Source organism: Marmota monax, unplaced genomic scaffold (genome assembly GCF_021218885.2).
Source record: "Marmota monax isolate L192 unplaced genomic scaffold, Marmota_monax_Labrador192_F-V1.1 WCK01_AAM20220418_F8-fsc00007, whole genome shotgun sequence".
In the NCBI taxonomy this organism is placed as follows: Eukaryota; Metazoa; Chordata; class Mammalia; order Rodentia; family Sciuridae; genus Marmota; species Marmota monax.
The window spans coordinates 20,937,678-21,081,856 of record NW_026692781.1 but is presented as its reverse complement, the minus strand read 5'-3'; positions in this window follow the sequence as shown (position 1 = coordinate 21,081,856).

The window sequence follows — 144,179 nt, the reverse complement described above, 5'->3', positions numbered from 1 at the left end:
TGCTTGCAGAGTGTCTATATTTAATGACAGAAGCAGGACATCACATAATGGAGCAATAATAGCATTAATGGGAAAATACACAGTTCAACCAAAGATCTTCTTACAGCAAGCAAGTGAGAGATGCCAGATTCAAATTCTAATTCTCCCTTTTTAAAGGCTATGCCCAGAGCCTTCTATTTTAGATCAGGAGCCACCTCATGTATGGAACCTTTCAGATATCCAAAGTATATCTGAAGTAGGATACCCAAAATGGAGTTTCATTCAAGTTTCTTATATTCTGCAAATGATCTGAACACAGCTTTGTTGCATAAGCAGCCTCTGGGAGTCTCTGGGCACATCAAAACCAGGCACAGATCTTCAGTCTCATTATGTATAAAAATGCCATCAGGCTGGTTTCCACCACCTAAAGTTCTTCAGACCCATGGTAATAAAACTCCACTATTTCATACATTGACCAGATCTCAGTCCCATGAAATTCTTATTTCAATAAAATCAGTCAGACCAACTCGAAGCTTGTTGGAATGTCACACTGACTCTAGAGAAACAGATGGTGTTGCAAACATGCTAACCAACCCTCTGTGGAACTATTTCTCCTTCTGGGTTTCTTGTTAAAAAGATAGTAGATTTCTTACTGGGTAAACTAGTTTATTTGCATTTTCCTTTTTTGCAGCGGAAAGCATTCAGACTTATAAAAAGAAACACATCCTTCATCCTTTATCGGCAGCTATTTAGGAAAAAAAAAAAAAAAAGCTAAACATGGCATAGTGAAGTACTAACCAAGAGAAAGTTGATATCTAGAAAACACCTGGCTCACATGTCCAAAGATTTTCTTTAGCATTATTTTATCTGGGATAGAAACTTCTTTTTCAGAGGCAGTTAGATACATTTCTGAAACAATTCTACCATATGTAAAATGCATAGTATTACAAATTATTTAGTTCCATGATATCCTTTGATTTTAGCATTTCACCAATTAAATAAATGAAAATAATTAAATATTTCCCATATTTTTCTATGACTACATCTTTCATATTTGCAACTTTTTATGTGTTATGTGTATGGTGCTGGGGATTGAACCCAGGAGCATTGTACTTCTGAGGTTCATTCACAGCCTGAACTTGCAATCTTCCTGACTCAGCTTCCAAGTAGTCGGGATTACAGGTATATGCTACCGTGCCCAGCATCATATTTCTGACTTCTAAAGTAAAATATTAAAAACTTTATTATAAGTAAGAACAATCAGAAAGAACCTTGAAAAATAATCCACCTACTAAAACTCTGGAACCAATATTTCATAAGAAGACAATTTGATGATGTTTGCCTGCTAGAACTGGGCTACCAGTGAAGGGGACCTGTACACTGGGAAGCAGAAAGTTTGCAATGACACCAGTCAGAGGAATTTTAATTCTCCTTTATGATGTTGGTTTTGGCAGGATTAAAAAGGACTCCGTCAAAATCCTTTTAATGGATCTAGAACATTAGATAATATATAGAGATGAGGGAAAAGATGCAAATTTCACAGCTTCATGAATTTTGCACTTGCATTACTTGTTTGAAAATTTTGGCCTCAAATAAATGTCACAAATTAAGTTTTATTTGGGACTGTTGGCCACCAAGTTTATCGGGTGTTATAAGCCGACCAAATGTTAGTTTTAAAAAGCCCAGTGTAACATGACATGAATAGAGATATTTGAAGAAAATAATCCAGAGATGATTGTGTTGATGTATAAAGACAGTAAGAAAGGCAATATATTATTCAAGTTTTAAAATTATAATGACAGCCCAACTTCAAAAGGAGTCTATATTATTCTGTATATTCACTATTCTAATTTAAATATTAAAAATAGAATTCTATTATCTATATTAGTAATATTCATATATAACATCAAAAAACTCAGTATCTTTTTATTTTATTCTAAAAAAGTGATGACACACAATAAGAGATTCTTTATTTTTTTATTTTTCCCTCATATTTTTATTGGTGCATTGTAGTTGTACATACTGATGGGATTTCCTGTTCCATATTCATACATGCACACAGTTTGGTGAATATCACCCTAGCACAACCCACCTCCCTCCCCATCTCCCACCTTTTGTACCCTTTCCTCTACTGAGCTCTCTTTTATTTTTATAAGATCTGCCCCCATATTTCTTTTCATAAGGGATTCTTTTAAAGTAGGAAATAAAACCCATAAAGACTCCCAAGTCATACAGAAAATAAAATGGGTAAAAAATTACCTGGAAAGCATCCAGGTATCATAAAATATAGGACGAAATTAAACCTCAAAAATCTGGCTTTTAGCCTGGTTTTTCTAGTGATCATTTGACCTGGGGCAAATTAAATTACTTCCCTAGAATTCAAGTTCTTTATATTTCTAAAGAATGGATTGGATGGTATATTTATTATCTCTTATGACTTTCTTTTATTAAGTCTTGGCTTTTATTATTTATTTTGGTTTTATATATATATATATATATATATATATATATATATATATATATATATATATATAGCCAGGGTTTATAATAAACTATGATTATGAATCTTATCAATTTTTAAGTAACAATTTTTTAGTTATCATTTCAGATGCATACCAAACCCTGTAGAATTCGTCCTGACCATCTGAGCCTAACATCTTTATCTATCCTCTAGCTGCCTCTGCTGTTCCTGCTAAGGCTATCCCAATACCGATGTTTGTTCCTGCAATTATCTGATTCTAGCCTAATATCCTTCTCTCATAAAGTTAATTTCAAATTTCATTTCCAGTTGTCATCTGTGGAGGAAGTGTATTCTGGTAATGCTACTCCTAACAAGGCTAATGAACAGTGGTGAGAGAGAATAATTCTCCATAAAGGGTACCATAGAGCTCTTGGAAAGGGGATCAAATACTGAGTGCCAAACTTCAATGATCAGTGTTCTCTCAAGAGTTTATTCTGCTAAAAGTTAAAATGCTGTAATTTTAATATAAATTTTTAAGTTTTGTGAGGATTAAATATGAAAATGGATTTGCATATTATACTTATGTTGTGTAATAAATGCATGACCTAGAATTCTACAGCTAACATGCAATTCCACCATAATGCAGCAGTTTTCCAGTGCAACAAAGAAAGCACAAAAAGGAAAGTACAAAAATCTATGGAAGTACAAAAGACAAACTGAAGACCAATTTTTAATTAACATCAGAATAATTGTCCCAGAGGAAATTACACTAGCATGTGATTATAATGAATTTTAGCACTTCCACAATTAGGCAAGGGTCAGGTAAATTATTTACAGGTGGTGAGGATAGCATGCGTTGAAGTTGGGGAATTTGACATTACTAGTGGTCCTCAAAAAAGGGCAATCCAGAGAGTGCAGAAGCTATAAAAGAGAGAATGGACAAGAGAAATTGTTTGGGAGATGAAAACATAGGCTTTTTGATGCCATGTTAATGAATCCACACCTCGTCTTTAAAGCCCATGGTAATGTTCCATGTGGAAGGTCATGGAGCATTTTTAGATAAGAAAAAACATGATAGAGCATGTGCACACACAAGCCTTTCACAAAAGTGTTAACCAAAAAATTAATAGATGTACAATTAACCTACTCAGCAGAATTTGGCTCATTTAGTTATATTGTTATTCTCATTATTTTCTCTAGTAATGGTTGATAAAGTTGCTGTGAACATTCAATTAGTGAATACTGCACTTCTAGGGAAAAAAACAGGGTAAGTTTTCTGTGAGCCTCTGGTCACAATATTTTTGATAACCAATCAATTAATAATCATGTTTTCTTTTTCTGTGTTTCTGTTTGAGGAGGCACATGATTGACTCATTAGCATTGAAATCAGGCACTATGTATAATTTGTTCCTGAACAAAGCTTATCCAACACTTTCAATTTTCTGTGCTTTGAAAACTTGGGACAGCACTATGCTTGGAGGCTGTTTTAAGTAGTGAAGTATCTCTCTCTCACCCCCCCCCACACACACACAGTACAGAAATGTAAAAAGTGTTGCACCAAATACATGGAAAAGACCCTTGTTTACAGTGTGAGAGCTGTAGAAAGAAAGCAGAGCCTTGCCTCCTGTGACCTTAGCCAGGGATATGTATATTGCTGTTCTGCACATCTCCCTAAATGGACGCCAAATTCCCCCAAATATTGAATTTAGGATTACAAATAAATGTTAGAATCTCAGTGAATTTCAACAATATGGAATCTGTGAATAATGTGGAGTGATTTATATTTATAATTATTAGTTTTAAGTAGTCTCTAGTAGAATTTCTTGTAATTCAACAGGCAGACTATTGAAGAACCATTACAAAACACAAAGTAAATTTGTGTTAAACTGACCATTTTCCAAAGCCTACAGTTAAAAAATAAGAGTTTGCATAGCATTCATTTATATAAAAGAAGTTTCTGACATAAATAATATGTTGAAAAAATAAAGCATGAATTTTCATTCTGAAACATTGAATTCAATCAGTTTTCATGAGATACTTTACATATTCAGCATTCATCTTCAAAAAACAGATTTTTCTCCTAGATAAAACTCTTCCAAAATTATCGCTATGAATGATGTTTCTGATAGACAGGAAAATTATTGCTGAGTATGCTTTTTTATAATTCTAAAACTTACAATAAAGACCAAAAACACTGAATAAATTAAAGTTTTAAATAAAAGATTATATGTTAATCAATGATTAAATTGAATAGTAAACCTAATTCTTAGAAGAAAAATGAAATGCGAGTAATAATTCTCATTACTTTTTCTCCATTTTTTTTTATTCTTGCTAATTTTAGTCTGTGAAGCAATGGCTTAACTGAAATATATTTCTCCCCCTCTTCTGCATAATAGCATGCATTTTGCTATTGCCACAGTAAGAACACTAATGATACAAATTATGTAGACATTAGTACCAATAAAGTTGTGTACTTAAGTAGGATATCTTTCCCTAAAATACTGCAAAATAGCAATCATTCTGCTTAGCTATCAAAATATTTACATTATCTAAGTAAATATTTTGTATGAGTTCATTTTTGCAAAATTAATTGTAAATTTTGGAATGCACTCAATATCCATAAATGACAAGGATGTAACAATTTTTTTATTGACAATTTACTATGTTCATTGACTTGTCACTTGTAACATTCTTTTATCCAATAATGATGTAAGTCCTCTTACAAAAATAATTATAAGTACTGGAAAATAAAGAATTGAAAAAATATGAAGAACGCATGTTTATATTTTAAGACTATTGCTTCAATTAGGATTTGTGTTTAGCTTTTAATTTTATATCAGAAAAGAGAAATGCAAAAGCTCTTATCACTGTAGAGGAGTAGATATCCTGCTATTTTAGTGGGTATAAATATGTTCTTGGAAGTAAATCCATTAAGGAATTTTTAAATGGGTTTTCATATAGAAGTCAACAAATATTCTCTGCAAATCATTTCTCTCTTTATATTAGAGATTTAAAAATAAATTCAATACTTTTGTCTTCAAAATATTTAATATGTAATTCAATATACTTAAGCTGAGAAAAACAGAATAGAAAACACAAATATGAAGATTTTCTTCAATATTTCACTGTGAAACTATAATTTCATCCATCTTTCTTCCTATTCCATGTAAACTATTTTTCAGAGAAAAATAGCATAAAAAAATATAAATCACTAGTGCAAAATGCTAGAGTTCCTAGAAGGGCTCTGGAGGTGGCTTAAACAAGTAGGGGGCCTAACTCTGAAGTTTCATCAGCTTTTCTTCAGTCTCTACATATCTTCGTTCCTACCCAAATTAGAATTGGAATGCATCACTCAGACACATTCCTGTGGAATCTGACTCTCCATCTCCTCAAGCTCCACTGACAGACAATGAAGCCAACATAGTGGGCCTGATCCTCTTGCTGTGTTATTAGGGATCCTAGTCTCTCTTTCACTTCTTCCCTTCCTTGTATTTTCAGCTTCTCTTTCCCCTTTGGTTCTTTCCCACTCTGTACAGGTATATTAAGGCCATTATTTTCTCCTTTTGAAAGGATTATTTGTCTTGACAACTACAAAACTCCTTCCATGTTACCTGAGTGCAGTTTAGCAGTAATTTTTGTTACTAAATGCCAGGGACACTTTGATTTGTATCTTATTTACCTTTTTTAGAGCTCTTTAATAGTTTTACACACTATCTCTTTGTTTTACCTGGCTTCTGTCCTCTTATCACTTTGTCCACTCCATTGAAATATCTCTTGTAGAATCAACATATACAAGAGGAAAAAATATATATGATGTAAGTGTGTGTGTGTGTGTGTGTGTGTGTGTGATGGTGTAAATGAGATGTCCCACAAAACCTCATATGAGAGTCTTAACATAGTCACAGGATTAATCCCCTGATCAGGATTAACTGGACAGTAACTGTAGGCAGGCATAGTGTGGCTGGAGGAGGTGGGTCCTAGGGGCATGCCTTTGGGGTTAAATATTGTTTTCTTGAGTGGAGCTCTCTCTGCTTTCTGGTGTCATGTTCGCAGCTACTTTCCTCTGCCATAATCTTCTGCTATGACGTCCTACATCACTTTGGGCCCCAAGGAATGGAGTCAGCTGTCTATGAACTGAGACCTCTGAAAACATGAACTCTAGGATAAATTTTTCCTCCTCAAATTGTTCTTGTCGGGTCTTATGGTCACAGCTGTGAAAAACCTGGCTAAAACTTTGTGTGCGTGTGTGTGTGTGTGTGTGTGTGTGTGTGTTCTAAAAAGATTTATGAGAGTAAAAGATTCTTCATAACATATGTTCTTTATAGAAAAAAAAAGTGAAAACCATACATTCACTTGGTTGAAGAGGCTATACAGTTGTTGTTTTTTAAAAAAAGAAGATAAAAAGATAAATTATTGCATAAGTAATAGTGTAAATATTCATGCCAAATTTGACAGAAGTAAAACAGGTAGCTTAGAGGCAGTAGATTCCAGGAAGATGGCAGCATTGGAGATCTCAGCATTCATATTTTCCCCAAAACCCAAGCAGGGTTATACACACACCAAAAACAATCCCTGGTCTGTGAATTCCCTTCATAAGGAAAAACAGAGAAGGGTGAACAATTAGTCTTCCTAACTTTTAGGACACAATCCAAAGGATTGTTTTAGGATTCTAGTGGCCCATATTTCTGAAGAGACTGCTATGATTTAAATATGGTTCATCCTCTCAAAAAACTCATGTTAAAATCCAATGTCCATGGTGAAGTATTAAGAAGGTGGAAATAATCTAACTATGATGTTGAGAGGTGGGGTCTCTGGGAGATGATTACAGTTAGATGAGGTAATAAAAGTGAAGCTCCTGTTATTGGGCACTGGGGCTTTGTAAGAAGAGGGAGAGTCCAACACTAACAAGCGTTTCTTGCAATCTGATGTCTTGGCTACTTCGGGATTTTGTCATCAAGAAACCCATCAGCAGATGCAGGCCTTCAATCTTGGACTAGAACCATGAGCCCAAATAGACCTCTTTTCTTTATAACTTTACTCAGTCTAAGGTACTATGTTATTAGCAACAGAAATCGGGCTAAGACACAAGCATAGCTGAAATATCTGGAGATGACTAAAAACAAAGAGAAAGAACAGAGATTATCATTATTAGCCACACACACAGGTACTACTGTGGTCTGCAGTAGTCTGCTCTGCAAAATACCCCAGCAACTTCTATTACTGATAACTTCAGCAGTCCTGCACCAGCTGCAAGCCTGCAGCTTTTACCCTGTGAAACCCTGTTATTTTTTTACCATAGAAGACCACAGTTTTGTGGGATCTTTTTTTTTTTTTTTTTTTTTTTTGCCTTTTCTGACTCCATGTATCTAAGATTTAATCTTCTCTCTCCCTCTTCCCTGGAATTGCCTCAACCAGTGCTGCTAGCTAGTCCCATGACATAACATGGCTCACCATATGCAAACCCACATACGGTTCAGGCTTTCAATGCATATGTGTCTGTGGTTAATCCCTCAGTTGTTCATGTACATGCAACACTAACTTAAAAACTCAACTTGAGCCTACACTTGTCCCTAGGTTCTCCCACTGGTTTTGGCCCCTGCCACTGCACTTGTGCCCACAGCTGACCCCTGAGACCACACACATGCCCTCAGTTGACCTTGAATCTGAGTATGCTCACACCACCAGCAAAAACCTCCTCTGCTGCCACCTCAGCATCTCACTACTGGACATGGAGGTGCCTCTGAGAATTCCAACGGCCCTTGAACCCAGCACAAGTCGTCCTAGTTCTGACTTTCAAGGCCCTCACAGTGGCTGATATTATAGATCCCAGATGGCTGAGATGGCAAGAAATTCCCGAGGCACAAATCTTTAGCTACACATCCCTGCACTTCGCACTCCATGCTGCAGCATGCTCCAATGGGGCCTTGCTTCCTCTGCCAAGAGATGAAGATTGTATTTGTCCATACCAGTCCATAAAGTATGAAAGATGTGTCTGTTTCTTCTAATGTAAAGAAATATATTCAAAGCTATAAGAATCACAAAGAATAAGGGCAAACTTGTACCACTAATGGAACACAAGTTTCTAGTAACCAACCCCAGTGAAATAAAGATCCATAGATTACAAGATAAAGAATTTGATATAATTGCTCTCAATAAACTCAGTGAGCTATAAGAAAATACAAAAATGGTTTAAATTAAAAAACTAAGATGAAAAGTTCAAAAAAGAAAAAAGTATTAAAAAGAATGAAATAAAAACTTTGGAGCTTTCTCAACAAAGCCCTACTGGCCAGGAGAAAATGGGATGATATATTCAAAGCTTTGAAAGAAAATAAACCACAAATCATAAATACCTTACCCAGAAAATTGTCTTTCAGAAATGAGGAGATGAAGACTTTACCAGAGAAACAAAAACTGAGGGAGTTTATCACCACTACACTTAACTTACAATAAGTGCTAAAGAGAGTTCTCCAAGTTGACATGAAATGATGATAATTAGTAACTTAGAAACTAATTAAAGAAAAGTCACACTGGTCAAGGAAAATATATAGTTAAGTTACAGCTTCTTTAATAGTGCACTGGAAGTGTGTAAATCATAACTTTGACTTAAAGGTTAAAAGAAAGACTAGTTAAAAATAACTAGAGCTACAATAATTTACTCTTGGATATATAATATGAAAATGCAAATTGTGGCAACTAAAACATAAAATGTTGGGGGTAGTAAAAGTACAGAGCTTTTACATACAATCACATTTAGGTTGCTATTAGCATAAAATACACTGTCATAACTATGTTTTTTTTATGAGCCCCATAATAACCACAAAGCAGAAACATATAGTAGACACACAAAAGATAAAAAGAAAGTTATCAAGCACATAACTACAGAAAGACACCAAATCACAAGGAAAGACAGCAAGAAAAAAAAATTACTGGGGAAAAAATAGCTATAAAACAACTAGAAAAAAATTAACAAAATGACAATAATAAGTTCTTACCTATATTTACTTAAATGTAAATAGAGTAATTTCACCAATTATTAGGCAACAAATAAACAAGTTAAAAAAATTCTCCAATTCTATACTGCCCCAAAGAGATACATTCAAAGTTTTAATGACACACTGGCTGAAAGCAAAGGGATATGAAAATATTTCATGTCAATGTTAACCAAGAGAGCAAGGACAGCTATACATATGTTAGACAGTGTAACAGAATGCAAAGAATTCATTATATAATCATAAATGAGTCAACTCATAAAGAGGATATAACAATTATTAATGTATATAACATCAGAGTATCTGAATATTTAAAGCAAATATTCACAGAAATGAAGGGGGAAATATACAACCATATACTAATGTTAATGGACTTCAGTACTGTACCATCAGCAATGGATAAATCATTTAATCAGGAAGAAAAACATGGACCTGAACTACATTTGATACCAAATGGATCTAACAGATACATATACGGTAGTCCACCAACAGGAAGAAAATACACATTCTTTTTAAGTGCACAGGAAACAGTCACCCAGGGAAGGTCACATGTGAGGCCACAAGACCAGTCTTAAAAATGTATGAAGATTGCTATCATATCATTTTATAACATAGTAAAATAGAAATAGAAATCAATATAGAAAGGAAACTTAAAAATTCAAAAAATATGTGGAAATTAGATACCACACTCCTAAATAAGCAATAGGTCAAAGAAGAATAAAAATCAAAATAAAAAATAATCTTCTAAAACGTAAAAATTGAAATACAACGTGCCAAAACTTACAGGATGTGGCAAACGCAATTTTAAGGGGAAATTTATAGCAAAAACTTACATTAAGAAAAATGAAAAGAGCTCAGATAAGTATAACTTTACATCTCTAAGAAACCTTTTCTTCCTTGAGAAAAGGAAGGACAAAGTAAACCCCAAAAAAGTAAACCCCAAAGTAACAAAAGAAAGGAAATAGCAAAGACCAGAGAAGAGGTAAATGAAACAGAGACTAGAAAAACAATAGAAAGCATCAATAAAACTAACAGATAAACAAATTTGATAAGGTTTAAGTAGGTTAACTAAGAAAAAAAACAGAAAATTATTAATGATTTTAAAATTATTTATTTAATAATTAAATTTAATAATTAAATAATTTATTTAATAATTAAAATTGTTAATAATTTCAAATGATATCTCAGAAATACAAAGGATTATGAGATTGCTGCTTGAATGTCCCAAACTGGATAACCTAGTAGAAATGTATACATGTCTACAAACATAAAACTTATTAACACTAAAGCATCAAGAAATTTTAAAAGTCACAAATAAATGGAAAAATATTCTGTGTTCCTGAAGTGTTAGAATGGCTATATTACCCAAAGCAATCTACAGACTCAATGCATTTTCTTTCAAAGTTCTAATGTTCCCACAAATAGGTGGGAAAAAAGAATCCTAATATTCACATGGAGCCAAAAAAGACCCCATGTAGCTAAAAGAGTGTCGAGCACGAACAGATCTAGAGATTTCATTCTTTGTTTAAAGAAATCTATATCTGTAGATCATGAAAAAAGGATTGTCAGATTAAACAACAACAACAACAACAAAATCAACAATGTAAGAATATAATTTTATATTATGTGACTTTACATTTTTAACAAAACTATCATATATTCAAAAGCTCTAAGACCAACATTTCAGTCTCTAAAGGTTATAAAGTTGGTTTGTTGTCATTTTAATTATTAGAAGTCTGTAAAAATAACTTTCTAGTAAACAGTATTAAAGACACTAATGCAACATCATGTCTGAAGTTTCTCAAATGGAGAATAGGGTTTTCTGAATTTTATCTGACTTTTGTTTAAAACTCACAGCAAATTTTCTTCAAAGAAATCCTTAAATTACTGTCACTCAGAATTAAACAATAGGGTGAATACATAACACAAAGTGAGTTATGCTTGGCACATAATTTAGTGTCGTTTGGGGATATGATTGACATGACCTTCTTTTCTACACATTTACATAAATTCATCTGTGAAGAAGCTACTGTGATTTATGACATATAGCATGAAGGTTTTATGGTAATGTTGAATAAAAATTAGGATTTGAAATTGCTTTCTGACTTGATTCTTTCAAAGACTTAATTGTCATAAACATTTTGTAAGTCTATGATCAGGAGTGAGGATTCTGGCTTCCTACTTCAAGGGCAGGATTTTCTAAAATTTTCTACTTGAAAATGCAAGTGAATGAAAGTGATGGAAAACTTTAACCTCTGGGGTAATTTCAAAATTATTATAACTAATTACATAGATTATTTTTTATTTTTTTATTTTTAATGATATTTGTTTAGTTATAAATGGGCACAATATCTTTATTTTGTTTATTTATTTTTATGTGGTGCTGAGGATCGAACCCAGGGTCTAACATGTGCCAGGCAAGCCCAGCCCGACATAGATTCTTTATTCTTAATACCACATATAGAATGAAAAAAAATATTTATTCATTTCAAACCAACCTAGTAAAATGCTAAATTTTAGTCCATGTGATCCCCAAATAGCTAGAATATGATGTGTTCCTATTTTTTTCTTAACCTATTCTTTTAATGACACATGAAATTGAGGTCCAAATTATTATTCCTAAATCTTCAAATATTAATCATAATACTAAATATAACTTTAAACTCTAATGCCATTTCAAACTTGTGTATTTCAAACTTGTGAGACATTCTTTTAGACAACGTAATTATAATTTAAGTTTTATTCAGACCTTGAAGTATAGTGTTTAAGTGTGGGGATTTGTAGACCTAGATACCTGGATTTAATGTCTTGCTTTATCACTTAGCCTTAGCTTTGCAATACTGCAGTGGTTTTAAAACTTTTCACTTGTAAAAAAATAAAATAGTTCTTACTTTGTGTATTTGGTTGAGAAATAAGTGATAATTAGGTAAGATATTTGATTCAGTTACTGATACAGAGCTGGTGCTAAAAGGGAGTTCAGCAAATAAACTACCTATAAATTATTAAATTACCTATAGAATGAATATACCATATAAATCTGTACAGTTATATGTCAGCAAGAAAGAAAAACATTTTTGAAAGGAAGCTCATATTATTTTTGATATCAATAAAGTTGTTGATGCTATCTATATTCTAACGTAATTAATTGATGTTTAGCAACTAAAAAAATATTTAAATCAGATACTGAGACTAAACGTTTTCTTGTGTCATGTATTTATTCATGCTCTTTAGACACCTACTGATTATATCAATTTTCAATTCAAAATTTTAAACTCAACAATCACTTTTTCCATGACTACTTTGTATGAGAACTTGTGTTCATCTGGGTGAATATAATGATGGCAAAGTACACTTCTGCCATCAGACAACAAACAGTACAGCAGTAATTTATAATAAAAACAAAATCTTAACATTGACTCATTTATGTAGTGAGAAATAGAGGCAACAACTAAAAGAAGTAGATGATTTATTGAGGGAGTGTTATGCACTTATGTGATTTATATTAAAAAGTTTGTTTTCCATAACCATGACTTAAATATTAATAGCAACTCTCATATTTCAACTTTCATGGATATTTCAACATTCCTACTGTATTGGATATAAATTGAACACCTGAATCAAATTAAGTGCTGTAAATGGTTTTACTATATCCCTCAAGTACAGCTCATACTCAGGGGGAACCTATGCCTACAGAATGATAAGAGAGAGGTGACTGGTATACTGGGTCTCACAATGGTTTGGGAATCCATCTCACAGGCTCAGTGAGTAAGAACATAAATCATTTAGGCTCCAACTTTAATTTGCAGCAACACTTAACTATCAGAAAGATATTTCTCTGGTTTATATGTAAGACAGAATGAAAATTCAAAAATGCTTTAAATTTTCACTTACCTGCTTCCAAAACTTGTTGTAAAGAAGTTCAATAATAGAAGATGTTTTATGATTTTTGTTAAAATAGTAAAAAAAAATCTGCAGAACTCCTTTGATGGTCTTACTGTGAAGAGATGAGAATTGGAAAGAGGATTGTTTGATTTCATTAGAAGCAGGCATTGTAAATCAAAAACATTTACACTATTTCTTTCCCCTCCTAAAGTCAAAAGACAGTGATGTCAAGAGAATCACTCTAAAAGGTTGGAAGTATTAGTGAGAGGGAAAAGACACCTGTTTGTTTTGTTTGGTTTGGTTTTCTTGGTCTGAATGTAAGCTCCATCAAAGACTTACTGGCTTGCTTGTTTGGGAAGGACAAAGAGTTTTGAAGAGGGTGAATTACCTCAAAGTCAAGTCTGTCTCCTGTATCAACAATCCCCAGATCTGGGGCCATGATAATTGATGCTACTGAAGGAGGAAGCCCAGACAAAGATTTTCAGCATTTTGAAACAGAAACCTACAATGGGCTTGGATTCAACACTGAGAGTCACCAGATAAATGAATACCACCAGAGCTTACAAAGGCAGTTAGAGATCACAGTTTGTTTACTTATTTATTTATTTTGACCAGAAATATTGTGATTTACTGATAGCATGTAAATAGTTTTTTTTTTTGTCTAAAATATTATTTTAATGTCCATTTTTTTCTTTTTAAAAATGTTTATACATTCTTTTTAGTTACACATGACAACAGAGTCAGTTTTGAAACACTTATACAAGCATGGACTATATCTTGTTCTAATTAAGATCCCAGTCTTATGGATGTACACATTAAGATTCACTGTAGTGTTTACACATATGTACACAGGAAAGTTATCTTAGATTCATTTCATTATCTTTCCTATTATATTGAAGCAAGAACAAAGGTCAGACAGTTAGTGTGGATAGATGAATGGGGTCTGGTAGGGAAGTTGAATAGGATTGGGAAGGTAGAAGCTGGTTCAAAGGGGGATGGCATATTAGTACTTTCAGGACACATCCCCCTCAGTCATGATGAAAGTCACCTGTCTCCAAGGATATTGTCCCTCCCAGAAGGGAATTAGTGAGCATTCCCTGGGCAGCTTCCACTGAATTGATCCCTCCTGCTTTTTCACCAACTGGGTGGAATAAAGGGTGGGGGACACAGAAAGTAAGAAACTGGATATTATAAAAAGGACAAGATTCACCCCTCCCACAGATACCTAGCTCTGGGTCCACTTCTCTGAGGAGAAGTATATGTTACTATTCTTTAAACAAAACTTGCTTTCTATGCTTGCCTTGGTGTTTCCAAGGTGTCCAATCTTCACATCTGGAGAAATGGATCTAGTTGTCACTGGTAACAGGCGGTAGGTAACACTATGCCCTCTCCCTTCCTTTGGTTCCCTTTTGTCTAATCCAATGAATTTATAATCCCCTAATTATATATATAATGTTCAGAGAGAACATTCAAACTTTGTTTTTTTTTTTTTTTTTTTGGTTTTTTCCCGGGATTGACTTATTTCATTTAGCATGATAGTCTTCTGCTGCATCCTTCCACTAACAAAGGATATAAAGTCACTCTTCTTTATGGCTGAGTAATATTCCATTGTGGATATACACAATTTCTTTAACTGTTCATCTGTTGAAGGCCACTGAGGTTGGTTCCATAGTTTGGTTATTGTGAATTCAGCCACAATAAACATTGATGTGGCTGTGTCACTGTAGTATGCTGATTTTAACAGCTTTGATTATATACTAAGGAGTGGTATAAGTAGGTCAAATGGTGGCTCTCTTCCTAGTTTTTGGAGTAATCCCCATATTGCTTTCCAGAGTGGATGCACCAATGCATAGTTCCACCAGAGTGTACCGTTTTCCCCACATCGTTGCCAACATTTATTGTTACTTCTATGCTTGATAATTATCATTCTGATTAGTGTAAAGTGAAATCTCAGTGTAGTTTTTATTTGCATTTCTCTAATTCCTAGAGATGTGGAGCATTTCAAAAATATGTGTTTGTTGACCATTTGTATTTCTTCTTTTGATAAGTATATGTTTATTTCCTTTGCCCATTTACATATTTATTTGTTTGAGAAAAAGTAAAAAAAAAAAATATTGCTTTGCTAGCAAAAGAGAAACACAGGGGACTCCTGTTTCAGAGTCTGTGATTCTGCCCGTCAGTAGGAACAGGGGACTTTTAAAGAGGTCCTTCAAAGGCTACATTCCACATATTATCTTTTGGAGTTGTAATTCACTTGTTAATTTGGTGTCTTTTCTGAGTTCTTCTGGTACCACTACCAAAGTCTGGATTACTTCATTCTTGTTATGGATGTATACTCAAGGACAAATAAATCTACCTAAAATGGGGGAGAAAGATAATCCTTTTTCCCATGAAATTAGGGAGGGGGAGATATTATGGAGGAGCAGGGAGAAAGAAGAAGAGAAAAAAATATGTTCATTTGAAAAATAAATTATAGTGTCAAGCAGCAAAGGCTATATTCAAAACACAAAGTGGACCACTGTTACAATGCCCCACTGTCAATTTCTGCATTCTACTTCTATGGAAAAATGGATAACAACATCTCCAAGATGCTTCCTGCTGAAAGAGAGTGAAGATGGTGGAAATAATGCAAAGTCCTTATTTTCTATGGGGTGAAGGGTGTGGACAGTGAAGGGTAATCAGCCTCAAAGCAGTTCAGAGGTCCACAGTAGCAGATGGCAGGTAACTGGATAAGGCATACATAGGGCAAGAATCATGCTAAGACAACAATAAACAAGATAGTAAAGCATTACTTTTTTGTAAACAATTTGCACAAAAGCAATTAGTATTTCAGCCAGTCTTTGAAAACCATGAAGACAGTAAGTTATAATCATATCAATGAAAAACAGATCAAGGTTTTCAATGTAGGAGGTTAGGAGATTTTTAGGTTTATGAGATCAGGCTCAAATTAACTCAGGACAAACTTAAAACTCTGGAGTCCTTTGTGATCATTAATATTAGGCACTCCCACACAAGAACTCTTCCTTTATATCCTTCATCTTTACTTACTTTTAGTATGAGGGACACAAGTGTACATATTAAGTTACAGTTAAAAAACAACAACAGTGTTTTTCCTTTTAAATGTCCATGTAGGACTGAACTCCTGCCAGTTGTTTAGGAACAAATTGGTTAAAATTGACCTTGTTCCTATCTACACTTAAGGTCAACTGAGATTCCTCAGAGATCACTCATGGGGATGTGTATAAAGTTTGTTGGCTCCTTTAGCTTTCCTCTACCAGTTGTGCATCTTCCAGGATGAGTCAAGGTCTTAGAAGCATCAAGAGCATTGTCCTCTCTAATGACCCACCTCTTTGCAGAATGTGGACTGGTTGGTTTCCTTTTCTCTAGGATCCTCTTGATCTCCCTGATTGGCAGATTGGATTATTTACCTGGGTTTCAAGGCCCAGAGAGGGGTCCCTTCATTCTCTGGGTCCTAGGCTGACCTTAGATGACAGAGACCAAAATATTTGGTTGTTTTTTTCCTTGGACAGTTTACTTTCTTGATTTTGGTCTCCAAGTTTTTGGTTGTCAACATCCAGCAGGCCAGTTTCACCAGTCTTAAAGTGTTATTATAACTTCAATATCTATAATATTACGGTTACCCCTCTTATTTAGTTGGGGTACTGGAAGTCAGCATTATATCCTACCTGTCCTATAGGTGATGGCTCATTATCTCAAATTAACTCAGGTTGTTTTGTTAGAAGCAGTGCCTCTGCAAAACACTAACAGGCAACAGTTACAGAGTTTACAAGGAAAATACAAAATGAAATCAACAGAGCAAAAATATGTTTAGTTTGTATAATAGCTATTAACCAAGAAAAATGAATTTTTAATAATCTTGAATCTTTACTGAATTATGGATAATATCTCCTGTTTATTTTGAGATCACAGTAATCTTTACAATGAAAATCTATCTTTGGAATACAACTTTAAATTACTGTAGAGCCATCCTAACATGGAGAAAGATGAGAGGCAAAGCCTTAACTCGGGTCAGGCTGCCCTCTTGACAAATCTTAAAAATAATTTTATTTCTAAATCTGATCTTTGCCCCCTTTTAAAACATCATTTTACAAAGTTTTCATGCATTATTTTTTTTGAGTCTCTGAATATCAGTTAACATAATACAAAATTACATCTGAAACATAATCAAACAGAAAGGCTAAGAGAGCTTTTAATTTCCCTTTTGTGAAAAAGATAGTAGAATATTTTCATGTTCCATATTGTTAACCTTTGAACAAATCAAGAGCTCCTTAATACTTCAAAAAATGCATTTTAATTATTTCCATTCCATTGTAAAGAGTAACACTAATTATATATATAACTTTTAAAACACTAAGTGGCATAAATAAATACCAATTTTGTTATTTCTATATAAATCTGAAGGGGACTATTGCTACAGACAATTTTAATTTTGAGAACACTAACTTGGCAAAGTGCTCTCCAAAGCTTTATATTTAACTAAGTTTAACCTTTAAAGTACAATTTAGAATCAATAGTGTATGGTAAAAATAATCACAAGTCTGTGTGGGTTAGCAAAAAACTCAAAGGACAGCCTTAAATCTCTTATACATTTAGGAAATAGTGTTGATGGTCAGAAATTCAATTAATCAAAGCAAACAAATATAAGACAGGTCTTCAAATGACAAGGTGGCCCTTCTATGTGAAATACAATGTATAAAAGAGAGCGCTTATTGGATCTCTTGCCTGTAAACTTACATAGCTTTCATTTTATAAACTTTTACATAACACTTAGACAAGGCTTAGACAGATATAGTTCTCAGATATATACATATACCTAGTCACACATATTAGGGTGTCAACTATATTGTTATAACCTAAATAATAGTTGTTTGTTTAACCAGTTATAAAGTAATGATTTAAGACTTTAAAACAGGTACAAACCCTGATTCCTTTGAGATTTAGTTTCTCCAAGTAATAAAACCTAACAAATGCAAGAAAATTATCTTCATAGAGAAGAGCAGAACAATGTTTCAGATTTTGCTTCATATCAGTACATTAAAGTTCAAATAACTTTAACTAACTGTGCTATTTATAGCCAATTTAACCACTAGCAAACTTTTTGAGATTTATCTTCCACCAAGCTTCTGCAACATATTTAAAAACTTATTTATATCCTTAGTTTTGTCCTCTTTATCTTGAACTTTAATACAAGAATATGACTTCACCAGACAAAATATTTTTCACCAAGAAACTTTTCTTTTACCTTCTAATTTTTCATACTAAAATATTTCCATAATCTAACTTTCTTTTATATTTCTTAAGCTTGACACCCTTTCTTAAATTCATATCCTGAAGTAATCATTATGAATGTAATCTCTTCATTTAGTTTACAGAAGAAATTTCATCCCAGGAGAGAGTTGGACAGTCCAGCATATACAAAATCTGTACTTTAATCTTTTTTTCTCCCAGGTGGCATTCAAACGTTTGGAGCACAGTATATTTTTGAACATGACCTGCCTGCTTTATCATTGTCATGATGCCATCAACTTTCAGTAAGTTTTTCACTGTCAATTGTACTCAGAGACTTTTTTCTTATACTAGGCATATTGATATGCAATGGAGTAGGCCCTTTCCATCCTTCTTTTTAGGCTTCCTTGAAGATCCTTTAGCAGAGGCAACCTACAAAACAAGGCCTGGCCTTAGTTTCTGTCTTTTTCTTTCTGGGTTCAGTTGTTTATTCTGCCAGTCTTCCCCATGCATTTAGTTTGATGGGATACTGGTATAGCAAGAATTGCTTTACCCAATTGGGTCTTCTGTGGGAACTTAAAAGGGGAAACTATTCCTGCCCCCAGGTCATAAACTAACAGTGTTGGCACCCACTGCCACATCCTTTGTGGCCAGAAGCCTTCAAACTCTTCATCTCCATGGGAAAAAGGGGCTGGGAGGTATTGCAGGGGCCAGGTTCTCTTTCACCATATTTCTACAGCCCACGCAGCTTTTCTGGGACATCCTCCCCTTAGTTTAGGGTTAGTGCCCTTGGCCCCCAGTAAAGATGATCTACTGCTGCCAGGGACCAGGGTGAGAAAAAGTGCTGGGAGTGCCAACTTAAAATTCTTGACTTTTCCTACCTCTTGTAATGCAACTACATAAATGCCTGTGCATACAGAATCTCTTTTATATACTTTGCCCCTGACAGGCCAACTTTAACTTCAAGGTTATGTAATAATCCTGAAAAAAAAACATTCAAAGTTCAGATTGTGTCACAGTAAACTGTCTTTGTTTTAGACAAGCTTACACCGATAGGTAGCCCATTCAGCCAAGATCTCTGTGCTCAAGAGACTACTAGAAAGATTCATGCAGCATGGCCCATGTCTTAAAGGACGAGTAACAGGTCCAAAGAACCCAGACAGTTAAGAAAGGCTCACCGAAACCAGGGCTGACAGATAGGAAATTTTAAAACAGACACATCGGCATGTACAAATTTCTTCCATTTACATTACCTTTGACAGACCAACTCCAACTGCAAGATTGTATAATAATTCAGAAAGCTATTCAAAAGCCAAAGCATTACAGTAAAACATTATCTTACACAGGCTTATAGGCAGGCTTATATCTTTAGTTGGCTCTTTCTTTAATTTACTTTACCTCTGACAGACCAACTCTAAGACTATACAAAAAGAAACAGAGAGAGATAACCAGAGAGGAGCCACAAACCATCGCCAACCAATAGGAAGCTTTAAATTGGGCAGCCAAAATCTTTCCCAAGAGAGTACCTATAGGGTCAATGCATTATTGGCCATGTCTTAAAAGGGGCAGTAATAGTTACAAACAAAACAAATGAAGGGAATTCCATAGCCCAAGGACAACAAAATATGAGAACCTAGAACAGACCCAAATGGAATAAATATCCCTAGGTTCTCCAGTAATGATTAAACCTAGTTCCCATTTAATCATGACTCCTACACCCAGTGGTGCCACAGATGTACCCACAAAGAGGGGCCAGATGTTCCTATGAAGAGGAACCAAATGTGTTGAATCAAAGGTCTAAGTAATCCATACCAAGGAATTTATCAGATGGCCAAGGGTGTCACGATTTTACTGAGTTCATTTTCCATTTTCTAAAATTGGACCATGATGGAGAAAACTGTTCCATTCAGCAAGAGAAATTGGAGGTTCCTTCAAACAAAATGAGGTTTGGCCCCTGTTAAGGTGATCCATCAGTTTTCCCCTTGACACACAGGAATAGCTACTGCACTTCAACCCAAGTTTCGCCCACCTCCTAACTCTCCAGCAGTTGGCTCTCAACAAGCTCTCCAACAAGTAATAAGAAATGGAAGAAATTTGTACAACCTCAGCATGAAAGTGGGGCTGCCTAGAGAGCCAGACCTGCTGAAGAAAGCTGGAAGGGGTTTGCTCTCGGATCCCAGCTGGGGAACCAAATTTGTTACCAAAATCTTAGTGCTTTTCCATGATGCCATCCAATAACGAGAACACAGTTTTGAGAAAAAGGAAATAGAAGATTTTTTGCTTTGCTAACAAAGGAGAATCACAGGGGACTCCTGTCTCAGAGGTTGTGATTCTCTCCTTTGCCAATTTATGGATTGGGTTATTTATTGATTTATTGGTGTTAAGCTTTTTGAGTTCTTTGTATATCCTGAAAATTAATGCATTATCTGAGGTGTGGGTGGCAAAGATTTTCTCCCATTTTGTGGGCTTTCCATGGTCTTGATTGTTTTATTTGCTGTGAAGCTGCTTTTTAATTTGATACAATATCCCTTTTATTAATTTTTTTATTTTACTTTTTATACTTTAGGAGTGTTGTTGAAGAAATTGTTTCCTAAGCTGACATGTTGGAGTGTTGGGACTACATTTTATTCTAGTAGGCACAGGTTCTGGACTAATTCCTAGGTCTTGGATCCACTTTGAGTTGTTTTTTTGTGTAGGGTGAGAGATAAGGGTTAAATTTCATTCTACATCATATGGTGCAGCAGTCTGGCTGGGCACAAAATCACAAGCCACTCAAGCAGGAACAACCTTTATTTCTGAAACTCCCGCCAATGTCACGCACGCTCTCGGGAAATATGCCAAACCACACACGCGGTGTTCTCCCGGGCCAGAATACACCAACAGGAAAATCCCTCCTCCGGAATTCCCTCCTACCACACTTCCCCAACCAATGGGAACTCTCCCGCTAGAGCTCCAAAGTAGCAGGCCTAGGCAGACAGCAGGGGTCTAATATCCAATTGAATGCAGATCTTAACATAATCATATCATCTCAATGGCTTGCTGGTGTCACCTTTCAACCAAAAATGCCATGCATCATTCTTACTTGGCTATGGCTCTCAGCAATATGGATTTCCAGTTTCCACATCACCATTTGCTGAAGAGGCTATCTTTTCTCCCATACATGTTTTTGATGGGGATTGCAGTTCTTTATCATTTTTTGTTGTGAGCTGTCTCCCTGAGCCTACTGACAACATGCTGGATTACCACTAATGGTAAGCAAAGGAAGAAGCACTGAGACTTTGCAGTGTACCATGATGAAAGTTAAAGTTTAGTCTCCCTTCTGTTCCTCTTTCTTTAATACCAATAAATATGTACAGGGGACAAGGGAGGAAGACAACAGACCCCAGATCTCCTTGTTTTTACCTCATAAACTAAAGTCAATTGTTTAGTTTTCCCTGAATAGTAGAAGACTCTTTAGTTGAATGAAATTGCACTGCAAAAACAAATAGAACTAATAGTTAACTGAATAGACACAGTTTTTTTTTTTCCCCTTACAGAATGTTACTGTAAAGTTTTGGACTCAGGCCAGAATTATTAAAAGAATTGAAGGACAATTCCTCCCCACACTACCCCAAGAAAAATGGTTCAACAGATCATATTTGGCCATAATTATTGTAAAACTAAAACATTCATGTTTCTTTTTAAATGGTTCTCTTTGTCTTTTAATACTTTCTCGCCAGTGTCAGCAAAAATGTGATGGACTCTTGATGGACTTCTGTACAGGGAGAGGAGAAAGAAAATGAAAACTCTTCATAAGTTTTAGTTTTAGTGAGAAAAGGAGTTCTTTATGTTTCTATGTAGTTCAGTATATAATAGGGTACGAGAGCAAAAGTCCTAGGAAAAGGATATTTCTGGAATATTTTGTTTGCCCTCTTCCCAGGGACTTCAGCTTGAAGTCATGTAATATAGGTAGGAAACCAGTAGGAATCCTAAGAATGCAAATTGTAAGATATTATTTTAGGTACTAATGTCCTGGATCTAAATTATACCTGTGTAAATTACTTTGCCTTTCTATAATTAGAAGAAGAGCACTTAGGGAAATTGTTTTAATACTGTGAAATTACCTTAAAGTTGCATTTTTTAAATCTTGTTCATATTAGGCATAAATTCCTTCTGTGTGATAGTCTAGTTGTTTGTCTCTTCAAACTAACTAGTTTGTTTCTTCAGCTTGTGTGTGAATTGAATTGATCTTCTCCGAACCAAATAAAAGACCAGCTTCAAAGCAAGTTGAATTGCTGATTACTGTGTCACAGCATTGAGCCATTACTTGGAATTGGAAACAGAATGCAATAGTGTCTGCTTTCAATAATTTAACTGTGGAGTCCAAAGCAATGAAAATAGCCTATGCAGATTAAATTTTTCTCCCGGGTGTTAAGGGGTTATTTGTCATAACCACATCAGCTAACAAGAGAAAGACAGGAGTATCATACAAATCATAATGATCAATTTTTAATTTCACAGCTTTTAATTATCTGGAGTCCCTAACATAAAGTGAGAATACATATGTTCCTTTCATTACTGTGGTTCAATCACAAGTGACAATGTGGCTAAGTTGAAGAAATGAGTCACCTGTATTGCAATAGAACCAATTTCCATTTGCTAATGTGTTGTCAGGAAAGTCCACTGGCTAGCCTGACTGCTGTCATACTTAGAGCCAGGTGTCAGGCTAAATTAGTGGGGCCATTTTTCTCCCCTTGAATGAACTGTTTATAGCTTATAAAGAAAGAGAACAGCATTTAGATGCATCATGTTTTAATGGAAAGGAGAAAGGTAGGGAGCCAGCAGATCTGAATGTACCAATGTTTTCTTTTGCCCTTTTAACACTGAAACATGAAAATGATGTGAAGTATAAAAACACATATATTATAATAAAACAAACAACACATACAATAAAATAACACATACATAAACACACACACACACACAGAGAGAGACAGAGAGAGAGAGAGAGAGAGAGAGAGAGAGAGAGAGAGAGAGAGAGTAAAAAATGAAAACATTTATTCCCATATTCCCATCATTTCTTGATGGGCCAAATCTCCTTCCTAGAAATAATCATTGTTATCAGTTTCTGGTCTTACTTTTTTTTTTTCCTTTCTTTCTTTCTATTTTTTTTTTGGTCAATGTTTCACTTTGACATGTTTTGATTGATATTTTATGACAGTTTTCTAAAATTTTAATCACTGCATAACCTATTGTTCTACTAATACCACATCAAAATTTAACAATAGTCCTCTGGATATTTAAGGAACAGGGAACATATTGATCTAAATGTAGAAAATTTTGCCATTCCTTAGATATGTGATTTTGGGTGAGTTACTTTAGCCCTTTGAAAACTCAATTACCTTATTTTCAAGTATAAATAAAATAATGCTCACCAGTATTGCAGCCAGAACTAAATGAGATTATGTGAACACACTGCCTCAGTCTAATTTTAGTATGAAAACTATGAAGAACAAGAACACAGACACAAAATCTTTAGTACTATGGTCATAGTTTTGATTTTCCAAAAATAATAAAACCACACATTTTAAAAAGAATTAAAACTGACATAATACTATCAATTTTAGGGAAAAGGAGAAAAATGAACATAAATCATTAAATGAACTGATAATTTTTGACCAGTCATTTGAAAATGAAATCTTCATGTGAGTATTAACACATCCAAGCTAGGAGTGGTGGATAAATGATATTCATGCATTTCTGATAAAAACCTTTAATCATATTAATGTTCTTTCAAAATGTATGAAGAAAAAAGTTTGAAGGAGAGAGGACACAAAAATTTCCAAAATTAAGCTTAAGCAGAAATATATATCCTGCACAGGGTCTGCTCTCAGATAGGATGCACATATTTATCAGAATATTTTTATAAGGTATATTTTGCTCATTTTGAAAACAGAAATGCTTTTGTAACTAGACAGTTATAAAATGCATTATGTATAATACATTTAAATATACGTAGTTGGATAATATGTGGCATAATGATAAATAACTGCATTGAAGCCTGGCTGAGTAACAAATTCACATCAAAATATCAGTTGTAGTTGTAACTCCAATATCTTTCCAAAATGTAATTTCTTTTTTCTCTAGAACAACCAAAATCTCAGTTAAAGAAATATGGTGGGTAAGTATAAATCTTGTTTTTATGTCTGGGCTATGTGTATCTATATTCAGTAATTATCATACGTACGCCACAAAAACATTTGTATTTGAAGTATAATTGTATTAGATGAAGTGCAATTACATTTTAAGGGTGAGCCCTTGTTTGAAATATTAAGGTATAAGAACTATTTGCATGGATGGCAAATTGTTATTATGCAGAAAATTCTTTATTGCTTTCAATAATACAATGACCAAAATGCCTGCTTAAGGAGCTAGACTCCAAATTCCAGGTCTTTTATGGACGATGAAAGAACACAGCATATGTAGTATACCTCACAGATTCATGGCATTTATTTTGCATCCTTGTTTCTCTCCTGCTGACTATTTTGCCCCTCCTCCTTGGACTCTCTTTCAGGCCTTCCTTTCCTTCCTCACATCATTTTCACAAGAGATTTTTTGCTGCCTCCCCTCCCAGTGAGCTAAGCCTATTGTGATTTCGACCATGAATTGGTTTGGAAATGTAAGCACATTTGAGGCTGAAGCCTAAGAAGGAAGCAGGTGCATCTTTAGAAATGGCTTCTCAATCCTGTATTTCAAAGTCCAAATATGTGTGTTGGGGCCACTTAAGAAGCTTAGATTTCCTTAGTTTATGGCCTAGGGTGAAGATAATTTTAGCATCCAAATGTGGCTACATTTAGAGTAAAAGGAAACATAAAATACACAGGATATTGGGGGAAGTGGGCACAATCCAGGACTATCTAAGGAAACTGGAACATGGGTTTGACCTAATTTTAACCTTAAAATCGCTTTTCAAAAATTATTAAATTAAAATATATAAAACAGTAACCTTAAAACTCATAGGGAATATCATTATTGTTGGCAAGGCAAATCTGTGGCAGCATCAATCTGCCTTCCTGAAAAATAGAGCATCATAATTATTCGATTTCATGTTAAAGAAAAGAATACATTTCAGTATTAAAATCAGCAATGCAAAAGACAGTTTAGTAAATTTGGTGCTTAGGAAAATAATAAAGAATGTTGAAGCATTGAGGAAAATCATCATATATTTCTAAATTTTGATTTAAATAAAAGTTGGTAAAGGGTACTTTCTTATGGTACATTTTATGAAAGTAAATCTTTAGCCAAGCTACTAAGGAATTTATGTGTTACCTCTTGAAATTGTATTGTAAATTCCATATTTTGACATTTTAGCACATTTAATGTGATGTACTCACACTGAGACTTATTCAACTGAAGAAAAAATAGGAAATATTTAATAAATGGAGTGCAAACCTTGCATTTGCAATTGAAATATGGAGTCAATGTGATTATTTCTAGAATTAATCTTTAAAAATTAGATGCATTTTATGATTGCCAATTGAGTTTATATTGATTGATTTTTCAGATTTGTTCCTTTTTAAAATTTTGCTTTTTAAATATTTAATGACTAGTGCAGTATAAAATTTATATAATTTTAGGACCCAATAGTGCATATGTAAAGTAATGCTAGTTCATCCTTGAGAAATTCATCTCTGAGACTAGGACTCTGTGTATCCCTAGCTGTGTGTGCATGCATCTGGGAACTATGCAGACAGACTTAGTGAGAGCCCTAACTTTACCAAGAATTCTTTCTGAGACCCTTTGGACCACCTCTTATCCATCAGTAATGTCTTATCCATCATACTTTGTGTGCTGGAATACCTCTCACTCTTCAACCTCTACCAAACCCTTCCATGATACCCAGAATCATTGACTTCTTTAACTTACACATCTTTAGTCCCTTAATTTACATGTAATTCAGGATCTGGAAATGTGGTTGATCTCTTTTAGTGAAGTCAGTTGTTATTCCTACTTTGAGAAAAACTCCCTAGCTCTTTCATTATTCTTCCTACTCATTAATTACTGACCTCTCAATCAGTCTCATGGCTGTGTAATGATGGCATATTTAGTATTTTTAAAGCATCTTTTTTTTAAGCCTAGAGATGCATGGTTTTATACACATATTAGCCATCTGTGAGCATTCTTTTGTGAAGTGTTTGTTGATATCATCTATCTTTTTTAGTAAAGTGTTTCTCTTTTAATCATTGATTGTAAGACTCTAGATCCTTTGCACTTACACATACATTTCGTAAACAGCTTCTCAAATTTCACTAAGAAAAGCTGCTGGGGCTTTAGAATGGCATTCAATCTATAGACTATAGATAATTTTACCCTTATATGGTGCTGAGGATCAAAGCCAATGCCTCACACATGCCAGGCACACGCTCTACCTCTAGCCACAACTCCAGCCCCTATTGTCAGGATTTGATATGAATTTTACAGTCTTTATAAAATGATTTTGGAAGAGATCTCTTTCATCAGTTTTATGGAAAAAGTTTGCATGAAATTAGCATCATTTACTTACACACTTCAGAGAATTCAACAATAAAATAATCCATCCTAGAGTATTCTTCATGTAAATGTTTTTAATAATGAATAATAGATATAAGGTCATACATACTGCTCTGTAAACATCTGTTAAGTCAAGGCGATTTGTGGTGTTTTTCACATTGTCCTTACTTTCTTTGACTTTTTGGTGTAGCTGTGCCATCAATTGCCGAGTTATTTAGCACCTCTATCAATAATTGAAAAATTGTCTTTTTCTTCTTATAATATTGTTCTACATATATTTTGAACTGTTTTAAGCATATTTGTAATATTTTTGTTCTTTTGTGTATCAATTTCATTATTATTAAGTATTCTTCTGTATGTTTTATAATGGTTTGTGTCCAAAAGTTATTATATCTGTCATTAATGTGGTCATTCTGTTCACTGAAAGACTGGCATGATATTCTGTAGAATAGCAAAATGCTCACGTCCTCTATGTACTATATTGTGACAAAGCAGGGGATTTTGTTTCTCTTGGGCACTATTCAGGTATCCTTTTGACTTTTTAATGCAAAAGTATGCTGCTTTTGATTTTTTAAATTGATGTGATTATGATAAATATACTTACACTTCATAATAAACGCTCTATACTCAGTGTCAGGACTGTGTTCATCTTTTAGTAGATGTTAAAACTGACTTGGAAGGTGAGCTTGAGACTAACACAAAATCAAATTCTAGAAAGACATCCTTATTCACCCATCATTTGTTGCTACAGGTGCCAACAGAAATAAAAACATTATGTAACTAATACCTGTAACCCCTGCACAAATTTATCCCATTCCATGTGGGATTCCATATTGCTTTATATTAATTGTCTTGGTCTCTAGGAGACGGGGGTGTTTTAGGGACTTTTGGTTTGTCCTTTTCTGCTTTCGTGGTTTTGACTTTATAAATCAGAGAACCAAAATGAAAGAAGCTTCTGCCAGTTGCTATGATATATGGATTCAAAGACAAGGGGAAAGATAACTGAGTAAATTTGAGGACTCTCTGTATTTAGTGTGAGATGATATTGGGTCAGGACATCATTTATCAACTGGCTGCCTTTTCCCTTATTCAACCAGGTTTCCAAGACAGCATTCAAGTTTTCCTGTTACTCAATCACTTAGATACTGTATGCAACATCCCTCAAAATGTCAAAAAGTAACCCTATTCTAGGTAAATGGTAAATTCTCAGACATGCTTTTGGTGAAAGGATACAGAGTTTATCTAATGCAGTAATACTGGTACTTTTATCTCCTTTCTCAAGGGGACACAGATTTCCTTTAAATGAATGGATATCGAATCTGTGCTCTGAATTGTAGCTAGAACCTGGGTAAAAAACTGATTTTCCATCTCTGTGTCTGATATCAGTCTTTCACTTGCCAGAACACTTTCTTTTTTTCCCTTACTATGGAGGTTACATAACTCCCTATCAGCTGAGCTTGGAACATCATGCTCTTTCAATCATCCTCACAGATCCTTGAGGGTCACGGCACCCTGATTGCTACTCTACTCTTGCTGGCCATTATAGTAATTACAGTTACCTTGCCACTGATGGTTAAGTGCTGCCACCTGGCCTCTGATATGCCAGTTCTATAGAAGGATGCCTAGCTCTATCTGCACACACCAGCCTGCATAGGAATCCTGGACTCAGCTTCACGGATCCCTGTGCACCCCCTCCCACCTCCCCAATGCCATCCCTTCCCCAACAATATATTCCTTCCTGACTTAAAACAGAGTGTTCTGTGAATTTTCCTAAAGCTGTGGGAGATGGGCACTAAGGTAAGGTCATGAGTTCTTTGTTTTTACATAATAAATCCATCTTAACATTTTTTTCCCCTTTCTGAAACTTTTGACTTCTTCCTTATTATCCTACCATGGCAGTTCTCAAACCTTTGCCTCATTTACTGTTGGCTATTATTCTGTACAGACTTCAAAGGGATTATCCCAGCATGGTATTATGATTTGTTCCAGGTGTCCCTTCCAGGTCACTGAACCTTGAATCAAGGGTGAGTGTTCTCAGGTTATTAAATTCTTCCTTTTTAGTCTTATATTCTTTCTTCTAAAATATATTTCCTTTAGCTTTTGCCATCACACATGAGATTTATTCTTTAGGCTTCTTCAGGGTGTTTTGCTATTTCCATCTGGATAAGGACCCACGTCTTTCTGCTCAGGTTCTGCTGATGTTGATTTATTTCATGGCATATGAGCAATAAATCATGTGGCAGGTACTGATGAAGACACTGTATGGTGTATCTGCTTGCCTGCAGTGGCTTTAAATAGGGGGTAGAGATTTGCATTCACAGTACAAAGAGTGATGGCTTCAGAGAAATGTGCAGTTGTGAGCTTAAGTACCCGTCTCAGATATAAAGGTTTTAATCTTTTCCTTTAAGGCATAGACTTTAAAATTGGAAACTTGCCAGGTGCCCTACTGCATGCTTATAATCTCAGCAGCTGGGGAAGCTGAGGCAGGAGGATCTCAAGTTCAAAGCTAGGAGGATCAAAGTTCAGCAACTTAGCAAGACCCTGTTCCAAAATAAAAATTAAAAAAAAAAAAGGACTGGGAATGTGGCTAAGCACTCCTGGGTTCAATCCCAATACCAAAGGAAAGGAACATTGGAAACCTGTTGAAGAAATGTAATGTCCCTTGCCTTGCCCTCTCTTATTCTTAGATCCTCTGTCTAATTTTCCTAATTTTTTAAGGGTCTCCTTACACACCTTCATTACTGTATAAACTTTAGCTTTTATTGTTTTCCTCAAGTTGATAGTGGTTCATCTGTACCTGTCATTTAATTTTTTCAAAATTTTAATGCAGTTAAAAATTTTAAATATTTCATTGTACCCACCCTGTTTATACATGAAAGGTGACTAACGACATACTTCATATTCTATGGCACTTCACCCCGCCATAAATTATAGCACCAGTACTTTTAATGCAACTGCATGACAGGGTTACTGTCATTCTTCTTTATACCCGAAAATGACCTTCACTTCCTACTGACCTGAGAATGATCTAACACCCAAATCCCATCCTGGGATCCAATTTTTAGTGCTGCTCCAACAAGTGTAACCCATTAATTTAGAGTAAATCTCTCTGAAAATACTGCCTGAAACAAAATGAGGATAAAAGATGCAGAGAGAAGAACAACAGAAAAAGAAAAGACTTGTTCTTTTTCAAATTTCACCATGGATGTGAGTCTCCTTTTCAGTAGACTTGAGAGGTTGGTTTATTAATTTATCTTCTTTTTAAAATAGGTATATGCATTTTAGTCATTATAATTCTCAGTCCAGTTAGTTGGAATTTTCATGTAAATTCTAGAATAAGGTAGACTATTTGCAGATTCATTCGTATTCCTTTGGCAAGTAAGTGTATAAATTAGGCAAGGAATGCCTGCCTGGCAAGCTTCCATTTTATCTTCTTTTCAAAGCAGACACTGATAAAAGATCATGGTGTCTAACTATGTGCTCACATTATTTCTTACCATCCTGCTTTGGAAAGTCTTAGTTGAAACATGGGATGAAATATGATTGCTAGGTATAGAAACATTTTAAAATAAACTCCCATCTTCCCTTTTCAATGATTTCTAAGTCTATATCCTACATTTTATTAGCCAAAATTTATGTACTACATACCTCCCTATTCAAACATTTCTAAAATATAGAATGATTAAGTCATTCATCAATTGAATAAGTAATGACTATTCAGAAAAATATTGTTTGTGAAGTATTACAAAAGCATGGACTAAAGGTAAATAAACAGTTATTCATGTTTGGTTACAATTTCAATAAATTATGAGAATACTTTTGACAAATCTCACTGAAGCACTAAATGACAGTTCAGTTATTATTTAAGAGGAAATAAATGTTTTCAGGAGTGGAGTTTTGTTTAAGTTGGAAATAAGTTTTGATGTAAATCCTATATTAGTTTTACAGCAGAGGTTACGAGAGATTTTTGAAGTCTGTAATGTATTCAGCAAACTTTTCAATATAGATAGACATACCGGTTTGTTAAGTAGGAGGTTGTATTAGAAGAAATTGTGGAACCCTATGGAATCTAGACCAGCAATAATGGGGCCTTACAAGTCCCAAATTCAAAATTCATAAATCATTGTATCGTGAACTTTGGCACATCTTCTTAAATTTTAGAAACTTTAACAATGTTTGGAATGTTTTTAGATTTTTCTCAATCACAATTCAACATGAGTAAGAAACAGGTAAAATTATTTAAAAAAATGTTTTTACTTATAGTTAAGCAACGATTTTTCTTTTCTCTTTTTTCCTTAATAGATGTTATGGTTAAAATATAAGGTGTCCTCCCAAAGCTCCTGTTAATGTAGGAAAACTCAGAGGTAAAAATCACCAGATTTCAGGAGCTGTAACCTAATCAGTCCCTCCTAGTTTGAATGGACAGAATGGCTGATAACTATAGGAAGGTGAGGTGTGACTGGAGGAGGTGGGTCAGAGGGGCCATGCCCTTGAAGGGTGCATCTTCCCTGAGGCCCTTTCCCCATACCTTCTGCTTCCTGACCCCATCATGAGTTGAGCAGCTTTCCTCCACTGGACCTCTGCCATGATGTGCTGTATCATCTTGGAATGAAAGAAATGGAGTTCAACATCTCTGGACTGAGACCTCTGAAACCAGGAGCCTCAAAACTTTTCCTCCTCATTTTGCCTGTCCTGTATTTTGGTTATATCAACGCAAAACAATAGATGTTTCAGTCTGTTTTGTGCTTCTAGCACAAAATACTTGAGCATGAGTAATTTGTAATGAACAGCTTCCAGTTGGGAGTCTAGGGAATCCACAAAGTGCCAGCAGATGGTTCAAGGGAGAGTGCCCTCTGGCTGTGCCATCACATGACAGAAGGTGGGATAGCAAGACAGTGACAGAGGGGTGAATTCATCCTTTTACAATGGCATTATATCCACCCATAAGAGTGGAGCACTCATAGACCTTTAAAGGTCTCACCTCTTAACATTGTTAAATTTCAACCTGTGTTTTAAAGGGGACAAACATTAAAGCCATAGCCTTTGTTACTGGTAAAATTTTGAAACAATGTGGATTAGAATTACTCTGGAAAATTTATAAGTTATATAACTTTATATCTATTGTCTGCCCACACTATTCTAGGTGCGATTTCTAAGATTGTTCAGGTTGAAGAGAAATCCACAATTTCATCTTTAATGATCTTTAAAAAAAATAAAGCAGTATATTTCACAAGACTGCAATAGACACCAATTTGGCTCCTTTTTAAAAATGAGGAAAATAACAAATTAAAATCTACATTTTAAAGCAAAGTTGGTGATTTAACCTGTTATTCTAATCATTCAAATTTAGAATAATCTTTAAATATGAATATGAGTATATGTTGAATTTAAATTGACTTATTTCTATGCAATATGTTGTTATCCACATGTACTTCTAATGCTTATCTGTTAGAATGTGGCATGTATACACAATGGAGTTTTGTTCCATCATAAATAAGAACAAAATTATGTCATTTTAAGGAAACTAGATGAAACTAGAGAGACTAATGTTAAGCAGAATAAGCCAGACTTATAAAGTAAAGGCTCAACTTTTTCTTATCATGTGTGGAAGTTAAAAAAAAAAAAAGAAGAAGAAGAAAGGATCTTTTGAAAATGGAGGGAAGACCAGTAGGATAGAAGAAAGAACAGTGAGAGGGAGGAGGGGAAGGGAAAGGGAGAAACTGGGGAATACAGTTGATAAAAGTATCTTATGTGCATCTACAAATATGCCACAGTAAAACCTCCCATTATGTATAATTATTATGCACCAAAACCAGTAATATAATAAATTATTTAAAACTAAATAACAAATAATTTGATTTGTATTCTCCTAATCTATATTTTTATGTAAAATATAAAATAAAAATCAATAGACAAGTGAAGGATTATAATGAATTGTATTTTAAATGCACTATTTTTTTTTTTTTTTTGGTTCAGAGACATAGTTCATAATCTACTAGGAATAATCTTGTGTAAATTAAAAAAAATTCAATTTGATACAATGGCTAGGTTTTGAAATTTCTTAGCTGGTTTCCTTTCTCTTTTATCATAAATTTATTTTTTTTTACCTTGTTCACAAATTATTCAAGCCGATTTTGAAAATTTATTATTGGGTCAATGAATGAATTCAGAGAAAGGAACTTTTTAAAATGTCCACCCTGGAATTCCTTACATCAGTGAGATTCAGGGCTTATTTTCTTGGAGTTAACCCTCCTGTTGTTAAGTATGAGTGCAGTGACCCCTTCTCCAGCCACCACTGTGAGAACTAATTGGTTTGTGTGCTCCCACTGCCTATGAGAAGTAACTCAGGAACAAATTGAGGAGGAGCAGACCCTGAACAATCTGAAGGTAAGCTTAATTCCTGGGACATGGGAAGGGTACTGCTACTCAAAGGTTTTTTCTTTAAAAATAAAACAAAAGGTTTGTTCAAATGCAAGACAACTTAGTATATATTTCAGACACTCAAAAATCCAGTAAATTACTTAGTAGAGAACAATCTAAATAACTTTGTAAGAACAAAAATGCTAAATTAGAAATAATTAATGCCCTGATTATAAGGCTAGCCAATTACAGAATTTGGTGGCCTGTTTACTCACATAAACACTATTCTTAGTTTGTTTTCTTGTTTTCTTTCTAGGATTCCCAGTAAGAACAAGCCTTAGCAAAACTTAATGCTTTTCCTAGTGCCTCCAAGTTTGCCTGCTCTATATTTTAACATGTTGGCAGTATATTCTGTTATACTGTTACCAAGACAGTACATACTAGTGCAACAACTGTCTTCCAATTTCCTTTTTTAGATAAAGTGTTTTATCTGAAAGAAATTAGCTTTAAATATCAAAAGAATTTAGACATAAATACTTTTTATTGGTAAATGTTTTTCAACCATAAAATACCATTTCTTAAATTCATATATTGCTTGAAATTTGTTACCAAAGACTTCCTCATTTGTAATATGTCCTGAGCAAAAAATATTCAGTGATGACCAAGACTGAAAACTGAGTTTGGATGACCTACACAATTGACCTAAACTGTGGCCCATATACCAGATCTGGGAATAGAAGCTATGTATATTGGATTTTGTTGGTCTGATGGAAGTACATCATTTAATTCCATTCTGAGTCTCTGTATCTTCCTTCTAGGAATCACATGTATCTTCTTTCAAAGCCAAAACCCCCCAATTTTCCCAACCAGCTGCTGTTTCAGTCAGTGCTGATTCACACCATCACTTGTGGCAATTAAGGCAAAGCATCCAGACTGCCTCTCAGCTGTGACTCTTACTAAATTTCCTGCTGCCATAACCTTCTGGAGGTTCCCACAGATTACTCCCATTCTCCTCACCAGTTCTTCATACTTACTGTGAGATCTGTCCCCTTCGCCTTTCTATCCCTTTCAGTGAATTTTCCACTTGAAGATAACAGAATTTATTTCTACCTTCTGTGTTGAAGAACTGAGCTCCAAATGAGAGAAGTTATAGGAAGAATGATAATGAAGTAGATTGGTAGGGAAAGTGGATGATATAATTCCCAAGAGTGTACTGTGGGTCCAAGGTCAATGACTCACCATGCCTAGAGAATTGGCCGTGGAACTTTATATGCAAATCAAAGAGTAGGTGAGCAAACTCAGTAGCACTGTTATTCAGGGATTACCTCCTAACTGCATAAACTCTATTCCTATAATTTAAAATAAATTTTGTTACCTTTTGGCTAGTGATTATGAAAGTGTTGGGGAAAGGGTCAAGAAAATAGAGCATAACATTTTTAGATAGAATTTTATTCTCACTATAAAATGCTACCTAAGCTTTCTTAAGATTGATATCTATGAGAGAAATGTTATGACTGAGAAACCCATGCTTTGAGTTAAGAATCTGAACAATAGTCTATATTAATTTTAAGCATAAAATTATCACATAATACATATCAACATTACCCCAAAAGTAGAGGCAAGAAAACTATTTTTTCTGCTATTTTTTAAAAATTTAACCCTTAAAAAGCATAAAATGTGGAGCAAAAAGTAATTAGTCACTCATGTGGTAGAACCCCTCATTTTATTGATGAGGAAATTGGGACACATCCCTGTGTTTTGGACTGCATAGTAAGGACATTTTAAAGATCTCACCTTTCTATGCAATTGCTGAATTATGTCTATGAGAAGAGAATTGCTCTTTTTGCATGTTGTTGATGGTGTTTCTTTTTTTTTTTAGTCAAAATTATTTCTATGTGCTAAGAAGTATAGTGTATTTATATAAAATAATCTGTTTATAATATCCTGAAGGCTCTTAAAGTTTAGGTCCTTGAGTTTGTTTCACTTACTAATATCCATAATTGATTGTCATAATGCAGATAGATAACTTAAAAGAAATTTTAATAGAAGGAATCACAACAGTTTTCAGCAAAATATTGCTTCCTGATAGAAATTACTACCTTTAATATTCTCCTTTATTTTTGACAAAGTGAATTCAAATGTCATGTTGACTTAAAAAATAGTATAATTTAAATATCACAGATTTACATCAAAATAAAAAGTCATTTCACTTCTTTCTCACTGGCCAGGGTAGGTTCAATATTATTCTTCATTGATTGAGAATTTATATAATTTTTTAAAAAATATTTATTTTTTAGGCATAGATGGCCACAACATAATACCTTTTTATTTTTATGTGGTGCTGAGGATCGAACCCGGGCCCCACCTGTGCTAGGCGAGTGCTCTACCGCTGAGGCACAGTACCAGCCCCAATATATAATTTATTTTTAATGCAAAGAGATTTTACTGTGTAGCAAAGTGTTATTTACTCCTAACATAATGCTAATTTCCTAAATAACTAAGAGCAATATAATACCACCTTGCCTTTCCTGATACAGAAATCACAGTTTTTAAAAAATCTGATTATGATCAGTTTTTGTTGATTTGGAAATAATGAGTATTCAGTTTTAATCTCATTGTAGTTGAAAAATTGGATGCCAGATGCCAGTTATTTATTGACAAGATTGGTGCGTCAGGGTGGATAGGCTCACTGGTCTTTCCATTACATCACTTCTCTGTGTTGTGTCTCACAGTTGGAGGTCTCCATAGAAGGCAGGTTGCCTGGAAAAATATTATGAGAACATTTTATGGCACAGATGAAATTCAGTCAAATTCTCTGCCACTTGTAAAGAAGTTGTCAACACAAAAAATTACCCTCTTTAGTGTGAAAAAAATTGGCTGGCAGTGGTTTAAATATGTGTTCTTTAAATTAAATCACTCTTCAATGTATATTTTAAAATAAAGAGAATCCAAAAGATATAGTTACATGATTTAATTGAACTGTTTTAAGATCATCTCATTATCAAAATATTCCAAGATTATTGGGTTCATAATGGTGATCCCTTAAGTTTTAAAGTATGAGAATATTCCCAGATTACACTATAAGACTATACTATGAGAAGATTCCCAGTGTATACTATTTCTAATGGTTTACTAATAGTAATAGAATGCTTTTGGGATGAGTGTATTTGAATCAATCAAAATAAAATAATTTGAATTTAATATAGGAGTCTCACATTTTATGGTTTACCGCAGTTTGGTGGAAAGTTGCAGCAAAGTGAAACTTTCTTAGTGGATTAAAAACAAACAAGTATATTAATTATTCAGACAGCTTGTCAATCTTTCAAATACATAGATGAGGATGAATATATGAAATGGGAGTCCAGGTAAAGTTTAAAATTTGTTCCCCAGTCAAATTCAGATCTATCCAGCATTATATGGACTGACTCAGTGGACCTCAGACAGATCAGAAGGGAGCTGTGGTCTTGCACAACACATGGTTACTGGGATTAGCTCCTTTACCCACCTTCCATGGGCTCTCATTTCAGGCCTTAAAAGGGATAAGGGTTCATGTAAACATTGGAAATATTTGACATGTTACTGTGGCAGATACTTGGTGCATAAAACTAACTGATCCTTATGATGCTGGCTTTCACATTTAACTTATTAAAGCTAAGCTGATAAGCAAGCTAAAAGAATTAAATACCGTCAGTGAATTATAGACAATTAGCAAGAGAGAAATTTAACTTTTCTTAAAAGATTAAATATTGGTTACACAGTTAATAGAATCCATCTCAACTTAGACAACAACATATTTATGTGACTATCAAATAAACATTCATTTAAACATATCATAAATATAAAATAACAAAACAAAGACATTATAGCAAACAGATATTAACATAATTATACTAGACTCTTAATAGTATTAGTAAAATTGGCTCATTTTCTTTTTGCTCTGGACTTGTTTTATATATACTTTTAAAGCTACAAAATTCTTATTTTGACTGGTCAATACTCTTAGAAGACGGAAAATAAACTAGAACATAATCATGATCAACATAGGCTAAATAAGATTTGGATATTTGCCCAATCATTTTGTGTTCACATCATTTTAATTTGTTGCATTTCTTGAAAGATTCAAAACTTGAGCTATTGATCAGTAGGCTAGTCTCATTTTTTCTTGATAAGGATTGTTGTTAATTTATGGATTTTTAAATTCACATTTCTTATGTGGAGTTAGTTGAGTGACTGAGAATAAGAATGTCAGAGAGCTAAAACTCTATGGAGGGTTTCTAACAGAGGAGAGATGTGATCCGATTTCTTTCTGGCTGCTCTGTGCAGAAGCAAGAGAGCTAAAAACTAGTTGTCTTAGAAAAAACTGAGAATGAGCTGGGGAACACTAATCTGAAACCACAAGTCCCACACAGACCGGATTGCAAGAAGAATTTGCAAGTTTTTTAAAAAAAGAGAAAAGAAGAACATAAGGGTAAAAAGGATTAAAGGTAGTGAACTAGAGCAAAAGTTTGATATAATTATGATTGGAATCCTGTTTTGGCATTCCTTGAGAATATTTTATGAAGACTTAATCTGCTTTTCAAATATTTTTGCTTTGTGACTGGTATTTCTTAATGTGATACCTTGCCAATTCAAGTCACATGTATTTTTAAACCTTTAGTGTTTGGAGGAAATTGGCATGAATTGAAGAATTTCATTCCTAAGTAAATATTTTAGAGGATAATTTTAAGTTGTTAGTAAAAATAAGTTCTGTTTTTGCTTTCATGATATAAATAAAATTCCTAACATTTAGCTACTATGACATTTTCTATGACTCCATTGTTTTTATAGATTATGTAGTGTAATGCATACTTGGAAATTTCCATTATTAAAATAAATATGTGGTAATAAAATATTTCAATAATGAATGTATTTCAAGTTTTCTTCTATATTTTACTGTGACTGTCAACCAGTAAGAAAAAAGAATATAAACCCCAATCAGCATTAAGCCTGTTGAGCAAAGAGTATTTGCAAAAGATGTGTCACTATAAAATCTAGGAAGAAAAATAATAGAATAATTTAAGTTCATAGCATGCAAACTGCCAAATTATTTTAGGAATATATTGCATTAAAAAATAAACTTCTTATAGATGACAGCATGAAAAGACATTTCTAATTTCTGTTGCTCCCTTTTCATTTCCCAAAGTCAAATTCTATTTCCCAGAATTAGGTTTTCTCAGCAATTTACCACAACTCTTCTAAGTGCCCTTTTATACATTTGCACAGATATATATACTCATAGAACAAAATTTACACAAACTGGGCAAAACTGCAGTGGTTTGTGACAGGCTTTCTTATGTTAATAGTTCTTTCAGGTTCTCCACGTTAGCTTGTGAGAACAGATGTAGCTACACAGAGGAACATGTGGGTGGCTCCATTCCCTCTCATTCTTCTCTTTGGGTTGTGCTTTTTCTATGCCAATATCTAAAAATATAGAATAAAATTAAATTACTTTGACTCTTTAAATGTTAAGACTAGATTACTACTCCTATTTATAGTTTGTCTTTCTAGTTAATTATTAGACACATTTGGAATTTTTAAATTATGAGACAAAATAAGAATGTTACCTTATTTTATTAAAAAGTAGCCAATTAGAACACCATTTTAAGTGAAATAAATCAGGCTAAGAAACTCAAAGGCCATATGTTTTCTCTCATATTGTGGAAGCTAGAGAGAAAACGGGGGGCGGGGAGATCTCATGAATATAGAAGGGAGACAAGTAGAGTACAGGAAAGGGAACAGGGGGAGTGAGAGGGAAGGAAAAGGGGAGGGTCCTGGGGAATAATATTGTCCAAATTATGCTATGCCCCTGTACAGAGGTATCACAATGAATGCCACTATTATGCATAATTATTTTGCACTAATTAAAAAAAGAAAAAAGAAAAAGAGGTAGCCAACATGACCATTTGTATTGTTTAATAGTTGTGATTTGAACATATTCCCCTATAAACATGGGTTCTATTTTTATATAAACCACTTGATCAATTCATTCATTCCTACACAAAAAAGCAAACACTACCTTATAAGATTGATTGCTATAACTGTTATTAGAAAGAAAATACCTGTTTATTGTTCTGCTTCAAGATATTTCCTTATGTCTTCTCATTAATTCTTCATATTTGTCCATTAAAATAAAATTCAATTAATAATTGTATTTAAATTATAATTTATTACTTAGATTAAACTAAGAAGAATTAAGTTCTATACAATATTGTATCACTTTACTCAGGATTATGAAGCCTCACACTTAATTAGTCTCTCTTTTTTTCTTTAAATGACTCAAGCTATTGAGGAAATTATATATTATTATAACAATATTATATATTTAGTATAATATGTAGTAGGAATGATATAATAAATAATGTACAGAGGTGGAATGCTAGAAAGAGAGTATATTAAGAATGGATCCCTATTTTATGAATTCTAGAAAGAGAATATTTAAGAGTGGGTCCCTATTTTATGAATTCTTGTCACTTTTAATAATTTTCTTTTTATATTGTGTTTGGTTTTCCATGATTACTATATAGGCAATAATAATTTGGAAAAACTAGTTATTTTTTTCTTCACCATTACTTATTCTCATATTAATTTTAAATGCTATCATTTTATTGCCTTAAACTTGCATTATAACTTTTTGTAAGGCCTGTTCTAACATGCATCCTCATTTTTTTTTGCAAATATTATAAAGGTTCACTTTTTATTTTGTATTACCAACAGTGATGCTTATCTTAAGTTTCTGTAGATATCGTTTCTCAAATTAACAAAATTAATGTCTTACCACAGCTTATATGTATACTGACATAAATACGCATATAGAGTATGTCCTTGGCACTTTCCAGCTCTCTGGTGAAGGCCCACAATCTTTGGTTGTTCCTTGGCTTGCAGCTGCAATATTTCCATCTCAGCCTCCATTGTCACATGCTGATTCCTCATGCTGTGTATGTGCCTTCACAAAGCCATATCTTTTCTGAGTACCTCTCCTTTTCTCATAAGGACCCCAGACATACTGGATCAGGGGCCTCTTCTACTTCAGTGTAAATTTACCTGAACCAGTTATATCTGCAGACTATTTCCAAATAAGGACACATTAAGGTTCAGGGACTTAGGAATTTCACATATTTTTTTGGAGGGACATTGTTCAGTACATAACATCTGCTATTAATTTTCCCATTCTGTTTCATTTTTACATGATTTACAATCGAATTACATTGTCTGCCAAAATCCTTTTACCTTCTCCTTTAATTTTTTCTTAATTCATCACATTGGCTAGCTCTGTAAAAACTGTATTTTAATGGTGACAGTGTACAACTGTTTCTATTTTTTAATCTTTTAAATTCTTTCTTCATTGTTAAAGTACTATTAGATATGTGCGAAATCATAGAAAACAGCAATATTTGTTAAACACCTGTAACATGCAATACTATTCTCTCTGTTCAGATCCAAATGTTCCCACCTATTAATGGCATACCTTGGTCATGCACCTTTATCATCATAACAGTGGGGAGGGGGGTTACTGCTGCTAAGGAAGAGTTTACCCAGAGGAAAATCAGTGATCAAATGCAGAAATTCAGATTTAAATTTAGGTACTAACAATTATGCTATTATTGAGGAGCACTTAAGCTCCTTCAGTATTGTTTTACCATTGTATGCATCTACATTTAGTATAATTTCAAAATAAAGTTTGTAAGAGGAGTTTTACTCCAAGGAAAAATTAAAACTTGAATTTCCACCTCTTTTCAAATATATGTTATTCTTAAAGAAAAAAAAGAAAAAAAAACCTTAAGAACTAATTTTTTCTTCTTTGCAGTTTTTTAAATACTTTTACATTTCATGTTTAAAGCTTAATTTTTCACTTGGGTGGTGATAGCAGGAAAGGTAGGGATTCCTACTTAGTTTCTCTACAAATGTTGCCAAATTATGTTACTCTAGGAAATACTCTTTATTTGGCAAATTGGGAGGCTTAATTATTCTACAAAAATATAGCAAAAACCAAAACATGTTCCTGAATGCAAATTGCAAACTATAAATGCAGTTTACCCGGGTATAAGACTATTTAATAATGGTTTATTGTTTTCATAGTTTAATCAATCTCTCCTTCATATTATCAGATTAGAGCGGATATTTCTTAGTATATTTTAAATTCAGAGTATATTAATCAACTTTTTAGTTATTGTGACCAAAAGAACTAATAACAACTTTCAGGAAGAAAAGTTTATTTTTGGCTCATGATTTTAGAGGATCAGTCAGTGGTCGGCAGATTCCACTGCTTTGGGTCCAAGCTGAGGCAGCACATCATGGCAAGAAGGCATAGAGGAAAGCATCTAAGACCATGGCAATCAGAAGCAGAGAGAAAGCTCTGCTCATGAGAGACAAAGTATAAATCTCAAAATGACACTCCATGTGACTGACCTCCTTCAGTCACACTCTAACTGCCTGCAGTTACTGCCCCAATTGATCCATGTCAGTGGATTCATCCATTGATGAGGTTAAGGTTCTCATAACCAGTCATTTCACCTCTGAAAATTCTTGCATTATCTCACATGTGAGTTTTAGAAGACACCTCGTATCTTTTTTTTTTAATATTTTTTATTTTTCGGCGGACACAACATCTTTGTTTGTATGTGATGCTGAGGATCGAACCCAGGTCGCACGCATGCCAGGCGAGTGCACTACCGCTTGAGCCACATCCCCAGCCCAGACACCTCATATCTTAACACAGAGACAGAATGATCTTTTATTGGACTTTCTTTTTGCAAATATTATTGCAACCCACAGCTAAGCTAATAACTTTGTTATTGTCATTTTTCTTTAAATTTTTTCAATTAACATAACAAAATTATCACAAGCCAGGTGTCTTAAAACAATATACATTTGCTGGCCCACAAATATGGACAACAGAAATCAAAACTTAAAAATCAACAGGGCCACAGCCTCTATGAAGACTGTACTGGAGAATCCTTCCTTGTCCTCACCAGCTCTAGTGGCCCTGGACCTTCTTGGCTTGCCAAGGCATAACAGTCCCTGGTGCATGTCTCTATGTCCTTTTCTCCTCAGTTGCTCTGAACCATTTTCTGTCTTTTATAAGGATATTTTTATTGGATTTAGGCCTAAACCTGATCCACTACGATTTCTTCAAGTTTCTTATCTTCATTATATTTGAAAAGAACTTAATTCCAAAAATGATCACACCTGAGATTCGGGATTGACATAAATTTTAGGAGGATACTATTCGGACCACTATAATAGGTAGAATGAACCTAGGAAAAAATCAAAAAGGAAATTAATAAGTTGATTTTTTTCAAAGTAGTATGATCATAGATAATATTTAGAGAATTTAATATTTATTTCTTTTTATCTCGTAATTAATATATCTGGGAAAAAAAACTTAAAAGTAGCAATGTTGTTACCAAAATTATGTTATATAGTCAGTCCCTCTCCAATCATAAAACACAGGACTCAACCCACTGCTTCATACATGGTTTTCAAAAAGTTAGATTGCTTTCCCTTTAGAGTAAATAGCCCATTGCACATTTAATCTAACAGACATTCCTCATTCACATCTATAATTTGTCTTACATCTGAGGAGCTAATGATCTTTTAAATGTGCAGTTCCTCTGAGAATTACTCTGTGACCTCAAATCACTTAGCTTTTTTAGTACCCTGGTTTTCTCATTTTGAAATGGGCACAATAAAAATTATTGCACAAAGGCATTTAATGACCAAATGAGATAAAATACATGATGCTTTATGATAAGCACTATAAATGTGTGGTGCACACGTCAGTGCCCTCTTGAGCAAAGGAAATACAGTTTAAGAAGTTAATTTATTTCAATTGTTTAATATTAAAAGAGTAACCTTTTAGGACTGGGGTTGTGGCTCAGCGGTAGAGTACTTGCCTAGCACGTTTGAAGCCCTGGGTTCCATCCTCCGCATCTACCTAAAAATAAATAAAATAAAGGTATTGTGTCTAACTACAACTAAAAAATAAAATAGTTAAAAAGAGTAACAATTTAGTTACCCTATTTTTCCTGTTAGCATATTGTCAGATTTTTCATATTTGTAAATATTTCAGCAAATCGGTGGTGCCATTTTTATTTCAAATTGGAAAATTAGAATTATTAATTTGCATGAACCAATAAAAAGAAAATTTACAACTGATTAATTTACTCTTCAAAATTAATTTTTATTCTTGCTCCTCTTTCCCTTGCTTTTATGATACCATTACTTTTATATTATTACCATTTTCCACATAAAACAGTTGATGAAATTTCTCTTGGGCAGTACATGATAATGGTGTAAGCATGCTGTTCATCAAAATGGATCTCTCAAGAGGCACTGGGAAAATGGATTGCATGACAAAGTTTGTGACACCCTAGAGTACACATATTGTAAAAGGAGACACATTTGGAGCTTTACATAGGAGGTATTTGAATCACATCACTTGGGAACCTGATACTCATCATTAATTAACTGGGTTAAACCTGCAGGGCTATTAAGTAACAAATTCAGGCATAGCAATGAGAGAGACAGAAAAAGAGAGTGAGGGGGAAGAGAGAAGAGAGGGAGAGGCCTAAGGGGAATCAGGAGTTACATATATACTTGAAAAAAAAATGGTAGGTCAGTTCAGTAGTCATGATCTAAAGAAAAACAGTGTTTATGTGTGTACCTATACCTGTTTTGCATAATATATGTTCTCTCTCCCTCTTTCTCTCCACAAGCAAACAAACACATACACACATATGCACACACATTTATTCCTTTTGGCCCAGAATCACTATTCTCTGTTGTCAGTACTCATTACTAACAAATGCTCTTTCCATAGGACTAATTTCTTTTTATAGAAAAAAAATTATCAAGAATACTGAAGCATCAGTGTGAAGAGACAGAGGTGTGAGCAGGGCAAAATATAGAGTACATTTCCCTCCCCCCCAATCAGGACAGTTTCCAGTGCAAACTACTATTTTTATGCAAATAATTTCTAGAAGCATGTATAAGGGTTCTCCAGAGAAGAACAACCAATAGATCTGAAATCAATAAAGAGATTTTTTTTAAGGAGTTGGCTCACATGACTACAGAGGCTGCAAAGTACTGAGATCTGCAGTTATCAAACTGGCGATCCAGGCAGCCAGTGTGCAGTTCCAGTCTTCAGTCTGAAAGCCTGCAAACTGGGAGAGCTAACTGTACAGCTCTAGTCCAAAGTCAAGATGAAACCTAAGAAGATCCAATATTTCAGTTTGAGTCCAAAGACTGGAAGATTGATCTCAGTTTAAGGCAGTTGGGCAGGAAGGAACCCCCTTTTATTTTCAGAAGGGCCAGTCTTTTTTGTCCTTTAATCTTAAAGAGACCCTTACATAAAGAAGCTCAACCGGCTTTACTTAGTTCAGTCAATCAAATGTTATACCTAATCAAGAATACCCTTCCAGACACACTCACAATAATGATTAACCAAATATATGGGTACTCTGTGTCTGAGCTGACAGATAACCATCACAGAAGGTTTTCATAAATAAAGAAAAGTTGAGGGCTGGCATTGTGGCTCAGTGGTAGAGCACTTTCCTAGCATGAGTGAGGCACTGGGTTCGATTCTCAGAACCACATATAAACAAATCAATAAATAAAGGTCCATCAATAACTAATACAAATTAAAAAAAAGAAAAGTTGAGAAAACAAATTAATATAGTAGCTTATTAGGGGGTTTGGAAAGAGTAAGGCAAAGATTTACTTCATTTGTCAAGTTACCAGTTGAGAACAGTGGTTTTGTTATCGGAATATAGAAACTGATTTTCCAATTGGTGAGAAAAATCTAAAGTTTAAAAAAAAATCTAAAGTTTCAATGAGCAAACTGGAGATTACATACAAACTCAAGCCTTTTGTATAACCATGGTAATAATGATAACAAACAATATGATTATATCAACTAGGGGCCATTGTTCTAAATATATCCATCTGTTTAATTCCCATTACAACTCTATGGAGTGAATAGTATTACTATCTACATACAAGAGTTCAAAGTGGTTAAAAAAATCTTTCTTAAGATTATGCTACTCATTGGCCATATATTAAATATATGACCTTGACATAAGTAATCTAGAATCTGTGCCCTTAACCTCTCCCCATAGTGTCCTCTCCTTACTTATGCTTCAGTTTTACTTTCAAAGTTTGGATAGTATATTAAAAAATGAAATGTACTGGGAGGCAGTAGAATGTTAAGATAAAGGTAATTAGAGTGTGGCTACATACAACATATATATAGCACTTATAAGTGTATGCTGATATAGTTGCACTGAAATCAGTGATTCTCAGTCTCTGGGGAGAGGATTGTCAAAAACATCTGAGGATCTGTCATGCTCAGTCAAGAGGTTGTGAAGAAAGTGTCCATTGAAGAGAAATGGATCATCAGTGTAATCTCCATGGAGGTAGAAGGGAGGACTTGGGAACTATGCTGGAGTTTCCTCTAACTCTAGTCGTTTCACTTTCCCTTTAGTATTCTCATTAGCTCAAATTTTGTCTTGTGCTGTGCTTCTATGGAGGACACACTGAGGTGCTCACTGCCCAGAACCCCCTTCAGGAATGAAGGACATGCACAGCTCCTGAGAATGTTACCAGCCAAGTACAAAGAGAACATCTGGGATTGCCTTGGATTAAGAGGGCCTCTTGTCAAAAATCATGTTCTTTCCCAGCACAGCTAGCATCCGATTATGACTCAACTACTGCTAGAAAGGCTTGGCTTCCTCATCTCACTTAGCACAACTCAGGTAGTTCATTCTAACCTCAGCACTCTCCAGAGGGTGAAGCTCAAGGTTTTCCTGTTCTCAGTCTTGTATTCTTCACTTCCTTTCTGAAGGTGTTGACCTTTAGAGCACATTTTAATATATCTCTGGTACACTAATCTCATCTCAAAGTTGGCTATCAGGAGAACTCCAGTCTGAGTCACCTTCCTAGAAATTTCTGCGTCAGAGCTTAGATTCATCCCTGTACATCTCTTTCACTCTAATTCTCTCATCTTTCAGATATTTCCTATTTTTCTTTTTGTTGAATACCTCCTTGCCTTTGTTATTCAAATCAATTTACCTTTTCTTGGCTATATATTATTCTTTTCTATGTGCTTTCTTCCTGATCAGCATAAAGAAGTAGAGACTTCTCTTTGTTCCCATTAAACACACACACACACACACACACACACACACACACACACACACCCTTTGAATGTAAGCAGAGGAAAGATGATGAATAGTTATACTGTATAACTTACACTTTTAGACTTTTGTTCTCATATACTATCTTGCCCTTTAGACAATTACCATGCACCAGAACTAAATTCTTACAAGAATCAATTAAGTAAGTAATGTGTTATTATGAATGGGCTTAACATAATTTCATCATGCTTGGGGCTCTACAGTTAATATTTGGTAGAGAAAAAGTCTATCTGCATCTTTTGGACTCCAGGCCAGGGAACCTTATCATTATGTTGCACAGGTAAGCTTGAATGGCTTCAGATTTGTTTTGATCTAAACTTGCTCATGCCATTTCCAAAGTCTACTTATTATTGAAACAGCAGTGCATTCTGTAAAGATCTTGTTTACAAAAGGACAAGCAAGTGTCTCTTTAAAGGTGGGAGGTACAGAAGAGAAACAAAAGATGTTCTTATAGTCTTGAGATGTTGAGTGCATATGTCTTTTGTATGTATGTAATCAATATGTAGTGGACCCAATACCATAAAATAGCAAAACCTCAGGAAAGTGTTCTCAGTTGGAGAAAGAATACATTTACATTGGTAGCTCAGGGGGATGATATGTGAAAATGAAAGATTAGGTCAATTACATAGCAGGGGCTATTGAATACTATGGAATTTTTTTTGGACATTATACCTCATATAGATATTATTTTTCACATCAAAACCAGAAGGTTTTGTAAATGCCCTTTTCCCTAAACTGAAGCTATAAAAAGATATTGTAGAGTGAGGATTTCACAAACAACATGCATTGGCTTTTTTGGCAAGGAGCAAACCAAATAATATCTCTAGTAACTCCCACATGTAGAAATGTAGACACATAGGGGAAAATCTCTCTCTCTCTCTCTCTCTCTCTCTCTCTCTCTCTCTCTCACACACACACACACACACACACACACACACATACACACACACACAGATTTCTTCATTTAAACCTTTGTATTTGAGTTAGGGATTGTCATATGTAAGGCTAATTAGTGAATTACTGAGACAATAACTGAGAATTCCATGATTCAGAATATCCAGTTAATACAAAGAGAAACTAATGACACATGGATAAGTATTTTTACAGAAAAGAATAACAGAATATAGGGACAAAAGAAAACAAAAATTAATGCAAATAAAGAAGCACGATGAAAACCAGTTTTCATTATACCACATTTATAGGGGTCTAAGAATTTAGATTTTACGATAACAGATGGTTTCTTAGAAGACTTTAAATTTTTTCCCATCTTTTGGTATTCTTTTACCAAAAAAAAAAAAATAAAGTATGAGTTAGAAAGCCACTTTAGATTTTGATAAGAAGTATTTGTATTGGGTTATCAAAGTTAATAACCATACCAGAAGGATATAGCTTATTTTATGACCACCATCTTGGTTCCCAGAGTTTTCAGTGTGGCAGACAGCCTTCGTTAGAAAGCAATACAGTCAGGACTCTTTCTGTTCAGGTGAATTAGCCCTGCATTCTAAATAAGGCAGTATAAAATACTCCTAAAATTTATAGGTTTTCTTACCTCAGTTACTAGAAACTTTAAATATCAGTGCTAATTTTTTTTCTTGATCCTAAGATTATCCTTTAAACTTCCTATTCGTTTGGGTCTTTTCCAAGAAGAGAAAACTCATTTAATATCCCATTGTGTCATAAGGTTTTTCATTTTTTACCGTTTTTTTTTTTCTTATTTACCATAATGATATCCTGCAGTATTTAAAAAAACTGGGATTTATGTACTGTTTCACAGGTGTTTTCTTGAGGGGTCTATAGATTTGAAGAAAGACAGGTTGTACTACATGAGGCAAATGTTTGAAAAGATAATTATATTTCCATTTGAAAACCTTTCAAATATCCTCTTTGTGTCAATTTTAATTAAATCTTAAATGAAAATGAAAGTCTGTTTTTGATAAGAAACAGATTATTTTTTAAAAGAAAATATGTTATTGGATCTACTGTTTTTCTTTTGCAGCAGTCTTCCTGATACAGGTTTGATATGTCTTAATAGTTTTGTAAGGATAGTATGAAATACAGTAATTATAAGAGTGAAATAAAGTGATAATTCATAGGACCTTTAAAATCATGTGACAATACTGGCATTGTTTCTTGAAATTGCAAACAGATTAAGATAAAGGGGGAACCAACTAAATGAAACATATGTATAGGTATATTTATATGCGTGAAGAAAGACAGAGACAAAGAGAGAAAAAATATGATAAAAAATAGAATCTTCCACTCATTTTACCAGGTGTACATCTGCTTGTGACTGATCAAGTGTTTTTCCTGGTTGGCAAAACTGCAAATAATTAACAGTAATTATGATGAATCACAAGAACTTGACTTGTGCATTTTTATAAGGCAGACATATGGCACTGGAGAATAACTGTGGGTAGAATCCAAAGTCACATTTTCTGGCACCAGTGAGCACATGTCATTGCCAAAGGTACACTTTTCTAACAGCATCCCTTATAAGTAGAATTCACAGTAAGATATGAGCATGTCAAATGCTTTAAAGGGACATAGTTACTGAAACACTAAAAGACTATGAAAAACAGTGCATTGGCAATTCAGTGCACAGCAAAAGATATTTAAATTGGCCAGAGAACATTTTCTGTTGAATGGTCCTTCAAAAAAATTACTCTCATTTAGAACAGAGATACTAAACAGTGAGGAGAATATGATCACATTTGTGGTGGTTTTTTTTTTTTTTTTTTGACAAAAGGGTGTTTTAATTATTAAAACATTTAAAAATTCAAATATCTTTTGTGGTAGACTGAAAGAGTAGTCTCAAAATCTGCAGTTCCTTTCATTTAGAGATTGAGTCTGCTTGCTTAAGACACCAGGAAATATGAGGCAGAAATGTTTGAGAGGAATTCACTCAATCTTGCTGCTTTCAAAACTCAACTGTCTGGTGAAGAATCTGTTATCAGCTTAATATTTGGTGAAGAAAAATAACTCATATTTACCACAACGAATAGCTACCTCAAATTAGAAATATGTTTTACATAACATAAACAACTAGTTAGGAAGCAGGTGCCTAATAATTGTGCCTTAATAGCTAGTATAAAACCATGGTCTCCATAAACTGAGACAGAAATGGTCAGAATATATCTATAATTTGTAAATAAGTATTAGAATATTTTCACTAAAATTATCAAAAGTGTGGCTAGTTAAAATTGTCTATGTAAATGGAATATTTAAGTTTAAACATGAACTGCTCTTCAAATACTTTATAGAGTTGAATTTATTTTTCTGAACAATATAGGTTTTTACTTTAGTCTACGGTAACCATTAGTAATTTCCCCAATCTTACACTACTTTACTGTTTGATCAGTACAATATTAAATAATTTTTAAATCTTCATTTTTGGGGGAAGAAGCTGAGTAATTATTTTAGTGAATAATAAAAGACTGGTGATGATTTTAAAAATCATTTTTTTTGTGTGAAACATGATGGTATGCTTCTTTGCCAAGAGTGTTAAGTTTTATATCCAAGTATATATATATACAAGGAAATATAACAATAATATTTCATTGACTCATAATTATGTGATCTTTCAGGCAGCAACATTAAAAACACAGCAATGATATTAAGAAATTATTTTTACATTCTATTCTGCCTTAGTAGTTATTCTATAAAAAATTTCTATCTTAGAGTCCTTACAATTTTGGTGTTACTTAATAAATATTTTCAAAAATTAATTATTTTAACTTAGGTTTGCCATTTCATGAATACAAGCTATTCATTAAGGATACATAAATTGTCACTCTATTGAATTTCTTTAATCCAAGTATAAATTTAAAAATACTGCTGACAGATAGCTGTGCTGTTTCCATGGCTTTGTAGCTTTTAAAAGTGATCTTCTTTTCTTCCTCCTTTTGATGGAAGAAGTGCTGAGAGAATGACATTTCATTGTAATGTCTTATCCCCAACCCCAGCAGCAAAAATTCAAAGACATTAAGGATCAGTTATGTTATTCTCACAGGCTCTGAAATGAACATGCATAAGTGGTGTTACTGGGAGATAAAAATTTGTTTTAAGAAAGTGAATGCATAGGTATGGGTCACATAATTTATTATTGTGAATAATAGCAGAAGGTTATCCTATAGACATGTTCACATTTTGAGCAAGAAAAATCCTCAAGGACACATTTATTATTTTTCTCTCAAACAACTAAGAGATAGGAAAATAGGGTTTGAATTAAAAATAACAGTTATAGCCTACATGTCAATAGCCTCGGTGAGGAGATAGAAAAGATGATAAGTGAAAATCATCAAGAAATTTCACAAAATTACAGATTCCTATGCTTCCTCCCCTCATGGTTATGACATCCAATGATAGAGACTGATTAGACCAGGAATGAGGTTTTCTCTGCTTTACATTATGTACTTTGTACTAATCTTACCCTAATCATGGGGGGTTGAAATTAAGTGCTAATTAGTAAGCAAGTAACCCTGTAGGAAGATAGGGTTCTATAATACTGTATAAATTTGTAAAGAATGATGTGGAAATACTCTTTTGAGAACTGTCTTTGCACTGTACTAATTAATGTCCAAAAGATGTTCACTCATTAAAGTCTGGGATTGATCTCCAAATCATGTAAATTCTTACATATGCTACACACTACCACCTTAAGTAGCCATCTAATTTCAAATGTTCCAAACTAAGAAGGAGTAGTGTTCTATTCCTCATTCTGTCATGCTACTTAATTTTCACTGCACGTTCTCTCAGACAAGGTGGCTTCTTCTAAATATAACATTAAAAAATAAAGAAAGGCTAACTTTTCATTGCAACATCTCTTGAATTGAAGAGTTCTCCTCTGATCTATAAAGAAGGCAAGGTCCTTCAAACCATCTGTATTGTCAAAGATAAAAGAGAATGCCTCTAAATGAAAAGGTAGAGGATAAAATGAATGTTATCAGTAGATTTCTGACTGATTCTTTCAGTAGCCTAGAATCACTTCTCTTTTCATGATAGATTCTAATGATTGGAGCTCTTCAAAAATGAAAGAAGCTCTCCTTTAACACAGTTTTGAGGTGAAAGGCAAAAATGCTGTGTAAGGAACTACTGCTCTGGGGGAATCAGAATCATTTTGGTGGATGGAGACCATATCTACTTCACCTATCATTCAGCACCCTGGGAATTATGAAGAACCTTTAAGACAGATGGCAGAATTGGAATCCTATAAGGACCAGAAGAGATAAACTTCAGCCTATAACAAACAAAAGAAAAAGGCTGGCAAAGGAAAGAGTAATTCTCATCATAAATGTCAGGTGGGAAGAAAGTCAACGTGGAGTTAGAGGGCAGCAGTCATCTGAGTAATGTAATAGTGTTGCTTTCAGAATAATTACATCAGAGGGTCAGTCCCACTGTCCATCTATACTAAGTGATTGGCATCAGAAAAAAAATTTGTCCTTCACTAAAACTCAAGCACTGCTTTCTGACGAATTGGACTGATGTGTCCAGAGGCAGTGCTTAATCTGGATATTGGAACAGAAAGAGAAGCAGGCCAGCAAATAAGGGTAGAATAGGGGAGTAATAAAACATTGGATTTGATATTTTATCCAGGATAAAGCTGTACTTATAGCTTTGTACATAAGAAGTCAGAATTTAAAAGATATCAGGTGTTGGTTTAGGGATTATTCCAGATAGGGATGGAAGTGCCTCCCCCTCCCCCCATTTTATAAGCTCCCAATATTACATGAAGCTACATGCCTCAACCTTTCTCTGAAAATCCCAGAGCTGGGCTCCTATAAGTTTGCTTTTCCTCAACAGGGCAATGAGGATTCTTATTTGGCGTGAAAAAATAAAATCTGCCATCTAAAACTTCTGCCAGAAACATAAATGCACAACCCAGTGCTACCAGATATTTGTATTAAAGCCAGGAAGTGAAATGCAGGCTTCAAAACTAATTTAAAAAACTAAGTCATGAGGAAAGAGAGTTGATAGGGATCAACAATGTAATTTAATATAATTGCAGAGATAAGAAAGGACAATTTATTTTGGAAAATATGCAACTTAAAAAAGTGAATATTTATTGGGGCGTGTTGACACACGCCAGTAATCCCAACAGCTCAGGAGCCTGAGGTAGGAGGATTGCAAGTTCAAACACAGCCTTAGCAAAAGCGAGATACTAAGCAACTCAGTGAGACCCTGACTCTAAATAAACTACAAAATAGGGCTGGGGATGTGGCTCAGTGGTTGAGTGCCCCTGAGTTCAATCCTTAGTAGCTCCCCCCCCAAAAAAAGTGAATACTCAAAATTCTTTACATATATGAAAATACCTATTATTATTATTATTATTATTTGTATCTATGTTGAAAACAAAATGGAAATAGCTGAAGACAGTAAGCTAGAAAAGTCAGAAAGGAAAATCTGAGAAATCAGAAAAAAATGAAATAAAGAAGAGTATATAAAGAGTCGTGTGTGTGTGTGTGTGTGTGTATAAAATAGCCATTTTTAGGATTCTAGGTTCCAAGTTCCAACCAAAAATTACAGAGAGGAGTGAGTGAAGTAACTAATCAAACAATCAAATAAATGAGTCTCAAGTTTAAAATGAACAACTAAGACCTAAAAATGGGATAAAACCCAGGTAAATGTTAGTGACATTTAAGAACTGCACAGATAAGATAGAATTGTTAATATTTTCAAAGAGCAAAGTGTGTCACATGCAAAGAAAAGAAAGAGACAGAGAGAGACATCAAGCTCAGCTTGAGCTGAGAATATAAAGGCAATCAATCAAACCCTCCAATGTCATGAGGGAAGAGTGATGTTGACTCCAGAACTGAGCTGCTAGTCAAATGAGCACTTGACTCAGAGAGTGAATTTTGGATATGCAGGAGCTCATAGTCTGTTAGGAATAAGTTCTTTCTGAAAATAGGGCTTGTTGCAACAAAACTAATATAATATGAACCAAATCTAAGAGACTAGAAGTCAGAAAAACAATCAGTGGTCTATAATAATATCAATTAAATGTGCATAATTCTAAATAAAATTTATACATAATGTAATAGTAGAACATTTTACTTGAATTTTAGAACAATTCAGCAGAAGACAGGAAAAATAAAAGCCAAGAAAGCAACAAAAGGTGTCAAAGTTGTTGGGATTAAGGACCATGGGTAAATTAATGTCCCATAGAAACACAGACAATTTCAAACTGTCTTATAGTTTGCACATACATGAAATGACTGCAAGATATACAAATATTTATAGAACAAATGTAAAAAAGGAGAGAAATACAGATACCCTTGACAGATACTATTAAAAAGAATGTAAATGAGGTCATGTTGCTGCTGGAAAAAGTAGAAATTAGAAATTAAGGTAAGATATTTAATGGACAAAGAGTATCATTAATAACCAATAAAATAATGAATCACGCAAGATATAATGGACAGAATTAATTAACTACTTGACAGCATCATTTTGAAACAAAGAGAGAAAGAATTCTTTGAGACATTTAAAGAGAAACTGAAAAATCTACCAATGATTTGTGGGGATATTTCAACATCCTTTTCTTTAGAATAAACAGATAAAATCATTGGGGAAATTACCCAAGGACAAGGGCAATATGAACAATCATCTACCTATTCATATAGAAATGTGCGTGTATGTTTTACATGCATGTGAATATCATATATGTATATGTATCAGTATGATACCAAAATATTCAGATGCTCATTTCTGTTATATAAAATGGCACAGGATTGACATATCACAATGTACAGCCTCATATACATCAAAGTATCTCGAGACTACTTCTAATACTTCATAAAGTATAAATGACATGTAGATAGTTACTCTGAATTGTTTAGGGGAAAATGACAAGAATGAAGTCTATACATGTTCAATAAAAAAGTAAATTTTTTCAAACTTTTGTGATTTGTGATTGGTTGAATAAAAAATGCAGAAAACATGGACACAGAGGGACAACTGTAAATATATATATATACGTAGTAATGTAAATCCTTACCCAGAAATGAACGATTTAAGTTGTTGCTCAGTCACTAATATTTTCAATATCAATTCTATTTGAGAGAATAAAGAAAAATCTCGAATTTTTCAAAGTAGAAGACTTAAAAACATTAAATATCCTCAGCATGAAAATAAATTTAGTAATAAGCAAGAAAACAACAGCTAAAATTTAGTATTGTTTCACTACGCTGTATGATATAGAGGTCTGCTCATCAGCAGCTCTCAGATGCAGAGACTGGTTCTTAGATTAGTTGGGAAACAGATCAGGTGGCTTCTATGTTACTTATACCTAGGATCCAAGTTTTAATATTAGGAAGCACTCCTTCCTTCCTTCTTTCCTTCCTTCCTTCCTTCCTTCCTTCCTTCCTTCCTTCCTTCCTTCCTTCCCTCCCTCCCTTCCTCTTCACCACAAAGTCTGTGGTTTAAGGGAAAACAACAACAACATCTAGGAGACAAATTTCTGAACTAGATGTTAGGTTTTTTTTTCTTTTTTAAATAACAGTGAGACTAAATTTTACTACATTAAACGATAGAAAATAATTGAAGCTGATTAAATAGTCACTTCTAATCATAAACACTGTTTACCTTGCTGAGGAGTGATTTTCTTAGTGGCATCTCTCTATCTCACATAGAAATTTTAAGCTGCAAGCAAGAATAATTTCTGAGCCAAAGGAGGCTTCTCTGATGGCTTTTGAAAATACTATTATCCTCTTTTTTTTTGTTGTAGTAATGACACACATACATATACACACAGAAATTTTTAGCAAAATATTTTGGTAAAGATCATTTTTCTTACTCATAAAGATATAAGAATTCTAAATATTAATTGTAAAATTACAGTAGGTTAAATGACCTCTTATTACTAATTTATATATTGTAGGTTACAGACCTTTTATTAATAATTTATATTTTCTTCAGAAGCCAAAAATGCAAGGAAAGTAAAAAGAATAATAAAGAAAGGAAAAACAAAGACAGGGAAAAAAAAAACAGAAAGGCAATTTTGATTTAAAAAGAAACAAAAAGATATACTGATATAAACTGAGAAACACAACAACAAAGTGATCAGACTTACCTTGAATTCTGAATCTTTGGGAAATCTATTTTCAAACGTCAATAAATAAAAATATTAACTGACCTCTACCTGTTAGAGTCTGTAAACAAGTCAAGATGGCGCCTGGCATTTTGCAGAGGGAGTGGTTTGTGAAGTAACGCCAGCGAGCCATTAAGTGTGGAGATTCCTTATTGGTTGACTGCTGTATCTAGTTTATGTTAATTAAGATAAGCTGTGTGGAATGTATATATACCCCTCCTGTCCTACAATAAACGGCTCCCACTCCTGCTGTATCAATGTACACAAGTTGCTCGTCACCCCCCGGTTATTTTGCTGCAGCCAGACTGAGGCACTGCCGAATGCAAGACAATATACTAGAAAATTGGGAGTGTGAGAAGAAAAACATACAACATACAAAAAAAAACATACAACATAAGGAAGATTATACACAGAATAATGTTAAGACACACATGGAAAATAAAAAATACAAAATCAAAAATAAATGCCTCTTTAATAAAGATACCAATTACAGCAAAATTAACATTAGGAAGTAACCTGTGCCTAACCTATTTAAATATTTTATTCTAAACCTCAGTGCAGTGCAAAAAAAAAAATGTTGCAATAGCTTTTGCTTGTCTACTGAAATATTAAGGGGGAGATTCAAAGTACAAATTTGGGTTGCCTTTTGCTGTGTTTTTACCTTTCATGGATTTGTATTCTGTCTCTTGAATATTCTTTATAAAATGGTAGCAGGTTATGGTGCTTCTCAAATGTTTCCACCTCTGTCCACATCACTTTTAAAAATACAAATTCTGGAAACTAATATGCAATGAAATGACATCAGCAAGATGGGAGCATAAGAGATCCGAGGTTTTAATATCCCTGGCTACAGACAAGATCACCTTAGTGAAAACTTCCAAAATTGTAAATAAGTTTGAGTCCCTGCATTGTCCACAGATAAAATAAAAAGGGGAAAAAAATTGGTCTCATTTTGGCTGTGTGACCCCTGCACACACACTTCCCCCAGGCTGGCTCAGTGCAGAACAGAGAGCAGTCCCTAACCGCTACACATCCTGCAGTGGGAAGGAGAACTAGAGGTGGCCATCCAGCTCGCCTAGCACTCTGAGGCACTTCTCGGAAAGCCCACACCGATCTCATCTTATGGGAAATGTAAAGGAAAAGTGCACAACTGGATCACCTGGGGTCAGGTAGGCATAGAGCTGAGGCAGAGCTGCAGTGACCAGCATGCAGTCTTGGTGGTAGCTCTGCATAACTGTTAGTGATAGCACATGATTAGAGCCATCAGCTAACAGCAAGTCCCTCACAAAGCTGAGCTTGTCACTTCCCTACCTACCTGTATTCCTTAGGTGGTAGGCCTCCAGTACCAGCTTACCCTACCCTGCCCTGGAGATGACCACTAAAGAGGATTTCAACAAAGAGCAGGGGCAAGTTCTACCATACTTCTTCAATAGCAGTTGGCTGGTCGCAAAACCAACTTCCACACTCAGGAATGGAGACAATCAAACTACTAAAAGAATAAATTTCAGTGTTCTTACAACAAAAGTATTGTTAATTACTTGAGATAATTGATATGTTAGATTTTTTAATTTAGTCCACATCATATTCATAAATGGATCCTAACTTTTACTCCAATAATATATACCTATATAAGTATGCTTTATTAATTTATAACTAAAACACAAAAATGAAAAAACACAAGACAAAAATAACACTTCAAACACATTTATGTGAACTTTAGGTTTGAAACATTTTAAATATTTTCATAAAGTCAAAATACAGACCCAGTTTAGTAAAAGTTATCAAACATAAATTTCACCATTAATTATTTATAATGTAAATAAACTCTGAGTGAAGACAGTCATTTTTTTTATTTTCCTTCTCCCTTATCAAACTGAGTTTTTGTTTATCAATATAACTTTGATGAACTATTTTATTTATTTTTTAAACTTAAAAAATTATATATAATATAATAATTAAAGTATACATAATAATGACAAATATTTAATTCAGTGTAGTTTACTATGAGAAGAAAAAACTTGTAGGGATCAAAGAGTTCTCTAATATTTCTTTGTTTAAATAATATATTAAGTAAATATGATAAAATATTTACTTAGCAAAGTTAAGTTGTGTGTAACCACATGCTAATTCCGTTTCTATCTGTATATTTCAAATATTCATAAAAGGTAAAGAAAATATATTTCTTGGCTGGCAACAAAATCCTGCTTTTAATTAGCAAAGAATGCAAGACATTTTTTAGCAAATTATATATATATTTGTGATATATATATATGCATATATATATATATATATATATATACATATACAGATATGTATATACATATAAATTATTTTTTTAATTTTTTTATTGTTGGTTGTTCAAAACATTACATAGTTCTTGATATATCATATTTCACACTTAAATTATATAAAACAGGCCTGCATAAATGGAATAAATAATAAATATCCAGATAAGTTAACATTTTAAACATTTCTCTTAATCCTTACCAGTGGACTTGGGAGAATAAGACAAATTTCTTTCAAAATGTGTCTGGAAAATAAGTTTTATTTATTTATTTTTTAAAAAGGACATTATGAAAAAGCATAGAAATGAAATGGAAACAATGAAATATTCACACAAGAACCACGAGACACAGAAACAGAGAGACCAGAAAGCAATACCCAAAGGTTATGTCTATAAGGATTTCACTTAAAAATAAAACTGCTATGACAAATCATTGGCTAAACTATTTTTGATAAAAGGCTCACCAAATGGAGAAAAATAAACTTGAATCTTTTCAGGAAATTATGTACACAAATACAATTTAAAATTAGGTTGCCACACCTCTGAATGGCCAGACATCTAATAATACAAAGTTTTTACAAAACTCTAGGAAAACACCCTCTTGTTCTTCTGGCAAGTGGGTGAATTACTAGACATTGCAGATTCTAATACAGTAGCACTGGTGCAAGGAAGTGTCTGTGACTCAGCAGAAGCATTCTTGGGTGTACACCCCATTCTCACTGACTTTTTCAGCCTACATGTTGCAATGACCAGAATACTTTACAAGAACAACTTAGACAAAAAAATGTTTATTTGGGGCTCATCCTTTAAGGCATCTTTGTCAATAGCAACTCCACTGCTCTGAGCTCAAGGTGAAGCAGCACAAAATGGGGGAGTGTGGGAAAGCTGTCCATCTCATGGTGGAGTCAGGAAGCAGGGGGGAGAGAAGGGACCACAGGTAAAAGGCACCCTTCCAGGGCATACCTCTCGTGACCCATCTCCTACAACCACCCCCCTCACCTGCCTACAATTACCACCCAGTTCAATTAGATAGGGTGGGCTGATTAGGTTACAGCTCTCACAGTCCAATCACTTTTCCTCTGAATATTATTACATGAATTGGACCTTTTAGGGAACACCTCATATCAAAACCACAAACACATTCCAAGGGCTCAGGAGGCTGAGGCAGGAGGAATGAAAGTTCAAAGTCAGCTTTAGCAACTTAGTGAGTCCCTGCCTCAAAATAAAAACAGACTTGGGATGTTGCTCAGTGGATAAGTATCCCTAGGTTCAATCCCTTGTACCAAAACAATAACAACAACTACAAAAAGCCAAAACACAGAGGTCAATATGAGAAAATGAATGAATGGATGTTTAATTTAATCTTTCTATCTCCATAGGTATGAAAATGTCACAAAAAGAATGCACACAATAGGATTAGTATATAACATTTAGAAGCAATCAACTACTTTATGGAGAGCAAAGCTGATGGATCTCAATATAGACTTAAAGGGACTTTTAAAAATACAAATACAAATTCTGGAAACTAATATGTAATGAATGACATCAGTAAGATGGGATCATAAGAGATCCAAGGTTTCAATATCTTTATTTGCATTAAGGGTTTATTTCATAAAAATGTTTTAAGGAAACACATACATATATAAGACCATATGGTATTAGCTAATGCCTTTGACACAAGTATAGATATATATGTATGTGTATGTATTATAGATACACATAGTATTTAATTATACAAATAACTTCAACTTCAGAACAACCTAGAAGCAGATATTATTATATCATGTTACAGAAGCATAACTGATGTGGAAAGAAAGTGACATGAATGATCACATGTTGTACACAATGGAGTTTTACTGAGTTGAAAAAAATGAAATTATAGCATTTGTTGGCCAATGAATGGAACTGTAGAACATCATGCTAAGGGAAATAAGCCAGACTCAGAAAGTCAAAGGTTGAGTGTTTTATCTCATATGCTGAAGCTGGAGGAAGTGGTGGAATCTCATGGAAAAGAAAGGGAGATCAGTGGAGGAGAGGAAGGGGACTGAGGGGGAAGGAGGAAGACAGGAAAAGGGAGGAACTGCAGAATGAAATGCTACATGCAATATGAGTATATCACAGTGAATTCACCTTAATGTATATCTTTAAACCACCAATTTAAAACAAACAAACAAACAAACAATGAATAAATAGAATAAGAGAGTGGAGCAGAGCAAGAATAGAAGGATGTACTGGGCACTGAAATGGAGCAAATTACATTCCATGTATATCATTATGACAAAATGTACCCCACTCTTATATATGACCATAATGCACTGATAAAAACATTTTTTTTTAAAAAAAATGCATGTTAGTGAGCAGTCATTAACACAGCTAGTAGGTTGAACCCAGGATTCAAACCTTGGCTTTCTGGCTACAGAGTTTACAAGCTTTACCACTATGTGTGTTTCTTCGCATATATCAAATATGTTAGTGTGCCTCAGAGAGCTTGAAAATAGACACGAGGATGGACAATATTATAAAACCAATTAGTAGAACAGGCCCATCGGCCTGCCGGCGTGGTAGACACGTCACCCCAATTGGAGGAGGGGCAGAGCGGAGACACGGCCCGCCACCCACGCCTGCAAGGTAGGCAGACCTGCGACTGACTGGCAGAACAGGCCCAGCAGCCTGCTGGCGTGGTAGACCTGCGACTGACCAGCAGAACAGGTCCAGCGGCCCGCTGGCGTGGTAGACACATCACCCCAATTGGAGGAAGGGCCCAGCTGCCGCCCGCAAGGTAGGCAGAACGCGTGACCCGGAGAAGGGGCCCAGCGGCCTGCCGGCCTAGTTGAAAGATCACCCCAATCGGAGGACGGGCACAACACCGCCAGCACCTGCAAGGTAGGCAGATCTGCAACCTGGAGAAGAGGCCCAGCGGCCCGCCAGATTAGTAGACAGATCACCCCTATTGGAGGAGGGGCCCAGCCGTTGCCTGCAAGGTAGGCAGACCACGCGACCTGGAGAGGGAGCCCAGTGGCCCGCCGGCGTGATAGACAGATCACCCCAATTGGAGGAGGAACACGGCCGCCGCCCACCCCTGCAAGGGAGACTTTGCAACTATACAAGAGCAATATAGATATATACGGGGAAAATTCAATAACCCAACAGTTTCACCAAGCAGAAAGAAACGCGAGCAGTATGAAAAGACAAGGAAAGAAAGGACCACAAGCAATACAGGTCAACTCAACTTTAGAAGAGGTAATAGCTGCAGCAGATAGAATGTCAGATAAAGAATTCAGGATTTACATGCTTCAGATGATCTGGAGTCTCAAGGAAGACATTAGACAGCAAAATCAGACAATGAAAGATCACTTCAACAATGAATTACATAAACAAATCCAAGAAGCAAAGGATCAACTATACAGGGAGATAGAGGTTATAAAAAACAAACAAACAGAAATCCTAGAAATGCAGGAAGCAGTAAACCAACTTAAAAATTCAAATGAGAATACTACCAGCAGAGTAGAACACTTAGAAGATAGAACATCAGACAATGAAGACAAAGTATTTCAACTTGAAAAAAACATAGACAGCTCAGCGAGACTCTTAAGAAACCATGAGCAGAATATCCAAGAATTATGGGATAACATAAAGAGACCAAACTTAAGAGTCATTGGGATACAGGAAGGTATAGAGGTCCAAACCAAAGGAATTAGCAATCTGTTCAATGAAATAATACAAGAAAACTTCCCAGACTTGAAGAATGAGACAGAATCCCAAATCCTAGAAGCCTACAGGACGCCGAACGTGCAAAATCATAAGAGATCCACACCTAGACACATTATAATGAAGATGCCCAACATACAGAATAAGGAGAGAATTTTAAAAGCTTCAAGAGAAAGGAAGCAGATTACATTTAGGGGTAAACCAATCAGGATAACAGCTGATCTTTCAACACAGATTCTGAAAGCTAGGAGATCCTGGAACAACATATTTCAAACACTGAAAGAAAATGGGTTCCAACCAAGAATTGTGTATCCAGTGAAATTAAGCTTCAGGATGGAAGATGAAATTGAAACCTTCCACAATAAACAAAAGCTAAAAGAATTTGCAGCTAGAAAACCATCTCTTCAAAACATCCTCAGCAATACATTACAGGAAGAGGAAATGGAAAATAACAATGAAAACCAACAGTGGGAGGTAGTACAGTAAAGAGGGGAAAAATAATCAAAGAGGAAAACAAACCATGTTTAGTAACATAAATAAACAAATATGGCTGGAAGAACAACCCATATCTCAATAATAACCCTAAATGTTAATGGCTTAAACTCACCAATTAAGAGACACAGGCTAGTAGAATGGATCACAAAACATGACCCAACAATATGCTGCCTACAGGAGACGCATTTGATAGGAAAAGACATACATAGACTGAAGGTGAAAGGTTGGGAAAAATCATATCACTCATATGGACTTCAGAAACAAGCAGGAGTGTCCATACTCATATCAAATAAAATAGATTTCAAGCCAAAGTTAATCAAAAGAGATAAAGAGGGACACTACATACTGCTCAAGGGAACCATACACCAACAAGACATAACAATCATAAATATATATGCTCCAAACAATGGTGCAGCTATGTTCATCAAACAAACTCTTCTCAAGTTCCAGAGTCTAATAGACCACCATACAATAATTATGGGAGACTTCAACACACCTCTCTCACCACTGGACAGATCTTCCAAACAAAAGTTGAATAAAGAAACTATAGAACACAATAATACAATTAATAACCTAGACTTAATTGACATATATAGAATGTACCACCCAACATCAAGCAGTTACACTTTTTTCTCAGCAGCACATGGATCCTTCTCAAAAATAGATCACATATTATGTCACAGGGCAACTCTTAGACAATATAAAGGAGTAGAGATAATACCATGCATCTTATCTGATCATAATGGAATGAAACTGAAAATCAACGATAAAAGAAGGAAGGAAAAATCATGCATCACTTGGAGAATGAACAATAGGTTACTGAATGATCAATGGGTTATAGAAGACATCAAGGAGGAAATTAAAAAATTCTTAGAGATAAATGAAAACACAGACACAACATATCGGAATCTATGGGACACAATGAAAGCAGTTCAAAGAGGAAAATTAATTGCCTGGAGTTCATTCCTTAAATAAAGGAAAAACCAACAAATAAATGATCTCACACTTCATCTCAAAATCCTAGAAAAAGAAGAGCAAAGCAACAGCACAAGAAGTAGAAGGCAAGAAATAATGAAAATCAGAGCTGAAATTAATGAAATCGAAACAAAAGAAACAATTGAAAAAAAATGACAAAACTAAAAGTTGATTCTTTGAAAAAATAAATAAGATAGACAGACCCTTAGCCATGCTAACGAAGAGAAGAAGAGAGAGAACTCAAATTACTAGCATACGGGATGAAAAAGGCAATATCACAACAGACATCTCAGAAATACAGAAGATAATCAAAAATTATTTTGAATCCTTATACTCCAATAAAATAGAAGATAGTGAAGGCATCAATAAATTTCTTAAGTCATATGATCTGCCCAGATTGAGTCAGGAGGATATAGACAACCTAAATAGACCAATATCAATTGAGGAAATAGAAGAAGCCATCAAAAGACTACCAACTAAGAAAAGCCCAGGACCGGATGGGTATACAGCAGAGTTTTTCAAAACCTTTAAAGAAGAACTAATACCAATACTTTTCAAGCTATTCCAGGAAATAGAAAAAGAGGGAGAACTTCCAAATTCATTCTACGAGGCCAACATCACCCTGATTCCGAAACCAGACAAAGATACTTCAAAGAAAGAAAACTACAGACCAATATCTCTAATGAATCTAGATGCAAAAATCCTCAATAAAATTCTGGCGAATCAGATACAAAAACATATCAAAAAAATTGTGCACCATGATCAAGTAGGATTCATCCCTGGGATGCAAGGCTGGTTCAATATACGGAAATCAATAAATGTTATTCACCACATCAATAGACTTAAAGATAAGAACCATATGATCATCTCGATAGATGCAGAAATAGCATTGGACAAAATACAGCATCCCTTTATGTTCAAAACTCTAGAAAAACTAGGGATAACAGGAACATACGTCAATATTGTAAAAGCTGTCTATGCTAAGCCTCAGGCTAGCATCATTCTGAATGGAGAAAAATTGAAGGCATTCCCTCTAAAATCTGGAACAAGACAGGGATGCCCTCTCTCACCACTTCTGTTCAACATAGTTCTCGAAACACTGGCCAGAGCAATTAGACAGACGAAAGAAATTAAAGGCATAAAAATAGGAAAAAAAGAACTTAAATTATCACTATTTGCAGGTGACATGATTCTATACCTAGCAGACCCAAAAGGGTCTACAAAGAAACTATTAGAGGGGCTGGGGATGTGGCTCAAGCGGTAGTGTGCTCAACTGGTATGCGCAGGGTGATGGGTTCGATCCTCATCACCACATAAAAGTGAAATAAAGATGTTGTGTCCACCGAAAACTAAAAAATAAATATTAAAAAATTAAAAAAAAATATTAGAGCTAATAAATGAATTCAGCAAAGTGGCAGGATATAAAATCAACACGCAAAAATCAAAGGCATTCCTGTATATCAGCGACAAATCCTCTGAAATGCAAATGAGGACAACCACTCCATTCACAATATCCTCAAAAAAATAAAATAAAATACTTGGGAATCAACCTAACAAAAGAGGTGAAAGACTTATACAATGAAAACTACAGAACCCTAAAGAGAGAAATAGAAGAAGATCTTAGAAGATGGAAAAATATACCCTGTTCATGGATAGGCAGAACTAACATCATCAAAATGGAGATATTACCAAAAGTTCTCTATAGGTTTAATGCAATGCCAATCAAATCCTAACGACATTTCTTGTAGAAATAGATAAAGCAATCATGAAATCCATATGGAAAAATAAAAGACCCAGAATACCAAAAGCAACTCTAAGCAGGAAGTGTGAATCAGGCGGTATAGCGATACCAGACTTCAAACTATACTACAGAGCAATAGTAACAAAAACAGCATGGTACTGGTACCAAAACAGGCGGGTGAACCAATGGTACAGAATAGAGGACACAGAAACCAATCCACAAAATTACAACTTTCTTATATTTGATAAAGGGGCTAAAAGCATGCAATGGAGGAAGGATAGCATCTTCAACAAATGGTGCTGGGAAAACTGGAAATCCATATGCAACAAAATGAAACTGAATCCCTTTCTCTCGCCATGCACAAAAGTTAACTCAAAATGGATCAAGGAGCTTGATATCAAATCAGAGACACGCCGTCTGATAGAAGAAAATGTTGGCTACAATCTACGTACCGTGGGGTCAGGCTCCAAATTCCTCAATAGGACACCCATAGCACAAGAGTTAATAACTAGAATCAACAAATGGGACTTACTCAAACTAAAAAGTTCTTTCTCAGCAAAAGAAACAATAAGAGAGGTAAATAGGGAGCCTAAATCCTGGGAACAAATCTTCACTCCTCACACTTCAGATAGAGCCCTAATATCCAGAGTATACAAAGAACTCAAAAAATTAAACAATAAGAAAACAAATAACCCAATCAACAAATGGGCCAAGGACCTGAACAGACACTTCTCAGAGGAGGACATACAGTCAATCAACAAGTACATGAAAAAATGCTCACCATCTCTAGCAGTCAGAGAAATGCAAATCAAAACCACCCTAAGATACCATCTCACTCCAGTAAGATTGGCAGCCATTATGAAGTCAAACAACAACAAGTGCTGGCGAGGATGTGGGGAAAAGGGTACACTTGTACATTGCTGGTGGGACTGCAAATTGGTGCGGCCAATTTGGAAAGCAATATGGAGATTTCTTGGAAAGCTGGGAATGGAACCACCATTTGACCCAGCTATTCCCCTTCTCGGTCTATTCCCTAAAGACCTAAAAAGAGCATGCTATAGGGACACTGCTACATCGATGTTCATAGCAGCACAATTCACAATAGCAAGACTGTGGAACCAACCTAAATGCCCTTCAATAGACGAATGGATAAAAAAAATGTGGTATTTATACACAATGGAGTATTACTCTGCATTAAAAAATGACAAAATCATAGAATTTGCAGGGAAATGGATGGCATTAGAGCAGATTATGCTAAGTGAAGCTAGCCAATCCCTAAAAAACAAATGCCAAATGTCTTCTTTGATATAAGGAGAGTAAATAAGAACAGAGTAGGGAAGAAGAGCATGAGAAGAAGATTAACATTAAACAGGGGTGAGAGATCGGAGGGAAAGGGAGAGAGAAGGGAAATTGCATGGAAATGGAAGGAGACCCTCAGGGTTATACAAAATTACGTACAAGAGGAAGTGAGGGGAAAGGGAAAAAAAAAACAAGGGGGAGAAATGAATTACAGTAGATGGGGTAGAGAGAGAAGAGGGGAGGGGAGAGGAGGGGAGGGGAGATAGTAGAGGATAGTAAATGCAGCAGAATACAACAGACACTAGTATGGCAATATGTAAATCAGTGGATGTGTAACCTATGTGATTCTGCAATTTGTATAAGGGGTAAAAATGGGAGTTCATAATCCACTTGAATCAAAATGTGAAATATGATATATCAAGAACTATGTAATGTTTTGAAAAACCAACAATAAAAATTATAAAAAAAAACCTTTATATTTAAATGGACAGTCCTGAGGTCATAGTATACTTCTTCCACTTTTACTCTCAGTCTCTAATAATATTATGATATAGAAATTATAGAATATGTATGTTTACTGGCTTTATCAGTATTGCTATTATCATCTGCAACTGCACTACAACCAAAAGAAATTAAATGAAATTTTAATATCTTAAAAAAAAACAATTAGTACTTTGAATGAACTGATGAGAATCCTATGACGTAATTAACTAAACTCTTCAAGCATAAAGAAGAAAGAGAGGAGGAAGAGGAGCAGAAGTGACAGGAGAAAGAATAAAAACATGAAATATCCTAATGAACAGAAGAGTCTAATTGACATGAATTCTGCTGGATAAAAGAACAAAATCTATTTGTGTGTGTGTGTGTGTGTATCCTTATTACCCTCAAGAAAAGAGCTCCCAATGAGAAAATGAATAAATGTTTGCCATTTCTTAAAAAAATAAAAAAAAGACCAGACCAGAATCTAAATTATCTGCCTTTTATTCATGTCATCAACACTTGAAATAAATAAAAAATATTAATACATTCAAATGGTTTTAACTTCGAGTTGTAGTTAAATTGCTGAGAACTTACTTCACATCCATTAAGCAATACTAAGAGATTAAGCAAATGCTTTCTTATTTCTATGTGCTTTTGAACAAAATATTTAGCATACCTTCTAAATTTTTAAGACTAAAATGTACCAAGGTACCTTAATAGTTACTGTATTTGAAATAAAATGTCATATTTTAATTTGTAAAATAGTGACTAGATTTTTCCATTTACTAATTAGTGGCTATTGAATGCTTAATACAATGTTTTGTTTTTTCACTCTCAGGTTGAGGAGTGAAGTACTCAGAATTGCCAAGAAGAGAGGAAGAACTTATATAAACAAATAAATAAGCCAATGAAAACTGGAGATCAAATAAAGGACAGATTTCCTCATGATGTTTAATTTGTGTGGCTAAAGGATTATTATTATTTTGCTTTTTAATAGCATGTACCCGCTTAGTTAACTCTAAGAACAATCAACTAGTCCAATATCTATTTAATGACACAAAATCATAGACTTTGTGGTTACAAATTTTGTTTTATGAATAGAGAACAGAAACTAAGTAATGACAATAAATAAAGAGTGAGTCCTACTTCTGAGAAAATAATTTTAAACAATGCATTCAAAAAAAAAATGAACAGAAATATATAAGAACAAAAGCTTAATTAAACTATGTTAGCCTTGTGGGAACATTTAATAATAGAGAGCTTGCAATAATGATGTCAATTTTGTTATTGCTTTACTGATTCTGTGTGCTTCTGTGAGCTTAAAATGCAAATGTAAAAATTATGCACTTTAAAACAGCTTGATCTATCCTGTCTTGTGGCTCTATGCCATACTTTTATATTGAAATCACTGAGTTATGAGATTTTACAAAAAAATAGTAAATCTAGAATATTACCTCCTGTAGGACTAGTCAGTAGCTCTTTGGCAGTATAAAATGCCTAAGGGAAATAATTTTCTATCTGAAAGACTAGGTGGGGATTAATGTTTTCCATTTCATAGCTCATTATCTTGAAACGGTTCCCTCCAAAGTCATGAAATATCCAGATATTCATATGAATACTTTTCAAATAAGGTGCTTTCCCCAGAAAACATTAGTTATGCTGTGCTGTTTTACTTTGGAAGACTCCTTGATTTCCAAATAATATTTTTTGTCTTATGAAAATAAAATCTAGTTTGTGTTGCTGGGAATAATTATCTTCCTATAATATTTCAACCAAAGTGTCACTTTTTTTTAAGGATGATAGACCCAATTATTATTATAATAGCAACTAAAAAGACACATGTAGTGGCTAAACTGCTTTCCAGGGGTTAAATTTTTCATAAATAGAATTTTATATTCCCACTTGCGGGCATGCACACACAGTTGAATTTCCCAATTCTGTTGAAATACTTTCAAAATATATTTTACACTGTATTCTTTAATACTTAAGTTGATACTTCAGGGAATAATCAAGTATTTTTGTCTGCTAGCTTTTAGAGTAAATGATCACATTATGCTTTATGCATTCTTGAGGATTATTTCCATGATTTTCCTTATTTTCCTCTGTCTGGATGCAAGCTATCAGAACTAGAACTAGTTAGTACATCTAGTTATACGAGCTACTGCACATTTTCTAAATATTTTCCTATTCTTGAATTCTAAAACAAATATGATACAATTTTTATCCAAGATACTAGAGGATATTAGATAGTATGTTGTTAATAAATTGCATGTTGATTGATGAATAAAGCTGGTTAACTTTCCAGAGAGCTTAGAAGGCTTTTTCACTCTTATCTCATTGACTATGGATGTTTGACAGTTCCACATAAGTGGATTCTGATTATTATTTGTCTGACTTTTATATTGAGAATGTTTTTTTTTTCTTAATGTGAAAGCAATAGTGAACGTGTTGAATATCTGAAGAAAAGCACTATATGACAAGTCACTCTATTGATGCGATTTTTCACTATTCTCCCTGGGGGAAACCAGCAACAACAATGTCAACATGTGTGTAAGATGTGAAGGTCAATGGGATGAAATTGACATTTCGGAAGCCAAATCAGACATGTTCCCCACCCTTGAGGATATTGCACCAATGGGAGATGTCAATGCAAACTTATTCATGCTACAAAATGCTAAAAAGTATAAGACCTTATATGTATGGCTCAGCATGAAACCACTGAAGAGAGATCCTCAAACTGCCTGAGAAAGAAAGCCTTCAACAAGAAAATGACATTTGACTTTGGTGTCTCTGCACCACAGAAAGGAAAGCATGCAAGGCCGAACCAGAGTGGAGCAGGACCAGAGTGAAGAGTGAGGCTGCAGAGCACGTTGGGAAGTAAACTTTAAAGGGTACTAACGTCTTTCTTTCTTTCTTTTTAATAATTCTGAGTTGTTTGATTGAAATATGGCACATATGATGTGCTGTCCTCAGTGTATTACATCAAAACACATCATTTTGCAATATTTGTCTATTCGTTTTAATACCAAGTTTATCAAACAGTAAACATAATTAAGCTTTTTATGTCACATTTTCAAAGTTTTTTTTTTCCGTGCAAATCTACTTTGTGTTCATTAGAATTACATTTAAAAGTGTAATTGATTTCATTTACAAATATTTCACTTAGAAGCTATTTACTTACAAACATTTTACTCACAAATATATAATTTTAGTTATAGTTGGACACAATACCTTTATTGTATTTATTGATTTTTATGTGGTGCTGAGGATCGGACCCAGCGCCTGACACATGCTAGGCGAGAGCCATAACCCCATCCCCTATTCACAAATAGTCATAGTCCACTTATAAGCCAGTCATTGTTAGGGGCTGGAGATGGAGTACCCCCCACCCCGCAAAAAAAAAAAAAAAAAAAAAAAAAAAAATCTCTGTGCCCTGGAGTTTATATTTTACCTAGAAGAAGAGACAAATAAGTAAATAAGCAAATTAAAAATGAGCATGTATGATGATGTTGATAGGTAATAAGTGCTGTAAAGAAAAAGGAGGTTAAGAAATAGAAAACTTACCATGAAGCTAGAAAGAGTAGAAAATTCAGAAAAACCCTATAGGAGGAGGTAAGATTCGAACAGAGAGTTGAATAGGTAGAACAAAAGCATTTTAGAATAAAGGGACAAATACAAAAATTCAGTAGAAAGTACATGCTTAATATCATGAATAACATGATCAGGGTAACAGTAAAGAAATGAGTAGGGAGAGAAGTGAAAGAAATGAAAAGGAGGAGGCATCTAGGGGCCATGTTGTGTAGGGACTTTATAGCCTATGGTGTGTTCTGGAAAGACACGGGCAGAATGTTTTTCTTGGTAAAATTCACTTTGAAATAAATTTAAACCTAAAAAGATACAAGAGTATTATGGGAAATTCATATGCATCCTCTATACCAGAATTTATCAAATGTGTACAGTTGGTCCTATTTGCTTTTTCTCTCTCTCCCTGACTCTCGGGCTCTCATCCTCCTTCCTTATATCTGGTCTATCTACGTATCTAGCTATATGCATGTGATTTTATTTTCTTATAAAATTGAGAGTAGGTAAAAGATGTTCATCCAATTTAGTTCTCTTTTTTTCATGCAGTTTACTTCTAAATATTTCAGTGTGCTTTCCCAACAAATGAGAGAATTCGTTGACCTAATTGAATTTATCATTATGAGGAAACTTAGTTATTGATGCAATGTGATTATCTAATCCATGGTTTATATTCAAATTTAGTCAGTTGTCATATAATGACCTTTAGAACTATTTTTTCCAGTGTAGAATCTAATCCACGATCATGTGTGGCACTTAGTTGTCCTGACTTATTATTGTCCTTTCACCTAGAGAAGCTCTAAAGCTTTCTATCATCATTCTCACTCAGTTTTTAAAAAACTATAGGTCAGTCATTTAATAGAACATCCCCAATTTATTCTTACCTAATATTTCCTCGTGATCAGGTTCAAACTGCACATATTCTTGGCAAAAATACATGGCACATATGATGTGTTGTCCTCAGTGTATTACATCAAAACACATCATTTTGCAATATTTGTCTATTTGTTTTGGTACCGGGGATTGAATCCAGGGGTGCTTAACCACTAGGCCACATCCCCAACCCTGTTTATTTATTTTGAGACAGGGTCCTGATAAGTTGTTTAGGGACTAGCTAATAAGAAAACAAACAAACAAAAAACTAAGGTTCTGAGGATGGCCTCAAACTTACAATCCTCTAGTCTCAGCCTGCAGATTCACTAGAATTACAGGTGTGTGCCACCACACATAGCTATTTCAGTATTTTTTTATATGAGCTTTAGTCAATTTGTTAGATGGTACTCACCTCTTTTACTGAATGCAGAATATGTTTCCCCCCTTGAAAATTAGTCATTTATTAAAGATTCTTTGAGACCATACAAATATCTCATTTCCTGTCAAAATTTTACCACCAAGGTCAGGAATAAATGAATTTCTAACTTCATTATCCTTTCTATATTTATTGAGTCATAGTTTCTTGTGATATGGAAGATATTTTGCTTCTTCATTCATTCATTTGCATTAGTACTGAGTTGGGAATTCCTATTTTATTCAACAAGTTTTAATGTTTGACTATCACTATTTAATTTGGTGTTAAAATATCTCACCCTTGGCCAATGGGAACTACTTCAAGCTGGGTCAGTATCTTTTATATATATCTTCATTATTCTTTAAGCATTTCCTTTCTTTTCTTTTCACAATCTTTCTTTTGTTTTTTCTTTCTTTCCTTTCTTTTGTTGTTTCTATTTTATTAATAGACTGTATTTTTACAGTAATTTAAATGTTAAAGAAAAATTAAGCAGAAAATATAGACAGTACCCACATGTTCTCTAACTCCAGCTTCTCCTATTATTACCACCTCCCCACTGGGGAAGAATATATGTTGGTATTTATTATTCTTAATCTTCAAAAGTTCCTTCTATTTTATTTGTTTGAATTAGTTATACATGACAATAGAATGTATTTTGACACATCATAAGTAAATTAAGTATAATTTCTCATTTGATTATATGTGATATAGAGTCACACGGTTCATGTAATTATATATGTACATAGTGTAATAAGGTCTGATGCATTCTACTAACTTTCCTATCCCCATATCCCCTCCCCTCCATTCACTCCTCTCTGTCTACTCCAAAGTATTGCTATTCTTCCCTAGCATCCTCCTTATTGTGAATTAGCATCCACATATCAGGGAAAACATTTGGTCTTTGTTTTTTTTTTTTTGTGTGTGTGTGTGATTAGCTTATTTCACTTAGGATGATATTCTCCAGTTCCATCCATTTACCTGAAAATATAATTTCTTTCTTCTTTAAGGCTGAGTATAATATTCCATTGTGTATATATTCCACAATTACTTCATCCATTCATCTGCTGAAGGGCATCTACATTGGTTCTATGGTTTGGCTACTGTGAATTGGGCTGCCATAAACATTAATGTAGCTACATCACTGTAGTATGCTGATTTTAAGTCCTTTGGATATAAACCAAGGAGTGGGATAGCTGGGTCAAATGATGATTCCATTCCAAGTTTTCTGAGGATTCTCCATACTGCTTTCCATAATGGTTGCACCAATTTGCAGTCATACCAATAATGTGTAAGTGTATCTTTTTCCCATATCCACGTTGTTGCTCATATTCTTGATAATTACCATTCTTACTAGAGTGAGACGAAATCTTAGAGTGGTTTTGATTTGCATTTCTCTAATTTCTAGAGATGTTGAACATTTTGTCATATATTTGTTGATTGATAGTGTATCATCTTCTGTGAAATATCTGTTCAGTTCCTTAGCCCATTCATTGATTGGGTTTTTTGGTTTTTGGTGTTTAGTTTTTGTTACATTTCCAGTTTTCCCAGTACCATTTGTTGAATAGGCTATATTTTTTCCAATGTATATTTTCAGTGCCTTTGTCTAGTATGAAATAACTGTATTTATGTGGGTTTGCCTCTGTTTTCTATTTTGTACAATTGGTCTACATTTCTATTTCTGTACCGATATTGTTCTGTAGTATAGTTTAAGGTTGGTATTGTGATGCCTCCTTCTTTATTTTTCTTGCTAGGAATTGCTTTGGCTATTCTAGGTTTCTTATTCTTTCAAACACATTTTGTGATTGATTTTTCTAGTTCTGTGAAGAATGCTATTGGGATTTCAACAGAAATTACATTAAATCTATAAAACACTTTTGGTAGTATGACCATTTTGACTATTAATTTTGCCTATCCAAGAACATGGGAGATCTTTCCATATTCTAAGGCCTACTTCAATTTCTTTCTTTAGTGTCCTGTAGTTTTCATTGTAGAGGGCTTTCACTTCTTGTTAGATTGATTCCCATGTGTTTCATTCTTTTAAAATCTATTGTTAATGGGGTAGTTTTCCTGATTTCTCTTTCAGTGGATTCATCACTGATGTATAGGAACATGTTTGATTTATGGGTGTTGATTTTATATCTGGCTACTTTCCTGAATTCATTTATTAGCTCTAGAAGTTTTCTGGTGAAATTTTTTTGATCCTCTAAATATAGAATCATGTCACTGGCAAATAGTGGTACTTTGAGTTATTCTTTTCCATTTATATTTCTTTAATTTCTTTCATGTGTCTAATTGCTCTGGCTAGGATTTCCAGGACTATATTGAATAGAAGTAGTGATAGAGGGTATCTTTGTGTTTTTCCAGTTTTCAGAGGGAATGCTTTCAATTTTGTCCATTTGGAATGAGATTGGTCTTGGGTTTAGCATATATAGCTTTTATGATGTTGAGGTATGTTCCTACTATCCCTAGTTTTCTAGTACTTTGAACATTAAGGGGTGCTGTATTTTGTCAAATGATTTTTCTACATCTATTGGGATTATCATGATTCTTATCTTAAAGTCTATTGACATGAATAATTACATTTATTGATTTCCATATGTTGAACCACCCTTGCATCCCTGAGATGAACCCCACTTGATTGTGGTACACTATCTTTTTAATATGTTTTTGTATGTGTTTTGGCAGAATTTTATTGAGAATTTGTACATCTGAATTCATCAGGGATATTGGTATAAAGTTTTCTTTCCTTGATCTTTCTTTGGTGTTGCAATTAGGGTGATACTAGCCTCATAGAATGAATTTGGAAGGCTTCTTTTCTATTTTATTGAACAATTTGAGAAATATTAGTGTTAATTCTTCTTTGAATGTCTTGTAGAACATGGCTGAGAATCTGTGTGGTCCTGGGCTTTTCTGGGTTGGTAGACTTTTGATGGTATTTTCTATTTTGTTACTTGATAATGATCTGTTTAAATCATGCATGACCTCCTCTTTAAATTTGTGTAGGTTCTATGTCTCTAGAAATTTGTTAATGTCTTCAAGATTTTCTATTTCATTCAAGTATAAATTTTCAAACTAGCTTCTAATTATCTTCTGTATTTTAATAGTGTCATTGTGATATTTCCATTTACATCACAAATTTTAGTAATTTGAGTTTTCTCTTTCCCTTTATTAGCATGGCTAAAAGTTTATCAATTTTATTTGTTTTTTTTTTCAAAGAATGAATTATTTCATTAAAAAGTTGTGTACATGTATGGTGTACAACATAATGTTTTCAAATATGTGTACATTGTGAAATAACTAAATCAAGCTAATTAACAGGCATTATCTCACAAGCTTATAACTTTTTTTTTTCAAAGAAAACAGTTTATTAAAGACAATGTTAAGCTAGGTTATAGCTCCTGCCTGCAATGCCAACTACTTGGCCCAGGTCCAATGCAGGGAGCCACCTTCCCAAGCAGGTCTCAGCAATGGCTAAGCCTCTGGCAGCTCCCCAGACTCCCATCTCCCTTGGGGGCCCTTTGCAAGGGGGGTAAAAATCAAAGGCACAGGGAACCCAGGCAACACTGAAAAGTCTGTAAATCTGAATTCCCTCAGTAGCTGAGGGTTAGGATTGGACATTTCCCCAATTGGAACAGGAAACTCAAAACTACTGGCCACTAGAAATTCGGCATATTGAAAATAGGCTAGACTTAAGGGTCACATCTAGGGGAAACCACAATCCCATTTCACCCCTGCCTGTCCTCTTTAGGGGGGTCTTAGTAGGGTCCATGAGACCAGGATTCTCAACCCCTGGCCTTCTCAATATGCTAGTCTTCATGTGAACAATTAGCTGAGGCCAGGGTGGGCATGCTGAAGGCTGTAATCCCCAGAAGACTGCAGCAATAGTAGGTGAGCCTGGACAATTTAACCAGACTCTCCCAAATGGCTGGGAAGTGGCTCCAGGATTAGCACCACTGGGTTCAATTGCAGGAACCAAAGGAGGAAGAATTAGTTTACTCTGCGGGCATGAAGTCTTATTGAGGGCTGGACACAGAAGTCACAGGCTCCTGGAGGCCACCTCAGACAGCAGCTTATAATTTTTTGTTTGAATGTTTAAAATTTACTCTTAGCAATTGTCAAGTATGCAATACATCTTTATTAACTATGGTCACCATATGACATATATTTTTTGAATTTTTTCTCCTGTTTAGTTAAAACTTTGAAGCCTTTGACTAACATCTCTTCAACTTCTTCCCACCTATCAGCCCCCCAGTTACTACCATTCTGTTCTCTCTCCTTCTGTAAATCCAACACTTTAGATTGCATATGTAAGTGTGATCATATGACATTTGTCTTCCAATGTCTAGTTTATGCAGTTAAAGTCCTCCAGCCTTATCTGTGTTATTTCAAATGACATGATTTCAGTCTTTTTTAAGGTTAAGTACCACAGGCAGTCCTTGACTTATGTTAGAGTCTGTAAACAAGTCAAGATGGCGCCTGGCATTTTGCAGAGGGAGTGGTTTGTGAGTTAACGCCAGCGAGCCATTAAGTGTGGAGATTCCTTATTGGTTGACTGCTGTATCTAGTTTATGTTAATTAGATAAGCTGTGTGGAATGTATATATACTCCTTCTGTCCTACAATAAACGGCTCCCACTCCTGCTGTATCAATGTACACAAGTTGCTCGTCACCCCCCGGCTATTTTGCTGCAGCCAGACTGCGGCAGACTTACATGCTTTGACTTAGCAATTGTCAAACTTGATGGTGTGAAATCAATATGAATTCAGATACACTTCATCTATGTCAAGACATATCTATATTCCAATGCACTACACATTTTGTCTATTCATCTGTTAATGGACATTTAACTTGATTCTGTATTGTGGATATTGTGTAGTAAAGCAGTAAACACAAGTTTACTTCCTTCCTTTCTAATGCAAGATGTCCCAGACTTATCTCGAATTTTTCAGTCTCAGCTCTAGAATAAGTCTCTTATCCAAGATTTCCTGGTTGCTCTTAGTGATGAACACTATTACAAATACAGACTGGCTTCTTGGCCAAGTATCAACTAATTTTTTCTATGGAAGGCCAAGTATTTAGTGCCTTCAAATTGTTGAGTTAGGACAGTGACTATCTTAGCCCATTCAGGCTGGAATTTACAAAAGCCATAACTAGCTTGGTGAAGGCATTCCTACACCCGCTGTCTGACAGGGTCACAGCATGGGGGATGCTGCGGCATGGCCGCACCATCTGAAAACCAGAACCATGGGGAATGTTAATGTTTTGTTTATGATATATGTCAATCAATAATACAAGTACATATTGCCTGAGATTGCAGGAAAATTCCCAGAATGAGACTAAGTATTCAATTAAGACATGCCACAAGGTGTGTTTCAATATCTCTCAGGATACAAACAATTGTATTATTCCTCAAGAAATTCATGGGAAAAAGATTGCAAATCGAGGTTCCCAAGTAAAGCTTAACAATTTTCACTAAGCACCCCCACCCCATTTTAAAGCCACAACCTGTACATCAGCCTAGCTATAGGAAAACAATTGCTGTGCCAACAATACAAGGACCACCGTATGTAACTTACTTAATTAAAGGAAGATTATGGTATCCCCCTCGAGGACTATAGGCTAATAAAAATACATTCTCCCCACTAACAGACCCTCCTTTGCCTTACACAGGAATTCATGATGATAATGGGAAAAATGTAGTTAATATAAATGAAAAATGGGTTAAGGTGCAATGCCTGCCCTTTAGTTAAAGATTACATAGATATAAGAATTGGTGTGCTTTGACCAAGGATCAAGGAAACTCTTTAAGAAAGCTGTTAAATAGGTCATATGAAAAAAGGAATTTACCTTGGAAATTAAAAACAAAATAATGTAAAATTAATATAGATATATTTTAGAGACACTTCAGAGTAGTAGGCTTTTAAGTAATAGACTTCCACTATTTTAAGTGTGTTTTACTGGGCTTTTAGTTTAGAAGTAAGAAAGCTTACCAGTAATCATAGGTATGCTCTAAAGTTAAAGGTTAATGAAACAAGTAAAGATATGCTTTAAAGTTAAAAATGAATAACAGGTCCGGAGACACATAGTCTAGTTGTGTCGCATAGGACTTAGTGCTTGAGGTGAAAATGGAAAAGCTTAATCACGATAGGCTAAGGTTATAGAAAAATGTTTTGAACAATGTACTCAATATCTTAGGTAATCAATATATATCAGAAAAGATTGTAACTCTTGAAAATCATGTAAATTAAAGAAGTTTTAGGCTTTGAGGCTATTCATTAACTACCTAAAAAAAATACCTGTAAAACAGGTATAAAAATAAGGCCCCTCAAGGGGCAGCAGATTTTTTTCTGGAGGCTGCTCATAACTTGCAATCTGTCGTGCCATCTCTTCTTCTTTTGCCAACACCACTTTTCCTTCAGGACCCCTGGATCCCCGCTGGGGCTGGACCCCAGCACTGGCTAGCATATAAACAATAGAAATTCATTTATCTCAGTTCTAGTGGTAGGCACAATCAAGGCACTAGCATATTTAGGGTCTGGGAGGGTTCACTTCCTTAATAGATAAAACTCTTCCCACTTTTTCCTCACATGGCAAGAAGAGCTACATTCTATTTTATAAAGGTATTAACCCAATCAGGAAGGCTGCATCCTTTCTCCTAAAACCATCACTTGTGAATTTGGAGAGGATATAAGCATTCAGTTAATGGCAGAGATATTATGTCATTAATAATTTTAAAAATCTACACTATCTTTCCTCTAGAGTATAGATTACAGTAGACATCAATATGAAAATATAAAGATTAGTTAGGAGTTGATAGCGAAAGGTTAGGCCAGTAGTGATTGGAAGAGATAACAACAAAAGTTTGTGTTTTTTTTTTTTTTTTTTTTGACACTGTCAGATAAAGCAGGCATTTGGACTGTGGAGCTGAAATCATCTACTCATTAACTGAATATATGTTATTAGAGATTTTGTAGAATCAAAGATGACTCCCAATTTTTGTTTATTGCATTTTTAGGTATGCTGATGCCATAAACTATGATTTGAAGCACTGTGAGGAGAAAAGTAGAGTTTGAAGGTTGAATAATATTTCAGTTTAGATATAAGATTATGATGTGTATTAAATATTCTAGTCTGAATATAGGGAAATTGTTGACACTGGTTATATGGAGGTCTCATCTTTTTAATAGATGCTGTTTTAACATGTATCTCTGAGATCACCTAATTGTGGCTGAAAATAAAGCATAAATGAAACCTATGAGTGTTTCATTTCTATATTTTAGGAAGAGGAGAATGATCCAGATCATAAGAATGAAAAGGATCTACCACTGAAGGAAGAAGAAAACCAGAAAAATTTGTGTCTTTGACACCAAGGAAAAAAAATGCTTTTTCAAGAAAGGACCGATGAAGTCTGTTAAAGTTTAGAGTTACAGCAAGTATTCTACCAACCATAATAGAGTAAACATATTTGGGTACATACATTAAACATAAAATAACAAGCTTCCATACTGCTAAGTATAACCATTAAAACATTTTCCCAATAAGGAGTATCATGCAGATATACTATTCCATGAAATGACCCCATGAAATTCTCATTTAGAGTCATAATGAGGCTTGTAGACTTTCTGGAATATGGAAGTTTGGGGTCTATAAAGCCAATCTTATTTTTATTTAGTACATCTTCTTTATTAATATTAGGATTTTTAAATACATCCCAATGTGAAATAATGACTCTTTAGAAATATTTTACTCCTTTTTAACTTTTGAAAACTTTTTGGGGGCTGTACAACTTAGAATATTTGAAATTAGTAGAGTGATTTCACAGTTGTAAATTTACTTTGTGCTGGGGGCCAATTCAATTAGCTTAGAACTTACTTTCAAATTGTTACCAATTGGATCAATGGAGTATGACAGCTTTCCCCCTTCATTTCCATGTTTCTAGGGACGAGATGTTGAAAGAAACATACTGCAAGACTAATTATGTTTGAGAAAGATAGGTTGTTCTTCTCCTTTTTAAACGTTAGTAGGCAAAAGGGATTTATTTTTAATTTACAATGAAGGGGCTACTGATTGCATTAACCAGGGACACAATGTGAACTGTTCCTGTGCAAGCTGAGTTCTTTAGCACATGTTGATTCCAGCAAAGCTTTAATTTCTCTTTTGTTTTCAGGAAAAGAATATAGATAACAGACATGAGCAGTGCCTGCTCAGGGTTGAAGCCTCCTAGTCACATCCATAGCAGAATCTCCTTAAATTGCCATGGTGCACTTAGCATATATTAACATATTAACAGCACTATCTACAAATGTCATTTCCATGTCTTCTTTTTAACATCAATCAAAAAAAAAAAATTTCAAAGACATTTCATCTTGTTTTTGACTATCTTTTTCTTTTTTTCTTTTTTTTTTTTTGTTTTGAGTTCTCAGCATGGCAGTTGACCACTGGGGAGAAGTACTTTTCCTTTCATTATAATATCAAGATCACTTTGGCAGATTCAATATTCCCTACAATATTTGGAAGTGATTTGGAACTATAATCTGACCCAGAAATACTTTGGGATGAAATATCATCTCTGGTAATATTTATATAGGTAACTTCAAGAATCCCTAAATTCTATATTTATAGCTCTAAAAGATTAATAGAACGCACAATTTAAGATTAACAAAACTTCAGATGTTAGCTCCAGTTTAGGAATTTTAGGGATTTTATAGGTCATGTGGGGCCTATTATTTCTAATTACTTCTAGGAACAGTATGTGTAAAAATCGATCTAAACTTGGCAATCCTAGGTAGTAAGAAAAGAATAGATGTCAAAAATGGAACTAGAACATGGAATTTGTTTTTCCTCACTTTCTGAAGACTATTTGATCTAGTCTTTAGGATCCATATTCTCTAGAAAAGAACCAGACACCATTTTGTCATTTTGGACCTAAACCAGCCTGAGACAGGGAATGACTCAATGAAGAACCCACTCCTCTGAGAGAAAAATGATGAAAATCTGCCTAGATGCAGAAATTTATCACATGAGAAATGTTTTGTGATGTGAAAAATTTTTAGACTTTTAATTTTTTAGAACTCTAATTACAGAGTAATGAGTCTTGACAAAGGATTAATAATTTGGTGATTATTTCACTAAACCACCTAGTTTGGGAAAACATAAATTTCTTAATGTATTAAATATAACAACCCTTCATTGCTAAAAATATATCACAATTTAGTAGCAGATTTGTATAGAAAGAAGTATTAAATTTAATGTATCCATTCCCAAAAATATTGACCTTGATTTCAGAAATGGTAAATGTGGACAAATTTGTACAATTTAGAGTTTAAAACTACTATATTATACACAAGGGCTATTTTCAAGAGATTATTCAAAGACCTTATAGATTTGTAGACTCCTTTAAAAATTGTGTTCATTTGTTTATATGTGTTTTTAATTTTAGTTTAAAATATTCCATTAATAGATACATAAATCTACTTAAATTATTCACTCCAAGAACATACCTACTTCACAAAGTAAGGATTCAAATAGCCAACCTTTTATGTCTCAAAAGATTAAATTCAGAGGCATTACTAATTTTGCAAACCCCCAGAAATGTCTCTTTTCATGTATGTTAACACTTCGCTTATATATGAAATTCCATTCTGTGAATATCTAAATGTTTTCTAAGAGTATATTTGAATGTTTGGAGGTTCCTGCTGTTTTTGAGTGTGTATCAGTAGGTACTAAAGAAGCAGGATACATATTAAAGTATTGTCTCACTGACAATGTTGTAGATGTTCTTTTTCTATCACTGACAAAAGATTAAAGATTTCTAGATTGCCATTTAAACTGTGATCAGTGTGTGTGTATAGCATTTATTTGCACTACTTCAACATGTTTGTGACATTTTATATATTTTCATTTTTTATATTTTATTTGTCCAACCCAGTAGGCTTTATTTTGAATACGCATATACATTTGCTAAAATTCCTTCTTGATTGACAGACTTACAAAAATGAGTTTTGTGTGATTTGTTTGTTGATTAGGTATGAAGTAAAAGATTCACATTTGAGATATGAAAATAAAACATTTATGTAGTGTCAAATCAAATTTGAAATAGTATGTTGAACACTGTTAGTTCTACAGAGCAGAGCAAATTGATAGCCTAGTGAAGCAGTGATCATTTCTCCAGAAAAATCTACCTTTTGATAAGATTTTCATGCCTAAGATATACATATTCTTAATAAATATTTACCCAAATATCCAAGAAATGTTAATTTTTTCTATCAAACTAAATTTGATTCAGACAAACCCTCCAGTGCAGGAAATCCAATCCTGTTATCTTGGATAGTGAGGGGAAGATATTTTTGTACAGAAGTAACTGTAAGATGTAGCATGATTGTTGATATTATGTGTTGACTTGATTGGGCCATGAGATGTCCAAATATAAGGGTGAACATTATTTTGGGTGTGTCTGTAAAGGTCTTTCCTTCTGAGATTAATATTTGAATTGGTAGACTAAATAAAGCAGATTGCCCTTACGAAGGTAAGCAGGCCTGGAAGATAAGAAAAAATTTGCTTTCTCAGCTTTACAGATTATTGACTGGGATATTATATTCTTCTATGCTCGGCCTTGATGGTTCTCAGATATTCAAAACCAGACTGGAATCTATGCCATCTATACCATTTAATTTGCAATAATAATAATTATTATTATTATTATTAGTTTTACTTCTATTTGTCACACAATGATGAATGGTATAATTCAGAAGCTCTGGGCCTTCTGAATTATACCATCAACTTTCCTGCGTCTCCAGTTTACCCATGCAGAGTGTAGGACTTCTCACCTGGCATAATGACATAAACCAACCTTGCATAATAAATTAATAAATTTCTCTTTTTTTAAATATCGGGTTGGTATATGTGGAGTTTCTTTCTTCTTCATTCAATAATAATCAAACTATCTTTTCCAAGTTCATATGGCCTATTGAAGACAGTTATTTTGACAATAAGAACTTTTGACAAATTGGCAAGTTTCGGAAGTCCATCCTCCTTGGCTAGGTCATGTGACCATTTTCCTCTGAAGACTTAGTAATGTACTGGAGTCTGCCAGAAAACAAACAAACAAACAAACAAACAAAAAACAGTATTTCAAGTTTAATTGGAATTTCAGATAAATGGAACAAGTTTTAAAATGTAATTATGTTAAAAATACATCAGAGTACATTGTGAAATTAAAAACACAATCATTTTTTATTAAAAAAAAATTCAAACATCTGAATGTCTGTCATTTTGTGTCCTGAATCTGACAACTTTGTCTGGGACAGTCAATGAATGGTCCAGATTCTCCCTCTGGACAAAAATGCTGCCTTCCTCTGAAAGAGGAGAGAAAACCTACCCCTCTCTATGTATGCCCTTCCTCTATGGTAACCATTTCCTACTGAAACACAGAAATAATACCCTAGATTAAGTAAGGCCAAAATAATAAACCTCAAAGGTGTACAGATTTCACAATGTAACATATGTAAGTGCATTAGGTCCAGAGGGGTCTAGGGAAAATATTTTAAATCAGTTAATAGGGACAGCTGGTATTTAGCTATAGCCAGGAATGTCCTGTGAATATGTGCCTAGTGTTGCTGGGTTTTCTGAAATCTGAGTCCAGATATTTTAATGGAATTCTTCTAACAATTAAATGTTGAAACAATTTTAAGAAGTAAAATAAATAATCAGCAAATTATATTCAACCCAAATACTATCAGCTTTTGACTTTCAGTGCAAAATTTTTCTGGAGACAGCAATCAAGAATTGTCTCCAAGCTGCTGTGACTTCCAGTTCCCCAACAGAAGCTTTGCCTGAGTTATGAGAGGCCCAAGCTCTGTTACAAAACAAAACATAAATAATAAAAAAAACACATAACACTGTTTGAGTGCCTTGGTAGTAGTTTGATGAAGTATCTTATAAAGGATTCACTGACTTGAGAAGTTGAAAGTGATTCATGGGGTATCAAAGCTTTACTTCCAAACTGGTTAGTACTTGCATTATACATCTGGAGGAAATCAATAGCATTGTGATGTTCAGGTAATGTCCCAGAACAGTCTACTTTAATAAAATAAAGATAAAAATGAAAATAAGTTACTATAATCTTTAAATCATATATGCTTGGCCATCTTTTTTGATTCAATAAAATGTAATTTTCTGTTTCCAAATGTCTTATGACAGAATGAAACTGAAGTTCCTGATATTCATTAATGTGTTTTGAACACTTATTTTTCTTATTAAAATTTGTTTGTTTATATAGTAATATTAGTTTTGAGTGAAACTCTACCTTTGTCACTCTTTCCTCTGATGTTGTACTGTTCATCATTGTGTGACAAATAGAAGTAAAACTGATTTTTTTTTTGCAAAGTAAATGGAATGTCTACTTTTCTATGTAGGTGCTAATCACCATGTTTAGCAATTGGGGGAGAAAGTGAATGCTTTTAAAAGCATTTATCTTATTTTCCACTCACAGTAAAGGGTATTTGATAACCGAGGTGGATTATTCTGAAGAAATGGAGGCTGGTTAAATATTTATGTGTATTTAGAATTCTGCTTTGAAATATCTCAACAATTTTAACTAGCACGACAAACTAAACAAGTTCCACATACATTTCGAAGATAACTGACTTTCCTTGAGCATGAGGCAAAGATTTACTTGAAGAAAATCAATACCCAGCAAACAGGATAATAGCCCAGTAATCTGTATAACAAGGAGGTAAAAAGTTTAAGTGTGATTTATTTCATTCATGTCTTCATCAAATATCATTTGGTTCAAATTATACTGTAGAAAGAAAGTAAGTGAACACATTATCACAACCATCTGGTGATGTTAGAAAAGAGCTTTGGTACTATGGGGGCACATAGGAGGCATCAAACACAAATTAAGTCCCTCATCTTTATGATGGAATCACATCTCTCTGGACACTCAGGAAAGAGGCAGAGGTTGTCACCCAGAACAGGTGAACAGGATATTTTATCCATGATGAGACACTTTTCTGAGAGGGGCACTATTAGTGTTTACGTTGGGACCTCAGAATTAACATGAAAGGCCACTGGAAAAATAGGACATACAACTGCCTGTGGATAGGAATATTTTTGATGAGCTCCTGGAAAAGTAGATAAATCATTTCCTACATGCCAGATTTATTCCCTATTTTACAAGAAAATGGTTAATTCGAAGTCTGACATTTAAACATATGCTGTTATTACCCATGGGATGTCACTTTCAGAAGTCTTTGATATTATTCAATCTCAGTCAGAATATGAAGCACTTGTAAGGTGACCAAGGGGTTACTTCTAGCTGAATAACAGGGCAAGGTTTTCTCATCTCTGCAGACACTGACATTTTTTCTCAGATGCTAGATCAAATCTCTACTTCTTGTTTCAGATGTGTCTAAAATGTAAACTTACTCTTGGAGTGCTCTCCATTTAAACTTAAAGTGAGGGAAAATGTAAATGCAGCTCAAGATTGCAAGAGAAAATGAAATGGGCTCACCCTGAGTAACTAAAAGGGGAAAAAATAATAGAAATGTTATCTTTGTAAGGAAAAGATTCTGCTAGCTGTTCAATGCACCTGAATAGCCCAATAAAATTGTTTTATGCCTTTTTTTTATCTTTTGGAAATCTTGACAAATATATATGAAACATTTACTGTCCTACAAAGGAAAGAATCATGTACAGCAGTTTCCTTACACTGATCATATTTTTGTTGTTGGTATTTTCAGTTTGTCCTGTGGTCAACTGCAGTCTGAAATGTTAAATGGAAAATTCCAAGAATAAATTGAGTTTTACATATATTTTTGCAGTGGAGTGTTATAATTGTCTGTTCTATTACTGTTATTGTTAAAATAATTTATAAATTGAGTTTTTTCATTGGCATGCGTGTGTCAGAGAAAAACGTGGAATATATACATGGTTTGGTCCTATTTATGGTTTCAGGCAACCATGGGGGTCTTGGAATGTATCCCTCTCAGAAAAGGGGAACTACAGTTTTAAACAAAATATGACAAAAATTAAACTTGGCAGAAACACAACTGTTCATTATATTTGACACATGGCTTAGGGATGTGATACCTGCTATAATAGCTAATAAGACAATATTTAATTAGGAAAATGTGCACTTTATTGTAGCTATTCAAAGACAATAGAATAATTTAAACTACCCAAGCCATTGTCTAAGTGTTCTGTTCCAGCTCCTCCCAGAATTAGAAGAATCAATCTGGTGCTCTCTTAAAAGTATAATTCTGACTTTGTCTTTTATTTCTTCATAATTACTTCAGACTTTATTTTCTCAGGTGGCTTATCCCTTCCGGAGCTGGAAAAATTATCCTGATGAGGCGCTGGCCTCCTTGCGATAGAATATTAGTTATTTTATTGGAAAATATTTCATGTTTTTGAAAAGCAATTGTGTAGGTCAATCTACTAAAACTTTATAAGTGTAAATGCAAAGCTCACATTTGCCACTTTGCAAAAATGTATGTGGCTACAGGATGCACAGATGTTTGAGGAGACATATTCTGGTTGTGTTTCCGAGGGTGTTTTTCAATGATTAACATTTGAATTTGTAGACTGAGTTAAAGTAAATTCCCCATGCCAACGTGAGTGGGCCTTATTCAATCTGCTGGAGGCCTGAAAAGAACAAATGTTAGGGAAAGGGAGAACTAGGTCTCAGGAGATTCTGGGGCACTGAGCAGAAGAGGTCTGCACTCTGATGGAAGCTCATAGCATCTGCTCTTCAGGTCCTCAGGTTTTCAGATTTAAGTTGCAACTACAACACCGACTCTTGCTTTCCAAGTTGCAGGAAATGGATCTGGGACTTCTCATAATCATGTGAGTCAATTCCTTATAATAGAAGATAGCTATATAGACACATGGGTAAATAATATACCATTGCTTCTGTTTCTCTGGATAAGTCAGACTAATATGCATTGATATATATCCTCTTTTAATTAGTTTTAAGTTAATAATCTGTATTAAAATAAATGGTATGGTTCTGGATCCTAACTAGAATCTGACTGAGATAGCCCCCTTTTATCTATTATAGAGTATTAAAATTACTTTTTCTAGCCAATTTTAAGAACATTTTTGGTTCAATAATTACAATTATTTTACCAATTGCTCGGCAATATTAGAAAACTTTACAGGTGTTATAGGATGCTTTGCCTCCATTGCCTTTTACTTTCTTTTTTGAAGGTATTGATTTTTATATATTTTAAATCAAGTAACATATCATTTTGTTTTGTATAGTCATTAGCCTTTTATATTTATGCACATATTTATGCTTTTTCTGCCACCAATTCTGTGTTTCCTGTTGTTATACCTTTCCTTCATCCTTAAAATCTTCATTTAGTCTATTTTTCCCCACTTTAGTATTGATGGAAAGGAAATCGTGGTGCTTTTTTTTTCTAATCATTATCATTTACTTCTTCTTGGAGAGATACTTTTATTGGGTACAGAATTTTAGGTGAGTTGCTATTTTCTTTGACAACTTTAAAGTGGACCTTTCATTGTACTCTGACATCTATAATTTCTCTCAATTTTTTTGCTCCCTGGAGTCTCAGCCACATTTTTCACTTCTTCACTGATACTCCACTACAATTTAAAATGGCATATTCATTTTAACCAAGTCTTATAGTTATTTTTTTAATCAAACATTTCAGCTCATGAACAATAACAACAAAAAATATAGAGTAGATTCAGTATAAGAGGGTAGTGTGAAGTGATTAGAGCTTGACATTTTCCTAATTTTCTGATCAAAGTATCTAAATTATACTGAATGGCACCAAGTATATAAGGTTGCCAATTAATAAGAGAAATCAACAACATTTATATACTTTTCAGTAAGTACATTGGAAACTTACTTTTGTCTTGATGTGTAGAACTTACTTAATATTTTCTCTAAGTAAGATGTGCGTGGGAAAATTGTACTAGCTTTCCCCATCATTACACTGGTTAAATGTGAAATGCCTATAGTAAATACTAAACAGAAAAATTGAGAACTAAATGACTGCAAACAACACAGCACCTCCATTATTACAATTGACACAAAAGTGCACCAAGAGCTTTTACTCATGTACAAAAGCAAATTTTCAAGTAGGTGAGTAGTAATGACTAATGGAAATGTATTTCTCAAGAAACATATATTTTTGGATTTCCATTTTCAGCTTTGTTTAGAAAAATCTATCAAACTTTTTCTATGATAAAGATGATATCCTCTCAGGCTGCATAGCTAGTGTTTTTGGCAGACAATGATGTCAGGAAGTTTGCAGGAATTCTACTCAGATCACTCAGCCAGGGCACCTTCTCCCAGGCAGAATACCCTGTTCCAGAAAATGACAATTACTACCATTATATGGCCAGGGAAATAAATTTGAAGTCATACTAACTCGTGTCTTTTTATTACACTCTAAATCTAATGCATCTATCTACTAATTCTAGAGGTAAAAGATTTTTGGATATTGGTAAAGAGAGTTAATGTTATCATGTGTCTTTAATAAATATTGACATTATGTAGACTAGAATAAGTAAATTACTTTGTAGCTGGAACCTTAATATGACTCTTCTAATTTACTATGATATCACTTGATAGTGTTTCAAAATAATGCTTTTCTTTTTCAGGGAGGTGAAACAGTTTATTATTTTCTTTAGGTTTCAAATGCCCCCCTAAACAGCTTATATACACATGAGTCCCTGTTCATGAAAAATGTGCATATGTCATAGCCCACATAAAACTGTTAAGTTGTTCTGAAAGTGTTTTAATTAGTTCTACTCTTAATTCAGGAAACACAACACACACACACACTTGGACTGTCCAAGAGCCATAGTAAAAGTGTTGGTTCAGGAATAAACAATTTATATCTCAAATAAAACATGTAGTTTAATTTCTCTCTGATTTTAAACTTCATTAAAGCAAGTTTGTCTCATAGTCTGAGATGTCTTATAATTATTGTTTAATGAGTTTCTTTGTTTTTTATTGTGCTTATCACTAATGACAGTAACTTCCCATTTGCACTTATAATGTATTTCTTTTACAGGTTGTAGACTGTTTAATTGATTTAGCATAATCATTAAGGTCTCTTCGCTTTGAGTAGGATAAGTTTTCCAGTGAATTAAATTTCAATTCAAAGATTTAATAGTCAGAGGAGAAATGTCTACATTTAAAAACAACCTTAAATGAAAAACTCTATTTTATTTCTTAACATGATAAAAGAATCTGAAAGGTATATTGTATTTTAATGAATAAAATAATTGATAAACAACCAATATGATATATAAATGATTGAGTCTTGTTTGTATGTATGGAAGGGGAATGAAAATGTGTACAAATTTAATGAGAAGTTCATCTTTCTTATGAAGTATATGAAGGTCATTAAGATATCATCATAATTTATATAACAATAGTGAAAGTATATTTTGCTGTGACCAAGAATACTATAGTTAAAACAAGAAATTCAAAACCAGAGATCTCACCTTTTTAGATGACTTTAAACTTACATTGCTTGTCTTCATGTTGACAATTATTTATGATCTCTACAATAAATTGAGGCATTCCCTAAAAATGTATACAAAAGAACAACAAAATAAGAGGTATAAAAAAAGTTAGGCAACATGGATGGTTTTGTGAATTTCAAAATCCACTTAATAAATGTCACAAAGGGTAGAATTAGCAAATACAAAAGAGAAAAAAATGTGTAGAGTGTAAAATATCCTGAACTGATGAAAGATATGAACCTTTGAATCAAGACACACAGAAAGTGGGGTAGATTTAATAAGTTTAAAGATTTCCACCTAGCAAATCCTGATAAAGTTTTAGAACTCTAAAAGGAAAAATCCTAAAAAATCATTTCAGAGAACAGAAAATTATATGTAAATTATACATATAATTTATATCTTTTCTGTCTTTATGACTTCATTTTTCTCAGGAGACAATTTTGAATGTAGAAACACAATCTTTTAGTCAATATGAAAAAAATATATAGATCTCTTCAGATGCATAAGGAACTTGAGAATTTAATTCCAAAATAGTCTTTGTAAAGAAAATACTTAAGTTTTGAGAGATAAAGAAAGAAAAACAAAGATTAGAAGTGTTTGCCAAAACTAGAAATAAAATATAAGACCTTACTAAAAAATATGAATTTCAGGGACAATAGATTGGCTGTGTGGTTGGCAGAGGATATAGTGGTAGTGATTACTCTAGCTTAAGGTAAGAAATGTAATTTCAGCATGAAGACATCTTTGGGGTTCATTTTTCCCAGTTCAAGGTCTAACCAAGATGAGATTTGGGATCAGAACCAAAGGCCAAATTGTTAACCAGAAATTCACATTTGCACGTGACCTGTGTTATCCCTTCCTTGAACCCCTTCTTGGTAACAGAAAAAAAAAGTATAACATTAGAATGGAAAAAGTGAGTCTCAATCTCAATTGTATAAGAAGTGATACCAATACTAGGCTAAGTTAATTATATAACATGTTCCACCATGAGGAAGGTTTTGTAAATGTTTATAGCCACTGAATAAAGAAGGTTATAGCTCAAACACTTATCAAATATATTGGTTGGGGCATTAGGCAAGCAGACTATAGCCAAGTGGGGAAATCTTTTCTATAGGTTTCAGCTCTTATAGCATTCTTGGCTTTCAGGTTGTTAAAAGTTAGAAATCTGCCAACCTTAGTGATACATTCTCAGAGTTTTACCCTAATGTTATGAGGATGTTAGCTCAGATGCAGAGGTTGAAAGTGAATAGCTATTAAAGGAACTAAAAAAGCTGGAGATAAACACATTCCACCTGCACATTTCCATGTCTTCACAATGGTAATGTTCTACTCATCCAAGGTCAGTCTGTGGAATCATTAATACAGATGAAACTTCCTCATAGAACTTTCCACCACTATACTACATTTAAATTTTGTTTACACCAGAATCCAATTCTGTTTTATCCATTACTAGGTCAAATTTTCCTCAGTAATAGGTGAGTAAGACTGGGTTTTACTAAATATACACTGACTCTTGGGAAATTTGTAGAGCCAGAGTGTGTGTTCCTGGAGCTTTTTCAAACATACGTAATAGCAGAGATGAATCCACCTGAAAATTAATTCCATATAAACCCTATCTTTATTCTTCATGTTGTAGCAATGATAACGGTGAAAGTGCTAATTCTCAAAATATAAAAATAACAAACTTCTTTCAAAGACCAGAGTGAAAGTTTTAGGAGGACATCTTTGAATCATATTAAAGTCCTGTTTATTGGTAAATAACATTTTAATACTTGATAACTAAAACTTTACATATATTTCTCACATATTTCTTTGGCTGGTATATTACTTATTATTTAAAAAGATCTAAAAGTTGTATGAATAAAACTATAGAAGAAATTATATGTATGGCTTAAGTTTTATGTATCATTTAGAAATGTATCATTTAGAATTTCCTTGGAAATAATGGATAACAGAATGCACTCTTATTTTTTTAATCTTTTTTGAAAGGAGTTTATGAACAATGTGGTCAGCCGTGTCTTATTAGCACCACTCTAAATAGCCGAATTATGATCTCTTTGCACCATAAGCATCTATCCTGAAAATCTGCTGAATTATAGTTTTGGTAGCTGTGTGTATATTTGCTTATGTTTGATGTGGGAAGGGAGGATGCATGGATCCTCTTAGTGTTTTCTATATAAAAGATCATGTAATTTGTGAAACAGCCAATTTTACTTCTTTCTTTCTGAGGTGGATGTATGAACACTTCTTATTTCTTTTACTTGGTTGATTGTACTGGCTAGAAACTCCATTGCAATACTGAATAAATATGGTGATAATGGACATCCTAGTCTTGAATTTTATATTTGAGGGAAAGCATTTAGATTTCTTGACCATTAAATATACTCACTTAAATATTCTATAGGCTGCCTTAACAGATTCTAAAAATTCTCTTTGTAGGAGCTAAGGAAACCTCCCCCATTCTCTGAAGGTTAAGTAATTAACTCTAGTTTCAACAAACTGTCAGTTGACAGATTAACAGAAGAAAACTATGATATGCACATGGTCATCTCAGGAAAGTGAGAACCCAAAGAACTGATGAGATTTAGAAGACCATGAAGAATCTTATTCACATGGGACAGGGGAGTAAGGGCTGTAGGCACTTTGGAAAGGTAGTATAAATCTTAGGAGAGATGAATGTGTGCAAAAAATAGCCTGGAGTGGATATATTAGCTCTAGATGTGGTGTCCTAGTTCTTACTGTGAGTTAGTATTCTGGAAAATTGCAGAATTTGCATAGACAGGGAAATTTCAGAGAAAGCCCATTTCCTGTGTTTCTAGTGGGAAATGGGAAAAAACAGGAATCAGAGAGAAGAGGTAGGGAAAGCACGTCAGAGAGCAGATATGATTCTCCTTTAGTTTAAAGCTTGAAGCTTGACACAGCATCTTATTTTGGGGTATAATTTTCTAAGACCAACACATTCCATTTCTTGTCCTTTGTGAGAATTTACTATAAATGGGTGTTGGATTTTATCAAATAATTTTCCCTTTAGGAATTTTCCTGGGCCTATTGGAATGATCATGTGTTTTTTACCCTTTATTCTTCCAATATGGTGCATTATAAAAGTTGATATTTAAGGATACTAAATTGACCTTGCATGCCTGGAAGAAATCCCTTTGGTCACTGTGTACAATCCTTTGTATGTGTGGCTGGACTTGCTTTACTAATACTGTTGTTGAAGTTTTGCATTTATAGTAATGGAGGATAAAATATATGTAGGTATTTTTGTAACATCTTTGGCATTTGTATCAAGGTAGTGCTAGTCTCAGAGAATGAGTTAGAAAGTATTCCTCCTTTTCTGGAAGAATTTGTTGGCTTTATTTCCTCTTAAATTTTTGATAGTCTTCACTAGGAAACCATCCTGGTCTTGACTATTCCTTGTGAGAAAGTTTTAAAATGCTAGTTAATTTCATTATGTGATTTCTTTATTATAGGTTTGCAGGGCTAGAAAGAACTTGTGCCAGAATATAAATCACATTATTATTTCCTTCTTTGAGAAACTTTTGACATGAAAAGTGTTTTTACATCAGATGAATTAAAAAGTATGTTTAGTGAAGTAGTTGCTTTATAATCTGGTGCTTGGTCCTTATCTCATCACTGAAAATAGCAAGTGCTTCATGAATTAGTACCTGCCCATGGACTGCATTTTGATAGCAGTGGTCTAAGTCACTTCCTGTAATATGAAGGTAGGGTAAATCAAAACACTTTGACAATACCTGTACTACTACTTAGAGTAATATAGAGGGGATTTGTTATGTTTCAATGGAGTGTGTCAAGGAATGTGAGAAGAGGGATATGTCCTGGTCTAAGATGAAATCTGTAGCAATGCACAGGAAAGTTCTATTAAGAACCCAGCAAATATATTTTCCTTATTTCTCTCTCCATCCCTAACTCACTTCTCTCTCTTTCTTTCTTTCCCTCCCTCCCTTCCTTCCTTCCTTCCTTCCCTCCCTCCCTCTCTCTCTTTCTTTCTTTCTTTCTTTCCTTCTCTCCCTCCCTCCCTCCCTCCCCCACCCCTCTCTCTCTCTCTTTCTTTCTTTCTTCTGCCAAACAACTTTGATAGATTTTCTTTTACTTATTAAAACATAGCCACTACACGATTTCTTAAATTATGAACTTGGTTTCAGCTGGGCATGGATGGGTGTTTGCTACTATAATGTTACATTTTTAATCTTTTTTATTGGTGCATTGTAATTCTACATAATATCGGGATTCATTATGTCATATTCATATGAGCACATAATAACTTGATCAATTTCATTCCCAGTACTTTTCCTTTCTATTCTCTCCCTACCTCCCTGATCCCATGAGGTTACTTTTTATAAAAGGTATAATTATGTAATACAATCATGATGTTTAGGAGCCTCAACTATGGGTATATAAGAAGCATGTAGCATAGACATGATCTGGCAAACTATGCCAAGTGTTTTCTCTTAAGCGCAATATGATTGCTTTTATAACTCATTTTGGGATTAATCTGCAGAAATTGTAGTATATCAATAAAGGTTTCCAAAGTAGGTGAATCTTCCAGGGGTAAAATTACCTTTCAAATAAGCCATATTTAATTTTGTTTGAATTTGTTATTTAAGTCATTGGGTTACCAGGCTTGGTGTGTAGCCTTTAGCAAAAAAAAAATACCACAAGAGGGTAAATAACCATTCTGATTTCCTATATTGATCATAAATCACTTGCAGACCTTATTAAAGAAGAATCTGAGAACTTTTTGAGTAATGAAGAAATATATAAAGTCCTAAGTATATTGTTTAAAAATATAATGTTTGTTCAAATATATATTCTTGTTTGGAAAGCTTAATAATTCATTCGCACTAATATTTATCATTTATTATGTGCATGAACTTCAAGGCCACAGACAGTGTTTGTGAAAAACTAGTATTCTGTTAACAAAAGATAGAATTTTTTTTTAAAAATGTATTCATGCTATTATGTGTTCATATATATATATATATATATATATATATATGTATATGTATTATTTAATCATACGTGTGTTTGTGTTCTCATTAATATAGCAAAGACATTTCATTCAAGAAATTCTATAGGTTTTAGGTGGTCTGTGCCAGGAACTGGGGACAGAGATGAATATATACTTTTTATTATAGCACAGATATCCATTATAATTCTTATCCTTTTTTTTTTTTTTTTTTTTTTTTACAAATAAGGGGTGTTTTCTTTAGGTTCTTGGAAAACATTCTTTTCCTGAGGTTTCTGCAGTTTGAATATGATATGCTTACCTGCAGGGTTTTGGGTCTTTATTCTGCTTAGTATTCTCTAAACTTCCTGCATACTGTATGGTTTAGTGTCTTGTCGTTAAGTTTAAAAATTTTGGGCTATGAGTATTTCAATTTTTTATCTTCTCTGTTCTCGCTTGTTTTTCTTTCTGGCATTACAATTACATATATATTACACCTTTTGAAATTGTCTCACAGTTATTGAACATTTTATTCTCTTTTGAGAATTTTTCTCTTTCTCTTTCAGTTTGTGAAGCTTCTATCGATTCACTTTCAAGCTCCCTAATCATTTCTGTGTTGCTTCTACCTAAAATATAGCAAAGGCAGTTCTTATTTTTGTTGCAGTTTTGATTTCTAGCATTTACTTTGATTCATTCTTATTGTTTTTATTTTTCTGCTTTTATTAACCATCTATTTTGTATGTTGTCAACTTTTTCCATTGGAACCCTTAATGTGTTGAGATAATGTCTGATTATCTCAGGTATTTTGTTGCAGTAATAGAAAGTAGCCTTCTACCCTCAAATAAAACTTTTTTATTTCCCATTACCTTTGGGCCTAACTTAAGTTTTACTAATGATTCACATTCATCAAAGTATAAATTAAGCAGTTTGGGAAATATTTAATGTCCCAAAGAATATTATATTAAATCAATATCCTCCAGAAGTTAATATCGCATAGTATGTATAAACTTACTCAAAGGTCTTTTTAAATCCTGGGAAAATATCAACAGCTTATCCACTCTCAGGTAGAGTACTGTATTTCACTACATAATCATTGCCACTGCATTAACATATATTCGTAATTATTCCATGCATCTTAATGCTTCACCAAAGACAGTTCAGTGATAAATGATGTTTAAGTAATACCAGAACAATGTTTTAAATGCTTCCCCTAATTGTCACGCTTTACTTAAAAAAAAAAATCAGAATAAAATCCACTATGATAATAAAATGAAATACAATAACACCAACTAGAAGCAGCTTGTGGGTCTAGATTGTGTGGTGTTTCGTTTTACTTAAGAAGCTTACCATTAAGCCACATTAGTATTAAGCCACATCACTTTCACTTCTTTATTAGAGCTACTACACAAAATACCACAGAAGTATACTTTCTCTTGATTCTGGAGGCTAAAGATCTGAGACTAAGTTGTTGACAGGGTTCTTTTCTTTGAGTTCTCTTTTTCTGCTTATAGAAGACATTCTTCTCGTGCATTTCTATGATCTTTCCCTCTGTGTCTTTTACTAATGTCTTAAAATTACCCTAGTCATATTGGATTAGGGCCTGCCTTAATGACCTCCTTTTAGCTTAATTTATCTTTTTAAAGACTTTATCTACATATACAGTTACATTTGAGGTTTTGTAGCTCGTACTTAAATACATAAATTTGATGTGAACACAATTCAGCCAATACCAGCATCAAAGTAAAGATGTGTCTGTTCATTGAGAACAAAAACTAATCATCTTTTTATCTTAAGATCTAAACACCAATTGGGGGCATAATAAATGTCTTTAGGAAACAAATGCACAAATTCACTAATTCCATGCATTTATGCAGAAAAAAATAGATCATTGTAGTATCGCTCCTTTATATCCTTTGTTTTCTGTCTATAAAGAAAAAAAAATAATCCAAAAACTACTGACTTGTTCCATGTACTAATGGGTTTAGAAAACTAAGTACATTAAAATTTTTCATACTATAAATGATTATTGTACACTGACAGTGTAAAATATCATTAGTGTTTTCAGTAGAAAATCTAGAGCATGAAAATATAATAATCTATCTATCTATCTATCTAGCTTCTTGTTTGTTTGTCCATGTCAGGGGTCTTTCACAGGTTCTTCTTGAACTTGTTATCCTATCTCAGCCTCCCAAGTAGTGGAGATTAAAGGCATACACCACTGTCCCCAGCTTGACATTTTAATTTTTATAAATTAAAATTAATATGCATATAAAAATCAAGCACACACACATTTCCTAACTAGAGTTGTTTATGTGAGAAAGAAGATACTTCCAAATTTAGAACCCAGCAAATTTAGATTCTTTTCGTAATAGGTGTATAGTCTATAGAGTTCTTTTTCTGTTTAAGACATTTTAAGAGCCTTTGGATTAATTCACCTTTTAAAAGGTCAGAATAGAGTGGATTTTATTTATTTATGGTGTGTCATAGCAGGGAAGTTCATGTTGGGGGAAAGAAAAGTACTAAGAAGAAAGTATTTTCAGATGCTGAACAATCAGCAATTTAAGCAAAATCTGTCAAAACCAGATGTTGTTTTGACAACCCATCCTAAATAGACTTGTTTTGCATTCCTATCTCTGGTTTCAAAATAACACTACACTGGAACAATGTAGTCTTCTGTAAAAGATAGATTCTACTGCAGTGTCTAAAGTTGGAACAAAAAAGTTGGAAGTCAACAAATGAAATAGCATGATTCCATTGTTAATGAATTGAATTAAATTTATTTATTAGTAGTATAGAACACAATTATCATGATTACTTCAAAAGGACAGTACTGTACTTGAATTTTAAAATTCCATTTTTAGAAGACTTTTTTTAGAGGGCAATATTTTTCTTTTTATGTTTGAAAAGTGGCTAATATGAATTCTTAGTTTTATATGTTTCAAAAGCCTGAACCCCTTAATTTTTTTCCAAATAAATTCTACTCCATACCATTTGCTTTAGAAAATAAAGATTTGGCAAAGAATGTGAACAATAAAAATATTCTGTTATGACCCAAGGAAAAAAGTTAAGAGAACAGCTTCCTATGTGCAAAGCATGTATCTGATAGGTTATCATTTACTGAAGTGCAAATCATTTTGGGTGAAATAAATATCAGAGAATTGACCAGGATAGTTGAGAATGAATTTTGAAATTGAAAAGAACCCAAGAGAGTAGAAAGGGCAATGTCACAAGGAAAAGATATAGCAATCTATAATTAGGCGACCAAAGCTGGGAAATCCAAAGTGACAGCTTTCCTCAGTGTGGAAAAAGCAGGCTAACCTAACAAGAAGCATTTGCACTTCCAGGGAAGGAGCAGTAGGTGTGATTCTGCTGAGCAGGTTCATAATTAAACGCAACAGCAGGTCCCAGGTCTGATCCTTTTACCTGGGCTACAGACAAAGAGATGATGACTAAAATATTTACAACAAAAATAACACTGAAATATGCCAGACTCTCTAGAACAGTATTTAAGAACTCTGAAGAAATTCAAATTTTTGTACTTCTTGGAACACAGAATTTAAAATAATAATTAAGTTTGGTGAAAAAAAAACAAACAAATAATAATAGCTTAGTAGTAAAGTTTGAAGGATTTTTATCAGAGAACTATTGTGCCAATTAATACTTTAGTATTATCAATTTTAGTATTCAAGTTATCCTGCTACATTTTAATAAACATGATCATTTTTATGTCTTTACAAAATAACTACATGTTACTACTACTCATGGAATTCTGTTGTTTTTTTTTTTTTTTTTCGGTCTTCCAAGCACAGATTTTATATATTATTGGACTTATTTTTTTTTTTTTTAATTTTTTTTAATATTTATTTTTAGTTTTCGGCGGACACAACATCTTTGTTTGTAGGTGGTGCTGAGGATCGAACCCGGGCCGCACGCATGCCAGGCGAGCGCGCTACCGCTTGAGCCACATCCCCAGCTCCCGGACTTATTTTTATTTTACAATATTTATTAGATTATAACCCCCAGCTAGATGAAAAGCTGTGGGATTTGCATTCAGATAAGCACACACTTATCCAAAAACCCTGCATAATAATTTATGAAGTAAATTCAGTGATACAACTGTTGGTTGTTATAGCATTTGTCACATTTAAAAGTTCCTGTGTATTTGCCAACTCAGAATTATATTAAATATTGCTTATAGAGTCCTGGAATAGACCTATATATTTGCAATAAAATGATAAATATCTTCAAGAACGTGTATCTTATGCTGATTTCCATGATGTAAACCCACCCATTGTGGCCAATTTTAAATGAGTCAAAATTGCAATCAGCGTTGTGAAGAAATATACATGCAATTGAATACCATGATATAGCCTTCATCCTTATAGTAAGCATAACTATGTGTAAAATTATAAATAATCATCAAATATAAAGTTATTTATGTAAATGTAAAATAATTAGGAACCTCTGACATTTGAGTATGTATGATTATAAGCTTATGTCATCAATATTCTACACAATAGCTATATTTAACAACTTGCTAACCAAGTTCCTGATAATTCAACAAAAAGCTGTTCCAGTTGGTGAAAGTGGATCTCTCCAATGACCTGGGTGCTTTCTTGTCCTTTCCTTAGTTTTTATATGTGGATTTTGATTAGTTGGAATTTTTCTAAAATATCCATTCAAATCATCAGCTGTCCCAATCATGTCCTCTTCATTTTGTTATCCCCAGTACTCAAAATTGATTTTAATAATTATTGAGCAATCATGATTTGCTGATATTGCACTAAGCCAGCACAGTCACACATATCAACTAATTAAGGTTGCTCAATGATTTAGACAGCTGCTTCTCATGAATAATCAGCCCATTGGATATTGATTCTTTGCCAATAGAGGGTATAAAAAGGCACATCTTGGAGCAGGCTTTTTAGTAAATATACAGCTCATTATGTACATATAAGGAATTTGAAGGACTTGATAAAAAACAAGCAAGGGACCACAGAACTTTAGTTGGTAGCTAAGAGTCAATCATTAATAGAGGAATGGGATCTGTCCTCATACAGTTGTTTATTTACTTAATCAATTTGTTTCTGGAGTTCTCCAAATGATAAAAACATTCACAGCAGTTTGGCTAATAACCTGCTGCTTCAGCTGAATAACAGTGTCAGAGTCTATGAGTTATAATGTAACATTAAGGAGTATAATGACAGTTATTCTCCAGAGGATGTTTCAAAATCACAATGAAGTAACAAGCAATTTGTTGAGGATCCTTCCCTGCCAGTTGCCAAAGCATTAGCATTCCATCTGCCAGATAGTAGGATTAGCATATCCCTAGTGGAGTTGTTAAGGGCAACTTTCAAAAGACTAAATCAGTACTTTGTAAAATCTTTAGGAAATCATGTTGAAGACTCTATTAACTTCTTTGTTTAGCTATATATTGTGTTAGCCATTTTTTTTTTCCTTTTTGATTATTTATTTTCATTTGTTTTAGCTTCTGTTAAACAACAAAGAGCAGCGCTAGGAACTAGAACGTTTTGTTTCTACTTGAGCAATTGAAAGCATTGTTATGTTACTTTATTCCTCTTAGAAATAGCTTGAGAGTCAGCATTGTTGTAAATCAAATTTTTCAAAAGTTTATCCAAATTGAAGCATTTTGAAGAATAGGACGATACATTATGCATGTTTTTCTGGGCATCAGTGTTCAAAATTCCTGATACTTTCATCAATCTGCATTGATAAATAACTGGGATCTTTAAAAATAATTTGCAATGTAAGAAGAGATATGTACTTTCTGAAGGTGTTTTTATCCCCCGCCCACCCCCCACAAATGCCTTTTTTGACAGACAATTGATATTAAATCAAATAGCCCTTATAGCATTGTTTTACAAACTGAACAAAAATCAAGCTGCTAAAATAGTTCATATCTTCTAACACATGGGTAGAATATAGGTTTGCCAAGTGTACTCTGGTAAGATTAATGTGAGAATAGAAAGAAAAAAAAGACAAAAAAAAAAAGAAAGAGAGTTCAGAATGGTAGATGTATGTAAATGAATAATCCCAGGTAGCTCTATTAGGATTTTGTGTGGACATAGTCTGAGAGAAATGATACTTTCCTCTTGTTTAAATAAAAAATTATAAACATATGGCAGTTTATAAAGATCTGTACTAATATTTCCTCATCCTCTTGCCATATCAACCTCCACCTTTGTCCAAATTTACTGTGGATGTCATCTTATCTAAAAAAAGTTATTAATATTTGTTAATCTAAACCAACTTTTGCAAAAACAAATGGTTGTTTTAAAACTATTCCAATATAGACACATAATTTATAGCAGTAGATTCAGGTTAATGTTTTTTAGATTGAAGACATGCTTATTTAATTGTGGATTTTTTTTTCAAGCAAGCAATAACATACTATATTTTTTAATGCAAAACCAGCTTCAGTGACACTAAAGTATATAATGGTTTAAACAAGATAGTAGTTTGTTTCTTACTTTCCTAAAATCCTGATCTTTGATTGTTTTTTCCCTAAAATATTACTCAACGATGCATACCCTTCCCATTTTATCATCTCTAGCACATGACTTCCAAGACCATTTTGCCCATCTACATCATTCCTCTTTTCAAGAGGAAAGCACCCTATGAAGAATCCCATGAAGACTCAGAAGTGGCACTCATCTCCTCACATTTTATTGACTAGACTATGTCATATGCCTACATTCAATTAAAAGAGATGTTTGAAAAGTTACTCAACTTTGTTCACATGTTAAAAAGGAACTGGATCTGATGTCAAGCCAGTCATCTCTCCCATGGTATCCTATAGAATAATATTAGTACAGTATTATGTGAAATGATGCATTCCACCAATCTATGAGACTTAAATTATTAATGTTGGCCAATGTAGTGAAATATTTCTTAATACAGTTCTAAATAAGAAATATAGTCAGAGATATTGATTACTAAGGACAGTAGAGAGAGTATATTGATCATTTTGTCTTAAGCTTCTAATATGGACACATGATTACTGAAATGTATTTCATACATTAAGAAAAATGATGCTGAACCACTCACTATATCATCCTTCTTCAGAGCACCCTCTAAAAGTCAATAAATTAGAAAGATAACTAAGGATGAAATCATTAAAATAGCCATGCAGGAAGATTTTTTTCTTATGTTCTTTTTGCTTCAGTGTATCAGGAAGGATACATTGTGTGTGTGTGTGTGTGTGTGTGTGTGTGTATTGGAAGGCATTTCTTTCAATCTTATGAGATGCTATTATGGTTGGAATGTATGATGTCCCCCCGAAGCTCATGGGAGACAGTGAAATAATTTTCAGAGTTGAAATGTTTAGATTATGAGAGCTGTAAATTAATTAATCCACACATCTGGATGAACTGGGTAATAAATATAGGCAGGTAGGGTATGGCTAGAGGAAATAGGTCTTTGGGGGTATGACTTAGTGATTTGAGATCTCTCTCTTTCTGCTTCTTTGTTGCCATATCCTGAGATGTTTTCCTCACCCTGCCCTTCTGCCATAATGTTCTGCCTCACTTCAGACCCAGATCAATGGAGTAGGCCATCTATGGACTGAAATCTCTGAAACCATGAGCTCAAATAAAATTTCCTCCTTTAAGTTGTGCTTGTCAGATCTTTTGGTTATAGCAATGAAAAAGCTAACTAGAACAGATAGTAACAGATAATAATAGATGAATCAATTATTATCACCAGACACCAGAGTAAAGTAAAAAAGTTCACTGGAAAACTTAACTCCTAACTATTTTTGACAGGCTGAATGATCACCCTCAAATTATTTTCATCTAAATTTATGGAAACTATGACTCCTGCCTATGTAGTTGGGGGGTGGGTCTTTGTAGATGTGCTTATATTAAAGATCTCTAAACAGGAGTTACAGTGGATTACATAGGTGTGCCTAAATATGATTCCAACTTTTCTTATAAGAGGGTGGCAAAAGATTTGACTATGAAAAGTAGAAGTTAATATGATGACAAAAGCAGTGGAAGGAAAGGAGAAAATTTTGAAAATGCCAAATTATTGACTTTGAAGATAGAGAAAGGACCATGATTTAAAAAAAGAAAAGAAAGAAAGAAGGCAGGCAGCCAGGCAAAGCAAGGAAATGGCTTAGACTCAAAGAACTTAAGAATTAGTCCAGCTGATATCTTAGCTTTCCATCATGGAAACTGATTTGGGATTTCCGAATTCTGGAACAAAAGATTAAATTTATGCTGAGGTCTTTTGTGTGTGTGTGTGTGTGTGTGTGTGTGTGTGTCACTAAATTTGTTACAGAAAAATTAGGAAATGAATAAATCAGTATGTGAGCAAATCTATCTATGCTACCCACAGAACAAACCAACTCAGGCTCTTTCCTACTGTGAAGAGTTATTTCTACAGCAGGTGCACTGTATATGTGAAGTAGAAGGTGATGGCATCTGCTTCTTCTATATTTAAACATTTTCATGGTCAAGTGTTAGACAACAATAAGACTGAGTAAAAAGAAGCAGGAGATTACAAAAGAAAATCATGGGTAACAAATGACTAAAATCATGTTCTCTTCCTGAATAAGATTTCCTACCTGGTTTTCACTGCCCACAGAACCATTGTCTTTATAAAACAGCCATTATTTCCTCCCTAAATGTCTCTGTCTTTTGTTTCCTTCTCTGACAAAGACTCTCTCACACTTGTACACACTACATCTGTGGGAATATAAGAACTGGCTGAAGCTTCCATGTTCAATTTTATGAATGTAAAATTGACAGTTCTTAGAACTCCACCCCATAACATATCAAATATAATAGTTGGCCACCAAATGTGCCCACCATTAAAATGGTATTTAGGAACTTCTAGAATTATTCAATCCTGAACTCTGTACAAGATGGGCTCTCTCCATTTTTTTTTTACTCATCTCTATTCTTACAAACAAACAAAACCAACCAAAGAACAACAATGAAAACCTCAGTTTACAATGCCATAGATAATCTTCAAGGATTTGCAATGACAAAAATTTAAAGACTGCATTGCATCATTTACTACTAAACAAGAATTATGGCACCTGGTAGTTTTTTTAGGTTGTGAAAATGACATACTCTATACCTAAAAGTTTGGATAAAATATAAAGCTTCCATCCTTGGCAAAGGACTGAACTAGAAAGGGACACTGTAGCAGGTCAAGACTGCCATATAAGCAGCTTCAGCTTACTGATAGGAACACAAGAAAGGTGGTTTATATATAAGTTGCAGCTTATTCCACTGGAAAGAGAAACTGCCTGAGTTGAGAATATAGAGATTTCTGGGAAGTTGTCAATGGCCTGATTGTTTTGTGAGGAACCTGGAAATAAAATAAATGGAAAGTTGGAGATATGGAATTCTGTAGGAGGCATATGAGTAGATATTTACTTACTGGCACAAGATATAAAGATTTCTACATACCTCCCAGAATATATCCACTGTGGAAGAGGCACTGAACAACCAAATAAAATGGCTTGGGCAGTTGATGTTAGGCAGCCTTTATTATGGATGTCCAATGAACTGACATATGGGTAAATTAACAGACCAATGATATTGACCAAAATTGATTCTACAAATGAGCTTAACAGCACTGACTTCCATTGATATAGCTGCCATCTAAAGCTAATCTAGCTACTGACGCCTCTGAGTGTCTAATTATTCCGGAATAGAAAATAACATTGAACCCTGAATAGGTCAGCATTCCTTAAGACCTACATGGCCTAGTGGAGGTACAACAATTCAGTGGTCACCTTCTGTCTTGGAAGGGTCAGTTCTAACAAGAATAGGTATGTTTTTCCTATATAGATTTGCCTTTTTTTTTTTAACCCACAGGGCCTAATTAGTACCACTAATATTGGATTACAGAATAGCTCATCCACAGCTTTGGAATTTCACACTCATACCATTTAACCAAACTATCCACCTCTAAAAAAAGAAAGAAAAAGGAAAAGGAAAGAATTGTAGAAATGGGCCCATGATTGTGGTATTCATTATTATGTTACATACTGGACTAGAAGCAGACAGGCTCTCAAGCGCTGTAATGTTCTAATGAAGACACAGCTGAATTGCCTTCAGAGATAATATTATACAAGAGTAAGCATTATTCTTAATTTTGCAGTGGTTTGAGAATCAAAACTAATTTACCTTCTATATTAACATTACTTTAGTATCCCACTATCTTCATCAATTTAACTTTATAATTCCAGAAAACACTTGCCCAGGAAGAAAAGTGGCAAATTAGTTTGTTAATTGTTCCTGAAATTTCCTGAAAGACCTGATGCATCATCAGTAGAAAAGTACTGAACAACAATTTACACTTCTAATTGGACTTCACGGATTGTAAACCAGCAGATTACGATCCTTTATTCTAACCAAATTCTCTATTGTAAAACTTGACTTAAGGAAGACTGTAATATCTCAGTATCCAGCCTTTTTACTCTTCTCCTCTGAGAGGCTACTAAGATTGTCTTCAAGTAGTCCTCTTTCTGGTGAGAATCAGTGAGGTGAATTTTATCTTTTTAACAGGTTGTTTTAATGACATGTGGTAGCTGGCTTTCAACAGATGTTTAACTGTACAGAAGTTCTGAATACACCTCATAATGAAACTGAGCTATGTAACACACACACACACACACACACACATATACAGACACACAAATTTATTTTAATTTCTTTAAAGTTTTCTTCTTATTCTATAATTGTACCTTAGGTATAAAGTACATAGATAAATGAATCTCAAATCCTCTGTTTGGGTAGTCGGAGACTCTAATCTTGCCTGACTGATTCTGTTTCCTCACCAGACTTTATTGGCTCTAGGAGATACTACTGAGGTAAAAACTCTGGCTAGATTTACAAATGATACAACTAAAGCAATCTGAACATATGTGGAGAATAAAAATAAACAAAAATAACAGATGCCAGACACAGCTTTTCTATGAACAGTGATAGAAAGCCTGCATTAGTCACCTGCCTAATAGCATTGCTTTTGGAAGATAAATGGTTTTCTTCTGAGATGTACAAAGACTTTACAATTCGATTAATTAATTTTTAATAAAAGTAAATGACAAAGAGTAGTATGAATTTGATACATTAGCCACAAACATTCCAGGGATGTTCATTCTCTTAATGTGACCTGAAGTCACTTCTGCTAGATAGATTCACTTATGCACTGCTGTGACTGAGAAAATCCTCTGAGAAGGTCCTGACAGATATGACATTCCATCTGCTTGGCAGGTTTCTCCTGGTGGTGAGGAATGAAGAACTATTACTAAACAGCTCTGATTAATGACCTTTATGCCAACATCATCTATATTTTTAAAACTTTAAGCAAGGATGAATTTCATTAATATTTAGTAAGCTGAATTTTTCATAGCTAACATGAGAAAACAGAATAACTCAGATGTAGCAAAATAGTGCACATAAATTTATTGAACTAATAATTTATAAAGGGAATAGCCACTATTTTTACATAAAGAATTAAGTATACCGGGCTGGGGCTGTAGTTCAGTGGCAAAGCACTTGCTTAGCATGTGTGAGGCACTGGGTTCGATCCTCAGCACCACATAAAAATTAACAAATAAAATAAAAGCATTCTGCCCATTTACAACTACAAAAAAATAAAAAATAAAAAAAGAATTAAGTATACCAAAATCAAAATGATATATAGTAAATATGATTTTTTCTCCTGAATTATACCAATGCAAATTACACTGAAAAATAAAGAAAAACTAAAAACAGAGCTATTATTATTTTTATGGCATGTTGGAATATTGACCACTTTAAAGCCTAGTCCAGTTGTTCTCAAAAGGTGGTCCTGTAAGGAACAGCTACAACATTACTTAAGAACTTGTTTAAAAGATAAATTCTCAGGTTCTAGCTAAATCTGCTCAACTATAAAAATTCTGGGGTAGGAACAAACTGATTTAAGAAGCCTTGCAAATGATTCTGGCATAAGCTAATCTAATTATATATACATCTATATCGATCGATCGATTGATCGATAGATAGATAGATAGATAGATACGTATCGATACTGACCAGTTACTACCTATTTGGAAACTCTTACTGGCCTGGACACTAAACTTTTTTTTTTCCAAGTATGTATGTATCTAGAATCAATAGAGCAATATATTAAAATAAAAACCTCAGTACAAAATGTCTCAGGTTCCACTCTGAAACATGTAGAGCATTTCTTTGAATCTGGAATCATATGACTGAAGAAATCATCAAAATAAAATGTTTCTGTAATCATAATTGGTGGGAAAAACTATGTATAGTTTAACATGAAATACTGAATCTTTGTGGGGAGAGGTTAAATCAAGGTTTGCATCAAGATTCAAAGAAAGGGCTCAGTTTGAACACATTTAGAGAAGAGGGGAGCATTTCTCATGAGAAAAACATGTGAACAAACCCAGAGCAAAGGCAGAGAGCAGACCAGTATTCTGGCAGAGATAGTCGTGGGATACAGCGGGAACTGGAGGGAGGCTGGATTACCAGGCCCTTAAGAAAAACTAAGAAGTGTATGCCTTCCTCTCAGAAGGCACATTTTGTTTTCGAGCAGAGGGGTGAAAATGCGATGCTGGTATTTTTCCAAACTTGGCCCTAATAGGATTGATTAAAACAAAGGAATGGTAGGAATTTGTTAAAACCAAGCAAGAGAGCAATAAAGCCTAAGCTGCACATATTTTAATAAGGATTGAGAATTAGAAAAGCAAAGAGAGAAATCAAAGAACAAGTTATTTTGAAAATGGGTGCATGGGGAAGTAAAGAGTAGGAGGCTCCAGTGGTCCTCTTGACACTTGTTGTTAGTTTGATTTGTACAACCAAGTTAAATGTATTTGATTGGAAACACAAGTTAAAAATCTAGCATATGAACCATGTAAAATTATCATTCCAATAATTTTTATACTCTAGCGATTTGGAACACATATAACATATATTTGTATATACATACGTATATCTATATACATGTGTGTATATATAGTGATAGGTGTGGGGGGCAGAGGGGAGAGAGAGAAACACAGAGAGTCATTTTTCTCATCAAATAATGTCCTTTTATAACTATGAAAATAGTTAAATGTGTTGACACTGGAATCAAATTATAAAATTCAACTTGTTGCTTAGTTTCTAGCCAGCTACATAATCATGGGCAAGTTACTTTATCCTTCTTAGCCTCATTTTCTGTTTCTAAATTTTTGAATGTGTAAATAATACCTACATCATTGTATTAATAATATAATAAACAAGGAAATCAATGTAAAATAACATGGCACATAGTAAATATTCAATAAATGTAAAAGGTATGTTTGGATAAGGAGACATCAAATCAAGAGGCAATTAAATATACTCTTATTAAAGTAATAAAGCATCAAAAACTATATACAAATTATTGCATGAAACATTACTGATATCTACAATTCCCCAAGAAACCTTAAAAAGTATATGTTAAACATATAGCATTCTGTCAGCGTATACACACTTGTGAAGTATATTTTGCAAAAATTAACTTGTCTTAAAAAATAAATTTTGAAAAAAACTTCTAATCTGTTTTAGTTATAATTCATATTTTCTCCTCAGACTGCTTTAATTTTTCTGAAAATATACCTCTCAAGCATTGAAATGACTACCCCTACATATAGCAATGTGGCATATTGAATATTTAAAGTTGAAGGAATTTAAAAGAATGGTTGAAGCAAATAGTCTCTCTTACCTACATCTTCCCTCTCCCTCCAAACAGACATAAAATCGAGGAAGGATTGTTTAATCTTCCCTTGAAGCAGGTTTGTTCCTCATGTGAGGGGTCTCTTCCAATACCTGAAGAATAGGACATCCTTGTCTCCACAGATACCTAAATATCAAGAAGAATCTGAACAGCCTTTGTTTCTCTAGTTCGTTACCTAGATCATACTCTCTCTTTCACACAGTTCTCTACAACTCTCCCTTTTTCATCAAACCTACCATAATAAAACAATGAGGCTTAACTTTCTTGAGTCTTCCTTTCCTGGTGAAGTTTCCTTTGACACATAACTTATGTTAAATAGAATCATATTCTTTTCTTTTATGAAATTGTCTTTTGTTATGTTTCTCCAAGGAAACTCACATGGGAAGAAGGAAAATATTTTCCTCCCTAGAGTACCACATACGTTTAGAAAATAGATTTATGTTGTTCAAAATGTTTAGTTTAATGGATCTGAATGTTCATCCTAATGCTGTTTTGTTATTTTGAATTAATATCTATTGATTTAGATTAAAAATGTTGTTTCAAGAACATTTTTGATATTTTAAAATATTTTATTCTTTAGTAATAGCTACATATTCAATAATTTACATGTAGTTTGTCTCAATAAATACATTAATTCTTGATTTTATTTTCCATTAACATACCTTTTAAAATGAAAGAGGTACAGAGAAGACATTTCTATATGATGATTATGTTACTCTATTAGTTGAATCTTTTTCTTCAGGCAAGAGATCATTCTTTGTGTATTTCTAATACTTTATAAGCCAGCAGTTTACCTGGTATTATATAATAAATCTACTTTAACATGCACACTTTTCTAAACTTTCTGTCTGCTTTTTCAGTACTCTGTGGTAAACAATTATGATGTCTCTGCCATATTTTTATTGGTGCTTCCAAACTTCGGAGAACAATTCTTGAAACATATTAGGCCTATCTCTAATATTCTAAATGCATTATTAAATTCTGAATGATGAGAGAGGACCTCTATATACAAACATTTCCTGTCAGGAAATTTCACTGTCCCTAGTTGTATATCCTCCAAATTTATTTTCCAGCATGTTCTAGAGATTCCTGCCAAATTATATGAGCCAGGATCTTTGGTGTGCAATATTCTTCCCATGACAGGAGTTGTACTTTTCCACTTGAGTTGTGGTGAGATATGCCTCTACTTATTGATCTAGAAGCAATGAACAGAGATGGAAACACATCAAAAGAGGCCAAGGATCATTTTGCAGGGTATTAATTTCTGAAGAAAACTTTATATCATCTCCAAGTAATGTGAGGCTGTCTAGGAAGGAGAATGGTATTTTTCTAGGCTTGTTAGAGTATTCAGGGACACTTATGGGTTTAAAGACCTCTGTCCTTACCTAACAGCCTGGCCTCAGGGTCTTATTCATACCTTATCAGGCCTTTCACTTTACATAAAACCCCTGCTAGTGCTGCTGCAAATTAAGCTTCCTTTGTGGTCTGTATCTCTGACAACTCTTATAATTAAGACCTTCATTGTCAGTGTACTCTTAACCCCTAGATATAAGGGTCTCCTAAAATGCTACCAAGGACACTCCCTGTGTTTCTCAATTGTGCTCCAAGTGCTTTGGTTGCCAATTCATGTTATTTTTCTCCTTTGGGATTTTGTGATGTCAGAATCACCAAACAACAACTGCAAACTGTGCAATCAGCACCATGCTCATTCCTTTCAGTGCTAGAGTTATTATATAAGCCACTGCTAACTTTCCACCTGTCTTCATCTTAACACATGATAGAAATTACACTGTACAAAATTCTATGGATTATTGTTATCCTAGTTACTACCAACAATGGAAGGCTTTGTTGATATCTGAAAGACAAGGAATCTTATTTTAGAATCCCATCCTTAACCAACTGTCTTAGGCTGAGTTCTCTAAATGCATATCTAAAGAAAGTGATTTGGAAAAGAGTGGGAGATAAGAAAGGGAAGAAAATAGTTAACTAAAGTGACACTATATAGGTTACCACTAAAGGCAACTGGGTTTCAATTTTAAGGGAAACCTTTGGCAGGTGTCCCGATTATCTGATATAATCTTCAGGAAAATTAGCATCTTAATCCTGAGTTCACTTTTATCAGTGAACTAAAGAAAATCATTTAGGGTTTAACCTCAGTTATTTTCAGCGTGTACAGCAGATGAGTGAAGAGGAAGCTCTCAGGGAGGACATCTTCCATATGTGTGGGTATGGCATGTGCCAAGGGGATGATGTATAAAGTTCCTATTGAACCTACTGTACTAGTTACATCAAATCCAGTAGTTTATAATCTGGAGGTCATCTGGTATGACATTTCCCAAATTAGCAGAAACCTCTCAAAGATCCCAGAAAAAAAGCAAAAAAACAAAAAACACTGATTTTAATGCCGGTTACAAGAGAAAATTTGCATGATAGTCATAACAGATTACCTTTAAGGCACTACAGTTATTAAAGAGGGTGGTGCCAATGCTCAATTAGCACAAATGATGTGAGGGATAGCATTGGTATTCAGTGATTTGACATCAGGGATGCTCATGATATCCACACAAAATAATTGTCTCATTTTCCACAGGACTTTCAAATAGCAATATGCCAGCATTTAAATAGAAAAAATCTGTTAAAAAGAATCAGAGTAGAACACTCTTTTATGATTCAATTTTAGGTTTAACATAAAGTATTCTTAAATTTCAATTTTCCAGAAATTAGTTTAATTTTGTTATACAAAATTTTACTAAGTTTACTGTTTTGGAAAATTTCACCACTGCAGGCTATGCTGCTCTTGGTAATTGAATTACTGTAACTATAAACTTATATCAGTCTGTAGTTTAAGGTTATAAGTTCACAACTGTTTTTACTTACTTATAACCATTTCAAGTGAGAAGAATAAAAAAAAAATTCAACTCTTTCCTGTTCAATATAGTTTTTCTCGAATCCAAACATGTTCATTGTAAGTACAAACATATCACATTGACTAATGTGATATGCAATCTCATGTAGTACTGCCTAAGATTAATATTCTGAAATACATATGAATACATAATGAATATATATTGAATTATGATTAGAGCATGTATAACTATTTTCATTTTAAATTTCAGCCTTTTTTTTAACACAAATAAGATTTTTATTTTTCCATATTGAACAATAGTTTGAAGGTGGGCAGCTACTAGCCCTTGTTCAGAACTTGATAATTCTTTGACTTTCTCAAGGATAGCAAATAAACACATGTGAAATGTTCAACATCATTAGCCATTAGGAAAACACAAATTAAAACCACAATGAGATACTACTATGCTTATATTAAAATTACTAAAATTAAAAAAATTGATGATGCCAAGTGTTGATACAGATATGTAACAATTGAAATTCTCAAACATAGCTAGAGGAATGCTAATGAAACTCTCAAACTTTGCTAGAGGAATGATAAATGGTATAGCCACTTTGGAAAATAATTTGGCGGTCTTTCTTATAGTCTTACAAAGTGAAACATACATTACCATATGACACAGTCAATCTCACTCTTAAGTATTTATCCAAGAGATATTGAAATTTATGTTCATACAATGACATGACTGACTGTTTATAAAAGTTTCATGCATAATCACCCAAACTGAAAGTAACCCAAATATCCCTCAACCAGTAAACAGATTTAAAAAGAAAAAAGAGCTATACCTTCACCATACAATGGAATATTATTCAGCAATGAAAAGAAACAAACTAGTGAATACAGCATATATTCTTTTTTTTGTAATTTAAGTGGGACTTTATTTTCTATTTTTTTATTTTTTTATTTTTTTATTGGTTGTTCAAAACATTACAAAGCTCATGACATATCATCTTCCATACATTTGATTCAAGTGGGTTATGAACTCCCATTTTTTACAAATGTCTTCTTTGATATAAAGAGAGCAACTAAGATCAGAACAGGGAAGAAGAGCATGAGGAAGAGATTAACATTAAACAGAGACGAGTGGGGGGAGAGAAAGGGAGAGAGAAGGGAAACTATGGAAATGGAAGGAGACCCTCATTGTTACACAAAATTACATATAAGAGTTTGTGAGGGGAAAGGGGAAAAAAAAAGGGAGAGAATTAAACAACAGCAGATGGGGTAGAGAGGGAAGATGAGAGGGAAGGGGAGGGGGGATAGTAGGGGATAGGAAAGCTAGCAGAATACAACAGTCATTAATATGGTATTATGTAAAAATGTGGATGTGTAACCGATGTGATTCTGCAACTTGTATTTGTTGTAATTTCAGCCTTCTTAAAAACTATTTTTTATTACTCCCTTTACCATACAGATATGAAACTGGTCTATTGGGTTGAAAAGTATTCCTTTGAAAGAATACTCATGAGTTTTACTTGTGAAAATAAAGGGAAAAAAATAAAGAAAGAAAAGAAAAAAAACACTCTGGACCATATTCTGTCTCCTGGAGATTCTGACTTGCAAATCCTGGGCTGTGGCTTGGGTGATTGTGACTAGAACAACTGATAATGTTGGCTTTAATATCATGATGTATAAAATTATCACTGATGATTTAGGCAAAAAGAAAATTTAAAGCATTTTTACCCTATAAAATTAGTTTGTAAGTACAATCAACACCCTCATATTTTTCAGTAACTCATAAGAGGAACCAATTACTTTATTGAAATTAATTACCAAAGAGAACTATTAAATTCAAACATTTTACAATATAAGTACCTTTAGGAAAGAATAATAGTCTGTGTGTATTGAAGTTTTGAGCTAGGGATGTGGCTCCTTGGTAGAATGCTTGCCTCCCATGCCTGAGACCCTGGGCTAGATCCCCAGTACCACAGAAAATTAAATCCTTAAGTTACGTCACTAAGAAAAAAAAAAAGCTCAGAGTTTAGCTGGTTAAAACTAGCACTGTATTATTTTTGTGATCACATTTCTCTCATAGCTTATTGTAAAGAAAAGGAAATTAGTTAAAATTTTAAACTAAATGCTAATACTTATTTTAAAAACAGGATTGGGTTTCTATCATTAGTGCATAGTAGTAAAAGAACAACATGAAAGAGTTCAAAAGTTCAGTTTGAATAAACATCTAAGATGTTTGATTCTTGGTTGACTCTCAGCCAAACCACCCAAATCTTTCAAGTAGGCAAAAGTTGATTAGAATTTGTATAACAGTCTGTCTTCAGATATTCTTGGCAATTTTTAAACATTGATTCTGTTATGCCAGGAAAAAAAATTAAAAAAAAGAGAAAGAGAAAAGAAAGCAAACAAGAAAGTAAAAGAAACAGTAGAAACACAGCTTTGTTTTGGCTTCATATTTCTGATATCATTTTTTATTATCCAGTCAAGTTAAAAACAAATGTAAGTAATTGTAAGTTAAAAGCATATACCCACATACAAAAACCAGGAAATATTTTGGCTCCATGTTTTAAACAAACTTTTATTTCTCCATTATTGCTTGCTATTTCCCTCTGGCAGCATTCTAGAAGTAATGACCTTCTTGCCTGTCTTTTCCCACCATTCATACCCCACCCCCCAAGGAGAGAAAGCTGGGGATGTGACTCAGAGGTAGAGTGCTTGGTGGACACATGCAGACTCTGAGGTAAATCTTCATCACTGAAAAGTGAGTGAGTGAGAGAAAGAGAGAGAGAGAGAGAGAGAGAGAGAGAGAGAGAGAGAGAGAGAGAGGACAGTTTTAGATTCATTCTTTCCCTAAATATCACTGAGTAGGGTACGCTGATCAGAAGTGTGCCTCTGCTTCCAAATCTGTAGAAACTCCTTAATCATCTGTCCAGTCTTCTAAAACAACTATAGAAGTGTAAAAATGCCAATAATGGTAATAACTGCAAATATTTATAAATGCTTACACCAGGAACTATTCTAAATGCTTCACATATGAAAAATAAATTTTAAAACAAATGCTGAATTAGATACAATTATTGTCCCTATTTTGTAGATGACGCAAAACAAAACATAAAACCTGTTTGGAAAACCTCCTCCAATACTGCTCTACATTATAGCCATTTAAATCTCTATATAGTTTGTCCCTGAAGCCATTATCCTGGTTTTGTTTCTTTCTTGAGTACCACAAATGGAAGCCCTATGCCTGCAGAGCCTTTCCATCAGCACCTGGCTAAATCCAAGGCAGGCATCCTATTATTAATTTAATGTCCCTACCCAGTTTCACTTAGGTGTTGATACTTTGTTATTGAAAAGTTTTTTGAAGACACCTCTATTATATCTTCTCTAATAGTCTGTGAACTCCTCCATGGCAGAAGCTTTTTTTTGGGGGGGGGAGTACCAGGTATTAAATTGAGGGGCACTCAACCACTGAGCCACATCTCCAGCCCACTCCCTTTTTAAAATTTTATTTAAAGACAGGGTCTCACTGAGTTTCTTAGTACTTCGCTTTTGCTGAGGTTGGCTTTGAACTCAAAATCCTCTTTCAGCCTTCCGAGCTGCTGGGATTATAGGCATGTGCCACCATTCCTGGTCATGGAAGAGATTTTAACTTTTATATTCGTATTCCTAGACTCTAGAACTCTCCAGTATAATATTTTGTGATAATGGACATGTCCTACGCCTGTGCTGGCCAGTAAAATGCCCCTAGCCACATGTAACTGAAGTAATTGAAATGTGATTGATGTGTCTACTTAAATAGATGAATGGCTGAAGGAAAAATTAATAAATTGAAATGAATGTAAGTCACTTGGGTAAATAATGGAGATGGAAAAACTAAAAGTAGAGAGATTCTTAAGAAAATTGCTTCAGCCTTTTTATCCGTCAGTATCATTTACATGAACAATTATCTTATGGGGGAAATAATAATAAAAGCAAAAAGTTAAGTTCAAATAGAGACAGCAGTACAATTTCATAGGCACTGTAACCAGGTTATTTGCCTCTTTTAGGAATGATTTCAGGTTAGAAAAAAAGCCATGTATATGACTTCCTATATTTTCTAACATCAGTGTTCATGCCTACTTGTTTGTATAAATAATTTGTATTAGAAGTTCAGATCATTATTTCAAAGTATATTTTCCATCGCACAATAACTTTCTTTCTTTCTTTTCCTTTCCTTTCTTTCTTTTTGTAACGGAGATTGAACTGGGAGTACTTAACCACTGAGCCTCATCCCCAGTCCTTTTTATATTTCATTTTGAGACAGGGTCTCCCTAAGTTTCCTAGGCCCTCGCTAAGTTGCTGAGACTGGCTTTGAACTCAAGTTCCTCCTACCTCAGCCTCCTGAATTGCTAGGATTTCAGGCATGAATCACTGCACCTGGACTACTTTCAATACTTTACATATGTGTGCAATTGATTCATTGCCTCTTGTTAGAAATCATCTCCTCTGACTTAATTATTATACAAATTTTAAATAATAAAGCACTTAAAGAAATATTCCCATTTGACATTTCTATTAATATAAATTTATTATCAATATTATCAATATTACTTTTAATCAGAACTATCTGATTACATATTAGAAGAAAAAATGATGCATATAGAAAATAAATCATCAGCATGATGGTTTTCAAGTTATACTCTGCTTCTTAATTATTTTTTTGCTTTGTTATAATTGCTTTTTTGCTTAGACACTTAGAATACCTAAATTGGAGGATTAAGAGGCTTCTATTTGAATAAAAGAAAATAAAATATAAAGTTAATTTATAGGGATTTTGATTATACAAATTAAAAAATGACATCTAACTCTTGTTTGCTGTTTATCTTCACCCCTTAGCACTGTATTAATCTTCCATGTTCTATTTTTCTACTTTTCATTCAATGTTCTGTTTTTGTTACATTTGACATAACGTATTCATACCTTACCAATAAATGATTCTATCCACTTATGATAGAATATAGCAATAACGAAACAGCCAGCAGCCATGTACAAAGCATATTAAACCATTCATTTTGATCATTCCTACTTAATTAAACATGAGTGCAGTGATAGATGGTAGATTAGTACTATGGTGCTGATAGATCCTTCTTCAAGGATCTGCTTTGCCTGACCTGCTGGGAGTGTATTGGGAGATAACTGTCAGCTCCCAGAACATTCAAGGAGTGCTTCAGAAGCAGAGGTTCTGCCTGGCCCAAGGTTACACCCCTTCTAGAGAGGCTTCCATCAGTGATTGTTCTGAATAAGAATTAAGTGGCCCAAACTCCAGTGCTCTATCATGGGGGTCAACCCAGGCAATCATACAAACTCCATCCAAACCTTCTCTGTCCAATCGAGCTTCCTTCTCCTCCCTGCCAGAGGTATTTATGCCAAGGGCTTTCTAATAATCACTTTGCACTTTAAACTGCTTCAGAGTGGTCTGTTCCAGAAGCCCCAGCCTGCCTCAATGTAAGAGCTGGCAGTCTCTTCCAATGGACTAGTGTCCAGTATGAAACGAAATCCTATAGATAGTTCCTACTTCCAGAGCAGTAATCATAATAGGAAAAAAGAGGGAGGGGATAATGGTCATTAAAGTCAAAGTAACGTAGATGCTATGGTTTGCATTGTTTGATTACTAAAAATAAAGAAAATAAAAAGAAAAAAAATCACCTTTTTTTTTTTTTGTATCAGGGATTGAACCCATGGGCACTTAACCACTGCACAGCCACAATTGCATTCTTATTACTTAATATTGCACCACTACTGAAGATCATTTAAACTCAGACAATGCTATGTGCACAAACCGTTATATTTTCAATCTGCCTTAGTTCTTCCCAGTGCACATATTCTTTTACTCTGTTGAGTCCCCAGTTCTGTTTCCTTTTCATTCCATAGTCCACTCCTCTTTTCTCTTTATTTTATTCCCTATTTTCCACTAACAAATACTCCAATTTTTCAATTCCTAAAATTTAATTTTTCATCATATGTACTATCTTTCAGTGCTTATTTCCAAAATGATTTAAATACTGGAGAAAATTGAGTAAACATATACATTTATACAGATATTAAATGATCTTCTTAATTTTAATCTGTTCCTCAATGCTTTGTTTGAATATTTCTCTGTTTTCTAGTTATTTTTCCTGCCCTCCTCAGTAAACATTTTAACATTTTTTTATCCTCTTTTTTTAGTTCTCCTTCAAAATATTCAGTCAGAGCTTCCTACAACACTGACAAAAGAGGACTTCATATCACCCCACAGATATCTCTTTTCCTTCACTCCCATTTCAATGAAAGAAATACACCTACCATCGAGGCTGCCTCATCCTTTACCTGTGATCTGTATGCCATCTTGTCTACCATTTTCGGGGAACATAATTCCTGAGTTAAATCCTCCTCTTTCCTCCCCTCCCTTCCTCCCCCCCACTCTCTCTCCCTCTTTTTCTCGCCCCTTCACTCTCCAACTTCCTTCTTCCATCTATACACACACACACACACACACACACACACACACACTACTGCAGTCTTTCAAGGTACTCCTCTGTTTGAAATCATCCTCACTCTTTCAATTACCATTTACTTTCTCAAACCTATCTGTTTTAGCTCACACCTTCTGAATGTGTTCTACATCTAAGTTCACAACTTTACTTCACCTACTCCTCAAATTCAACAGGTCCAAAGATGAATTTTTGCTTCTATCTCAGAGGAAACAACTCTGTTACCATATGTTGCCTACTGGCTTAAATGTGAAAGTAGATATTCATTCTGACAATTCCCTTTTCCTTTATTTTCTCATTCAGTCTATCACTATGACATGTCATTTCTATCTTTTAAACACCAAAGACATCATTTCACTTTAGGTTTTCATCATCTATCTCCTGCGTTTTTGAGTTTAGTCCTCTTCCAAGCTACTTAATGTATTCAAGCCTTACTGCTTCTGTTTCTCTAAAAGCAACTTCAATAGTTCTACTGTTAAGATGTTTCCTGAAGTTATTAACTTGTTCCCAGTGGTGCATAGGATTTGATCTCTACTTTTCGCCACAGTCTAACCTACTTCCCCATAGTTTGCATCTGTCTGAATGTATAATACTAACTTTTCTGTTTTGGTTTTTGAACTTGTTCTTTCTGCAGCATCTCCTGGTTAACTTTTACCTATATCAATCTAAGCTTCAGGTTTGCAAGTCGGATGTTCATCTTTCATGAAATCTCTGCCACTTCCTTTCTAAGCTATGGTTAAATGATCCACATTTGTGCTCCCACAATGCCCTACACTAACCACATAGAAGCAATAATTACTTTAGATAATTATTGTCCATTGACTTGAGGATTTCTCAACTTATCTATAAGCTTTATGAGGGAATGAACCATGTCTACCCTATTCACAATTATAACCTCAAAGCCAGATTTATGTTTGGATTTATGATTGGTACTATTATGGTGTGGATATAAGGTGTACCCCAAAAGTTCACACGTGAGACAATGTTTGGAGAAGAAATAATTGAATCATAGCCTTAACCTAATCGGTAAATTAATCCCTGATGATATTAAGCGGGTGGTAACTGAGGGCAGGTGGGATGTGGCTGGAGGAAGTGGTTCATTGGGGGCATGGCTATGGTTATATTTTGTATCTGAAGAGTTGAGATCACTCTCTCTGCTTCCTGCTCACCATGTGAGCTGCTTGCCTCTGCCACACTCTTCTGCCATGATGTTCTGCCTCACCTTGAGCCCTGAGGAATGGAGCTGGCTTTATATGAACTGAGACCTCTGAAACCATGAGCCCTCAAATAAACTTTTCCTCCTCTACAATTGTTCTGGTCAGATTCTTTAGTCACAGCAGTAAAAAAGCTGACTAAAACAGGTACAAAGTAATTATTTATTAGATAATTGAATAAATTGAAAAGTGAAGAGAGACTGGAGTCTACCCAAATTAAAAAAGGCATGAAGATACATGAAAAATCTCTGACCTGCCAACTTCTTTCTTTGCATAAAAAAATGAATGATGTGGTTATAGAAGAAGTAGAGTGGAAAACATCAGATTATGAAAGTACATATTTTTAGGATACTATTTTTACTTTATGTTCTTTATGAACTTTTGTTGACTGGCAAACATTTGGAGGTTTTAGTGCCAGTTTACAATCAGTAAGTGTTCAAGATCTGGAGCAGCAGATTTACAAGTGTTTGGGTTAAAAAGGGATAACACAGTCAGTTTCCTTTTCTTAAACATAAATTACAGTTCAAGGATAGTAACAAAAATTACTTGAAGAAAAACAAGAGACATTTCACCGAGAACAAGGTTATACAGAATTTTTTATCCACCTGGATAGGATACATGTTGTCAATTCATCTTTCTTACAATATCTCAGCACTGCAACACACAAACACATAACTCACTTCCACATTTGATTGTTTTATTGATGAAGAGTGATAACACTCTATGTAGGTGGAAATTTGGCCTTGGTATACAGTCCAATCTTTCCTCTTTGTATTCTTGGCTAAACATCATCTTTATCTTCACTTTGATAAAGATCTGGACTGTTGGAATATATTGAGTGAAACAGGATAAAGAAGAGGTATTTGGCAATGCAAACATATCTTTAATAAATTCCACAAAAATGAAAAAATATGTGTTTTTTCCATTATTCCTCTACACTTAATTTTGAGAATACACATGGTATAAAATAATGCATTATTTCATTTCTACCTTCTTTTCCCTTTTTTATGTAGTTTAAATAATTTTTTAAAGTTATAAATTATACTTTGAGAGGTGAAGGTAGCAGAAAGTATAATATGAATTGTTGGAGGGGATCAGAAATGTTGCCCACTGATTTTTTTTTTTTTTTTTTTTTTTTATGGAGAGTGACAATGACAAATCCCAGAGGTGATGCTCGTAATGAAAATGGTAGCAACATGTAACTCTTCCCCCAAATTTGTAAGTCTCTCTTTTTTATTTCCCTCAGGTCTGCCACCAAATGACACTATCAAGAGGATCTTCTGTAGTCTCTCTGTATACAAAAGCCCTCTCCCTGCCCCTCCCAACTTTGACACACCCTTTCATTTTTTACTGTGACACTTCAAGTGATCAGAGGTACGCACATTCACTAGTTGCTGCCCATCTCTCTCAGCTACAGATGAGCTCTAGGAGGACAAAAACCTTGTGAGGTCCTAGTTTCATATTTAGTGCCTTTAGCTCTTGGACATAGTAGATGATTAATACCTGTAGGTTTACTTACAGCTCTGAGTCTGAAAGATGAGAAGGTTAAACACTGTGAAAGAACACGCAGAGTCCACACAAAGTCTGAAGACAATGCCACACACTGGAATCTCACGCAAGAGATTTATTGTTGGTAACAGGAGACACACCCACAAGGCTGTCCCTCTGAGAAGAGCAACAGCATGTCAGCACTCACAGAGCAGCTTTATAGCCCGCAAGAGGAATTTCATAAGCTGCTTAGGGGTTGTGTCATAATCTGGTGTGGGGTTTATCGTTTAGCAGGCACATGTTCTTCAGGAAGTTAAGCAGCATTGTCTCAGAATCGAAACTTTGGAGCCTCTAGATAAAATGGCTCCCAACCTAAAATGGCAAATCTGATGCCAATATTGATCTGATGCCAATACCCTGTAGACCTCTAAAATGTTACTTCCAAGGACATAGAAATATAAAAACTATAAGTAGATTTTATAACAATTTTTTAATCCATTCTGCATTCTTTTAAAATTTTGATTTGAGCAAAGCCAGAAAGAATTTGAAGTTATTTACTCAGTTAGCATGCAATGTTTAAAAAGTAGGATAGCCATTTGGGGAAGAATAAATTCTACAGAGCGGTCATTGCTTTAGCCTTCAGTTAATATACACACACTTTTCAATTTTACTGTCACTCTCATAGATGTTCAACATTTTCAAACTTAAAAATAGTTTGTTATCCTCTGCATTTCTAAAAAATATTTTGCCTAAACATTTTAAACATTATTTTCTTGAAATTTGATGTTTATACATTTCTGAAACTTTATCAAAATTTGGAAAACTATTGACTAAAATTTAGAAAGGGGACACTTTCTAGTATTTCTAGCCAAATCTTTGAAGTGAAAAATAAATGTAAAATGTTTGACCTATCTTTTAACTTTTATGTGGTTGAAAAAATTGTGTAATAAATTGACATACTATATATTGAGTATCTTGTTTTAATTATGTAATTAATTTCATTTGAAATGGCGAAAAGAAGCTCTAGAGCTTTTGCACTTTTGTTTTCAATTTTTTGACCAACAAGCACTTAGAGATATTTTACAAACATTTGAGGAGAAAGAGAAAGAAAGAAAGAGAAGGAGAGCACCTTTGGCTAAAAGAGTACAAAATGCAAGAACATTTTGAATGTGTATAATATGTGTTAATCTAAAAAAATGGAAGAACGATTCATCACTATTTTCTGAAAGGAAATGGAGTGAAGCAGAGCTAGTGAGGGATACAATTTTCTGGATATTCTTGTTGCTTTCTAAAGTAGACCCTGATCCAGTTCTATCTGGAGGCTGCCCTGTGGAACCATTAGTTCAGATTCACTAAATACTCTGCTACTTTTCCCCAAAGAATCTCATTTAATACCCTTGCATTTGTAATCTTAAAATGTTTAAATATTGAAGTTTTAATTTTTAGAAAATCTTTTTGAATTGAAAACAAAAAGCATCTGTGAGTGGTGTCTGCTTCATCAGTGATTAACTCAAAACCTCTAGTATGTATCTTCATGATCTTGCTCTGAAAGAATTCCTGATCAAAGATAATGAACTCACTTAGATTTTCAGCTTTATTCTTAGCACTAACAGGTTTCTTTTCATTTTCATCTCTTATGAATCTTGGAAAATAATTTGGGTTATGTGTGTAAATTATTTCTCCTGTGGTTAGCTAACTGTATCAGCTCTGTTTTTCATTGTTTTTTTCAAATAGCTCTCTTGCCAATTCCCATATTTGTAGAATTGCTTGTGTATTTGCTGTTTTATTCCCTTTATTTATTTGTATATCCTGAGTGAATATCCCACTGTAATTTTATAGTATAAACTTCGTTTTAGAGGGTCAATTTATTAGCTATCATTTTCAACAAATTTATGACTATTCTTTAAAATAGACCCTAAAATTACCTTTATATTAATTCAGTGATAGTATTGCTTTGGAAAAAAATTAAAACATTGTATGAAATTGTCCTGTTATCATTTTCACACACACACACACACACAAACATGACACAGTTTTGTGTATTTTTCTTATATATCCTTAAGACTTCTTTTGAATTAAGTACGTAACTTGTCCTCAAGATTATACGTAACAACAGGCAACACTTAAGAAAGGGAAAACTGTATGATCACATGTTACCAAAAATTAGAGCCAACAAATTCAAAATCTTAAAAAAACTTCTTGGGAAATATTTCAATTTATGTAGGGTAGGGAACTCTTAGCTTCTAGGTTATATACTGCTACTATACATATATATGAGCTCCAGAAATTCTATGATTTTTTAATGATATTTTCTTATCTATTGTCCTGACATCCATGGATTTCATTGCTCTGTCAAAGAATATTGTGATGTAAAATGCTTAATGTCCAAAGTAAAAAAAATTCTCAGATATGTGACACATTAAAACATAAAATGCAATATAAAGTTTCTAATAGTTCTTAGAAAATTAACAATGGAAAATTACCAAATGTTAATCACTCATGGAAGGCAGTCTATTCTAAAGATAAGAGCAACTTAAAGCCTTAATTCATTAGATGAGGTGGTAAATATAAAGTAAAGCCTCTTTTCCTTTCCTGGAGGTGATTGTACTCTTCCCCTAAAATAATTATGTGTTAATTATACTAAAAAAATTATTACGATTTCTCACATTGCTACAAATTAATGAGTGCTCATCATGTATTAACCACTGTGATGAGCATGTTAAACACAATATATCATTTTGCCCTCAAAAAGTCTCAGGTGTTTCCTATCATCATCATATTTTTCATACAGAAAATGATCTTAGAAAATTATAGAGATGATTAGTGGCTTAATCAGAATTAGAACCCTGATTCTAATTTTCTCCCCTCTAAGTTGCATACAAAAAATGAGCCTTTTTTTCCCTCTGCTTTTTATCCCCTGCATCTTGGATATAAAGCATGAGCAAAATCTTGACAAAGGCTTTCTAGTAAACACACAGACTGTACTAAAAGGGCAATATTTTAGCAGCTGAAATTTTTCAGGATGAATGAATCTAAAACCATTACTAGACATTGTAGGGCTATAATGAAATTTATTATTGCTTTTCACAAATAGTCATGCTTAACACCAAGCATGTCAATGTTTAAGCTCCTTTATTAATTATCACTTATGATTATTTTTCTTATTTACTTCAGGGGACTTTAGGATTAGTAGACCATAGATGAAAATAAATAGTCAATATTCATGTCTGGAATCCAGAAACATTTGTGGAGTTTGAAGAAAAGGAATATTTTTAAAAAATACTGTTATGATTTAGATATGAGATGTTCCCCAGAAGCTCATGTGTGAGTTGATACAAGAAAGTTTACAGGTAAAATAACTGGGTCTGAGAGCCCTCACCTAAGCAGTGCATTAATCCTCTTGAATGGATTAGCTGGGTGGTAACTGTAGACAAGTAGGATGTGGCTGGAAGCGGGTCACTGGGGGCATGCCTGGGGTAAATATTTTGTACCTGGTAAGTGGAGTTCTGTTTTCTTGATTTCCATGTCTGAGCTATTTTTTCCTCCACACCCCTCTGAAACAGAATGCCAAAAGAGATTTTCCTCCTTTAAACTTGCTCGTGTCAGGTTTTTTGGTCACAATTGTGAAAAAGCTGACTAAAATAGATATTGTTGATAAAGAAAATTTAAAGTCAATATCGTAAACTACTGTTTATATATCAATAACCAAATATAGTGGCTTAGTCTTTAGCTCCTAAGGTAGAGAACTCAGGGCATCATGTGAAGGAAAGTTGGATATACTTTGTAGCCCAAAGAGTTTGCAGGTTTGGAAGAAAAGAAAAAGATAAGGTGTGGAGGTGAAATCCTGACTCCTAACTTTTATTTTCTTTTTGCAGATTAGGAATAGCTGTATTATTATGAGAAATGTTGACAAGATTGAAATGTGTTTCTTGACATAATCTGGAGATGGAGGCCTCTAAGAGAAGTCTTCAGATAATGGTAAGCTTTATTAAGTGCCAAGTGGTTGGTAAAGAGTTCTATGTGGTGATGTACATTAACAATAACCATAAAAGGTATAGGTAGCAATATTTTACAAATTAAGAAACAAGTGCACAGTGATATTCCCAAGTTAACAACACTAAGAACCCTAGAGCTAGAATTTGAAACACAGAAGTCTGAAACTGGAGTCTATTCTCTATCCATGAAAACATGCCATCTTGAAAGGTGAATAGTGATGAAGACTTTTTTAGGTAGGTAGCATGAAATCATCAAAAAGGTAAAGAATATAAGTGACATTTTAGAACTCAAGTAAACATTAGGCAATTAGGTGATTAAAAGGGTAGAACAGGATGAAGAAATTACTGTTACTGAATTCCATTGTAATATTTTTCTTTCAGCATGCTAAAGTTATTGCTTTGTATTCTGCTATCTTATACATTCTGCACAACTAAGGTAAAGAATGTGTATCATAGGAGTTGGTCACATGACATTAGTAGAGTAAGGTTCTATAGGGCTTTGAAGCTTGCTTTGGAAAACAGAGATGATAAGAATAAAGGCAGAATGCCAGACATATAGCCCCTCACTGATAAAACTCAAGAAACTCTAAAACGATGTGCCCCCCTCCAATTTCCCTACAAATTATAAATATTAAGGCAGCTTTTTAAAAATATATGGCTGACGTCAAAGACATCATCAATGAAAGAAAGAACTGGCAAGCTGGATGTCATTAAAGTTAAAACTTTCTGCTTTGTGAAAGACATTGTTAAGAGCATAAAAAAATAATGTACAAATTGGGAGAATATTTTGCAAAAGGCATATCTAACAAAGGACTGTTATCCAAGTATACGTTAAAAAAAACTCAAAAAATACAAAAAATAAAATGTGAATCAAAGTTTTAAACAGACAACTCACCAAAGAAAATATATAGATGACAATTAAACTTATGGAATGATGTCCTATATCATGTATGTAATCAAGAAAATACATATAAAAAAACCACAATGATATATCTACTACATAGCATTTTAAAATGGCCAAAATCCAGAACATCTACTGTCAAACACTGGTAAGGATGTGGAGCAACAGAAATGCTCATTCATTGCTGATTGAAGTAAATTGGTGCAGCCATTATTGAAAGCATTTTAGCAATTTTTTTTCACAAAACTAATCATATTCTTACTATATGATCTGGCAATTATACTACTGGCATTTATCCAAAGTAATTGAAAACTCATATGCACACAGAAACCTGTATGTTGATGTTTATAGCAACTTTATTTTTAATTAACAAAATTTGGAAGCAGCCAAGATATCCTTCAGTAGGTAAATGAATTAATGAACAGTGTTATAACCAAGCAATGGATTATAATTCAGTGCTAAAAACTGTATGAGCTGTCACACCATGAAAAGACATGGAGGAAAGTTAAATACATATTATAAAGTGAAAAAAAAAGTCAATCTAAGAAAACCATATAGTGTATAATTCTAACCATAAAATATTTGGAAAGAGGCAATACTATGAAGATGGCAAAAAGTTCAGTGGTTGCCAGAGTTTAGGGGTTGGGAGGGATGAAGAGGCAGAGAACAGAATTGTTAGGGCAATGAACTTACTCTGTAGGATACTATAGATGGTGGATGCATTGTTCAAATAGTAGAATGTCAGCATCAAGAGTGAGTCCTAGTGTTAACTATGAACTTTGGGTGATGATGATATATTGGAACACATTTACACAATCTAATAAATATTCCACTTGGGTGGAGGATGTTGATAATGGATAAGGTTATCCATATAGAGAATATTTTGGAAATCTCTGTATCTTCCTCTCAATGTTTCCATCAATCTAAGCTGCTCTAAATAAGGAATTATTTTTAAAGTACAAATTTCATTATGGAGACAATAGTCAGAGTACCCGAGACTAGCTGGTAGGTGCTAGTAATTTTATGTGTCCCCTGGGAACTCTAATGAGAAGTTGAGCTCTGTTTCTTGGAGACGGTGTTGCACTCTTTGCATTCTTTCTACTCATTTTGAGAATAGCACAGTGATTTTCTTCCATGGAATATGAAGTCGTGTAGAGAAGTAATTTTTTTTTTCAAATGCAACATGTCCTTACATGCGCTCCTGCTAGCACTAGCAACCCCCCACACCCCCTTACAGGGGTGAAGTACAGGACAAATGATTTGCTCATTTGGCTGGAATCTGAAATCACAGCATCTGTTTGGACAGAAATTCTGTCAGCTCTGGGTAATAAAATCTGACTTTGGAAGAAAGATGTGTTTTATTTAACTACTGACCACAAATAAAAAATTTAAGAAAATAAATTTTTGTTGGCAACTTCTTTAAAAATAGCTCCCTAAATAGAACAGCTTGACTGGTCATTGGCCAGTCTTATGTGATCTTTTAAAATTATTTTGGCAAAGAGGAAAAAGACAGCAAGGGATTTCAGTAAATTAAACAAAAACTGTCACAATGTAATTTCATTCCAAAGCTTTTGGAAAGATGCATGTTATTTTCTAAAACTTTTACTCCTACACATGGTTTTCATAATATTTACATTTCTCTTTTTAACTTTTCCATCTCAAATCCTGAGTACAAATACATTTCTACCCCGGAGATATTCTTTAAGAAACTTGCTCATTAATATTTAAAACAAACTAACTGTGACACGCTGCTTTTGAAATACCATACCTGTGAGTACTTAATATTGCATTTAGAAATGGTTACATATTTTGATTTAAAATGTCTTCACCATGCCATATGATTATAGATTTTTTTTGATTGTGGCAGATTTCTGTTGTTATTAAATAGGATCTAACATACATTGTGACTTTCAAGATGTGATGATATATAAGACTCAACTAAATGATTACTAAAGTCTATTTCTGTCCTGAAACTCTTTGAGTCTTCTAGTCCAGGAATATTGAAGATAAATGGCATTCAAGAAGATAAAAAGAAAAATTGGAGTGTTTCCTTATTTGTAGATTTTAAGCATTGTCTTAATGGTGTAATAATTCAATTTCCCTGGTTTAAATTTATAAATAATCAAATCAAAATCTAATTAGATGAGCATTTAGAAACAATTCTGGTATTTTAACATAGTATGTCAACTTAAATAAAAGAAAACTTAAAATTTCTTTTTTAATAAACACAAATTTCAGTGCAATATTTCATAAGTTTTTGTTTGTTTGTTTGTTTTATGAAGAGTTTTAAAGTACTTTTAGTTACTGAGTTTTCTCCATGTAGCCACGTTTATACTCACATCATTTGTTTCTTGGCAGAGCTGCTTGAGAAAATGTGAGATTTATATTTAAAATATTAGACACTGCTAATTGACTATTAATACATAAAAACCTTTGTATTTATAATAAGATACATAAGAGGGAAGCAAAAATTTGATTTGGAAGCATAAGTTTGTTTGCAATTTTGAAGAACATTTCCTTGTACAAAATGAAGAATAGCTATACATTATTTTTTGTTTTGTTTTTCAGTAGTATCAGATATTGAACCCAGGAGTGCTTTGCTACTCACTACAACTTTATACTGTTTTATTTTTATTTTTTTGAGACAGGGTCTTGCTAAGTTGCCTAGACTGGCTCAGAATTTGCCATCCTCCTGTGCCATTCTCCTCACTTATTAGGATTATGGACACGTGCCACCATGCCCTATTTTAAGAGAAATATTAGTTATTACTTAAAATTACTATTAATTAATACTAACTTACTGAGGGACAATTCTGTGCATAATACTGTGTTATATATCATGGTGATTTCAAAGTAGGTAATATAGCCTGGCTGACAAGATGTTTACTGTTAGCAAAGGAAAAACAAAAAAGTCACCATATTATAAAGTCAGAATATTAAAACAAAATATAACAAAATGTAAAATAAATACTTTAAAGAACGAAGAATATGGGGCTGGAGTTGTAGTTCAGTGGAAGAGCACTTGCCTAGCATGTGTGAGGTACTGGGTTCAATTCTCAGCTCCACATATGAATAAATAAAATAAAGGTCCATCAACAACTAAAAAAAAATTAAAAAAGAATGTAGAATATGCTGCTGATTTATTATGAAACACTTTATTGCAGACACATTTGATGGCCAGACTAGCAGTCATTCTCTGATCTCCTCTCTGTCTCATTTCTCTATTCTACTTTTTTTTTTTTTTGGTACAGAACCTCAGTTGTTTTAAAATGTTTGATATCCAGTAAAGACCCCTGCATAACAAATTCACATTAAATCATGGAACTTATTCTTCCTTTTACTGTTTGCTTTACAAACAAATATCAATTTTGCCTGACCATTTGACAAATGAGTTTTGAAGCAAAGCGGTAGATCTTGAAAAGTTTCCTTCTTTTTAGAAAAGGTCACAAACAAAGGGAAGTACCTTCTTTTCTCCTTCCGGTTTTGGGCTAAAAATCTTAGAAATATAACAGGCTTTATGTGCCAGGAGAGTAGGAACTTCAGGATAAAAATCTACATTCTGACAAAAGCAAAGTAAGAAGATGGAAGACCCCAGAGTTTTTCTGAAAATCCTCCAATCACTAAATCAGCTGACCCTGAGAACAGTAACAACAATCATCATTACAGCAATCCCTCCTTCTGTTAAGCATTCTCCAATTGGAGATTGGGTATTTCAATGTGCTCCCATACTATAGTGGAAGCCAAGAAGCCTCATCAACCTGTTAGGCAAGTAAGTATGAGATTTCCAGAAGGCTGACTTGATGCTGTTATTTTTATGAACAACATTTTACCTACTTGCAAGTTTAGAGTGCAAATTAGTTCTGTGAACTTTCACTATAACTCTGCCTTAGAAGAATTCTCTTTATAATCAACTCTAGGTGTTCTAGGTCACCAATTGTTCTACCTCTCTATTTTAACAGCCTGTAAATCTGTTTAGATTTTCTTCTGTGATTTCCACTTTCACTGACCAGTTCATGTAACAGGTTGATACCATTAATTCTGCCTTTTAGGGCTTAAGCCTTAGGGTAATTACCATTAACATGCTATTGCCCTGTGATTCATTCATCACTCATTGCTTCCCCTCCCTACCATTTCTCAGGAATAAAATATTTTGACTGGTTTGTACCATTTCTGTCCCCACATTTCAGGGATGAGATTGTCTCTTGGAAAGTCAAAATTAATTTGTCCTCAAATCTTCCCAGAGAAATTGGCTTCCTGCAAATATCTGTGGAAACTTTTTATAGCTAAGTGCTTAAAGAAATCAATATTGGTCAACAAAAAGAATTATACAATAGTACAAACACCAGATCAAGGAATAAACTGGTATTATCCATTCTTCAGAGCTGACAGGTAGAGCAAGGCATAGGCCAAGTATTTGCCTTGGCTTACTGTTGTTGCATGCAATTGCCTGATACCAGTAGGGGACTGGCTGATTCACACAAATCATACAGCCCATGGAGCAAGAATAAGTTTTCCTCTCCCTAAGTCTAACACCCATCCCTGTTAGTTCCCAGTGTGCTTAACCAAAAATGTAGCGATCAAGGGGAGGCCCACATATTTAATGCTATTCCTTTTCTTTGGATTTTCCTGATAAACATTTCTGTTGTGTGTTCTTGACCAGTTGCTTTTTTTTTTTAAATTTTTTAGTTGTAGATGGACACAATACCTTTATTTTATTTATTTATTTTTAATGTAGTGCTGAGGCTTGAGCCCAGTGTCTCACACATGCTAGGCAAGCACTCTACTAGTGAGCCACAACCCCAGCCCAGCCATTTGCTTTTGATTGTTGAACATTTCCCAAACTGTTCACTCATTTACGAAAGTAGCTTCAGCAAAGTCTGAGGTTACTTGGAAGGACAGTTGTCTGACGCCCCATTCAGAATACCCCAAATGTCTTTTCCTCACTTTGTCTTTTTGTTGCACTTATGCTATATGCAGGCTATACGCCAATCTTTCTTGGTACGTGTGTTCAAAGGAGCCTGCCTAGAAGGGCTGGGCCCCGTGTTACTCCTGCTTCTGTGTCATTGTGCTGGTGTGCAGCTGTCTCCTCTCCTGTTACCCTGGCTTGGCTCACATTCCTTTCTTCTGCACTCTTTGTACCAAAGGAGAATCCTAATTGTACCCTTCAAATCCTAGGTTCTGTTTATGACTAGTTAGATTGGAATTAGTTTATAAATAGTTCTGGTTTCTGTAAACAAACATCAGCTTGTGGTCACTAAAGCACAGTGGCTTTTAGATTCGGACATTGATTGATTGATAAATAAGTAACATTTCTCAGTAGACCTAAGTTAGTTTGCAGGTGTCATCTGAGGGACACGTGCTAAACTATGGCCCAAGAGTAAAATTTGGGTGGGAGAGCTACTATTGGCGACTCCTGCAGCAGAGGAGTCCTGCCACAGCAGGTAATAAGGCAGTGGGAGGGGAAGGACTTGAAAACAGCAGTGCCTGGCTTTCCCAAGGAATGGCCATGATGCCCATAGCAACTGGAACTCTCAGGAATATCCGTTAGTTGAAATGCTTTGATGTTCAAGGAACATAAAGACTCACCTGGAAAATATGTAGCTAGCAAGGAGCAGAATGGCAATAGCTAAGGATGACAATAAAAGGGATCAAGAATAGCCTGTGCTTGTAGATTAAGATAAAGTATTCAGATTGCAGTTAAGGCACAGTGAGAGCCATTAAGAAAGTGTTGATCGGTTGGCTTGACTTGATTTGATTTGTTTCTCTATACAAAATTCAATTTATTGATTTACAGTTGGTTAATTAGAGGATATTTCTTCCTTTCTTGCTTACTTTCTTCCTTTCTTTCTTGCTAGCATCCCCCCAACACACATCTGCCACTCCTTCCTGCCCTGCCCTGCCCCTCTCCTCTCCTTTCCTCTTCTCTCCTTTCCTTTCCTCTCATTTTCTCATGAGTGATGAACCAGACAGGAAAGAATTAGTAACACAAAATGGAGAGGAAATAATCCTCAAAGAACAAGAGTATTCATAACACGAGAGAAACAAACTGCAAGTGAGCATAGAAGCATTGGCCTTGGAGAGGGGAGGCATGTCTCCTGCATGGACACAGGAAGAAGGAAACACAGGTTCTCTTCTGGAATTAGCCATGTGCAGTTGAGGGACATCCAACCTGATTAGTACTTCAAGGAACTTGTACAAGAAAGATGACAGAAATGGAGAATATCAATGACTTTGGGGATAGTACTTTTATTAAAATGCTAATCTGCCTGGTTTTATGATTTTCTTTTTATTTCTTTTGAGAGAGAGAGAGAGAGAGAGAGAGAGAGAGAGAGAGAGAGAGAGAGAGTTTTCTAATAATTATTTTTAGTTTTTTTGGTGGACACAACATCTTTATTTTTACTTTTATGTGGTGCTGAGGATTGAATCCAGCGCCCTGTGCATGCCAAGCAAGTCTACTACCGCTTGAGCCACATCCCCAGCCCTTGTGATTTTCTTAATAAGCATTCATCTCTGTGTGCAGGAACAATGAAGGTGATGTAAGTCCATATGACCTTTGGATTGTTCAGGTAACTAAAGACAGAGGTACCCAAACAAATCAAATGGAAAATAGAATTGATGAAAACCAACATTAAAAGAAAGATAAATAATTACAGGATGGGTTTCCTGATTAATGAGAAATTGGTACAGTGGATTAACTGGAAGTTTCAGTAAAGTGAAAGAGGATTCATTTCAAATACTTCTTAGTAAATCAATAACCAGTAATTTAGTTATTTTATAATAAATTAAGTACATTCATGGGGCAGAGCTGATAATCAAAGTAAGGCTTCCACCTTCTATGCTGCTGTCCTTGAACATGTTCTTCCTCTGAGGCAGTGTCCTGCTTTATTATCTGTTGGGTTCCCTTGCTTTATTTCTCATAAGATTTTCTGAAGAAGTCTTTACTCTTCCTAGAACATCTCTGAACTTCTTGAAAAGAATCATATCATGTCTTACCAGAAATTTGACCGTATCTAGCAGTCTTTCATTTTCTTCTTCTGACTTGAAGAGGAGACAATTTATTCAGTTAAAATGCTCAACATTAGAGAGTTTCCAGTGGCCTATCACATATGACTTAGTGTTCCAGGATAGTGTCTAAAGTAAAGAAGCATCCTCCAAAGGGCTTTTAAAGCAAAAGTTTATAAAATGCAACACCATGTTTTGCTTAATTCAGAGGATGTAGGATATTCTACCTGTTAAAGCTTCCGCTCCCACAAATAATAAAATAAATAAATAAATAAAAATAAAAGTAAGTAAAAGCATAGAATGTATTTACATTTTTTTCTTCTTTGAGAAAAAAGAGAAAAGGTGTTTTATTGCTTTGCTAGCAAAGGAGGAACACAGAGGATTTGATTCCAGTCCCAGGGGCTGTTATTCTGCCCATCAAGGGGAACAGGGACTTTTGAAGAGGTGATTTAAAGGGTACACTCCATATTTTGTCTGTTGTAGTTGTAATTCACTTGTCAATTTGGAAGATGATTGGTTCTGAGATTTTCTAGTGCCATCCCCAAAGTCTGAATTACTTTGTTCCTGTGGTGGATGTGTGCTCAAGGACAGATAACTCTGCCTAGGATAGGAAAGAAAGGTAATCTTGTCTCCTCTGAGATTAGGGAAGAGGAGAAATTAGGGAGGTGGAGGGAGAGAGGAAAAGAAACATGCCCTTTTAAAAATAAGTCACAATGGCAGAGCAGTAAGGGCTATATTCAAAGAATAAAATGGAGCACTATTACATTTCCCCATTGTGAATTTCTACATTCCATTTCTATGGAAAAATGGGTGAAGACATCTCCAAGTTGCTTCCTACTGAGAGAGGACAAAGCTGGGGTAAAATTTTAAAGTCTAAGTTTAAAGAGAAAATAATTTGTTTTCTATTTTCAGATATATAAATATTACACAAATGAACACATATAAACTGACGTGTATGTAGTGAAAATACAGGGCTAACTCTGAAAGTGGTCTGTGATGCCGTATGTAAAACACGAGTAAAACTGCACAATTTGCAAAAAATACTATTTGAATCATTTATTTGTACAAAAATATGTGAATATGCCAATTGGTCCATTGATGCCTGAAATCTGTAGGAAAAGTCATAACCCATAACCAAGTTAATCCTAAGTTAATAGTTACACTGCTATAAATCTATTTTAATTTGTAGGCACATTTCAATACTTTGTTGACTCTAACAATGATAAGGTATGTGAAGACCAGTGAGTTATTTGACATGAATAATATAGAGAAACAACTTCATTTCTCTATAAACCTTTTTTGGAAAGTCAATGGCTGTTACAATTATGGTAAGGGCTTCTCTAGGATCTGCATCAACATCATAATTGCAGAGGTTAAATATTTCATTGCAATTACAATTATTTTCATGTAATAATACTACAATGATATTCCATCTAAAACACCATGTGTCATAATTTATATGTTTAGCCAACTTTTTGATCATGGACTTGATATTTACAGAAGCCACATTGTAATGCTCAAGAAATGTCCTGTGTTCCTTTCTCAGTGTTACTTTAATATACTATCCCAAGCTTTTTAACTTAAAATAACACATATTTAGTATTTTTGTTCAGAGTTCAGAAACCTAGTTGAGTTTTATTTAAACTCAGATCATGCTGTCTGCAGGGTTATGTTATTTCCGAAGAATTCAGAGGAGAGCCTTTACTTTCTTCCTTCAGAAATCACCTGGATCATTGCCCCTTCCTCCATCTCCAATGTACCTTCAATATAACCTCAGCTTCCATAACCACATCTGATTTATCTTCTTTGATCCTCTTGCCTCTCTGTAGAAGATTTCTCTTGGACATACCTGGGTAACTTACAACAATCTTGCCCCATCTCAAAGTTCTCAACTAAATCATACCTGCAAAATCATTTTTTATATATGTAAAATAATTAGACACAGATTTTGAGGAATATTTGAAGCCATTGTTCAGTCTACCACACACCCACACTAGAGAACATGGTGTTATGCTTCAGAATTAAGCAGTTTTTTATAAAAAGATTTGATGATGAACGACTATCATTACCTGTCTATATTGTAATTAGTGAAAATTGTTAATGTTTTCCATGGTGTTACAAACCTTATTCAACCTGATATTGTAATCCATCTTGTCGCTAAAATCTTTCAACTGAGCTAACTCATTTTGAATATGAAATACTATTAAAAGTTTGCAAATTAATGTACTCAGCATTTATTCAATTGGATGACATTCTTTGTGTTAGACATTTTGGAGAGGATGTAGATACAAAGATGAATAAAAAGTGATCTCAGAGATTAACAAGAAGAAACTTCAGGGCAGATATTGTACATGTAAAGCAAGGGTGATAATGCAAATAATTACAATGTAAAGGAAATGAAAATATATGAAGGCTATAGAAAAGACAAGCAATTTTCAATGTGGCAAGACATCACAGAGCAATGAGAAATAGGTTTTAATTTTTAAAACTGGAAAGGATTTTGACTAGTAGACATGACGAGGAGAGAGAAAAAAGACAATCTACAGAATGAGAACTATTTATGAGAGTCAGAAAGTACGTGGTTAGAGAAGTTTTGGCAATAAGAGTAAAGTAAAGCCTGGATGATGTGGATGACCAGATGTTATGGCTTGAAATGCAGGTTAGGATCAGAGTATAGAGAAATTTAATGTCATAACAAAGAGTTAGAAATCTCAGAAAAGAAGCTACTAAAAGAATAATAAAGGGGATATAAGTTGGGCATGCTAGCGCACTTCTGAAATCCCAGTGACTCAGGAGGCTGAGGCAGGAGTATTATAAGTTTAAGGCCAGCCACAGAAACTGAGACCCTCAGCAACTCAGAGAGACCTGTCTCAAAATTAGAAAAACAAAAATGAACTAAAAAGGGTCAGGTATGTAGCTCGGTGGTGAAGTATCTGTGAGTTCCATAACCAGTACAAAAAAAATGTGATTATTTTGAGGATATGCCATATTAAAGACACTGTTCTAGGTGCTAGAGAGACAACATGGAACTTCTACTCCAATGGCAATTTAAGGGCCATGTATGCTGATCTTTTACTTCATCACTCTTTGGCCTTACTGACTTAATACTCTCAGTGTATAAAGATTATATTGTCTGTCGGTCTGTCTATCTATCCATCTGTTGCCAATCTAATGATATAGTGGGGTATGGCATTTTATGTGCATCTGAGTTGGGTGAAATTCAAATTTCTGGCGGAATTTTCCTTTATCCAGAAGGGGGCAGCACAGGTCTTGTGTAAGAAGGTAAAGTAGCATTTCCCAGAATGTCTCTGTAGACAAGTGCTTAGAAAACCAGAGACTAGTTTTATCATATTTCTTCTCAACTTTACCAAAACTCCTTAAGAGAATTTGCCCATTTATAAATACATTAATTCCTTCAGACCAAGGATCATCTGACACTAAAGTAATCCAGGCTCACTTCCTCATCAAAGAGCATTATGGAAAATTGTTTTCCTCTACCCCTTATTCCCCAGGACATCATTCCTGTGGTTTAGTCCTCCATGTGGATTTCATGAGATACTTAGCATATTTTTTTCTCTCTTTTTTTGTATCAGGTCACTTTCACTGAATTAAATCAGCATAGGAAGCCATTTGGATATACATGTATAAAAAGATACATACAGCTTTTCTTTCTCCTATCAAATCTGATATTGATGTAAAGGTGTGCACCATAGAATGTCTTTTCCTGTTTATTCTCATACATGTTCTCATCCTTCACAGACTTATAAATTAAGATTGATTATAGAGTTTCCATATGGAATTGATGGGATGATTCCAGGTGGTAATTATAACTAAAAGTCCTTATTTGCCTTCATTCAAAATCAACAACTAAACCACTTATAAACATATATGTCTTTCAATTTTGCTTGCAGAGTTCCTCTTAATTTTGCTTTGGACATTATACTTCTGTTATTCTGTTTAGGTCATTCAAATCTTTCCTTTCCAATCTGTTCTTGAAATGATTTTTCGTTTTGTTTTGTTACCAGAAATTGAACTCATGGTCCTTCAACCTGAGACCTTTTTACTTTTTTATTTGAGACAGGGTCTTGCTAAATTGCTGAGGCAGCTTTGAACTTGTGATCCTCCTATCTCAGCCTCCCCAGCTGCTGGATTACAGGAGTGCCCCTGGCCTTGAAATTTTATGACTAAGTTTCTCAACCTTTTCCTTTTTTACATGGAGCTAACTGGTATATGCTTCTAATTCAACTGATTTCTGTTTCTATAATTATCCACTATCTTGCTTTTAAATTTAATAATTATTTTGCTTGGTTACTCCAGACCTGAGGATTCTACAGAATTCTACTAGCATATACAAGCAGGTAATGCAAAACAATTTGTGGTTTAATGTGAGGACATTTGAGAGATTCCAGGTGCATTGTATATTCCTTGAAAGTACTTTCGTGATGCTACTGAAGAGACTGAAACTTGAACTATTTCAGACTTTAATTTCTTTAATAATATAATGATAGGATTTGAATAGATGACCTGGGCTTGCTCTAACATTATCCAGCTTCATGCTAGAGCCAGGCTTTATATATTCAGGAATTCATAATTTTCATGTATTTTTCTGCATAATGAGTATGCAAAATCTTTATGTAGATAAATATACCTCAATATCCCACAAAAATCTGCATTGTTTATTTTATTCACATCAAGATGATTGGAAACTTCTGTGCTTTCTTGCTAAATGTGTGACTTACATATTCATTCTACCTTTCTGAATTTCAGTCAACTCCATATTACAGTAAACAGACACATTTTTGTAGGTGTAACTAATAGGGACATCACTGAGCTTTAGAATCTATGAGTATTCAGTAGATGAACATCAAAGGGTCTACTAGTTAGTAGAAAATAATATAGAATGTATTTTCCTGTTTATTCTCATACATATTCTCATCCTTCACAAACTAATGAATTAAGATGCATGTTGCATGTTTTAATTTCTTCCTTGCATATTTTCCCCCTTATAGTCATATTTGTTTAAATGAAACTTATTACACAATGAAATATTACCAAACATTTTAGCAAAAATATCTTCAAATATTTATTAATAAATGTATTAATTTATTAAATAAATTTAGATTAATAATATCTAGAAATAATATGGATAACATTTAATAATATCTAATATAAAAGAAAGCATTTCTGCATACATTTATATATTTCAATAAATGTATGGAGTATTGATTTTTAATAGAATTAGAAATGTATTTTATTAAGATTCTTTAGGCCATTTTAAAGTCAGCAAGCCAAAAACATAATTACAATTTTTCAACTATAAACATTTCTTGTGAAATACAGAATACAGTTTTAGCATTTATGCATTGATTGGCTTAAACTGTTGATTTATATTATTAAAAGGCAAATATGTTCCATGTAGAAATGCTTATGCATTAAAATTCTGGAGAAAACAACATTATATTATGTGCATAGTTCTAATTTTTCTGTAATAGTGTATAAAGGATTAAGACAAAGAAAACAAATTATTTAATATTTTATGCTTTATTTAGTAATCATTAAAATTATGTGATTTTTTTTCATGTTAGCTTGAGTTCTTAGGATTGACATAAAAGTCATAATTACCAAATGTGTCCAAATCTGAAAATCAAATTAACTACTTTCTCAATAATTTCAGTTATTTAGTGATTTCAATTTTAATGAATTAATATGGTTTTTCTATCCAAAAATGAATTTCTATGAAAGTTTATTGTATTTTGCTATTATGACAGATTACATTGATCAATTTTTGAATATTTCAATCAGTGTTGCAGTCCTAGAATTAACCTCAATCATAATATACATGATACATACATATATATATATATATATATATATATATATATATATATATATACACATATATGATTTGATTTGTAATATTTTGTGGAGATATTTTTATCTCTATTTTCATGAGGGATTCTGCACTCTGATTTTCTTATCATTTTGAGTGCGTGTGTACCCTGATGGTACTGCTGGTGTTGCTAATCCTAGCCTCATATAACCAAGTGAAAGTTCTGCCTTCTCTTCTGCTTTTTCTGGAAGAGATTACGTAGAATTGGTGCTAAATTTTTGAATGTTTGTTAGAATTCTCTAGGGGAATCATCTAGTGGAAGAAACTTTTTTTTTTTACAAATTGTTTAAAATTTAATTTTTAATTTTAATTGAAAAAATTCTGTGTGACATACAGCATATTTTTAAATATGTATACGTCATGAAATGGTTAATCAAGCCAATTAACATATGTATTACCTCACATACTTATTTTTTGTGGCAAAAATGCTTAAAATCTACTCCCTTAACAATTTTTAATTACCAACTATATTTTAGTAGACTATTCTGATGATTTAATTTTGGATGAGTTTTGGTAGTCTGCAATTTTTGAGGAATTGGCTCATGTCTCTTAAGGTCAAATTCATGTGCATTGAGATGATGATGACATTCTCCTATTATCCTTTTAATATCTGCAGCTTTAGTCATATTTACCACCCTCCTTTTTTTCATTCCTGTTATTGGAAATTAATGTCTTTCTCTTGTTTCTTTGGGTTGTTAAAAGCTTACCAGGTTTTTTTTTTAAGTAACCAACATTTTGTTTCATTTACTTTCTCTTTTGCTTTTTTGCTTTTACTTTCATTCATTCTGTTCTTATCTGTATTATTTCTTTCCATGTTTTGCTTTTCCTTTGATTCTCTTTTCTAGTTTCTTAAAGGGCTATGTAAAAACATATTTAAAACTGAGGCAAAAAAATTAGCAATATTTATTATGTCTTTAATTAAAAGAGGGATACTGTTGACATCATGGATTTTTATATGGTTTTTAAATTTTTAATGGTTGCACTAAAGTATTATTTATCTTAATTACTTGGATTTTGGTGGCCATTACATTTTGTCCCTGAGACAAATGATTCACTAGCATAACTATGGAATTGGTCCTACTTAATTCTGACCTCTTTTATTAAGAAGTATTGCTTCTGTAACATTTTTAAGCACCTACCCAATCATAGAATTGGAAACTATTTTCTGATCATTTCAGGACACTTAATGTCCTTAGTTTCCTCAGTGAGCAACCTGAGGAATGATTCCATGGGCAAGTAATTTATTTAAAAATCATCCCCACATATATATGCAATTATTGTTTTCAATTAAAAATAAATAATTAAAAAGATTTCCAGTAGAAAAGTACAGGATGAAGGACTTGGGGGAGAGGGTGAATCCAAGGGAAAGCTCAATTTTAGCTTAATTTTCAAACTGAGGTTGCAGGAATATAAATTAGTGCTCAGAGGTCTCTACTTGAAAGAAAAAAAACAAAGTTTTCATAAACATGAACCTGTCTAAGATCAGAGTTGGATGGGGTGGATCAGGGATAAATTCCCAACCACATTTACTCTTTCTGGCTTTGAGAGAAAATAGCTCCATTAGTTTAAGGCCAGTTTTTAGGAAAAAGGTGAGAGACTGACCTGTTTGTAGGAGGCAAAAAGGGCAGCACAGCAGGAGAAATGTGTTAAAAATGGTAAAATGTGAGAACTGGACAGATCTGACACTGTGGGCTATACCTGCTATGTTAGTGCATGATAATTACCAGCACAAAAGGAATTTCAGGCATATATAATTACTGAAATACAGATTAACATGAATACATTTGAATATCTCTCATAGCTCTATTTTATACATATATGTGTATATGTTTATACACACTCTAAATCTATCTATGGACACATGTATATGAACATTCTCTGGCTCTCTCTTGATTGTCCTTTTGTACTATTTGTTTTTAAACTTTGATACCATTTGAAGGGATAGATAAGCTAACAGTAATATGAATAAAGAATAGAAGGGTTGCCAGGAGAGATGTTAGGAGGATTTTCTATATGTGACATGACCCCTTCTTAAACATATAAGAAAAATTGTTTTTATGTTGTTTTCAAACAGTTTTTCTCTTGAACATTTCAAGTAAATTTTAGAAACTGCACAATGGTGTCAATCATTTTAAGTAGATGTCTGTATCTTATCACTACAAATTTAAAATAAATATTTTATAGAACTTTTAAATGAATTTATTTAATTTATACATATTCATATATGCAATGTTGCATATTAATTTAATATTATGACTATTATATAAATATATAAACAATTATATATTAATTTTCATATCAATATACCTATGTATAATTGTGACTTGTTATTCACCAACATATACATAAAAACACATTAAAAAGTTTTTCCTAGAGCTGGGGATATAGCTCAGTGGTTGAGCACTCACCTCCCATGGGTAAGAGCCTGGGATCAAGCCTCAGCACTACACAAGAACAACTTCTTCCTTAAAAGCCAAACATTTCACTTTGTTCAATTTCCTTTATGTTTGAATATTAATTTAAGTATTTCCATTCCAACTGAAGATAAAAAATTTATACTAATAAATAAACTATTATGCTTGTATTTAAAAATTATTTAGGTAGATAGTATTTTGAAAAAGAATATATAAAGGAATTGAGAATCTTAAAATCATCTTAAAAATTTATTTTCATAAAATTATATGTTCCTTTACCAGTCAGGGTATATATAAAATAGCTTGAACATCAAGGTTACATGATTTTTAAAAAATGTAATTCCATTATTGACTTTAAATCCATAGTGTCAATATGCTATAAAATTATAACTATAAATTCATTATAAAGATTTGAAAACAAAGTCCATGTATTAAATTTCTCCTGGTTATATTATAAAAAAGTACCTGCCCTCTTCTCATCTCTAGAAAATTTTATTGTCATAAATGACTAAAATTTTCTATTATTTGAGCCGGTACCCTATACTTCAAAATAAAATCTTAAAAAATTATAATAACAAAAAATAAAACGTGGGGCTGAGGTTGTGGCTCAGTGGTACAGCACTCACCTAGCATGTGGAAGCCCTGGGTTTGATCCTCAGCACCACATAAAAATGAATAAAAAAAAAAAATAAAGCTGTTGTGTCCAACTACAACTAAGAAAAAAATTAAAAAAAAATAAAATGTAAATTACTCATAATCCATGAATTTATGTAAAGCAATGTGTATATATCTCAAACCAACTACTAGCATCCCAGAAATAAAGAAAAATATCATCATTAAAAAAAATTAAGGGAATAATGGGTACTAAGAGCTATAAGATAGATGATATGATTTTTTACTAGCTCCCTGGTGAAAATATTGTGTTATTTTCTTTGTAAGTTAGAAGTCTTTTTACATACCGTATTTAATTTACAATTGTTAGCATGTTCTAACAGCTCCCCCAAGGAATACAAATATTTTCAAGGACAAGTACATATGTAGGATATAAACAACTGATATTTGAGCCTGCAAAAAAAGTACTAAAATTTTCAAAAAGTGTGTTGACCGTTGGCCTGAATTAAATTTATGTTTAAGAATATGTGCATGACTCAACTATTACGGAAAATCCCACATGCTTCCCAAATGCTTAATAGTATCTCTTAGCAAAATAAATTATTCTGTGAAGATATGATGAATATGATTGACCTTTCTTTAGAAGATTGATTCTTTTTTCTTTATGTAAATTAATGATTTAAGTTGTCGAAAGTATAATATTTATTTTAATGAATGGAATTAGTTCTATTTATTCAAATATAGTTTATTTTAATTATTTCCAGGAAAGTGGTATCATTCTTAGAATTCATAAAAATTAAAAATTGAGAAAAACGTTCTTATTTTATCATATTTGCTCTACCTGAATATTTTAGAAACAAATCAAAATATTTATTATATCAAATGTTTTACATTCACAAAATGTACCAAGGGGAAAACTGTAATGAGATAAAATAAAGCAATTAACTTTCCAATATTAGAATGTTACTGAGTTTCCTGAATATAATTAAGGTGTCAAAGGAAAACACATCTTAAACTCCTAGATCCTAAAATAATTAAATTTGTAATTTTGTCCAAAAAAGAATATGTAAATGGTATTTCCATTGGAATAACAGATCAAATGTAATTATGTTTATTTTTTAATGAATTTAGAAACACGCAAAATCATTTTTTAAGAGTTCATTTAAAAACAAATGTCTGAACATTCTTGTAAAAACAAGGATACTATTTGGAAAGAATGTATTTTCATGTCATTAGATTATAAATTTCTGAAAATGTTTCTGCCATACATTAAGATATGTCTTCTAATTAAAAGAGATCTTTTTGTAAATTATTAAATCATAAGCCTATAATCAGTTATTTTAAAAGTGAGAAGATGCAAATAAATTATGTTGAGAAACGAACAGATGTTGTGCAGAAAATTTCGCAGAAGAAAAGTTCATAGAACAAATATTAAGGGAGAAAAATGTTATTGGCATAGTCATTGTGATGGAATCAATAGAAATAAAGTGTATGTGTTTTCAAAACAAGTGAATCTTTTTATGGGAAGAATAAAAAGAAATGAAACCTTTTCCCAGATACACATTAGAGAAACTCACACAGAGAAACTTGAAATAATTTCATGTATAAGCATATTAATTGCAGCATTGTTTATGGGAATTAGAATTTAGATATAATTGGAGAACAATTACTGTTTCAAAAGTTAAAATATTATGCAGGTATATTTTGACCTTTTATGTAGCAGTTGAACCTATGAATTTATGAAGAAGAGAGGTAACATGTGCACTCCTATAATCCCAGCTATTCAGAAGGTCAAAGAAGGAGGGTTTTAAGTTTAAGGGCAGCCTTAAATTTAGACCCTGTCTCACATTAAATTGTTTTTAAAAGGCTGGAAACATAGCTAAATGGTAGAATGCTTGCCTAGCATTCAGAAAGCTTTAGATTCAATCCTCAGTGGTAATAAATAAACAAAGAAATACATAAATTCCTTAGCATCATATTTAATTAAATTAAACACATCCACACATACACATACGCCATCATCAGCCATGTTGTGTTTGTTTTCCAGATACATAGATAATCAGAGACATAAGACAGTTTCATTGCAGTGCAACTTCACACAGTAAATTGGGAAATAGATATAGGATATATTCTTGATGTAAGAAAAATGTCTATATACTTATAAATACAACATAAACATTCTATAAATGCTATTATGGGTGTGCATGTATATATATATTATATGTACTATTTGAAATATTTATAATTTATAGATATAAATGTGAATAAGTATGTGTACATATGTGCATTTCTGTGTATGTAATTATGTACATATGCAGGTATATATTTGTGTGATTTTAACCCCAGTTCCACAATATTTTTTCATTGTTTTTACATTCATGTTTAGATTTGTTACTTTAAAATATATCTTTCTATATATCCTGATCCACTGTGATTGTTGATTTCCTGTTTTGCCTTGTTTAGCTGAACCCTTGAATCTTTAAGTTGATGTGTGCCTTGGATAATTGTAGTAGACTGAATTATTGGTCCCACTTCTTCCTATTCCCTGTCCTTTGAGAGCTGACATTGCCCTTCCTTCTCTTGAAAGGGGGCACATCCTTCTCAGATCCTTGACTAGAGACTCTGCTATGCGACTTTGAGAGTGAAATGTGGCAGAAGGAGCAATGGCAGTTGAAAGTCAGGCTGTAAGAGGCATCTGTTTTTCTATTTCCCTCTCGGGCCTCTTACAATGCTGTAAGCACCTTCCCATGGAAGCTTAGCAACCAGGTCCTAAAATGAGTGAATATGAAGCAGACTAGACTCCAACACACAGGAAGTTGCAAAAGCTAATTTTTGACTCAGAGTCTGAAACATGACTAGACAGTCTAGATTAGTTAAGTACAAGCTAAACCATAGATGCACGAGGAATACCTATGGTGTTATGACTCTGAGATTATGTTGTCTGCTATGAAGTAAAAATTAGTATGGTAGTGCTAGTTTGCTGGGCATTTTCTTTCATCAACTGTTGAAGTTTCTGACATAACTTCTGACACAACTAGTTCTCTAGGGTATGTACATGCAAAAAGAGTTTGGATTCACTTGCTAATGGCTAAAAGAAATTCAAATGTATGTGGTATTTAGAAGTAAGGCTAAACTGTTCATATTCAAGGATGTCTTTGATATCAGCTCTTTTGGTGTGAACACAGAAAGATTTTGCATAAATTAAACAAAGCATAAATATGTTGGAAGGTCTCTAACAGATCAGAGAATCATGGAAAACTTGAGAATCTGTTTCAAAAACTGGCAGAAGGCAAGGAGGTAAGATATCAAGAGGAAGAATCATTATCACATCTCAGGAGAGAATCTTATTATGATGATACTGTGAAGAGCACCCACACAGAATACTTAACCAAAGTGGAAGAATGAAGTAAGATAAATGAGAATAAGGAGAAGAAACTCAGAAGTGTCACAATTTGGTAGGATAAAGTAAG